The following is a 136,942-nucleotide window of genomic DNA, read 5'->3' on the forward strand; positions in this document are numbered from 1 at the left end:
CCCAGTTATGCTTTCTGACGTCGCACAGCCCTCTAAACCAATTACCTTACTCCTCTAAACAACAATGGCAGCCTTATGGATGCGGTGTTGATGCAGGTGATACACGGTGAGAAATAGACATAAAATAACCCTAATGTTAACGCATTATTGGCAGCTGCTCTAACAGCTGGTTTCCAGTGCAAGAATAAATCAATACAAAATACGTTTCCAAACACACAGATAACGTAAAATAAAAGTATAATAGCATCTGTGACCTTATGCGCTGCTCCTCCTCCTCCTCTGTTTCGCTCAAATGAGGAAGGAACCGGCACCTTTGGTGACAGAAGTGATCATAAACAAACAAACCCCGTACAGTCCGCCTTGTTGCTTTGAGAGTTTGGTGTGACTTGCCTGGAACACTATGAAGTCGTGAGTCGTGACTTAGGGGCTCAGAAACTTGCCTGGAATGCTAGCCTGGTTCCAGACCATAGACCCTGCCCACTCAACTGAGCAGGCTTGCATCTCTGGTCTGGCATACTGCGATGAATTTGCGATTTATCTCGTCCAAACGATGGACAGACCAATGAACGCCGGGGGTCTAGCGATTAGCCAATCAGCGCCACGCTGATGTAAAGCTGTACGCCGGTGGGTAACTGGTGAGGATAGCAACAGTGGCGACCGCTACAGATCCTACAGACCACATTAACGATGCTATCGAGGTATTTCGCCACTACTCGCGTTAATGGAGGACCAAATGAAGGAAGCTGCTAAACTGGATTTAACGGCGATGCAGCTGGGCGTGCACGACGACGGAGACATTTTGAACGGGCAATGCTCGCTTGTTTTCGGCACCCCCGAGGCATGGATACTAATGACATCAGATTCTGGGTGAGTTGTTGATCTCTACTGATTGGTTAGGGAAAAAGTCAAATTCCCTCCCCCTTGTAAATCGCCTTCAATGGAAGCCATGTCAGACTGAAGGTTCTGGGAGCTTCAGTCTGACACTCAGTCTACTGGAATGCCGCACAAGAGCACAGTACATCTGGTTTAAGGACATTGGGACCTAATTATTGTCTCGTTTGAGGACATTGGGAGTTAATTTTCGTATTGTTTGAGGACATTGAAACTTAAATATCGTCTCGCTTGAGACATTGGGACTTAAATATTGTCTCGCTTGAGACATTGGGACTTAATTATCATCTCGTTTGAAGGCATTGGGACTTCAATATCATCTTGTTTGAGGACACTGGGACTTTATCATTGTCTCATTTGAGGACCTTGGGACTTAATTATTGTCTCGTTTAAGGACATTGGGACTTAATAATCGTATTGTTTGAGGACATTGGGACCTAATTATTGTCTCATTTGAGGACATTGGGACTTAATTATTATCTTGTTTTAGGACATTGGGACTTAATTATTATCTCGTTTTAGGACATTGGAACTTAATAATCATCAGGTTTGAGGACATTGGGACCTAATTATCGTCTCGTTTGAGGACATTGGGACTTATCTCGTTTGAGGACATTTGGACTCAATTATCGTCTCGTTTGAAGACATTTGGACTTAATTATTATCTCGTTTTAGGACATTGGAACTTAATAATCATCAGGTTTGAGGACATTGGGACCTAATTATCATCGCGTTTGAGGACATTGGGACTTATCTCGTTTGAGGACATTTGGACTCAATTATCGTCTTGTTTGAGGACATTGGGACTTAATTATTATCTCGTTTTAGGACACTGGGACTTAATAATCATCAGGTTTGAGGACATTGGGACCTAATTATCGTCGCGTTTGAGGACATTGGGACTTACCTCATTTGAGGACATTGGAACCTAATTATCGTCTCGTTTGAGGACATTGGGACTTATCTCATTTGAGGACATTGGGACCTAATTGTCGTCTCGTCTGAGGACATTGGGACTTAATTATTTTTGACAATGTTTAGTTTTTTTGTTCTTATCAGGTTCTACTGATCCCAAATAGCTAGGAGAAATTAAATATGCATACCAACAAAAGTTCAGGTCTCAGGAGGATAAAGGCTAATTCTTGCCTTGAGACTAATTTGGAGCACTGTTGGAAACTGGGTCAGGAGGACAAAGACATTTCATGTCAGGACATTCATTTTGAAAGAAAGGTCTAATTTTATTCAGTGAAGCAACATGAGACCACCAAAGTTCAAATTTCTCACTTTTTTCATATGCAGTGTTCAGACACCACTGAGCTCACTGCTGAGCAGTGTGTTATACCTGGCCACATGCTCAACACTAATGGGGGGCAGCATTTTGCCTCCAAGCCAACTACTGAATAACAGCAGGGCAAGAGCACACGAAATTCATCCAAACTGCTGAAACTCTTGACAGCCAGTCAAAATACCACTGCTGTTTTATGATCTTCATGTGTGGCAGTTTTACCAAGACCATAAACCACATGAAATCTATATATCAACCCCATTTGGAAATGTTTTCTGTACAGTTTGTTCTGTTGGTAGTTGCACTGTCTGTGTTTCATGTGTCTCTCGGCTTTTTGACAGTCTTGGGATTTGGGGTTTTGGACCTTGGAGTTTCTGGCTTTGGAGACATTTTATCTTGGACTGAGACAATGATTTAAGATCATGGACTTGAACATTAATGAAGAGTAAATCTGTAAGATAGCATAGCCTATCTTAGCTTTGACTGGTGCTGCTTCTGCACTGTGAGGCCCATAGAGCAAGTGCACCAGAGACCAAGATGGCTACTTCAGGTTCAGCGCTCAATAATATAATAACTTCAGTGGGGATAAAATGATTGAATTTGCAGCTCTTCTAGACTTTCTAAATGTTATCGGACTGAATAGATCTAATCCTGATGGTGAAATGAGTCACTTCGTTGAGGTTGTGATGCTCAAAAAAATGTATTCACTGATTTACAACCATCTCTTTCACCATGTAAGCAGTGACGGACTGGGACCAAAAAGAGGCCCTGGTATTTTTGACACACAGGCCCCACGGCGGCGCATCGGCCAGCCAGGGGTGAAAAAATTCCATATTATTTTACAAAAAAAAAAAATGCATTTTTACGTCATTTTAGATCATCAGTTCCTTATTTGTGAAAGAACAGGCGAGCTGTCTCATATCCCCCCTCCCACATATTACTAGGTACTATGATGGATGATTTTACACACACTAACATAAAAAACACTACCATTGGCGGAACGTTTCAGAGCGCCATAGAGACACAGACTGTTCCACAACTACCATAGAAACTCACACACTCACTCACTGCCTTGATGCACAAAAGAAGAGGAGATATACAGACACAGTCATTACAAATGATAAAATTGATTTGTGGCTTGCATGGGAGCATGTGGAAAGCTAACCATATGATAAGAATGCAGAATTTCAGAACACACACCACGTAATCAACTCATTACAATCGCACTGGTACAGTAGATAACAATGCACAGCACACAAGATAATAAGGCAGCAGCAGAACCCCCATAAATTCAGGCACGTTCAAAGGCCAGACTAATAACCTCAGTTAATAATACTAGCTCTATGTCTACCAAAACACGAAAATCTGAAATCAAACTCCACACAACTTCATCCTAAAGATTTAGCCTACTTCCACCATTAACCATAGGCGCCCCCTCTTGGACAGAAGACAGCACAACCAAATTATAACAACAGAAACATAAATCTTACACCAACCACAATGCATATTACAATAGCTTCACCAAAACATGAAAAGAGCACAGCCACAGTGCACATTTCAATAGCTCTATCAAAAGCACTAGTCACAACAGAAACAAGAAGGACCCTGTGTGTTACAAGCCATAATAAATGTTACAGCAGCCACAATGCATATTATGATAGCTTCGCCAAAACATGACAAGAGCACTGCACAGCTAGAGTATAAAAATAAATATGTGTCTCTCAGTGTCTTCTTTTAAATCTCTTCTTAAGACTTACATTTATCGTATGGTCTTTTCTTAATTGATGGTAATTAATTATTGTAACTGTTTTTAAATTATTTGATGTTTTATCATTTTATGTACTAATTGTTTTTATTGTTAAGCACCTTGTAACTCCGTTTTGAAAGGTGCTATACAAATTAAGTTATTATTATTATGTCTTACCTTTAAGTAGTTAGCAGGCTGCAAAGGAGTTTGCTCTTCTCTGAGGCAGAGACCGTAGGCCTACTGCTAGCTGCACTTGCTGCAGAGGTGCTCGGTCTGTCGCCACCGGGTAAACATTTTTTTGTAAATAAATCTGATATTTTAGCATACTTTTCACTCTCCGCGAGCATAGCTTTCCTTTTTTTCCTCTCTTTTTCTCTGCTCCACCCTTCTCCACCCGTCTTTTCGTGCCTCGATCCATTTCCTTTTCTTGTTGTGATGTTGTCGTTGACGTTGAGTGCATTACCCATCATTCGTCACTTGTCAGATGTCAAATGTCATCACTCAATGATCACGAGAAAATGCTTGATGACCAAAAACAGTTTATATTACCACTTCACTCATATTTATTTAAAATGATATTTAGGCTACTACTTATATGTATATTGTGGCCGATAAAAATGTTTTGGGCCGCCAAGAGAAGATTTATTTATTTATTTCTTTTATTTATTTATTTATTTATTTTTTGCCTGGCGGTGTTCTGGCATTTGTTTTTTTGGGCCCAGTGATATCACGTGACAGATGTAATTCCACTGTTTGGCCACTACAAAAATTGGCTTCAAAGCCGGGCACACTTCTGCAGGGGACCTGCAGGTATCTTAAAAAGACAAAAACTAATTTTGGACTTGACTTTGTCTTCTCATGCTGGACTGAGGGCAAACTGGACGGTACAGTGACTCACTATTGCCTCTCGAGGTATAAGTGATGTTACAAGACAGGAAGGGCTGGGGCTAGCTGGTTAGCGTGCTCATTTCAATACATATCTACAACCAATACATAGACATCTTTGATATGACATCAGAACTGTTACCTTTGCCCATTCTGTTGATAATGTTAGCTAAATTTTTTCAATGTGTCCTCATCCCAAATCCTCGCTGCCCAACACTGGGACATCAACAAAAGCACATGGTTAGGTTTAGGCAATAAAACATGCAGTTAGGTTTAGAAAAAAAAAAAACATGGTTTGGCCCTCATATGGGAAGTGATCACCGGCCTCCTGGGTGAAAGTACAGGGTTTGTTGGACCCATCTACCACCCTCCCACCTGCCCTATAGGGACTGTCTTGAGCCTTATATTACATAGTTACCAGCAGTGTTTCAACCTGATGCCGTCCAGCTGTGTATCCCCACTTTAGCCCCACTGCCCTCATGGGGGAAGGCACAGGACTCCGAGGTGCAGGAGGGCCCGCTTGGGAAGAAGCCTGATCCCCTCAGTTATCACGGCTCTTAACAGCAGACCCTGTTGAGTGTAACAACTGTTTGTGTGTCGTAGTGTTGCTCTTGCTGAGTCTGTCTATTGTTGAGTTTTATTGTTGGGCTGTCGGGATGTCGTACTTGTCACTGTTGTTATGGTTGTTGTTATGTCAAACAAGTACACTGCTGTGAGAAAGAATTTCCCTTTGGGGACAATAAAAGTCAAATTTATTCAAATTCATTCAATTCATCATATCACTGCGCAGGTGCCATCCGGCCAACAGGTGGCGTATAACACAGCAAAAGGTTCTGTCCAGCCGTATTACCAACTGATGCTGCTCAGCGGCGTGTCATACCACTGCGAAAGGTGGCTTTAGGCATGAGGTGTCTGACGTCATCTCTTTTTGATGACTTTAGAATGAGAACAGGCTGAAATTATTGCCATATTTTACACATTGCACCTTTAAATAATGATTAGAGGGCACCTTTGCACAAGACTCACCATTTTTAATACAAACACATAGATACAGAGTTTGAGGATGTCATATGTATCAGATCTCCCTCCTGTACATATGAGATTATGGTAATCTTATTAACATAACTGGATAGCAATCAATCCATAGCTCACGTAGTATATTGAGATGCATGTACAAATACTCAAAGTGCGGACATACAAATGTTAATAATCTAAATTACATGACATGTCTTGCAAAAACTTGACAGAAACATCAATTCCCCATTTTTCTCTGTTTGGTGTATGTCTTTAAATATGTAGGGTTTAATTACGTATCTCCTTCTAGAATATTAGTCATAATCCATGCACAATAACATGATTATATCATCTTTAAGTGTCCCTGCTCCTCCTGTCACAGCTCTTCAGTGTCTCTCCTGCTGGCTCAGTAGTAATGTAATGGCATTAGGACAATCCTCTGAGCTGCACGGGTTATTTTGGGACTGTACAGTGCAGACAATCTAATGAGAGTGGCAAGAGAGTAAACAGTGATACAGAGTGGGATGGTTGCTGCTGAGACGAGAATTCTGTATAGTTAATGTTCTGCATCTGGGGCCAGTGGGGTCGGAGCTGCAGTCTCACCAGCATGTGTTGTGTTTGTGCAAGACAAAGAGACAATCAGACGTGGGATAAAGGCATGGGAGGCACTGAGCCAGGGTGCCGCATGAGGAAACAGTATCATCTTGGCTCGGGCTTGTTTGCTTCCCCCTCTACAAACCCTGGTTAGAGGGCAGGAGAGGCAAGAGAGCTAGAGTTTCATGCACGGCTCTGTTCCCAGCTCGTTGCCCTCACTGCTGCTGCACCACTGTGCCAGAAATGTCAGGTGCCTCCTCACCTGTCACCTCCACATGACACCACTCACACGTTTACAACCAAGTTTGTAGCTTATTGTCAGATATAATTAAAGGAGCAATAAAACGGAGCAGTAGTGCCACTACTACCCAGTTTTTTCTCCTCTCAGCAGTGTGTGCTGTGTGATGATGTCAATGCCAGTGTCGTCATATTTCCACTGGGCACTGTCTGAGCAGGCTGCTTTGTGTAAAGGTAGGCTGGATGAAGGCTGCTCAGTCTGAATCTGCGTGCCGGGGACTGCTGTTGCGTAACAGACGTGCCAGGCTGTAGGTTGGTAGGTAGGCAATCGTGTTTATCCGCTTGTGAGGAGGAGAAAAAAAAGCAGAGAGGGAGGGAGCGATGTGGAGAGAGATGGAGCGGTCGGAGGGGGCGTTCATCTGCTCACTAGCTCATGGCTAGAGAGCTGGCAGTGGTACAAGGCTGCTGAACCTCTCTGCATGTTGGTAGAGGACCGTTTTTCAGCTGAACCCAGCGGCTAGTAACCTGGACTAACGCTGCGCGTTTCCTCTGGCTCACTCAGTATGTCCCAGTCTTCATATTGTGCCGCAGAGGACGCCATCGGAGAGGAGAGACCTGCAGGTATGTTTCTCAGTAACGGATGGACTTGTGTTAACAGTTGTGGAGTGGCTGCTATGCGGCGATACTTTGCGCAGTGATCCGCGTGTGACGTTGCCTCTACCTGTGCCGCGGTACCGGCCGTTGGCTCAGGTTTACGGGCTATTCACGGTAATTAAACAATAATTAAACCTTCACATGTCACCTGCACGGTGGTTTCTACTTTGTATAGGTTGCTATCTGGAATAAGAAGTTATATCCCCATTGGACAAAGCGACAGTTTGGGCGAATTTTGTTAGTGGAAGCCAACACAACGGCTTCCTGCCCTCAGGACGTTAACGTGCGCAGTAACGCCGTTACTGCTCTTCGTGACCAACTGTGAATAGCATAAATAACGTCAGCTTATGATTATTATACGCAAAAAAATGCGTCAAACTGCCCCTTTATCAAATTAAAGATCAAACCCCAAAAATCTGACCATAGACCTTTACGATAGGAAGTTTACACGGACACGTTGTAGCTAACGTTTGTAAACGTTACTAACTAACTTGCTAACTTAGCTTAATTAAGATAGCATTAAACTACAGCTGACTGCTTTTTGATAGCATACTTATTAGCCACATATATCTTGTAGATAGTATAGTTGCTTATAAAGGCAAATATGCTCTTTTAATGATTTATTTAATTGCATTTTACACAAAAAGTAGACCCTATTTTGTGTAACGACCCTATCACAAGATGATGCGTTTGTGTGACACGGAAAGCCCACATTCAACCAGCCAGCTTCTCGTGTCTCATTCATTTACATGGCAAAACTATCCAGGAAATTGCAAGGGCTTGGCTTTCCAGAAAGAGGAAATAACTTTGGGGGGAAAGCAGCAACAAGTGGGGTACTATTCCTCCATTTGGCCAGTGCTGGCAGGTGCGCAGCGTGTTGTGTCTGTGCGTGAGTGTTTATAGTGTTTTTACGAGGTGCTGTCCAACCCAAACACATAGGCAGTGCTGTGGCAGTTAGACGGGTCTGGATTCACCTGTTCCTCATCAGGGTTTGAACGCATCCAGCGGAGGGAGGGGAAGGCAATGCGCTTCTCATGGAGAGAGCGCACCAAGTGCTAGTGGATGTAACGCAGAGCCCTGCCAGACAACTCCAATTCAAAAGAAAATCAGCACACCCTGATCCCCTGACAAGAGAAAAAAAGGACGCTGACCAATTGTAAAGCAGCTCAAGGAAGATTTACAGGCTGCTTTGATAGTGTGCTCACAGAGACGAGGGGGTTTGAAGGAGTAAAAGGGTGCAGCAGGACAGAGGATGATCCATGACTGCATGCCTCAGTATTGAGTAGCCTATACATGGCTTATTGTTGGTGTATCGTGTAAAGAAATGATATTACTCACTTGTGTTTGGGGCCAGATGCTTTTAAACTGGCAGCATAGTGAAATATCTTCCAGTTAGCAGCAGACATAACACACTTCTTTGAGCAGACGGTCCTGAACTCCCACAGTAGTGGAAAATAAAGCATAAATCAAACCAAACGTATATCACTGAAGCATAAACCCACCAGACATGATCGGCTCCAGAGCTCTTTCATGGTGCTGCATGTTTTTGGCTGCAGGTACTCTGGAAAAGTAAAGTGAAGAATGCATTATTACATTTTTCTAAAGTTATAGGACATCTGTGCACAAGATAGTGCTCTAATTTGTGTACACATACAGTCTGTAAATTCAGTGATTGCCACACAACACACCACTTAACACAGCAGTGGTTTTATTGCAACCAGCTGTAACAAAGTGAGAGTTTGGGGTTGAAGCGGGGCTGTGGTTGACTCCCCGTAACAGGCAAACTGTTTACGCCTGTAATCTATTTTCCTGAAAGTGTTTTGTGGCTCGACGTGGTTAAGCAGCTGTTTCAATCAGTCACCAGACTGGCCGTATCTTAGGGTGTGTCTGTGGGAGTGTGTGGTGCTAATTTGAAGTTCTAAATACACTCAGTTCACGGGTATTTTACTAAATCTGTGTGGACAATGTAAGTTTGAGAAGGTAAACTTTCTTTCCGTGGTCGCCTATCATATGTCAATATTTGTAGCCTGTGTTTTACCCCCATTGAGTGCAGAGGGCTGTGTCTGTCAAGATGTGTGTGTGTGAGTGTGTGTGGTGGAGTCACAGTGCAGTTAAAGTGCCTCACCCTTTCAGGCTGACCTTCAGCCTTTGATCTGTGGCTCGCATGAAGGCGGAACATCAGTCAAAGATGTTGTGGGGCTCAGCACTTTTAAGCTGGACATCCACATCGACTGGGGATCAAAAGCATCCTCAATTGGTTCTGGAGCCTCCTCTCTTCCTATAGCATGACCCCGCTGTGTGGTCGGTTGCTCCAGAGGAGTCTCGACACCCCCCGAGGCAGTGGAGCGCCACGAGAGAGGCATCTTTAACAGGCATTGGTTTGTGTTAAGAGCTAAATGGACAGCTTTAGTCTGAGGCAGAGGTCTGGAAGTTGGGTGACCGCCTGGAAAACTTCCTGGAGTGTCTATAATGCATGTGGAGAGCTCGTATATCTCCTCATATATAAATCAATGGCATTTAAACTAAAGAGCGTTCAATTATTTCATTATTTATTTAGCTATAATTGAAATAAGCAGGAGAATGTTATGGGAGCTGTTTGCAATCCATATGTTATTTCAAGGTGTGGAATTTTTAACGGTCAGACCAGTGACCTCCCCCACTACCCGCATACCAACATAACCACACATACTCCCTCTCCCGTTTCCCCCTCCTCACTATTTTGCTCTCTCTTTCTCACGTACACACAAATTCACATACATACACTGCCTCACAGTCTCACCTCTCTCCCTCGACATACCGCAGTACAAACAAGTTACACATCTGTAAGGCGAGTAATACCTAACTGCTCTGCTGGGCTGAGGAGCCGTTGCAGTGCAGAGGTCCACAGTGACACACAGCTCTCTGCTGGTTTACTCCAGTCACATTTTCCTTGTGTCCATCCTCACCATTCCTTTGTTTTTGTTTCATGATTTGTAACTTTTCTTATTGTCTGGCCAACATTATTGACTTTGAGTGTGAAATCATGCTCCTGAGAGTCACATTGATATTGGATACTATGAGTCAACTCAGGTTTTGGAGACTTAGTAAAGACATGGCCTTGTGATCTCATGTCATGGCCTGACACACTGCGCAAGCATGTGTGCACATTTTCACACGTATATTGATGGAGACGATGGTGGCAGTGTCGGTCAGTCGGTCCAACACTTTGGTCCAGACTGAAATATCTCAACAAGAATTGGATGGATTGGCATTAAATGTTGGACAGACATTCAGAGTCCCTAGAAGATGAATCCTACTGACTTTGCTGTCTTGGAATACTTTGTGTTTTTGACCTGCAAAGCTAATGACATTTCTATCGGCCTCAGCTGTAGGCTACTTTGTGTGCAGTGTTAATTCACGAATGTTAGCATGCTGACACTCAGACTAATGTGGTGAACATGGTAAACATGACCTGCTAAACATCAGCATGTTAGCACTGTCATAGTGGGCGTGTTAGCAAGCCAATGTTAGCATTTAGCTCAACACACAGCCTTACAGAGATGGAGGCATGGGTGTAGACTTCTTTGGAAAAACCTTACAGAGAGCTTCTGCAGACTTGCAGAAAGTGTTTTAAGGGCTGGCAGAGAGCCGCAGAGACGCGCCATGCACCTCCTGAAGAAAATTCAGGTCCCAGCATGCATGGGGTACCTTACATGCTATGTTCAATCTGCTGCAGTACTGTATATGTCTGACAAGCGAGAGGTGCTCCCACCAGCCGCAGAAGAATGAATTAAGCATTAGCTTTGTTACAATACGTGTGCTGATGCAATACCTGAGTCTCAGTAGCGAAAACAAAACAGTATGTACCTTCCTTTGAGGAATATGAACCTGTTTTTCTCCAAAACCCTTGATTTCATTCGTTAAAAGAAGCCACAGTTCTCAAATGTTACTGTCTAAACACTAACAGCTGTAAAAGATCTTTGACAAAATAAATTACAGTCCAATATTAGCAAAACTGTGATTTCAGTAAGGAACTATTTGATGAAATAATAAGCAAATAAGATTACACATATGAGCACACATTCAACGGTATCTTTCTTTAATCAAATACCTCAACATCAGTATTGCAGCAATTTTGTCAGAGTGACTATTGGGGCCTTAATAAAATATTTGCACAATGGGATTTTTGATAGATAATCATCAGCAATGTGGATATAATGTCTAATAATGGCTACAACAGCTAGAACAGTCTTGTAAGTTCAAAAACGGACATCACTTTACTGTAACGCAGCCTTTAAATTACGAAATTACGATATCCAAAATTTAAGGTAATATCTAGTCTCATATTGTTATATCAAAATAATATTGATATACTGCCCAGCCCTACTTGACAGTTTTCCATACCCTGTGCTAAGGGCACATTTTGGTCATTCCCAAAAAAGTACTGAGGTTTGGTACCCAGCCCTGATGGAGACAAGTGCACACTAGACCAGAATTTGTTGAGAAGACACAGATCCCTCTGTCCACAAACAGACTTAAGTTTTCCCTTGGAAATATTCCCTCAAATTAATGGAAATGTTGCACTGCCAGGCTGGAATCTGGCAGAGACGAGAGAAGAAAGCAGGAGATTCTCCAAATCGTCACTCCCTCTGCCTTATTCCTTATGTAAAGTATGGACATTAGCTGATCATATTAATACATCAGTGTAGACATGACATCAGTGCTACAATGATTAACTGATTAGTAGCAGCTGCTGTTGTACTACTGACTCATGTGATTGTATAACCAGCAGGTCTATACTGTGGGCAAGGAGTTTATAGTAATCTTCAGATTGCTGCTTGCTGCTGTACTGTTGGATATTATGTGTGGGCATTTCCTGCTCTGGATAAGGAACGTATTGTGCGAGACAGAGTGACGACATCTACACAATATGCACAACCCAGTGCAAATGAAATACAGAGTGATGTGTCCCTCGGCCCTGAGGGGCTGAAAAGTGATAAAAATACTCTGACTGTGCACCAATCTGCCCCCCCTCGGACAGTCACAGAGAGACGTGCTTGTCTTGTTTGAGCTGTATTTTGCTCACTGTTGAAGAGGATGTGCCATGGTGGGCTGAGAGCGTGCAGGTTTGTATTCAAGCCAAACACCAAACCAGCTGATTACACTGATCTGGTCTTTGTAGTGTTACTTTAGAAATTAAATCCAACAACACACATGGTTGGCTGTATCTGGCCTGTAATTCTGCCTGCTTAGAGGAGCTGCCAATCAGCCTAAATTTACTCCATTTGTATTACTTCAGTGGTAACTTGTAGTCAAATTGTCTAAATCCAGTCAAGAAAAACATGCAAGGGAACTACTGCTGTGTGTGTGGGCTTGTAGTCCATGTGTGTAGATGAGATTAATGCTGACAGTGTTTCAAATACAGCAACATGATGTGCCTCTTCTCGCTGAAGCTTATTTGGCCACATGTTTCTTGAGTCTCATTAATCACTGCTACCTTCCTACATACACATAGGATGACGCATGCTGTATTAGGTTGGATCAAGATAGCTGTATGTTTACTAAAAGCATTTCTCAATCGTCAGGTTGTTTATCTCCGGCTGCCAGAGACTGCGCACCTGCCAGTTAACCTCGGAGGAAAGGTGAAACAGGCTCGGTTTCTCCGCATGCCTTCCTGGACGGGCTGCCATATCTGCGCTCGGACCATAACAAACCTGTTAGTCCCGAAACATAGTTTCCTCGTGACTCTTCCTCCCCTCCCCTGCTTATTAGTTTCTGTCAGTTTTAATCAGCTGGTTATCTCTAAATTTACCGCCCTCACCGCGTTCTCTCAGTCTTAATTTTGTCACAGATCTCCTCAAATCTCGCCCCCTCCCTTCGCCGTACCCTTCGCTGTCAGCTTCATTACCATCAGCATGCCTCCTCCATCTTCTCCGGCCCTTCTATCCTTGTCTTTCCCCTCCTGCCTATCTGTTCTGGGAGCATTTTTCTTATCTCCGCATTCTTACATCCACCTTATCATCTGATCATCAGAGCCCTCACCTAGAAGCATGCTGGAGGACTGTGTTGAAACAACTCCAGTTAGATGCGGGACAAAGGGAAACGAAAGAAAAGGGGAAAAACAGGGATTAATCAGAGGTGGGATTGGCCAACAGCCCACTAGACTGAGAGCAGAGGAGATTGAGACAGGAAGGAAAATAAACATTGAGGCTACTGTGAGTGGGTGGAGATTGAGATATACTACCACACTTACATTACTGTACTCATGGCCAGGTTTTCTCTACCAGATGCTCCTGTGTAACACTAGCAACACTTAGTAAGCAGGGACACAAAACACTAATTAATACAAGACAAGCCGAGATGTATTGCACCTCAGTTTTCTCATGTACCTGCAATATGCTCTGTGAGCTCCTGCTTGGTGCACGCACCTACTTAAACACTGCTTTTTCCATACTCTCACACATATTACTCACGTTACACGAGCACGTAATGCACATGCCCACTGTGGTGTGCAGCTGCAGTCATTTCTCAGAGATGTTGCAGCTGTGAATGGACCCTAGGTGAGTCATACAGCAGCAGAATGGATTACCCCATAGGCACCGATTTCTATTTTCTGTACTTTTCCTCCTAATGTTTCAACAGAAGTTTCAGTATGATCCTCACTGCTCTCCAAGGTTATCCCCCGCTGTGAGTCATCGGCAGAGACTGGTGTGAACAAACAAGGTTTATGTAAGTCAGAGGCTTAGATAGTAAAAGAAAAAGGGGTGTTTTTTGATAAGAAGTGCATGTCGAGGCGATGCGACCGGCAGCTGTTTAGCTAGATGAGTCGTAGGATTGTGTAATCCTCGAGGGCCCCGGGGTCTCTCCGTGTCACTGGGCTCTCTGAGCTTCACCACACTCGGTGCTACAGCTGTCAGCTCCTGGCATCTATGACTCAAACAGAACTAGCAGAAAAGAGGAGTAGAGTCCTGCTGCTTGGAATAAAAAACACTGAAGACTTTGGAGGAGGAAGAAACTGATATTCATCCAAAGAACATTATATGGCAGAGATAGGGAGGAAAAGTAGTTAATGTGTCCATCTGCCACTGAATGAAACCATCTGTGACTCTTTTTTTTTTTTTTTTTGGCTTGATCATTTTGGTAGTGCAACTTATTGCACGTTATATAACTTAGACGCTGAACTCTTGGCTTTGTTTGTGTCTGTGTGCATCGGCATATGTGCCCCATGTATTCTGAAACCATACACCTCACCACGCCCTGTGTGTCTGCCGGTGTCATGCTGCTAGACCTTCAGGGAGTTTCACTGACCTGCCCTCTGAATCAGCAGAGCAAAGCCACAACATGCACTCCTCAAATAAGACCTATTTTTACTGATTTACACAATTTCATGAGTCAAATTAGATTTGGATCACCACTATAATACAAGAAATCTGAAAAAGCGGACATAGGTTTTTAACCATTGTGTTATTATCGGCTGTGTTCTTTATATATCAAAAACATGAAGTGTCCCATTTAGCCATGAGCGCCTTTAAAAAAGTGGGTTTAAGACATACCGTGTTCGAGATGGAGTCATCCATTTTATGGTTGATCATTTTTTATTTATGCATCTGTATGTTGTAGTAAAGGGATTCCTGTTTATAGAATTACCAAGTTGGGAGCTAAACATTTGGATGATTCAGTCGATTGTTCCAGAATGCACATGGTAATAAGACTCATCCTAATTGTTACAAACCCAAAGTGCTTTTTGTGTTTGCGTAGTGTGTTTTATTTCATGAAATGGACTAGCCTGGACGATACGGAGAAAATCAAATATCGCAATATTTTTGATTGCATACCTTGATATCAATATTGCGATGATATTGTAGGGTTGATTTTTGGTTGCTTGCTTGATATTGAGACAGAATTGGTAATTCACTTGAACAGATTTCATCGAGGAGGCCACTAAACCACTAAAGACCATTCTCGGAAACCATCGGCTGTATTTGGCATCAGACTTCCGGCAGACGGCAATACAGCCTCTGGGGGCAGACCCCCGATTTTTTTGGCATTCCGGTTTGAGGAGGAAAATTTCCGTTTCCGACTTCCGTTTATATATAAGTGAATATGCTGAACCATTGCAATGGATTCAGAGTTTGCAGTGACACCAATTATGTGCCTCGTTAGTTCACCGTACGGAGCGTTTAACCTGGCAACAACTGCAGCCGGCTCAAACGTGATTGATCAATATCACGCGAACTACAAACAACCTAGCACCGGAAACCAGGGCTCTTCCGCTCTTCTTCTGGAGCCAAGATCTCCGGGGTTTGCCTACAGACTCTACATTCACTGAATGTAGAGTCTGTATATAGAGACTAAGTAAAGACTAACATATCTGCATGAATCTAACATCGTTTTAAATCCACACTGATGCATAGCCATGCCAACATACTACTTTTATTGGGGCTTCTGAAGTGGAGCAGAGGGAAGTAAAAACAATCCCTGATGGTGGGCGATATTGAGAAGACATGACGATTTAGAGCAGCCTATATAGCAGTGTCTATCTTGTCTATAGCCGTCGCCAATGTTGTCAATAACCCTGAGTGGTTCTGGTACACCCCTTGACAACACTTGACAGTGACGCTGGTTGGCTAACCGTTAGTCCCCTTGTGGTGCTTACTGGTTGTTTTTTATTTTAACTGCAAAGCTATTATTTCAGACTTGTTAGTGTGGGTGGATTCAAATGTCTGATCAATGATCATCAGTAGGGGTGACCTTTAGCTCACCTGGTCAAGCATACACCCCATGTAGGCTGAGTCCTTGGCAGCAGTCTGGGTTTAAATCTGACTTACAGCCTTAAAAAAAGACTAAGTGGGTAAAGGTAAATAATAGAACATCTAGAACAGTCACTTTAGTGTAATGCAGCTTTTAAACCCAAGAAAAGACGTCACATATGACATAAGAGTATCCAAAATATAAGAGGATATCTATGCTCATCTCACAATATCAATATCATATCAATATATTGCTCAGTCCTAATAATGATCTGTTTTTTTTCTGTTGACAGCAGCACAGTGAAAGGATGGTGTGACACAAAGACAGACAGACAGAGGGACCAGTCACCGCTCACCACTCAGAGGCAGACCATGGCTCCGGAGTCTGTCCTTCTCCTGGGCTTCCTCCTCTCCTTCCACCTTCCTTCAGATGCCCAGACCATCATTGGCTCCTCCTCCTCCTTCTCTCCTCTGGACCTGCCTATTAATTCTTCACCTCAGCCAACCAAGCAGACTGCTAGATTCTGGCCTTCTTTGCCTCCCAGAGGGCGCAGCGATGTGCCTATCAGAGCCACAGTCCGGGATAGACTGACAACTACGAATGCGATGCAACAGGGACAAAGAGTGCCCCGTCCTACTGCACAGTCCACTCCTAGTTTTATATCTGCCCTTTCCACGCATAACCTCAGCAGTGGGCCAATTTTAACCCAACCAACTGCCTCCAGGCCCAGGACTGATATGGCTAGTTTAGCATTCAGCAGGGCTTTTACAAAAGGAGATGCGACTACAAAAGGTTCCACTCCACCTCTGCCCACTTTACCCTCTGTTGCTGTCGCTGAGTCTGCGGGTGATAAGCCAGTGACAGCAGGAAATCCAGAGGAGGGATCAGTCAAAGAAGCAGAGGATGATGATTTGCAGGGATCAGGTAGTAGTCCGACAGTGATGCCTGTGGAGGAGGAATCTCTTGTTCCTCAGGCAACACTTGGTGATGAAATGGCACAGTATCAGCCACAGGCACAGACGGCGATATCTAAAGTTTCTGGTGTAAGTACACCGCCGCCGGACAGTAAGACTGTGAAACCTCAGCTGTTTCTGCTTACAACGGCCGGTAAAGTCACTACGACACCACAGACTGAGACAAGGGCCACGCCGTCCCCTGAAGTAACACAGGCGACACCTCGAACTGTAGTATTAACAGGTGAGAAATCAAATATATTAGACGAATTTTTCACGACAGTACGCTGTTGTTGAGGTCAAAATCTTTACACCATGTCACAAATCTCTTAATTGATTAGTTGTATGGTCTATAAAATGTCAGAAAATGGTAAAAAATGTTTCCCAAAGCCCAAGATGACATCCTCAAATGTCGTGTTTTGTCCACAACCCAAAGATATTCAGTTTACTGTCAGAGAGGGTTAAAGAAACCAGAAGATATTCACATTTAAGAAGCTGTAATCAGAGAATTTTCTCTTGTTTTTCTGAAAAAGTTACCCAAACCGATAAATCGATTATCACATTAGTTGACTATTAATTTAATGTTTGCAACTACAGTCACAACTGTGTCTTTTCCAACATTTGTTAGGGAACCTCACAGAGAACACTCCTTCCACTGTCAGAGATACTCCAAAGCAGGACTCTGTGACATTACCCCCACCCACGACGACCACCACCGGCTCTGTCGATAAACAGCCACAGACTGCAGGACAACCAGCAAACGCCACGACACAGCAAGTAACAACCACATCTACAACTACACGTTCTGCTACAAAGGAGGCCGTGAGAATATCCTCCAGACCAACAAATGAACCCAACAGAACAGCACAACTGGGAAGAAAAACAGCCAGCACAACTGTTCAGTCATCAAGGACTGGTAAGAAATAAGGGTCTTGTGCTCTGTAGTTTAAAATGTCCTTTAGTCTTTGATAATTTTAAATGGAATTATTTGTGCAGCTGGAACTTTTTTTACTGGAAGAATCTGGAAAAGACTTCAAAGGAGGGGAAAAAGCAGAGACACTTTTCCATGGAAAGTGGGGTGGTAGTTGTGTGGGGTAGATGGGGCGAGGGGAGAAAGTATGAGCAGGAGGTGAGAGGGAGGGTTGAAGAGGGGGCGGGAGGAATCGCAGCCATGCAGAGACATAGACAAGAGGAAAGTAGGGTCTGAGAGAGGCAGAAGGGAATACAGATGAGAGAGGAGATGGGGTGGGTGAGAGTGTGATGGAGGAAAGGTACAGGCGTAGAAGTGCAGGGAGTGGGGTTGGTAATGAAAACCAGATGCACAGAGAAAGGGATGAAGGGAGGGGAGCTGAGAAAAACGTAGATGGAAAAGGAAAAAGCATGACACATGGAGCGTGTGAGCCAGTCTCTTAGATACCATCAGAACAACGTATTAATGACTTGTAAACACACAGGCTCCAATGAGCAAATTTAAAGTCTACAAGAAGGTTCCTTGGCTGGTCATTGAAAGTATCAGCATGTACTATGTGTGTATATCTGTCCACATTTGTGTCTGGGTCATAAACATATGATTTTGTTTCCTACGAGATGGAACAGGATATTTATTTTTTAGCTCATTGCAACCTGTGGACATATAAAGCAGTGTAAGCAGTGTGTGTTCAAGAGAAAACTCAAGGGTAGGGGTAAGTGTATCCAGCTGTGAAATGTGATCGGCACATCTGGAATGTGTCTGGATCTTGCTCCTGTAAGAAGAAAAAAACAGAGGGTTTGAGGGAAGGAAGTAAAACATACCTTTATATAAATAAAGAAGTGTGTCTGTGATCTGTACGCTGTGCTTACCTATGTGGGCCTGAGAATGTGTGTGTGATAGGAGGGGACGGAGCGAGGGAGGGAGCCAGGAAGTGGAACACATGTTGGAGTGAGTCATTAGTCAGTGTGTCAGCTTTATGGGTGTCTTCTACACGGTGAGGACGGGCTTAACGTCCTCCAAGTGGCTGATGATTTGAGTGCTTTACCACTGATCAGGCTGTTCCACCATCCATCAAGTTTAAATGCTAAATTAGAAATGATTCTAGAAACATGACCGTTAGCTACAGCTGTGTCTTAGTTCCTAATCAGTCACACTACTATGTGTTTGCTTCCTATCACATTTTTATATGGGCGGCACGGTGGTGCAGTGGTCAGCATTGTCGCCTCACAGCAAGAGGGTTTCTGGTTTGAACCCAGGGTGGGGGAGCCTCTCTGTGCGGATCTTGCATGCTCTTCTCGTGTCACTGTGGGTTTTCTCCGGGTGCTCCAGCTTCCTCCTACAGTCCAAAGACATGCAGGTTAATTGGTGACTCTAAATTGTCCGTAGGTGTGAATGTGAGTGTGAATGGTTGTCTGTCTCTATGTGTCAGCCCTGTGATAGTCTGGTGACCTGTCCAGGGTGTACCCCACCTCTCGCCCAGTGTCAGCTGGGATAGGCTCCAGCCCCCCAGCGACCCCTAACAGGATTAGAATTCGGTGGTCAAAGGCCACAGGTCAAGGTTACTGTGATCTCGCATCCATCTCATTCTTGAGAACACAATGGGTGTTTCTCAAAGTCAGGGATCCTTCCTTGGTAGGACTCATCCTTCCAAGGAAGGATCCTCCAGAGGCAAGGCAAGAGACCTTCCTAGCATTCAGTGAACACACATTGGAACAGGCTAACAAGTGGTGTATGTCATTAGCAGTATTTTCAAAGTCACATGATTTTATACCCACTGAGGATATAGACATGCATCCTTGGAATTTCTCTGAAAGAAGGACCCAGTCCTTGGTGAAATTCGGAAGGATCCTTGACTTTGGAACAATCCTTTGGCAGGGTTTGATGACTTCCTTCCATCCTTGCAACTTGACCATTTGAGGATCCTTCCTTGACTTTGAGGAACACCCAATATCTCAAGAAAGCAATGATGGACTCGGCAAATTTGACACGTGTACAAAATTCTGAGAAATGTGAATAGTCTCACAGCAATTTGACCCCAGCGTGGTGATAATAATAGTAACAGTAATAATACATTTTATTTATAGAGCACTTTTCATGGTACACTTTACAATATTTAAAAACGATCATTAAAAAGACTACAGTAAAATACACACGACATCATTCACACATTAGAAGCTGTTTTGAAAAGATGTGTTTTGAGTAGTGATTTGAACTGGGAGAGGTTGATGCAGTCTCGAATGTGTTCGGGTAAAGAGTTCCAGAGGGAGGGGGCGGCTATGGAGAAGGCTTGTGGCCCCAGGTCTGGTGCTTGGTCCTCAGTGGTGGAGTCAGGAGGTTGGCATCAGAGGAGTGGAGGCTGTGGGAAGGAGTGTGAAGTAGGGCCTGGTTATGGAGGCCTTTGTAAGTCGGGAGAAGGACTTTGAATTGTATGCGTTGTGGAACAGGGAGCCAGTGGAGGTACTGAGTGACAGGGGTGATGTGATCGCAGGAGCGGGAATGGGTGAGCAGACAGGCAGCAGAGTTCTGGATGTACTGGAGTTTATTTAGGACTTTGGATGGTGTACTGTAAAGACTGCTATTACAGTAGTCAATTCTGGATGTGATATATTAAAGGAGGGTAGGATAGGGAACCCTCTGTGGAGTCTGTACCCTGGTGGTGTTGAGATGAAGAAGCTGCTGAGGATCCGGATGTGAAGAGCAGAGGGCTTTTGATGAGCTCCTCCTGGGCTTTGGATACAATGATCTGAGGTGAATGGGGTGGAGGTGGGTGTGACAATTCCGCTTAAAGACAGCTGACAGCAGCAAAGAGAACAGTTTTAAAGTTTGACAGCAGCAACGTGATTGGCTGATAGAGGTCACAGCAAAATTTGATCAGTCAACTGGAAGAGCAAACACCCATAATCAGCTGGTTAGAGGAAGCAGGGTGTGAGACAGAGATAGAGTTGTGAATGAATGAAGCATGACAAAAGTCTTCCTGATTGAACTTACGCTGAGCTTTATTAGATTTTGGTGGTCAAAAGTCACAATGACCTCACATCCGTCTTCTTCTCAGGAATGCTTTGAGGGAATTACTTCAAATATGGCACAAATGCCCGCTTGGACTAAACGACAAACTGATTAGATTATGGTGCAGGTTCTTGGCCCTAACTCATAGAAGAACTCATGTGCTAATTATGGTAACATTTCTCACAAATGTCTAATAGGATAAAATGCTGAACATGTAATCTCAAAGGTCACCTTCACTGTGACATCATAATGCTCGGCAAGAACACTTTTCTGACCATTACTCAGTGCCATTTAATCAGGAACAGAGGGGGAGACATTTGGTCAGATACTGAATTGATGACACTAATCTTGTATACATCTTCTATGCTGCCGGAAGCATCAACATTTTAGAATTTGTAGCTTCATTGCAGCAACATCCACATTTGAAGCATTGTCTGCTGTCATGGCTACATATGAGTCTGGACACATAAACTGTAACTGCAACTTGACTGTTTGGTGGAGGCGGTAATTCCAGTTTTGTTTTTTTTTGTTTTTTAATGCTGCGTGTTATCTTTACATCTGAGTAGTTCACAAAGCGCTCAGTGACGAATGGCTCAATGATTATAATGCTGTTGGGTGTTTCCAGGGTTTCGCAGGAGGATAAGGTGGAGTATCTTGAACAAACAGAAGTATGTGTGCGCATGAGAAAATGAGAGAGAGACACAGGGAGATAATGAAATGCCACATTGTCAAGGTGTTGTCTTGTTCCACGAGGTAGTTATGCTTTGTACAACACTGCAAATTAAACAGAGTTTTTGTGGCTGCTTTGTGACACTGTTTGGTGTTACATAATAAAGATGTTCTTGTTAATTACATAATCTAATCTAATTATGTCACACAATTACTATTCAGTTATCCCGAGGAGTTTTACTCAGCATAATGTCTTATGAATTTATGAATATATAATGTGGGTGACATGGTGGCATAGTGTTCAACTCACATGGAGATTTGTAGTATAGCTATTACATGACCTTCCCTACATTTTTTATTTTTAATGATGAGACTTTTGCTTTGTCACACCGAAATCTGTGACCCAGTACCAGACTGGCTTGCTAACTGGTAAGGGTTAGGGTTAGGGTTTAGGGGTTCGGTCACGGATTCTGACAGGTCACAGAAATCGGTGTACACACACATACAGATTCTCGTCACTCTGCATGCTGGTATTAGCTGATGTATCGTTCCTTGTTTTTGGATTACATCTGCAGTTGTGTGTGCCTTATTGAGTACATAGTGTGTAATGTGTACGTTTCTGTTCACGCACAGGGGCACTGTCTGTGGTTTAGGCCTGTTATTTCCATACTTAACCATGTTTTGGGATCCAGTGTTACAGCTGATGGGTAGCAGCACACTAACCTGATACTTGCAGAGAGGAGAGAGAAAGGGAAGTGATGCAAATTTAATAAGATTTCAAAAATAGACGTCAATGAGACTGTGCAAGTTGGCTAATTTTATTAGACCTTGTCTTTATGTTTGTATTATAGACAGACCTGGGACAATGTGTCCATGCAGAAAAGATTAAGTTACAATGACGAGCTGAGATAGTCCTAGCTCTTGACTTTGATGGTGAGCTACACCCCTCTAGTGGCTCTGAAGAGTATTTCATGTGTTTTATACTAATGCTCTGCTTTTCAGATAAATGGCATTTAGAAAATATTTTTGCTTTTAAAATTTGTTTCTCATATATTAAAATAACTAAAACCCCAAACTCTGTTTCTCTTTTGTAGGGACTTCTTCCTTTCTTGCCACTGGTGTCGTACCTGTTACCCGAGCAAGGCTAAGCCCCACTTATCAGGCTGGTATTGGTCAGAGGAACCGCTCCATTCTCCTAGGACACCCTCACCAAGCTCCCCACTCTACTTCAAATCCAGCCCCCACTCCCAGCGACAGCTCCACCCCCAATGGCACACTTCTTTACTGGGGAGACCTGAGCCGGACTTTGGCTTTTGCCTGGGAGCTGCATGTCTATGGGTCAGCGAGCCTCTTCCTCCTCCTGTTTGCTGGAGCTGCTCTCGGCCTCACCCTGTCCCCTGGAGCAAACTGTCCTCATCGGGGGGCTCTCGCACTCGCCAACGCTCTGTTGTTTCTGGCTGGAGGCCTTAGGGCGTCTCTATTTTTAATAGACCCCTATGGTACAAGGAAGTTCCTCCCTCGCTCTGCAGTTACGGCCCTCTACAACTTGCCTCTACACCTGCTGGTGTGGACACAGGCTGCCCTGGCACTGCTAGCATTGCGGGTGGCAGGAGTCAGTGTGTTACCTCCCACTTTGGAGCGTCCTCCTCTGGTGGCTGTCCTGGCTGTGTTGCAGTGTACCCTGCTGCTGGCGGCGGATTTGCTCTCCCCAGCCCTGTCCCCTGTGGTGCCCGTCACCCTGCAGGTCCTGTCCCTGTGCTGGGGCCTGGCTCTCTGTCTGGGCTTCCTCTGCTATGTGTTTCCACGTATACGCTGCCCCTCCATTCCCCACCCTGGAGTCCCTGAAGAGGCCAGGAGGAAGGCTTGGACAGGCAGCAGGAGGATGGGGGTGATTCTGGGGAGAGTGCTGGCCGTGTGTGCAGTTCTGGGGGCACTTTGCTGTGGGCTGCATGTTCATGCTACCTTATGGCTCTATGGACTGCTGGGGAACTGGACACGCTTCAACTGGGGATGGTGGCTTGTGCATTTCTGGGCCCGGCTGCTGGAGCTGGCCTGGGGGTTCTCCCTCCTACTCCTGGGCTCCTGGGTGTTCTGGAGGCCTCAAGGTTGCCGTGGACGGGAAGAGGGTGGACCAGATGGCAGAGCAGCGGGAGACCTGCCGTCCCCTGGCCAATCTACAGGCTCCCCTCAAAGACATACCTGCTGGTCCAAGATAGTCCAAAGCCTGAGGGGGAAGCCCTGTAGAAAGTCTGACAGTAATGGGGTGGGAGGAGGAGGAGGAGGAGGAGGAGGACCAGGGGAGGTGCCTAACAATTGGGCTGGCCAGGAGCGTCCTGGAGCTGACATCAGCAAGAGTCTGATCAGGAACCAGAACCACGAGCAGGCCAATGCCCAGCCACGTTGCGTCAAAGACAGCAACAGGGGACGCAACCATAGGGGGCACTCTGCAGAGCGAGGCATATCTGACAGCTCCACAGGCTCCCTGCTGAGACTGCAGGCACTGGGCCGGCCTCCGCAGCGCTCAGTGAGTGGCAGTCTGGATCAGGAAAGGGACACTTCCCTGTCTCTTTATGAGTTCGATCTGCGGCCCCCATCTCCCATCGACCTGACCCGCAGCATAGATGAGGCTTTGCACAGGGAACACCTACTCGTAGGAGGGAGCTTGTTTCATCCTTTGAACCCACCCTCACAGTCCCCCTCACCGGGATCAGGGGTCAGCCAGGGGCCCTGGCTCCGCAGGAACAGTGACCCTCAGCTGATTTCTGAGAGCAGCGATGCCCCGACAGAATCTTCCATGCCACTGGGGGGCAGCGTTCTCAGCAGCGTGCCCAGCAGGCAGGTGACTGCTCCGCCCACACCCTCCCACCAGGGTCACAGGTGGGCTGGAAACACAGTAGGAAGCGTCCCCTCATCAGTGTCCTGCCCTGTGTCACTTCGTCCCTCCAGAACGTCAACGGGGCATCTGGGGGATGATGGAGTGGACGACACGCGGCCGTTCATCACACCGGACTCAGAGCAGGTGCGGGGGAGGGCTGGGAGGCCAGTGGGGTCACGGAGTTACCTGGAGGTCAGCCGACATGACGACTCTGCCAGCGTCAGCAGTGAAATTATTGATCTATGAACCAAACCTTGGACACGAGGACCAATTACAGCGCATCAAACACACCCATTTAACAAATACTGTTCCTGACCAAGACTCGAGCAAAATTTGGGACAATTCGGTCACTGAACTGCCAAAAAATGATTTATTTTTAGAAGATGGAAACTATTTAAAAGCGTCTCTTGGTGATGACCTTAAAGGATATCACCTAGCTGCCTTTTATTTTGTTAAAGGGTTTAACAACTTTATTTGTGGAACAGATACGGTATACCTTTTACTCTGGGAGTAAAACTGGGAGATAAAGCACAGATAAACAACACAGCACACTCATAAGTCTTTCCATCTCGATCTCACACATTTATCTCCCTCTTTTTCTTGTCCTTTTTTTCTCTCAATCATTTACACCTGCATAACACTGGTATATATAAGTACACTGGGACCATACATAAATTTCAACATGTCCTAATAAAGGCTCTTCAGCAGGATGGTGACTTATTTGGGTGGTGACTAAACTAGCACTGCTAAGAGTTTCAGTAAGTTTAGAAAGGTAAATGTCAAACGTGACTCTGAGCATCTGTAGGTCCCCTTTTTATTGTTTCTGTGAAAAAAAATGCCTGCATATCAACAATCGTGAATTTCATTGCTTTATCTGAGTTTATTCGCTGTCTTCCATATTTCAGTTTGCTTTGTGATGTAAAGATGTGCCATACATAACCTTGGTTGGTTCCGTGCTATTTTTATGGTTCTATAAACCCATTATTTGGGTTAACTCTCTATAGCGTCTTACCAGTATCATAGTGACTCAGCTACAGATTACTACTCCTAAGCTCTTAACGTGCTGCTGCTGCTGTCGTCCAGTCTGCCTTGTATGTTAATGTGAAGCTGGTTGCATAAAGAGGCGGGCAGTAAACAACGCCCAGAGACACGCAGACGCATGCTTACATGTGAAACTATCGCTGAGGCTTTTAGCTGTAGCCAAACATCAAAATGAGATTCAAGCGTTCACCTGTGAGGATAATGCATTTCATCATGTTGTTTTGCCGTAGGACAAAGCTTTTGCGATTGATAATTATGTACGATTAAAGCCTCTGACTGCATTCTTACAGGATTTGACCAATAATATGAAGCAATCGTAGTCCTATCAGTTGCATTGAATCAAATCAGTCTGTTTGATATATTAACTAGTTAAACGCTACACAGCTTCGCAGGGCTGCACCACATGAGACTGACTTGGCATGAACATCAGATCTCTCATAATAGACCTAACTCAGTAACAGAGCACTTAAACTGTAAGCCTGAGCACTAGACTGAAGTATTTTACTACTCAAGAGGAAAATATCTTTCAAATATGTGATGTGTAAGCAACAGTGTAAATAGTTATTTTTGATGTTCATGAATAAAGGTGTATTTGAAACATAGTTGTTGTTACTGTGAAAGACAATCCAAAGTGGTACTGCTAATGTGTCTGGGCTGTGCAAAAAGTTGTGTTATATCAACATCAGTGTGGCCGGTTCAGGACATGCTGTAACAGTTAATATTTGACTGCAGAGGACTTCAGGACTTTCTGTGCTGTGCTCAGGATTACGATGATGCAGGTTTTGCAAAGTGAATAACAAATGGCAACCATCTGCAGGATTTTGAATTCTTCTTTATTTTCTGCCATTAAATGATGACTAAGATATGGTAAAAAGAAAAAAAGACAAAACACCTAATATGGAAACATTTAGTTTAATAATTAACTTGAATCTGGTGATCCTGAAAATAGCCCAGTGGTTTCCCTTCTTAGTCTTACATTTGAAAAGTTTTGTTCCATCATGAGATATTCAGTATTTCATCTTTCAAAATGATCACTGGAATCAAATCATTTTGAAATGAAACTTGCTTCATGCCTCTGTTCCTGATGAGAGTCGGTCCATGACTTGTTTTCCGGTTACCTCAGGGTGACTTGCAGTACCTCCCAGTGATGTGACATGCTTGACTTGTTTAGTATTTACAGTACAATGGCCTTGTGTTGTTGTCTACATTCCAATGAACCCCAGAGATTTCATTGTATCAGTACTCGCTGTTACCTCTTTTGCTTTATGACCAGGGTGCCACGTCCAGCACCCACAGTCTCGTCCCCTCCACAAAGCAGTACGTGCCATAGAAAATACAATGTGCCCCATTCAGTCTGTAGTCACAGTGCAAAAGTACAGTGTTAGATTCATTTGGTTATTTTGCTCATTGAACTTTGGTTCATGTATTTCTTGCTGCATTTCATGTCTGGATTCAAATAAAAATGAGAAAACATTATTTCTGTTTATTGTTTATTATATGTATGTGTTTGACATAATGGTAAAAATCAACTATAGAAGTGTGCTAAAGTGAAGATCAGTGATTTCAGTATGGTATGGGTATTGGAACCAAAAATAAATTCCCTGAAGGTGATTGTGTCATATACACACCACATTAAAGAAGGGTGCCGCAGGTGATCACACATATGGGTCATGCTGGGCTGTGCGTTATCATGTTCAATGCATTTCCAGTCATATATTTACAATGCATCCCATTCTGTTTTGCGCCCTAAGGCTGCCCGAAAGCATATGGAGCATAAGAATAAGGCGCTAGGACCCATCAGGAAGTCGAGCGAGAATGAGATTCAAAACAGAAGAAAAGGAAAAACAGAAGCAAGGAAAATGGAAAATAAAGTAAACACTAGAGTGACTATATTTAAGCAATATCACACGAAAGGGAGTGATGTTGTAGTACTGTGTATCGTCATGGCTGTGATTCAGTCATAGGCACGAGGCCGCAGGCCTAATCCTACATTTCCCACCTGGCAACGCTGCTTCGGAGGGAATCACCTTATTGTTTACAAATACTTCTGGGTAGAAAACCAGCAAACTTTAGCTACATATATATATGAATATCTCACATTTTTCACGTCACTATATCACCGTTTAGACTAATCTGGTGTTTGTAAAGTCTATAAACGCAATGACTGAACAAACATTACTATTTCTATGCGCACGTTGTAATTAATAACATGGTTATCGTAGATTAGCGGGGCTAACCGTTAGCTGTTAGCCCCGTTAGCGGTGTCTGTAATGACTCATTAACTCAATGAACGGTCCATGAAAAAAATATTTTTCCAGCGGATGTCTTAGTTACAACATGATTGAGCTAACTGGAGTAGTTTCATGTTGTATCCGACAACGGGAGGCTTTTAACAGATGACGTCCTGATGTTAGCTTTGCTGCTGCTGTTAACAGTTAGCTGTCCCTGTCAGCTGCAGCCACTGATGCTTTCTAGACATCGTGATTTCCCAAAACTGAATAAATACCACATAGCAACACAAAACTGCTTTGCTAGCTCAATCATCTTGTAACTAAGACATCCGCTGGAAAAAAATATTTTTTCGCGGACCATTTAGAGTTAATGAGTCATTACAGACACTGCTAACGGGGCTAACTCTGCTGGTTTTCTACCCGGAAGTATTTGTTAGCAACAAGGTGATTCCCTCCGAAGGGACACTAACAACTCAAAGTACACGTCAAATAAAAATTTCTCCAAACATGTTTTTTGTTATTTTAGGTCGTTATTATCACGCTAATTTATGTTTATCCCCTGATAAGTTGGTTTTAATTCGTTATTTGATTCTATAAACACAGTCTGACCATCTCGAGCTTTTATTTTGGTACTTCCGGTGATCAGCAGTGTGAATTTGCATATTAGCTAAATATTTAGTTTCACGCAGAACATTTAGATTTAACATTTAACATTTAGATTTAGATTTAGCATTTAGATTTAACATTTAGATTTAGATTTAGATGTAGCATTTAGATTTAGATTTAATATTTAGATTTAACATTTAGGCTAACATTTAGGTGCCACATTTAATATTTAGATTTAACTATTTAATATATTTTTAAGTTAAAAAATATTGCTATAAATGTGGTAAAAGGTGGCATTAAAAAATTCACAACACTTTGGTTGCAGTATTCTTTCCATCATGTTATATCCCTAAACTTTTCACAGGGTGACATGTTATAAACATTTCGCAGTGCAGGCAAACAAAATCTGTATGGATGAGGCAGAGGCAGAGTCAATCAACATGCTAAGTAAAGGACACAGGGAAACAAAAGGCTGGAACACCAGACACACAAGGAGATAAGACGAACTGCCACTGAGAGACCGTTTACACATTGCCGGCTATTTTCATAAACGGACATTTCACCGTCTCCATTTTCAAAAAGATCTTCGTTTACACTTATCCGTGTATATATACACAAGAGCATGCCAAACCTGTAGGTGGCAGTGTAACGAGAAGCTCAAGCCTTCCATGTATCCATTGTCACCATAGCAACATAGGTCACACTTTTGACACAGGCGCAAGATCCGGTGCATACTGTGACGTCGGCTGCCTATAACTCCATTTATCTCCGTTTATCTCAGTTTACATGCAAACGCGCAACCGGAGTTTTCCAACATCTCCACTCTGGCCAGAGTTTTTAGAAAGACTCTTTTTCAGAGGAGAAATCTTCGTTTGCGTGTAAACGAAGAGCACAAACGAAGGAAGATGTCTCCGTTTATCAAAATCACCGTGTACGTGTAAACGGCCTCTCAATACTCTGGTGAGGGGAAGGATAACGAGACGCAGGTGAGGCTTATCAGGGCGGGACAGACAATCAGACACAGGTGAAGTCATCAAAAGGGGAGGGAAAACACACAGGGACAGGAAGTGAAGTGATCTGAAATGAGAGGAGATGTGAGTTTCAAAGTAAAACAGGAAACAACACAAATGAATGAATGACAAAAACAAATGGGGTGACAGCATTTGATATGACCTCCTCTGCTCCCCACCACTGGGCGGAGGCCGATCATGGACGTATGGGGACCTGCTGCATAGTGTTAAGTGTTACAGGTTATGATGCACAATTCCAATTTGGAAAATCTGGTCTTCATCTGCAAAGTTTTACTGAAATTAACACCTGTCAACCAGGGAGACACAAAATGATGACAAAGAGACACAAAAAGATGTAAGGGAACTACCAGAAGAAACAAATTTACTACAACAAGGAGCGAAACAACCTCAAAGAGACACAAAATGACCTTGAAGCAACACAAAACAATCACAAGAGACCCAAAACAAAGGCAAGGAGATAGATAAATGACTACAAAGAGACACAAAATGATCACACACACAAATAGATAAATACACAGGAGAGTCCGTGGGACCTTTTGCACATCTGGGGCACATTGTCTCATAATGCGCCTATGCCTTGACATATAGACTCTAGGCTGACCAAACGTCCTCTTTTGCCAGGACATGTCCACTTTTTATGTCCCGTCCGGGGCGTCCGGGGCGTCCGGGGGGTTTTATAAACTGATGATAATGTCCGGTTTTCCGTGTGTTTGTGTGTGTGTGTTAGAGTGCGGCACGGCTGCATATTTCTGTCCGAACCCGAACCGAGCCCAACATTATTTAATGACCAAAGCACTGAGTTTGTGTCACACAGTTGTTGCAGTTACAGGCTATTTAACAGGCCGGGCGTGCGCCGTGGGTGCTCAGCTGCGGAGAGGGAGACCTCCGTGTTTGAGACGGGAGTGGGAGGCGGGAGGTCCGAGGCTTCCAGCGAGGAGAGAGGTAGAAACAAACAGCCAGTGTGTGTCTGTGTGTGTTATGTTCAGGTGTTCTGACGTAAATAACAGTGCCCAAGCAATAAACAGGACAGACAATATGATTTAATTTATTTTTACGCTACATTTTCAGTGAAAGCTGATCGAATCTGACCCGAGCCCGAATACAATTTATAACTACATTTTTGACCAAACCCAGCCTGACCCGCCGGGTACCGTCGGACTCGGATCGCCACAGTCTAGTGTGTGTATGTGTCTCCTATTGGGGCCTATCTGAATTTCTGTCTTTGAGAGATATTATTTTGTAATATAACTGAATTTTCTATCCATACATATAAATTTTAAATATATTAAAATGATAAGGCATCTTTGAGTAAACTGCGAGTATCTTTTAGGCTATGTTGTGGCCGACCGAGTGTCCTCTTTTTTGGAAATCAAAATATGGTCACCCTAATTTAAATAAGACAGTCAGGATTCAGACGATAATGCCATGATCCTACACACTCCCACACAGTAGGTGGTGGTTCACTAGTGTGACTCACCTGACCCAAACAATGGTCCAGTGAAACTCCACTAACGAAGTATTGTCTTATGAGGGTGGTGGGTGTACACCTCCACAGAGGTTAAAAACCTGAGTCTTACTCCACTGTTTGTCAGACTAGTGAGGACTAGTCAGACTGATGTGTTGAGAACTGATGAAGCCGCTTGGATAAGAGGCGAAACGTCTTCTAGACAAAATCAAATGTCCAGTTGCCTACGATTTAATTGTTGCCAAAATGGAATTGACCTGGATAAATGAGAATATCCACAGACCTAGGTGGTGGTATGCACCTTTAAAGTTTATTTGTGAAGAAAAGAAGAAGAAACTCGCCTTGGGCTATGAGCCGTTTCTCAATACTCAAGTTCAGCAGTTCGGACATGTGGACTTGGCAAGTTCGGACTTGGCAAGTCCACGCGAGAGTCCGGACTTCCCAAGAACGGGAGGACGGGAGTACAATCACTTCTGCTTTTGGAAGAGCAGCGAACTTGATGATGTCACCACCTCCGCTCATCGGTTTGTTTTCTCCCTCGGCTCTGACCGGATGTGACGTTTGTGGGCGTTCCCGTCATTGCCGACTGTATCTATAGCTACATGCATTTAGAATAAAACAATATAAACACAGCCCAGCCCTGCGTTTTTTCATAGACGTTGTAAGAAATTAATATGTATATGTTTTTAACGTTTCAACATGTAACTGACACTCAAAAACATATAAATAGCCAAAATATTTTCATAAAATGTCTTTTAAAACCTTCTCCCCGCAGCTGGCTTCTGAATGATTATAATCAAAAGTCAAGTGTTGGGGGAAAAGTTTGTGGAGAGTTGGTGGTTATTGTGATCGTGAGCATTGGCGAGATGGAAATCAAAAATCAATAATGGATCGGAGAAGGCGTCTTGGCGCAGTTATTGCAGCAGGACTGCTATGCAGGCTGAGGAGGAGGCTGCCCAGCTGAGGAGGCAGATCCCAGACAGACAGCGGAGAATGAGGATGAGGATGAGGATGAGACGTGCGATGCTTGCATGTCTGTTTGATATGTTTGTCCAGTTGTGGACAAAGTACCCAGGAATATCTCAACAAAGAACAAAAACTCAGTCACAAGTAAAAGTGCTGCATACCAAATCTGACTTGAGTAAAAGTATCTGGGTATTGTCAGCAAAATGTAGGCCTACTTAAAATTAAAAGTTCAAAGTACTCATGATGCAGAGTGACCCAATTTCAAGTGTTGTGATCATCATATACATGAATATGTATTGAGTATTAATTGATCAACGTCGGCTACATGTGAACAGCATTTAAATGTTGTCATGGTAGAATTAATTTTAACACCTTTCACTGGTGTACTAGTCTGATCTAAAACAACACACAGCAACTTGTAAATATGAAACTTACAACATATAAAACAAACTATCTGAAAAGTATCTATAGCTATCAAATAAATGTAGTTTGAGTAGAATGTACAGTATTTCTCTCTAAGTAAATGGGAAATACCCAAAGTACACCAAATGTGTACTTAAGTACAGTAGCTACTTGAGTAAATATAGCTACTTAGTTACTGTCCATCACTGCATTTGTCTCATCATTATGCTTTCTGTCTACATTTTTATGGAGACTTGACAGGTTACTTGGTACACCTAGAAAAACAACAGCAGTTTAATACTGTATTAAGTGTGACATTTTATTGAAGTGTTGAAGAGTTGTAGATTGTGGTGCTGTTGAACTGTACTGGATTATAATGACAGCAGTTTCTCATTTAGTCTGTCCTCACCAATATAAATGGGATCAAGCAGGTCAGATGTGGAGGAAAAGTTTATTCAGATACACTTCAGACATCAGGTATACAATTCATATCAGATAATCAATATTTAAAATGCTGTTGAATAAATACTACAATAAAGACAATTCATCTTTAAATGCAATAAATAAATTACAATAAATTCTTAAAATTATTACTGAATGGTAAAAACACATAGGCCTAAATAAGCAAAAGAATGCAAAGAACAATAACATGTTACAACATTTAATAATATGAGAATATATCTTATAGTGGGACTGGATATTGCCCATTAGATATTCCCCAAATGAATTACGTTTCATATTTAAGCACTGCGGAGATATCAGCCACGAATCTCTACCCGTGAGAGGCTGCTCTCTGGGGCAGCCTGAGCGCTCATACACACGTTTATTATCTATGAACACATGAGGGCTGACGCCGCTGTCATCTAGCGGACCTCAGTCACATTCAGCTGGGCTCTATATTAAAACATCGACCACGGGTCTGACGTTTAAACAACGCATGAAAACACTACGTTCTGTGACAAAACAACAGTAACATATCAGTAAGCGCCTTTCCCTCACTTTACTTGGCTGTCTGAAGTCCACACAAGTCTGCTCCGATGCATCCCCGGTGAAATGGGTGTGGCGAGAACACATCCGGGAATTTGGACTGAGCTTGGCTACTATGGCTACGGCACTAGGCTAGATGTGAACTTTGAATTGTAACAGTACTTGGGCTGTGACTGAAGACGTGTCACAAATCCTCAAGAACACAAGTCCACATAAGAACGCATATTGAGAAACGGCTTTGGTCTCGGGCTATGGTCTGGGGTTGCCTTGGGGATAAATCCGCTCCCAACTGCAATCTGGATCAGGGGAGTCTCACATGAGTCATCATTGCTGCTACGCTCCACCTCTCTTTTACAGGTTAGTAATTGGTGCATATTACCAATATCAACTTCATAAAGCATAACTTCACTTGGTGAAGTGTTATAAAGACATTCTGTGATTTTTTAAAGCATTTCTGCAAACTCAAAAACTTTAAATAGTGCCACTGTGAGGGCGGCAGGAGCTGCTGGGTGGGCGGTATGTTGTGCGGTTGCCTCACCCCAGGGTTTTTGTTTGTTTTTTTTAAACCCGTTTCTATGGAGCTACATTAGGGTCAAATGTTTTGTACTTGAAAAAATAAAACTTGAAACTGAAAATTCATGTGTTGATCTTGAATTTTGAAAAATACAACAATGTATTCAAAATAAAAATAAGTGTATGAAACGTTTTTTTCAGGTTAAATATAATTTTGATTCATTTTGCTAACTCTTTTGAATGAATAATTTATTTTCACTTTTCACTTCCATAGGCCTATGTATTTTAACATTTGAGGTCTTATTTTTTATTTTTATCTTTTCAGATTCAGATCTTATTTTTTACAGTTTCAAATCTTATTTTTTCACTTTCAAATGTTTTTTTCACTTTCAGATCTTTTTTTTTTTCACTTTCAAATCTGTTTTTTGAGTTTCAGACTATTGACCCTGATGTGGCGTGGGGGGCGTGGCATCAACTGAGAGGGGTGTGGAATCATGAGTGACAGTGCCTTCAGGGAACGTAGGAACTAAAAAAATTCTGACTCTCTGACTCACACTTATATACACCATATTCATGCGACTGGCAGTGTAAAAATTGATGCCAGTGACAAACTTCCATTTAGAAATCTGTTTTAGACAGTACTGAGCACCAGTTGTATAAGAGCGATAAATTATGCCAGATGTTGCAGATCAACAGCCATATTTTAAGTGCTGATATGTCCGATTTCCACATAGCACCGTGAACGCAGCGTAGTGTCCGCTTGCGATGATGGTGTCCAGTCGGTCGGGTCAATCTGCTGGAGCCCATACATCCAGCACACAGGTGAGAAATGTTAACTGAGCTTTGGGAAATCATAACAAGTATTAAGGGGTCGTATTTGTGACGTCATGTGATCACAGGGGTCAAAAGTGTCAGCTCTTGAAGCAACAACGCGTCATGTTACAGACATGCGACACATATATAGGCTATATAGACTGTTTCAAACTGGACAACATAAACGTTCTAAGTGGGTCTCTTTGTGTTTCCTGTTTGAATGTATGATATATATATATATATATATTACACAGCTCTATTAAATGCTGTATTCTGATTGGTCAGTCGCGGCATTCAGAGGTCTGATATTACTGTGTAATGACCGTTGCTATGTAGCCCAGCGTTGCTAGGGACGCTGCCCTGACAAGGAGATTCAGCTGTTGCTGGCAGTTGTTTTTTTTCTCTCCTCTCTCTCCATTTAATTTGTAAATCAATAAAAATCGTATAATTAATCAATATTTTGTCTCACATTATTTATTTAACTGATAATTAGCCGTGTAATAAGCGGGATAATGTATAATGAGCCAGTGAATACTGGGAAAACAACTCCCTTCAGGGGAATAGAACCCCTCCGCTGGGAGTTATTTTTCCAGTATTCACCGGTTCATTTAACATTATCCCTTACATATATACTGTACAGTAGGTGTATATATATATATATATATATATATATATATGTGTGTGTGTGTGTGTGTGTGCTATAAGTGTAGCCTATATATATTTACGCAGTTTCTATCTATCTATCTATCTATCTATCTATCTATCTATCTATCTATCTATCTATCTATTTTCTTTCCTATATATACAGTGGTGGAAAAAAGTTTTCGGACGCCCCATGCATTTGTGAAATATTGCATTAAGACATTAAGAATCACTCTTAGGTCTTCAAGTGCAATTTCTTTTAGTACAGTCACAGCCAAAATACTAAATAAATCCTAAAAAAGCCATTAAAAACTTAAATTTGATTGGTTCCATAAAAATACATAAGAAATTTTGAGTATTGGGTCATTTTGGTACCAGTGATGAAGGTCGTTCTTTTTGTTAAAAGACACAATTTTTGTTGCCAAGCTTCGTGTCTACATAAAGCCAGCACATTTGAAAGTTCTTCAGACACAAAAATGGCTAAAACAAGGAACCTAACGCAGTAAACACTCCTGAAGATAAAGATTCTCAGCCAGGAAGGTTACAGCTGCCGCCAGATAGTCAGGAAATGCAGATGCAGTCCTTCAGCAGTTGGATACACTCTGCAGAAATACAGACAAACCAACAGCTTGGAAGACAAACCAAGATCTGGGCGTCCAAGGGTTTCTTCAGCAAGAAATGACCGCATCCTGGTCCGCATGTGCAGGCAAAACCGCCGAATGACATCACAGGAGCTTCAGCAGCAGTGGTCAAACCAAACTGGTGTCCAGTGTTCCACCCGTAATGTATGTGGCCGACTTTTAGATCATGGCTTAAGGTCCTATAAGGCTATCAAGAAGTCCCTGATCAATGAGAGACAGAGGTTAGCCCGGCGTCGTTGGGCCCAGGCACACAAGAACTGGACGGCCAGGAATTGGAAGAAGATTTTGTGGTCAGATGAGTCCAGTTTCCAGCTTTATCTTCCTCCTACTAATGTGAGGGAGTGCAGAAGGCCAGGCGAAGCATTATCTCCAGCATGTACAGTACCTCCTGTCAAGCATGGTGGAGGCAGTATCATGGTTTGGGGTTGCATGAGTGCTGCTGGTGTTGGTCATCTCACTGTCTGTGATGGCACATTGAACTCTACCAAGTATTGTACCATTCTCCAAACCCACATGCTCTCTTCTGCGCGTGCACTGTTCCGTCGAGGTAAAAACTGGATGTTTCAACAAGATAATGCCCCTTGCCACACATCCCGGACATGAGCCCCATTGAAAATCTGTGGTGGATTATCAAAAGGTCTGTCTCAAAGCATAAACCAAAGAATTTAGAAGAATTAAAAGCAGTAATTCAAGAAGAATGGGACAAGATTACCCCTCAACAGTGTGAAAGGCTCGTGGGGAACATGCCAGCCAGGATTAGAGCTCTACTACGTGCCAGTGGCAGGACTACTAAATATTAATTTGATGATGTGATGGTTTATTTATTTTTTGTTCAGTTTTGAACACATTCTCTGTCATTTGTTGACTTTGATACCGACAATGTTGAGAACTGACATCCTTTCTATCATTTGTTGACTTTATCTATCTATCTATCTATCTATCTATCTATCTATCTATCTATCTATCTATCTATCTATCTATTTTCTTTCCTATATATATTTAGGCAGTTTCTATCTATCTATCTATATCTATCTATCTATCTATCTATCTATCTATCTATCTATCTATCTATCTATTTTCTTTCCTATATATATTTAGGCAGTTTCTATCTATCTATCTATATCTATCTATCTATCTATCTATCTATCTATCTATCTATCTATCTATCTATCTATCTATCTATCTATCTATCTATCTATCTATCTATCTATCTATCTATCTATCTATCTATCTATCTATCTATTTTCTTTCCTATACATATTTAGGCAGTTTCTATCTATCTATCTATCTATCTATCTATCTATCTATCTATCTATCTATCTATCTATCTATTTTTTTCCCTTGTTCAGCCACTATTTTTAACACTTCTACAACAGATCATTTGTTAGCCTATAATAATAGGATACTTGCAGCTTTGTATCAAGGGGAACAAATTGTGTCTCATGAAATTGTTATATTATTTATTATACCTACTTATTTCCACAGCAGTTGGGGTGCTGTGTGTTGTTGCCTGTTCCTGCCACAAGGTAGAGTCTGGGGTTTGTGAGTCAGTGCCATAATACCAGACTGTATAGAGATTTCATTTTTATTTTGAATAAAAATGAAATCTCACATTTCCAGAGGATGGTTTCACTTCAGATTGATAGTAGACCACCTCAGAATGTCACACACTAAATTTCATTTGATTCTGATGTAGAATAAGAAAAAAATAAGAGCCTTCTTAAAAAGTCAAATATGAGAAAACACCTCATATTTGACTTTTCTTATTTTAAAAGAGCTATTTTCTAGAAAATGCACTTACATTAATTCCACTGCCACTGTAGCTGCTCTATAATGAAGCCCGCTCTTCTGCAACTTCTCTTTCCGCTAGAGTTCCTCCAGACATTTCCCCACTGCTTTCTGTTTAACATAGCCTATCTCACCAGAAAATGCTGGCTGCTGGGATATCTTTTCATTATTGTGTAACTGTTTTTTTTCCCCTCCAATTTTATTTTAATTCAATAAAAACAAATATACAAAGTCGTGAGTACATTCAAGTTATAGAGGGGATTTTAAGGCTTCATAAACATTCAAAGTCCTGATGGTTTTCATATTGATCAGTTCATATTTTAACTGGTGTATATTGGGTTTCCTTTCAGTCCACCTGCTTTTGTGGATATGAAACTTTCCATCTAAAATACGATGGTTTAAAAATAAAAGATGTCTTCTGTCCATATTGTTTTTCTCCAAATAAAAAGTAATGTCCTTTTTTTTTTCTTTTTTCTTTTTTTTTTTTTAGCAAATTAATCTTAACCCCACAGAAAGAATCAAATTGTCAACATCAATCCAAAATAATTGAACATAAATACATTCATAAAATAAAAGAACAATAGTTTCTGTGTCAGTTTGCAGAATACACAGGATTCAGACAGAAGGTCTGTACATTTTAAGAATTTCTTTTGTTGGATAAATTAAATGTATATCTTTAAAATAAACATCACCACCTTTATTATTGACTGTATATTTTTTGTAGTAAGTCAAACCACTTTCAGTTAATGTAATGTATAATGTATAACTGAGGTTGTCTGGAATCTGTCAGTATCAATGTGCTGTTGATTAAAAGCCGAATCTCTCAAAAATACTTTGGTTGATCTGCTGTTTATTTATAATATGCAGCAAGTCACAAAGTGATATGAACTTTTTGATTTATACAACGGAGAGACAAGTCTGTGATAACAGTTAAATGGGAAATTAGTAAACCATAGGCTACTTTGCAGAATAAGTTTGATCTGTCCTCATAACGTGTGAAAATATTTGAGTAGCATCATCACAAAGCTGCTTCAGTTCTTCCTCCATTTGTTTCATATCTGTGCAAACGAGTTCATAAGTTATGTAAACCAGTAGGCTATCCTGTGTAGGCAAATGTGTGTGCAGACGATTTCCGCTACGTTAATTCAATGCTGTATTTCTCAGCACTGGGATGTCGCTCCAACAAGCAACTCACAGCTATGGAAAGTTCAACTCTTCTAGTTTCTTTCAATGTCCACCCTATCTTGCAGTGAAGGCTATTTCATGAGCAATTGCCCACATCAGCCTCATAGTGTGAACAATTTGATTTAAGATATTGAGGTAGGCCTAACTCACATTTATACATTTAATACATTAATTCACCATTAACTCATCATTAATTAATGGTCCACACCATTAGCCTAATTAATTAATGGTTAGGTCAATATGACTTAACCCACTTAATATATCTATTTAAGGGCGAGATTTAATTAATACATTAATTCATATGCGATCAAACTATGTGCCATGGATGGTGAGTTTGAGTCCTCAGACCCCCCTGGGGTCATTATTACTTACTACTTAATTAGGCTACTGTAGCTTTTTTTTGAAAAAAGAAAAAAACAAAACGTAATTACAACGTAAAACACACAGACATCTTCAATCATAAATCGATTAATCATTTAACAGTGGAATTTCAGCAGGGAGGCCAAGCGAAAGCTATGACATCACATACGCGACCTCCTCCTGTTTAGTCTTTATAATTAAAAAGTTTATATCTCAACAGTTTTACCACAAAGTATGACAACATAAAGCTGCAAGTATCCTATTATTATAGGCTAACAAATGATCTGTTGTAGAAGTGTTAAAAATAGTGCCTGAACAAGGAAAGAAAATAGATAGATAGATAGATAAAATAATAATAAATAAATATAGCCTAGGCTACACTTACTTATACCTACTATGAAATTGCTCCAATGCGTTAACCAATCTTTGTGCATAATCACACAGCTAAACCACTTGTTTCCCCTGAGCCGCCTCAAGAACTGCCTGCTCTCGCCCTGCAGCTACGCGAGTCCCTCCTGATCAAAACGCCGCTCCACCTCTGAGCGCAGCCTCTGTATGTAGTAAGGCAGGCTGCATCAAAAGCATAGATCTATGCATTAATGATATGAAACAGATAAATGTAAGTCAGACAAATTGAGTTCAAATTCAGATTCTTTTTTTTTTTTTAAGCTTTTTTAGGCTGATGATGATGTCTGAAAAGCTGTTTCCATAAACAGTCATATTCACGAAAGGGCGAAATGCGAAAAAATGTAAATGTAGTAGGTCGAAAATGCTACATGTATATTTTTTTTTATTGAAACAGACACCCCCTAATTTTTTGTTAAATATTTGAACTAATCTAACTCAAATTACACAGTTTTGACATCAGGTCAATCCTACAATATGTCAGTAGATGGCACTGTAACGCCGCTGTGGAGCCATTAGGGAGACTCGAGATATGTGCTCTGCTCATGCGCAGCTCAGTATTGAACGAGCACTGGCTGGAGCAAGATACTAACTTTTGGTCCTCTCTCTTAGTAATCCACAGGTATGTTCAGACTTGCTTTTCTATGATCAGCTTTGCTTAATATTTAATGGTAGTGCATTACAACATGTTCGGTAGAGTTTTGATATGGTTTTGAGATGTATTTTGAGCACAGAGAGGTTATTTTTGTCAGTTTGTGTCCCGGTGTGACGGATTAACTGGTGTTGAATCAACTGGTGAGAGAGACAGATGTGGTGTGGGCGTGGCCTGTGTGGACCCGTTGCGTATGTCCTGTGTAAACAACCAGGAAATACATGTCATGATCACTTTGCCTTCCTAACGCACACGTTTGCCGGTTCCGTCTGAATCATGACGATGGGAACTGTTCGCTGGACATCAGTCATGTTCCCGACAAAACCATGTGGAAACAAACCATCGCCATTACATTACTAAATGAAACTAATGGCCGAGTGGAACTGCTTAAAGTCATGTCCCTGCCGTCCTTTCCACTGATGCCATCTACAGTCACATTGAGAGCACGGTCACCAGCCAGTATATATAGGCCACATAGATATAGAAAGATAGATACATACAGGTAAAGATACAGGTAAAGATAGAGATAGATAGAGTTTTTGATTGCAACCATGACCAAATTAAAGCATACTGTAGCCAAAATGCTTTACAACATAAGTGTCAACAACCCATTCAGATCACAACGTGGCCAAATTACATGTTACCAACACAGTGGCCAAAAGTGAAGTCCAAATATGAAATGCAAGCAGTGTCACACAGCCAAACTCACCCATCACCATAAAAGAAGCAAATGCAACAACAATGATCTTTAGGGTGAGTAGAATAGAAACCGCAGTGCTCTGGTGAGGGCTGTCCAACACACTGTGAATGGTACCACAGACAGCAGGTGGTGCATTCAATCTAAAAAAAAGAGAAAAGAGACCTCAGAAACCATCCAAGCAGTGTGTCAGGTAATCATTCATCCCAGGAGGTTGTACAATTTAACAGTTAATGAGAAATCATGATAATGCTCAGAATTGTATGGCAATGTCTGTCAGATACTAGATTTCAATCTTAGCTGTGGTCGTCTGTGTTCCCATGTTCCCTCAGCTGCTCCAGTGACCGCTGAAGTGCAAGACATGCAGGTTAAGTAAAGTAAACTACACATTAACAATAGCTGTGTGTGACTGAGTATTCACCCAGTGACCGTGAGGTAACCCATCCAAGGTGCATCCAAGGCGTCCAACCGACGTTGGCCGGGACAAGAATTGATCTCCTTACCCACTCGTCCATCTCAGCCCCGGAGCTTTCCTCCCCACAAGCCCGACACAGCTGGGATAGGTCATCTACAACACAGGCATACATATAGTCCAGTTGCCATTACAGACACAAACAAGTAAACCTGGAAGAGTCCTTTGTACCTGTATTTGCCAGCAGAGCTTTAGCCACGTCCATCCTTAGCATGGCCACACCCTCCTGGTCCACTGCATAGTCAATCTGCTGGGCCAGCAAAATCTGCTCTGCAAGCTAAAAGTCTCATGAGTACAATTTGAATGACAGTTTAATGACAGGTACAGAGATCACTGAGTCATTACCTTGCACACAAACACCCCACATGATGTTGTGTCCTGCTGTCTAGGATGGGCCAATGTAGCACATGTCCACCTCCCGATAGCAGGACACTTCTGGCAACCAGTGCCCTACACAGAACACAGATTGACCACAGTCAGGAAAGTGTAACATAAGCCCAGGTAAGAGGATTCTAAATTTAAGACCACTTGAATTGTGTCAAGGGCCCTCAAAAGGACAAGCTTATGCCAGTCTAGTGAAACAGTACAGTCATAAGGGAAATGTAATTCGCCTGTTGCTCCCAAGGTTATCCAAAATGCATGAATACATACATGTCTAATGCACAAATTACAGCTGATTCACCTTGTTACATGTTTACACTTCTCAATCTGTTGCTGAGTGGCACCGAACGGATCAAGGTATAAGGACCTCATCTCCTTCAGGTACATGATCTATGGAAATGCAAAACAAATATTAGCAACCCCTCAAACATAAGTGTCATTGTGTCCACATCTGTTAACATTTAGGAATACTCACAATGAGTGTCCAGTGTCCTTCATGACAGACTGCTCCTGCAGCCACATCACGATCAAGGGCCAGCTACAACAGAAATCAAATATACCATACATATCCAACTGAGAAAAACTCACTGGATTGCAAAGGCATAAGAAATTAATCCTACTCACCCATTTCAAGCCTCTCTGTTTGCCCTGCCACACTGCGGTCATTGCATAGCTGTCTATAATGACCGCACCACTCTTCCTCCCAACCATTGTGAGATATGCATTAATGATCTATGAAAACAATTATGTGATCAATCTGCAAAGGCGCACATCAGTCAAAAAATTGTTCTTTGAGGTAGGCTACCTGACTCTCCAATTCCTTTCCTGGGGCCAGGTACAGGAGGTCTTCCATATATAATTTATATGGCCCCAGTCTTGACCAGAGTGTCGTTCGGCGCCTTCCTGCCCATACGTCTCTGATTACTGTAACACAAAAGAATAAAACATTGTTATGGCAGTTATTCATGACTTGCATAATTTGGGGTGTACTCTATCAGTGTACTTACAAATATCTGCACTGAGTGGAGGTCCTTGGGCTTCACAGCTTGTGGGTTGCCTTGCTGGGGGTGTGACTGATGTGTGACTTGACTCATTACTTCCAGCCAGAGGAGTAGGATCAATCAATTTCCTGATTTTGGCAGGGATCCTCTCCTCTGGCTGGAAGAAATGAGTCAAGTGGTCAATGTTGACTTTTGACTGTGTCCCCCTCTCTGACACCAGGTGAGCGGTCTTCTCCTCCAGCTTTAATATTTTGTAAGGTCCCACCAGGCTGGCCTCCAGTTTGTCCCCTTTCCTCATGGCCTGCCGTGCATTTTTCTTTAGAACAAGGTCCCCCACTTTAAAATGGTCTGCCTGACCTCTGTCCTCCTTCCTCTTGCGGACCTTTTGCTGTTTGGCCTCGATATTGGCCTTTACCTCATTGTAGACTGGGACTTGATCTCTGAGTCCCTGGCAGATCTCCTCTGTCTTAATGAGACTGCAGACCTTCTCTTCAGTCACCTGCGAGGAAGAAATCAGTGACATTGTAGGGGACACAGATGACCCAACTTCAAACTCCAAATAGAGTAGAACAATAGCAGTTTTACGTCATACTCATCTGGGACCTCTGAGGGATACCTGGCCTCCCTCCCAAACATCAGGTAGTACGGGCTGTATTGAGTGGTCAGCTGCTTTTTGGTCCTCAGGGCAAACATTGTTGGCTGGAGATACTGGTCCCAACGGTTGGGGTGCTCAGCCACCAGTTTGTTCAGGGACCTTAAAATGCAGAATTCAGGTACATGCATGAGGAGGCAGAAGATACTTTGGGTTGTCGTGTATGATACAGCAACCCATTGATGATTACCTGTTCAGACTGGAACAGGATATAAGTGCTAGGCTATTAAGGGCTCAAGTTCAAGTTCTGACAACAAAACTATACCTCTGTATTGTGCCATTCAGCCTTTCCACAAGGCCATTGGTCTGTGGATGATAAGGGGAGCACAGGCTCCTCTTGATGCCCAGTCTCTCACACAGACCATAGTTGACCTTGAAATGACATTCAAATGAACATGAGCTGAGCCAGCACAGCAAAAGTTACATGTTGGTGATCCATATTGCATAATCACTATACCTTGTTGCGAAATTCTGAGCCTTGGTCTGTTAGCAGCCTTTTGGGTGCACCAAATTTGTAAAGGAAATCAAGAATGCAATTTGTCACCTCATCTGCTGTTTTGCTTTTTAGTGGGTATGCCTCTGCCCATTTGGTGAAATAATCAACCATGACACATATGTACTGGTTGCCACCATCTGTTACATTGAGCTTACCCAGCAAGTCCATTCCAACCAGCTCGAGAGGCTCGGTTACCTGGGGAGGAAGAAACAATCATGAGTATTGCAGTATCACTACTGATATGATTGACAGATGTGACTGCATGTCATATGTAATTTACCTCTATTGGATTGTACTCCCGCTTTTCCTTGACGGTAGCCCTCCTGGCCTGGCACTGGGGACACTGAGCAATCTAAACAGACAAGGATTGTAACATTGGGACAAATATTTGTTTAAACGACTGTTAATGATTTAGACTGACATGGTTGGCCTTTGCACATACACATACAGTATCACAATATAAGGCGTACACATGACTACCTTACACTCCTCTGTTCTACCTTTGAACCTGAACGTGTATTCCACCTCGATTTTATGACAATACCAACTCACCCACTTGCGAATGTCATCCTCCATGCCAGGCCAATAATAGCGGGCAATGATGGCACTGTGGGTTTTTTCCACCCCACAGTGCCCACCCAAGTCGCTGGCGTGAAACTCCACGAAGAGGTTGCTTGCTTCCTCAGCAGTGGAGACCACTTTGGCGAGGTGTTCGGCCTTGTTCTGCTTTCGCCGACAGATGTAGTAGAGGTCTCCATCTGGTGTTTAAATGTCATCATATTAGATTACTTGGAGTTTCGTCATAGCAGATAATTATTGTGTTCTTAAGTCCATGCATCCTTACCCTTTATCCTGAAGGTGTCAGCTCTCCTCCTGATGACAAATCTGTCTCGGCTGGTTGACCCCTCAGGATACCGATTATGGAGTTTCAACTCCAGCACCTCTTTCATTATTTTTGGGTCCATGTTTCTGTCCCTACCTTTCCTACTCCTCCCTACCTACTCCTACCCTCGCTACTCCTACCTTGGCTACACCTACCCTCACTACTCCTACCCTCACTGACACAACACACTAGCACACAACACACACAAACCTACAATCCCACTCTCTTTACAACACAAAGCACACTTCACTGTCACACTCACCACTCACAATCACCACTTACAATCACCACTTACTCTTTCTTGCACACAGTCTTTTTCTCTCTTTCTGCTCACTGTTCAAACTCCTCACGAACAAACCCACAAAGTTGTGAGCTGTTGACCATCCTTATAAAGACTACCCCCTGATGATTGGAGTTATCTACACCTGAGTATAATCACCTACACCTGTGTGATTATCCCATTGACTTTTGTCATTTATTTATTTATTTATTTATTTCATTCTTGTTGCATATTGAGTTATCATGTCTGCACTGAATGGTGTAGACTATAGTTGTGATGACTGAGTGAATTGTCAGCGGCCGTCATTATGCAGCATGATTGTTGGAATGTAGCCTATACATGTTGTATCACCAGTTAATCTGAGTAGATCACAATTTGCCACAGCTCATGGCAATTGCCGCGCTGCGCTCGAGTTGGATGTGAATATCTCAGACTTTCATTTCCAGACTGCACATCGACTTGACATCAGATGATACAAACTACAGGACTGACAACTGAGCATTTTCTACAGGATTCATTGACATTTGCAGTGATCTGTATCTTAGTATTGCGGTGTTCATGAATTGGGACTGACAACGTCAGTGACTGTGTTAATGCCTGCTGTTCACAATACCAACAGCATTTGCAGAGTTTTCCTGTTGATGGAACTACGTGTGCGCCATATCATTATTTATCTGATGTCAAGTGTTTCTGAGGACTGATGATGCTTTTATACAGCCTGTGAGTGATACACACACAGAGTCTGGGGTGTTAAATGCCATACTGGAGTGTTCGCACGAACAGAGTGGTAATGTGGCGCTCAGATTAACTTGTGATACGCACGTGTAGATGGACAGACATGATTAGGGACATGACATAACGTTGGTATTGCTGGCAGTATATCATGTAGCTACCATGTGTGATGCCCCACTTTGCTGGTATTTTGGATGCATTTAGATTTTCTTATTTTGAAGCGTTCATAGACGTGTGTGCCACAGGACAACTGCGGATCGTGCTCGCTTGGTTTCGAATTCTCTGTGGATGTCCAGCAAACCATTCCTACCGTGGTGTTTGAAAAGGCACTGTCACATAGCAGAATGAGTAACAGGATGACTGGCTGTAAACATGAATGAATGCGATCGACAGGTTAGGAGTTCAATGTTTATTTCCTCGTTTTTCCACTGTCGGTTTCTCAAAGGCCACGCCCACAACACATCTGTCTCACCAGTTGATTCAACACCAGTTAATCCGTCACACCGGCCGCCATTTTGTCTAATTACCTCCGTGAGTTTCTGTTTCCCCCAGTATTTTTGTAAGTGTAAGTTACAGACATTAGCTCAAGGTAACGTAAGAAAACGTGTTGCAAACACTTTATGAGTTAAAACCTTTATGACTTTTATAACTTTATGAGTTATTTTATACAGTCTATGGTTAAAACCAGTTAGCCGCGAGTAAATTTGAGAGTCGCCATATGCAAATTAGTTTCACTTCCGGTCGCTCGTTAACAGGTTGTCGCGCCATATTGTCAGACAATTAAGTGCAAGGCTAAGACAGTGTTATGTAAATGTTGCACAGAGGTTTTGTAACCAGTATATCAGTATAGTATGAGTGTTATTGTATTGTATGTGTTAACAGTAGAAGTGAGTGTAAGTATTTGAGTTAAGTAAATGTGTGTTTTGGGTAATATTATTTTTGTACAGTTTCATATTTGAGTTGAGCCAATTCTTATTTCTATGGAATATAATTTAAATTATTTTGAGTTCATGTGCACTTAATTTACTTGAGACATTATTTTTTATATGGTTTATTGTCAATTAGATTTTTACATTGATTTTCTTTGTGTTACATATTTTAGTGTGAATGTGGAAAATGAACTTTAAAGCAACAACTTTAAGATAGCTGACATGACTGAGATGTAACTGAGTTTTATGCAGCAGTATGCAGTTTTATCAGTATTGGAACGAGCACTGGCTGGAGCAAGACACTAACTTTTGGTCCTCTCTCTTATTAATCCACAGTCCACAGACTCTTATTTTATTGGCTACACAGCGTACCCTTGCCTATGTAACCTTTGCTGCCAGTCCAGATTTCCCCTAGGTCTGGCGCCGGCAACATAAACATACAGATGGAGGTTTGCAGCATTTAGGATCCAATTCAATTATAGGCTATATATTCACAATTAGGCTGTTGTAGCCTATATATTATCTTAGTTAAATATTTTTAAACCACAGCCAGACATCGAGGGTGGTCAGTAGCTCTGATTTGTGAGGATAAATAAAGATTAAAAAAATCATGCGTGTGTATATGCACGCGTATGTCTGCAGAGACTTGATTCATTTATTCATTCCACTTCTTGCGAAGCACACACACACATGCCTGCCTGCACATGTAAACTTTGGAGACAGTTTGCCAAAATAGGCTAATTTGACGCGTTCAGGTGTTAATGATGTGTACATGCACTATGTGTGTGCGAGATTCACACGCACACACAAGTGTAGTGTACGTGTGGCGTTTGTAACGCGTTGTGCACGCGTACTGATAAGACGTGTGAGCGCGTCATGTGAGTGGAGCACACAATGCCTGCGCGTCATGTAGCGGGTGTGTGTGTAACACTCGTGTCTCCATAGTAACCCTATGTAAAATGTAGGCGTGCTCTCACGCGGTTTGATTAGATCTGTCCTTAGTAGGCGCAAGTGTAGTGTAGTGTGGTTGGGTGAAACGTTTGACCCCTCATAGATTCAAGGGTGTGATCAGTGTCAGATGTACAGGTACAGGTACTGTAGCTACTTGAACCAGTGATGAGTAATTTAACCTACACATAATTTTATTTGCTACCTTGTTTTGTCTTGATTTTTCCCTCTCTCCTCCTCTATTTCTTCTTTACTTACCTGTTTTTTTTCTTCTCTATTATGTGATTTCATTGATGTTTTGACAGGGGAATTTCTTTGATAAGCTTTTAGTGGCTTTTAACCTCTCCGGCACTTTTCTTTTTTTAATCTTGTAAATTTTATGCTGTCTGTTTTTAACATTATGTGCAAATAAAGTAATCTAAACTAAAACTAAACATTATTCATCCCGTTATGCGTTGCCACGCATGTTTCCTCCTCCTGCAGCTGCCATGGTGTTGGCCTTTTCTGTAATGTTGCTTTTCTCCTCCTCATATTTTAGTAGAATTTATCTCTGATCCTCACGAGAAATACTTTTTTTTCCCTCACATACGGCACTCTGTGAGGACGCTCAGTGACGCTGCGCTTCTCTCATGATTGCGATTGGTCCACTGCGTGCGCGTTCACAGCTCTTGATAAAGCAGCCCTGGGTTGAGTTACTTAGTTGATATCTGGCGTCATGATACCGATTATCCTGATTGCCATTGTTAGGGTTAGTCAACCCAGGATAGGTCTGGGTAACCCAGGAAAGGTTGATCTCGCTTCGTGATACAGGCCCCTGTTTATTGTCTTGCAGGCAGGGCTATGGAAGGTGGTATTGGACTTTATTATTTAAAACCCAAACAAGATAATCTACACATGTGAACCATGATCCACAAAAATGTCACTATCCACAAACTTGTTTTTTTACATTTATGCTGGTTAAATTCATATCCACAAAAAAAATACAGCGGGATTTGCAAATGAATATAACTTACTCTGTAAACACAAACTGTAATTTCACATGAAAATATCACAGGTTTTACAAATGTAAAGAGTTTAGCTTCAGAAAATTCACGAGAAGTCATATTTATACATTTGTGGATATAGAGTGGGCCAAAAATATATCACTTTCTGTTGTTTTTATAACAGAATATACATAAGCGACTTTCCCCGTTCACCTTGGTCCCTCGTTCCTTGTCACAAGATTTCAAAATGAGACTTTTCCTTGAGTGAGACTTGACACAATAACTAACAGAATGGAACAAGCAAAAGGTAGAGAAGCACTTTAGACACTTACTATAATAATATGAGCCTTTATGAGGCAAAAATAACCACTGGATGTACAGTGACAGTGCACAACTGCTATCCTCATTTTTGTAGCAGAACTATTTGCAAATGTGTGTGGAGAGTTGTGGAACAGTATGTTAAAACCCGTGTGTGAGTAATCAGTCAATGTTAATGTGTAAGACTTTAAATGGATGAACTACAGTGAAAACAAATGCCTTTGACCTCTGCAAAAGCAGGTTGAACAAGTTGGGACAATCACTTCTTACAGGTGTGCCTTTGGTGGCCAAGTAACACCCACAGTTCAGGGATTTATTAAGACTGTCCTCTACTTTGTTGTATGATTTAGAACAAGAACAGGTGGAGAAATGGGTGTTTTGGGGAATTTGCTCCTAGCAGATGCAGACCCAATCAACAGGCTAAATCCAAAAAAAAAAAAACAGAAAAGGACACAGGGAAACAAAAGGCTGGAACACCAGACACACAAGGAGCTAAGATGAACTGGCAGTCAGTACGTTTACATGGACAGTTTAATTCCACTTTTAATCGGAATGAACGGCCATTCCGATTAAAAGTGGTCATGTAAACGGTCATTCCGATTGAAAAATGGTCATTCCGATTGAAAATTAAATCCGATTAAAGGGGGTGGTTTATTCCGTTTGTCATTCCGAATGAAAGAATTTTGTGTGCATGTATACACTCATTCCTCTTTAAGTTCATTCCGGTCTTTCTGTGCATGCTCGTTTCCTTGCTCTTCTGGCGCGATGACGTATATAGCGCGTGTAGCAATGGGCTGCATAGCAACGGGCTGAGATAGAGCAGTCGGACTTGTTGCACTCACCGGTTTCCATTCGCCACAGCACGGTCTTCTATCTCCCTTCTCCTCCTTTGGTTGTTGTCATACTACTGCTTCAAGAATATAAGCAAAATACGCCCGAAAAAGGCGCTAAGAACAGTGTCATCAAGCATCTTGTTATCCGGAGTGAAGACTACAGTGTTTTCTTCCAGTAAACGTAAACACGTAACATCCGCCCCGCCCCCTTTCCAATCAGAAACCTTCCCTGCCCCAAACCTTGTGCAGACCTCAATAAAGGCGATTAAACTGATCTCCCATGTAAATCCTCATTTGGATTGAATATTTCCCATGTAAACTACCTGGAAAAACTTAAATTCCGAATGATTTCATTCAGATTTATTTCATTCCGAATGAGAAGCCATCATGTAACTGTAGCCACTGATAGAAAACAAGACGCACACTCAGTACTCTGGTGAGGGGAAGGATAACGAGATACAGGTGAGGCTTATCAGGGCGGAACAGACAATCAGACACAGGTGAAGTCATCAAAAGGGAGGGAAAACACACAGAAGCAGGAAGTGAAGTGATCTGAAATGAGAGGAGATGTGAGTTTCAAAGTAAATCAGGAAACAACATGAATAAATGAAGTCAAAAACATAAGTTAAGAAACCTGAGCTGTGACAGCACTTGATAGGACTTTCTCTGCTCCCCATGCAAAAGTGCAGGGGCTTGTTGGTCACTGTTTGCAGAATTGTGTCTTATAATCTTGTCTTTAATTGTCATTGTATAGTTTCAGTTTTCACTTCTATTTTAGTTTAATATACCTCTTAATGTTTTTACTTCTCTCTTTATCTGTATTTATTTCTGTCCTTGTTCTCACGGCACACTCCATAATTTTAACAACCACTTTTGTGTTTAATTTATTTCCCTTGATTCCAGGGCCTAATATTATCAGTAATAATGTACATGACAATTATTTCATTTTTTTAGATGCATTGTGGAGGAACAGTGATAAATGTGAGCAGCACCCAGGTGGTACTGTAGGTACAGGAGGAGCATGCAATAAATAGTAAGGAGTAGTAATCTTGAGTTGTAGTTTTTGTGTGATCATGGACACACCTCCAACTGTATTTAACACTGTGTCTGTTTGTGATGTTTGATTATGTCTTGAGAAAAGTCAGTGTGGCCAAAACATCCACATATTATAAATTACAGCAGGGGTGATAAGTTTTTTTTTTGGATTTTGCTGTTTTGGAATTTGATTCCATGTACCTCAAAGGAGACAAATCAGGTGGTGTATGTGCTGCCTTTGACTCATCTTCATCCAGCACTGTACCTAATAGGTATCCAGCACTAAAAAAAACACTTCACAGTAAGCATTTCTTCCTTCTTCTAAAATTCCAAATTCTAACTCCCATGTTCTGCTGTAGCTACATTTAAGTACCAGTTGGAACCGGTAAGAATTTCATACAGACTGATTCATAAGACAAAATCACACCATGAGGAGGTATATGGTAAATATCATAAAATTACACTGTGTGGGCCAGTCCCAATACCCCCCACCCCCAGCCCTACTCCTTGGCCCTACCCCTACATTTGCGTGTTCCCACAAGGGGTAGGGGTGTCCCAGTTCCTTTTTGCATGTAGGGGTAGGGGGCATAACGAGGGGTAGTGGGTATGAAACTAGCCCTTCGGAGCGAGGGATTTCAGATGCTGACTTGCCAGCAAGGGGTAGACATTGTCATGGCTACCACTGAGCAAGAGACAGGGAAAAAAGTTCATACATAGCTAATGTTACCGTCGTCAGGTTGCTTGTTAGCTAGCTTGCACTATCTGTCATTTGTCATCTGTCCTGTTCTGCAAAATTGTTGGATTTTTCACATTACGATAACACGCCAGCTAGTATAACTATGCTGCCTCGTAATGTTAGCTGGTTAGCTAGCTATCTAGCTAGCAGAAGTCCCCTGTCGTCTGTCGTTCATCAAACTAAATATGATGAATACAGCAAACGCGATCGATAGGATGAACTCAACTGGAGACTCCATTGTAGATGCCGGTTGGAAATGTAGATGGCTTGCAGCTTCCTGTTTAAAATAGTTACGTATGCGTCAACAGATATTATAGACCAATATCTAATCTTCCCTTTATGTCAAAGATCCTTGAGAAAGTAGTCGCAGACCAGCTGTGTGATTTTCTCCATGATAATAATTTATTTGAGGAATTTCAGTCAGGATTTAGAGTGCATCATAGCACTGAGACAGCGCTAGTTAAAATTACGAATGACCTTCTGATTGCTTCAGACAAAGGACTTGTCTCTGTACTTGTTTTATTAGATCTTAGTGCGAGACTGGATCACTTAATTGGCCTAAAAGGTTCTGCACTGAGCTGGTTTAAATCTTATTTATCTGATCATTTTCAGTTTGTTGACGTTCATAATGAATCATCCTTATGTACCAAAGTTTGTTTTGGAGTTCCGCAAGGTTCTGTGCTCGGACCAATCCTATTTACTCTATATATGCTTCCTTTAGGTAACATCATTAGAAATCACTCTATAAATTTCCATTGTTATGCGGATGATACTCAGTTGTATTTATCGATGAAGCCAGAAGAAAGTAATCAATTAACTAAACTCCACAACTGCCTTAAAGACATAAAAACTTGGATGAGCACCAATTTCCTGATGTTAAATTCAGACAAAATTGAAGTTATTGTTCTTGGCCCCAAACAACTCAGAGACTCTTTATCTGATGACATAGTTTCTCTAGATGGCATTTCTCTGGCCTCTAGCACTACTGTAAGAAACCTCGGAGTAATATTTGATCAAGACTTGTCTTTTAATTCTCATTTAATAAAACAAACCGGACTGCATTTTTTCATCTGCATAATATTGCGAAAATTAGGCCTATCCTGACCCGAAAAGATGCAGAAAAATTGGTCCACGCTTTTGTTACCTCTAGGCTGGATTACTGTAACTCTGTATTATCAGGTAGCTCTAGTAAATCCTTAAAAACTCTCCAGCTAATTCAGAATGCAGCAGCACGTGTACTAACAGGAACTAAGAAACGAGATCATATTTCTCCTGTTTTAGCTTCTCTGCACTGGCTTCCTGTAAAATCCAGAGTTGAATTTAAAATCCTACTGTTAACTTATAACGCTCTAAATGGTCAAGCTCCGTCATATCTTAGAGAGCTCATAGTGCCATATTATCCCACCAGAACACTGCGCTCTGAGAACGCAGGGTTACTCGTGGTCCCTAAAGTCTCCAAAAGTAGATCAGGAGCCAGAGCCTTTAGCTATCAGGCTCCTCTCCTGTGGAATCATCTTCCTGTTACGGTCCAGGAGGCAGACACCGTCTCCACATTTAAGACTAGACTTAAGACTTTCCTCTTTGATAAAGCTTATAGTTAGGGCTGGCTCAGGCTTGCCCTGTACCAGCCCCTAGTTAGGCTGACATAGGCCTAGTCTGCCAGAGGACCCCCCTATAATACACCAGGCACCTTCTCTCCTTCTCTATTCTGGGTGTCACTAACTCGGCTTCTTCTCCAGAGCCTTTGTGCTCCACTGTCTCTCAGATTAACTCATATCGCACGACGTGTGTGGTTGTGCTGCTGCCGTGGTCCCGCCAGATGCCTCCTGCTGCTGCTGCCATCATTAGTCATTAGTCATACTTCTACTGTTATTATACACATGACTATTGTCACACATGTATACTGCCAGATATTAATACATACTTTCAACATATTGTATCACAACTATAATATATAACTAAAATATTATTACTATAATATTATTACTTTCAATAATGTTGTTGTAAGCTACTGTCATTACCTGCATCTCTCTCTCTCTCTCTCTCTCTCTCTCATTGTGTCATGCGGATTACTGTTAATTTATTATGCTGATCTGTTCTGTACAACATCTATTGCACGTCTGTCCATCCTGGAAGAGGGATCCCTCCTCAGTTGCTCTTCCTGAGGTTTCTACCGTTTCTTTTTTCCCCCGTTAAAGGTTTTTTTGGGGAGGGGTGGGGGGGGGTGGGGGTGGGGGGGGGGGGGTTTTCCTTATCCGCTGCGAGGGTCATAAGGACAGAGGGATGTCGTATGCTGTAAAGCCCTGTGAGGCAAATTGTGATTTCTGATATTGGGCTTTATAAATAAAATTGATTGATTGATTGAAATTGAACATAACCGACGCGGTGACGTAGTGAGTGGTGTCCCAATTCCTAGGGAAAGATTTCAACCCCTACCCCTCGTTGCTTCATTTTGAGGGCCAAGGGGCAGTGGGCAAGGGGCGGTATTGGGATTGGGCCTAAGTCACTAGCTGTATATATTTTAAAGTATAAACACATGACAATGTTACTTAAATGTTCTCATTCAAAATCACTAAATTGTTGCATGTGGTTTTCACTGGACATGAAGAGTATGATCAATTTTAATCTGAAAAGTAACTAGTTACTAAAGCTTCTTTCTTGATTGTCAATACATTTTTAAAAAATGTTTCAGTTTCCAAAACTCAAAATACAAACTGCACACTTTTTTTTTCACAAGCATCAAACTTTAATGCCAAAACACTCTCATGTTAAATGTTAAAATGTTATTTTACATCTAAGTCAAACTTTGCCCTCAGACAACACACAGACACTCTCAGAAACAAACACTACATGACAGTTTGTTCAACAATGGAGGGATCAGTCAAAGCACTGCTGCCAAAATGTTTAGAACAGGTTTTCAAAGAAATAATATGGAATTTTGTAAGTTCACAGCACTGACTATCTAGATTACCCTTTTGGGAAGAAGAGGGAAGACATTCAAAACTGTACTGTAATATGTAATATACTGTGAGCCGCTTACAGTGGATAAGAGAATACTAATGTATGCTGCTGACCATTGCAATGTCACTCACTAAACACGTAAGAGAGACCATGCAAAGTAACATACTTAATTTCAAGAAGGGTTAATTCCAAATGCAGCAAATATTCAGATTACTCAATATCACGTTCTCATCAATTTATCTCGGGTCTGACAGGTCATAATGTCTCATCAACACTGTACATTTTTGCTCTCGCCAGTGTGTAAAAATACCTTTGTGTGCCTTATCCAACCCTGGATAGACTCCACAGACACATCACAGGGGTCCACCACTAGTCAAAATGCTGGTGCTTCATTGGAAGACTACCAGGGGCCTCATTTATAAAAGAGTGCTTAGGATTCATACTAAAAGTTGATGTGCGTCCAAAAGCTGAAAATGATGTGCGCCAAAAAATGATCTGATTTATAAAACCGTGCGCATGCACACTTGCATGCAATGTTCTCTTTATACATCACAGAACTCCTGGAGTTGTGTGCACCCAGATCCGCCTCATATTCTGCCCTCTACACACCCTAGTTCAGCCATAAATTGTCATGCAAATCACCTCATGAATGCGATCTGCATATAAATAAGCCGGCATGCGAGTGTTCCCTCGTTGTGAGTCACGGCGACAGGTGTGAGAAACGGGGTCCATGTCATTGGTTCGACATCCCATTAGTCCGACTGTCCGCGGTGCTGAACGGCTCGCAGCAGGTGTATGGTGTGCCGTGACCGGCTTGAGGCGGAGCAGGCTCACGGCTTATGTGTTTGTCCATGATCTTTTCTTGACCCTAACCAAGTGGTTTTTGTGCCTACACCTAACCAGACCTTAACCACAGGGCATCATGATGATTTTGGAACGGACTTCGGAACAATGAGTTTAATATGGTCGGAACAATGGGATGTTGAACCAATGGGCAGTTCCCTGAGAAACGAACCAAAAAACAGAATTTCTCCGAGACTGAGCTAGAGACCCTTTAACGGGAGGTGGAGGACTGAAGAAAGATTTTATTTGGTGGCCATAGCAGCGGGATCACTAATAAAAGAAAGCAAAAAAAAAGTGGCAACACATCAACGCTGCTGATGCTGTCAGCTGTGTCTGTGGGACTGCACGGACAGTGACAGAGAAAAAAACGTGGACTGATCTAAAGGTAGACCAAATATTTCTACTCCTTTACCAACATGTAGTTAATGTGTTGCTTTTAAATTTGAGGATGTGTAATTTGAAATACAATTCAAAGATGAAAGTGTAATAGGCGAACATGTTTCTTCATGCCGGTTTTGTCATGAACAGCACATGTCTAAGTAGGGCTGATGAAATGAGTGTAACGGTTGTACTTAATGGCTGTATTTCGAGACATGATAAATGCACTGGAAATATTTAGCTAAATAAATAAATATATTCCTAGTCCTCTCCCCCTCCTGCGCTCACAGAGTGGGCGATGAGAGACAGTGCGAATTAAATACGTATTTAGAAAGAATTTCAGTTCAGGATTTGAGTTGGATTTTACAGCGTTTTTATGAAACAATTATCACTCACTCCAAGTGCAAAATAAGGCTGCTGGATTTAATTTCAATGATAACGTGGATCTAAGGTGGATATAGCGTGACATTAAATTTGTGTGAGACATCAATAAAAATCTGACTCCACTTCTCCACCTCGCCGTCTGCGTCGCCACTTCCCAGTGTCTCCAAAATGTGCCCACGCATGACTCAGAGTTTGCTTACAGGTGCGCACATTCTCCCACCAAGTTTATTTTTATAAATCACAACCTTTGCGTGGGAAGTGGCGTACGCCTCTTTCAAGCCCCGTTTTGTGCATAAGCAAGCTTTATTAAACATTTTAAACATTTGTGTTTAAATTCTCTGCCTACCTCCAATAGATGGATCCTCTCAGATGACCTTTTTTTTTATCTTTGGTCATCCATCACTGTGGTAAAAAGTACACTGGTACCCTTTTAACACCAACATGGAACTGGATCTATTCTGGTTCCTGCACCTAAACTTGAACTGTTCAGAGCATTTAGACCAAAACTAAATTGGTTCAGAACCCGAAAAGTTGCCGCTGGAGCCAAAACATAGCAGGTTTTCCTTGACCCTAATGTGCGAACAGTGATGACATCAGTGGGTGTGTCATATGCTACAGAAAGAGAGGATGGGGAAGTGAAGTGAGAAATTGTCAGATGAAAAAAGTGTGTGCAGTGGTCTTACTAATAGTTGGTTCATTTTTGTTTTGGGGGCAAAAACAAATATCTGTAACAGAGGCAAAAGTTCGCTGGTAATCAATGTAATCCGTGATTTTGCCATTACTGTTAACTTCTGTTGTGCATTGTGCAACTCCCCCCGTTAATAACACATCCTTAATTACAAGGGTTCTGCGCAAAACTGGTGGAAACACAAGCTGGTTTGCTAGATAGCGCCAAGACTCCAACAATCCTCAACTGAACCAGTTTAAGTTGTTGGAAAAGGGTATGTGAATGGAGATTCAGTCTATATGCACTACAACATTACATGTATCAAGCAACAACAAGGCAAATGACCAATTTACCTTCTGAAAGTACGAACATTGGATGCAACCATGCTGCGCTGGCTGTCCAGCTTCTCTCGTAGTCTTCCCATATATGAGCACATGATTGACTAGGTTGGTATGCAGTCAGAGTAGTCTGAGGAAACTTGTCTCTGATGTTATAGTCTTTCTCTTCCTAATATGTATGAAAACAAAAAATAAAAGAAATTACAGTTACGATCAACAACATTACCAATTACACCTTGAACAGGGCATGTAAAAGGAGGATTTTTGGATTGATTTTGTTTGAAGTGGACACAGAGCAACAAAGGATCAAAGAGAGGATAGCTGGACCAGGACTGTCTGAAACTGTAACTTCTAGTGTTTCTTCCTCTTCATATTTGACACTCAACTAAAACATGTACAGTGGTTTACAGTAAAAGAAAACAGAAACGGAAAAAGCAACAGATTTCATATTGTCTATTGTATGCAGGTGGAAATGAAACAAAGTAATGCAGTTTTTGTTTTACTCCTTTTATAAGATGACTTGTAAAAGTCATTTTTGAGACGATTTGACTTCAGTTTAATTACTCAGTGATTTGCATGATTTCCTTTTTTGTTTTCAGTCTTTTAAAGATGGATTTAATATCTCGACCAGAACTGTTCAATTTCCATGGAGTCTGGATGACGCACCTTGTGACAGATAACTGGGAGAACATTCAAAACTTTCAGGCCAGGCCAGATGATATACTCATTGCTTCATACCCCAAAGCAGGTCAGTCCACAAACATTAGCAGGATGCGCTCCTGTAGCTCTGGAACAAATGTGTGTATAGAGGTAAGAGGTTTGGATTATCTCAATCTTTTTTGATTTCCTCTGTCTTTCTTTTAGGAAACACGTGGGTCTCCTACATCCTTGACCTGCTGTATTTTGGTCAGACATCTCCAGGGCGTCAGACGTCTGTCCCTCTGTATGCAAGGGTGCCTTTCTTGGAGGTCCACATACCTTCTCTGCAGCCAGGTTTAATTAACAATCAGTACTCACCATATTTCACATAATTTCTCACAAACATACAGACACTTGGTGATGGTAATTCTCGGCCTATTGCAGCAGTAAACTAAATGTTCACGTTGCACTATGTGTCATTGTGATTCTAAAGGTAGTATGTGAGGTTGTGTACAATATAATAATGACAATTGTTGCATTTGTTTTCATCATGGTGTCTCAGCGTTTGATTTGTAGTTATGTTGTGTTGTATTTACCACACTGAAGGTTCACTGACATGAAAACTGTTATGATTACAGGATCATGGCCCCCACCTATAGTCAAAGGAACAGAGCTGGTAGACAAGCTCCCCACCTCTCCTCGCATCATCAAGACTCATCTGCCAGTCCAGTTTGTGCCAAAGTCCTTTTGGGAGCAAAACTGCAAGGTCATAGATGCCTTTAAAGTACAGTGTGAATTGGTGACAATTGTACTCGCCAAATCCCTTTTTATACAAAGTTAAGAAAAAAAACAGGTGGACATATTCCACAGAATTTAAAGCCAGGGAGAGAACTTAAACTGCCTGCAGGATGTGTTTTATACATTATGCATTTCATACTGATTAACAAGTTTGATTAAACCAAACTGCGCTTATGATCAGGACTTAAATACAGGAATTATCAAAGGACTGACTACAGATCTTTACCAGGTGTATGTACCTCTAACTCATACGTTCTTGTCATTATGTTATTTAAAAAAAAAAAACATTTAACTGAAGCAAAGCAGCTTCAGTAGCCTATCCACCTTATTTCTAGCCCCCATGATCCCTAGCACGAATTATGTGCGCGACTTCTGGCATTGAACCGAGACCGGCAATTTCCAATGGTAACAGTTTTACAGTACTCTGTTCTTCTTTCCAAGAGCAATTGGCAAATAAAACATGGAACACACCACCTGTTATAGCTCAAACGGGATTATGTGATCATACCTCTGCCATCTCTGACAGCCATCCCAAAGCATTGTGTTTTTTTTCCTTTTCAACCGAGCACGCTAGCAACTAGCTTGCCTTGCTCTGTTAAAATATGTTAACTTTAACATGGCCCGAGCTAGCTCAAGGTCTGCTCCTTCTAAAGGTGATTTCTGATGACTTATTAAGAGAAACTAACACATTCAGCAAACATTTAACATAATTCAGTATTAAATGTAGCTCCATGTAAAGTGAGTAAATAAAGCTAATTCTCCACTCGTCTGCATTAGTGACGCAGTTTACACGTTTTTCTAACTTCTGATTTATTAAAAACTGTTCTGAGAGAAACATGATGCTGAATTTAGCGGCAGACTTCAGTAATAGTAATATAAAGTATTAGTAAAAGAAATAACTTTTGGCATTCATTTTTTTTTCTATGATATAAAGGAAGTACAGTAAATTAGTAACACTTTCTCAGCCCTAATGACTAAATACATATTTCAAGGTATGTTGCTGAGTTTATTTTATAACGAGCAATTTTCTAATGTAGGTTAAGACAGGGATATCATGTACTGATGTTGAGTGACAGACCTGTCAGTCTAGGTGCAAATTCTGATTGTACTACTACTATGATGTACTTGATTTACTTACTATGATTTCGTGTGCAGTACTATTATACTACTATACTTTTTTGCTATGTCTCGTGAAACTCTTGTGGTTTTATTTCTTATATCAATGGTACCTTTGGCAACAGGAACAATCCCCTTTTGTTCTGGTTACATGTTCAACACACAGTTGCTGAAGACAAAAATTTAGCTTAGACTGGTTGTTAGTCGTTACAGACATGGACAGTGCAACAGGTACCAGAGCTCTGCAAAGTTAACATTAATTAAATATTTGTTAAAAAATGAATTAGCATTTGCTAAACTAAAGGCAAATTACTTTAAAAGAACCAGAGTTAACGTTTAGCCACCAGGGACTAACCACAGACAGTCTATGGGACTCACTAGCTTACTGCTACTTCCGCTATGCTCAGGAATAAGGTGGATATGATTCTTATTTCCAATCCTGTCTCCGAGAAATTACGTTAGTATATTGCTAAACAGCTCTCATAATGTACAGTGGTGGAAAAAAGTTTTCGGACACCCTTAAAATTTTACAGAATCTCAGATATTATCATGAAATATTTGTGGAAAAATCTTTTTTGTGTTTCAAAAGGTGTGGCTGCATTAGACAGATACAAACAAATACAAATTATATTGTTTTGTTTATTGTTTACAAGAAAAACTAACAAAACTAAATTCTTGACAGTTTCAATATGTCAGTTCTCAACATTGTCGGTATCAGAGTCAACAAATAACAGAGAATGTGTTCAAAACTGAACAAAAAATAAATAAACCATCACATCATCAAATTAATATTTAGTAGTCCTGCCACTGGCACGTAGTAGAGCTCTAATCCTGGCTGGCATGTTCCCCACGAGCCTTTCACACTGTTGAGGGGTAATCTTGTCCCATTCTTCTTGAATTACTGCTTTTAATTCTTCTAAATTCTTTGGTTTATGCTTTGAAACAGACCTTTTGATAATCCACCACAGATTTTCAACGGGGCTCATGTCCGGGATGTGTGGCAAGGGGCATTATCTTGTTGAAACATCCAGTTTTTACCTCGACGGAACAGTGCACGCGCAGAAGGGAGCATGTGGGTTTGGAGAATGGTACAATACTTGGTAGAGTTCAATGTGCCATCACAGACAGTGAGATGACCAACACCAGCAGCACTCATGCATCCCCAAACCATGATACTGCCTCCACCATGCTTGACAGTAGGTACTGTACATGCTGGAGATAATGCTTCGCCTGGCCTTCTGCGTACCCTCACATTAGTAGGAGGAAGATAAAGCTGGAAACTGGACTCATCTGCCCACAAAATCTTCTTCCAATTCCTGGCTGTCCAGTTCTTGTGTGCCTGGGCCCAACGACGCCGGGCTAACCTCTGTCTCTCATTGATCAGGGACTTCTTGATAGCCTTGTAGGACCTTAAGCCATGATCTAAAAGTCGGCCACGTACAGTGCGGGTGGAACACTGGACACCAGTTTGGTTTGACCACTGCTGCTGAAGCTCCTGTGATGTCATTCGGCGGTTTTGCCTGCACATGCGGACCAGGATGCGGTCATTTCTTGCTGAAGAAACCCTTGGACGCCCAGATCGTGGTTTGTCTTCCAAGCTGTTGGTTCGTCTGTATTTCTGCAGAGTGTATCCAACTGCTGAAGGACTGCATCTGCACTTCCTGGCTATCTGGCGGCAGCTGTACCCTTCCTGGCTGAGAATCTTTATCTTCAGGTGTGTTTCCTGCATTAGGTTCCTTGTTTTAGCCATTTTTGTGTCTGAAGAACTTTCAAATGTGCTGGCTTTATGTAGACACAAAGCTTGGCAACAAAAATTGTGTGTTTTAACAAAAAGAACGACCTTCATCACTGGTACCAAAATGACCCAATACTCAAAATTTGTTATGTATTTTTATGGAACCAACCAATCAATTTTAAGTTTTTAATGGCTTTTTTAGGATTTATTTAGTGTTTTGGCTGTGACTGTACTAAAAGAAATTGCACTTGAGGACCTAAGAGTGATTCTTAATGCAATATTTCACAAATGCATGGGGCGTCCGAAAACTTTTTTCCACCACTGTATTTGCTGCCTGGATCATGTCCAGAGACATACAGGTAACAAAACACTACATTCATATGCCACATAGGTTTTGGAACAAGGTGCCTGTGGAGAGTGGTGAGCATATGAAGTGCAGGACCTTGACATCAGAGCCTTAGGTTTGTGTCCTGTCTAAGGTTTAGGCAACAAGAGCACTTTTGTTATGGTTAGGGAAAGACTGTGATGTTAATAAAGAAGGTAATTAAAAAATAATGCTGTAGTCACTATGAGTGGATACTGTATTACTAGAGTGCCTATTTTGGTGAAAAAACAACTGAAATACATTGTCAGTGTACATTTTGTTGACACATCAAGTATCAGCATTTTTGCAACTTAATTAACATTTCCTCACTTTGTTGATAGAAAACGTAACTTGCTCAGTATAAAGTGCTGCAGGTATGATGCTTATTTGTAGGCTAACAAAAGTTACTGTCACCCTGGTTCCTTTGACAGAAAGCAAATGGGATTTTTTCCAGTGGATCTTGGATTATTGCAGAAAATAAGCTCTGTGGCATTTTGTTCAAGAAGATTATCTTCACAAATTTACACCACTTTTATGATTTTGTAAGTTCAATCAACAGAAGTAAAAAAAAAAAAAAGCTCATTTTAGCTAATAAATGATCTACACTAATGTCGAATTACTTAAAAAGACTCTATAACCATGTTCAGCAGAGTTGGGTAGAGTGGTTAGAGTACTTTGATTACTTTTTACAGTAACGAGTAACCTAACGCGTTAGCTTGCTGTTTGAGTAATCAAATACTTAAGTACATTTTCAAACAAGACATCAGTTACTTCCGTTACGCTGGTCCTTCAGCTCCGAAACAGCAACGGCTGTCGTTTGGTTCTAATAACGGAGATAACGTTAAACCTATCAGTCTGAAAGAAGTCACGGAGCTTGGGGCTCGCTACGTGGTCGGAGAAATGCTGCCGTTGTCTACGGTGGAGTCTAAACAGGTGGAGTAAGACTCGCTGACAGACATATTTCAGACTCAGGACTTGCATTATGCCTGGTACACGCTACACACTGGTACTCACCAATTATCCCCGGTCGTCTTTCACGGCGTGTGTGATGTCATCGGGTTATTGTCCTGTTTTTATAACTTTCACTATTATTTGAGTCACTGTGTGTCTGTTCATGTGCCAGCCGACATGTTGTAGTCACCTAAAAGCGTCAGCAGATGGCAGGAGCTCCATTTGAAGCGCCATAAGTAAACTGTCAAGCCAGAGCCCTTGAATAGAGAGTCGCGTCATCTCCATTCACTCTAATGGGCCATTTTTTTCACAGCAATGGCGGTTCGTGGAGCCTCTCAATAGTTCCCGGAAGTAAGCGGCACATGCTAGCAGCGCAATGAAGTTACAGCAGAAAAGACCTGCTGTGTTGTACTTTTAACAGGTAAGATGTCCAAAGACTCAAATTTTACATTATCAGCACAACTTATGTAAATTAACATGTGCATTAAAGCTTGTTAGTGGATTATCTCCCATTAAATTAGTAGATTTATGTAATGTTAAAAGATAACAGATTAGGCTAGGACACTGTACATACTGTACACACCATACAGGTAATGCTAACCATGAACAGCCTGTTAGTTTTAAATTGTCTTCTCCTAAACAGTTTGATCTAACATTGGCAAGTTAGAGTGCTTCCAGTCCTGATTTTTTGCGATTATTGAATATTAGCTCAGTTAAATGTGACATTGCTGCGTGATTGAGTGGAGGAGGTGAAATTAAACAAAACGTAACTTATGATCTGTTTTTAGGCTTTGTGATTCTGTTAAGTATACTTGTCTATAATATGTTACAGCTCTGCTGATATTACATTGATAGCAATGTGAGAGGGAAGTTTTGAGTACCTGAATGAGATTTAAAACACAAGATTAAGTAATTTTGATAAATGAAACATACCAAGCTAAATGGGGATATATTATTCTAAATACCAAATGTATGTATATATTACTGTGTTATACATATGATCATGCTAAACATATATTCTATCACAGTATTAGATATGTCATCTTGTATATGTGTAACCTTCTGTAGGAGCACTGGGTGGTGGCAGAGCAGTGATGCTGCAGGACCACTGTATGAGAGAGGACGCTGCAGGTAAGTGCTGAGTCGATCTTGGTGAGACTTAAAACTTAACAAGGTGTGTTTCAAGTAGTTCCAGAGATAAGGAATCATACTTAATATGTATTATACTGCATTTTATATTAATTATATAAGTAATTATATTGAATATAATATATGATATACAGTGTTGGGCAAGTTACTTTGAAAATGTAATACATTGCATATTCCCAGTTACCGTCATTATAATATTATAATATTAGTAGGCATTATAAAATAGAAGAGGGTCATGTTGTTTCATAGCGGCTAATTAAAGCACAGAGTTTTAATTACAGTTCATTAACTTACAAATCCAGCAGTGGGTGATATTGTATAGTCTGATGAAGGCTCTCCTCTGGAGTGCAGATCTGACCGATTCAGGCATTCACGTGCAGTGGTTACAACTTTGTATTAAAATCCCCTGCTTATATAAATAACAGTGTGATGATATTAAAGAATTAAATAGCCTAGACCTTTTCAAATAAAGAGATAACTGTGGACACAGGGACGACCAGACACAGGATCAATGTCTGATAACTTATGAGATAGGGATGAATATTTGAGAGCCAGTCATATGAAACACATTAGGCAAATGCTGAGGTTAGCACAACAAAAGCAAATTGGCTTGCTAGTCAGTCACTATGACAAGTGCAAATTAATACACCAGAGCTGGTAGACCCACCTGCTGGTTTCCAGTGTGCTGATCAGTTACAACAGCACCCAACACTGAAATATAAGTAAACATTTTGAGGAATTATACTGTGGTGATGCTGCGTGCTTCATGTCAGGAGTGCTGCAGGATGAGGACCATTCATGTTACAGTTCAGGAGTGGCAATAACAATGATGTTACAGGTCCAGGGGTGCATTGTGGTGCAGGGGTGCTCACAGCATGATGCGCAAAGATGGTGGGAATTAAATCTGCTCTAAGCCTTGTCTTGCCCTTTTTGGTCTTGGCAAACTGCTCTGCACCAAAATGTGCCTGCAGTGACTTCCCACACACAACTCACTTTTGTCTACCCACAGACGTATCCCATAGTGGTTGAAAGCATACAGTATTCGGGATCACTTTATACATGAGACAACTTCAAACAAATGCAATTGAAACTGATGCCACTTGTCATACTTGTGCCTTATCTCACAAGGCAATGTCAGACCCAGGCATATATACGTGTGCCTAACCATTTCTCCTCTTTCTTTTTTTTCTCTTTCAGCACAAGAACAACAGGGGGATGCAATGGAGCCTGAACTCACCCCGCAATGAAACAACCCCCTTATCCTGAGTCTCAGCTCCCTGGGTTTTGCAAGCCTTTCTCTGTTCCTTATTTTTAATAAACCAAACACTGAGCTTCCCAATAGTGTGGTATTTGTTTGTGGAAATGTGCTAATCCAGTATTTGAGAATGATAACCTTACATATTTTTGTTGTTGTAGTCTGTAGTAAGTCTCAGGTTACTCCTGCTGACTTAGGCCAAAAAAAAAAATTTCTCATCTGTGTGTCAATGAAGAAATTGTGCATGTGTACCTCTCTCTAAACGATTGGAACATCCCCACACAGCACCATGGTGGAGACTGTGCAAGAGGACAACACAGAAGGAAGGGCACAGACAAACTGCTTGACATCAAAGTCATGTTTCTGAGTTTATTAAAAATTAATTTGTTATGGTAAATAAGTACATAGTAAAAAGACAAAGATACATAAAATATATGTCTATAAACTGCTGCTGCTGCTGCTGCTGCTGCTAGCCCAGTGAACCATTGTGCTGTCACTTGACAGTCATTGGTAGTCACCCGTCGGTCTCCTTCTGTCCCACTGAAAGTAATTAAGATAACATTAGTTATAAATCATTAGAATCATTACATTATCACTAAATGTTAGGATGTGATTACTCCTGACAACCATACAAGACTAAGGACAGAATTGAAAACATCATTTAAATCAATAAAAGCAACATGCTGTTTCACCTAGGTAAGGAAAGACTAACATATTTAAACAAGGCAGACAGTTATATGTTATATACACATTACACATAGTTATACTGTGTAATAATACATTTCTATCATATAATTATGCCATGTCATTAATATACTTATACTGGCCTGTATACATGTATAAATACATATCCTTATCCACATCCCTTATATTTAAACTGTGCACTGTGTACACACTGTGTAATATTCCTGTGTGCAATATTTTGCCACTTCCTGTGGGATATCTATACATTCCTATATTTTTACAGTAAGAATACTACACATCATGTGTATTACACTCATCCTGTGCAGCTATTAATCATGAGCATACAGTATCTGTTTCAGTGAAGGGTGTATATGGATTTTCTATTATTTTCATTATGTCTAATTTGTATTTAAAAAATATTTTATCCTTTTTCTATTGCCTCTGCTCTGAGCTGCTGTAACGTGAATTTCCAAGGTTGGGATTAATAGAGTCTTACCTAACTGTAGTAAACTAACACTAATCCTCAAATATTAGCACATTTTACTTTAAAAAACAACATAAAGATGTAACTGTTCATGGCGTGCTACACGTATATTATAAATAAATGTAGTTATTGACAGCTATTATATTCTGTTAGCTGTTATATTCTACGGCACTGTGTCAAGCTACTGTATCTTCCACAGGAAGTTCTGACAAATGTTTCAGAATAAAAGCCTATTTAGAAAATGAAGGGATTCTCTCAGCTGAGGTTATAAGGGACTTTTAATTTGAAACAAGTGTTGAGTTTGAAATGATGGTGCGATATGTTAACTTTACAAAGACAATGGAGCGGATAAAGAGTAAATATATAAACACACAGAGGGATTAATAAATAACGGACCATCTATAATGTAGGTTGTTTGAAATGAAGCTGGGAGCCTCTGCAGTTGTGCTGAGTAAAAGCCCCGCTGCTATTTCTTAACGTTATTACTTTATGTCCCACTGTGAGGATGTACCATTGTTTGCTAGCTTGATGCTAATGACAGTAACGTTAACTCAGCGGGTCGACAAAGTGCCTCTGCTGTTTCACACCATCATTTCCCCCTTTTACTCTGTGTGGTAACATCTCTAGAGGAAATATTAAAAACGCTGAGGTGTTGTTGTCATACAGTTGTCTACAGCAGCAGATCGTTGTGTGTTTCTACTGGTCAAAGTGACGGCTGTGATGGGAGAATTGGATCTCAGTGAAGGGCAAGTGGTCCATAACTTTAATTTTGGAGACAAAAAAAATGTAGGCTTAGCGCCCTGTGGTCCATTGCCCAATAGGAAATGTAGAATACTCAAAAGTACTTTAAGTAGTTACTTTACTCAGGGAGTAATGTAGTAAAGTAACTGGTTACTTTTTTTTTTAAAAAAGTAACACAGTAACGTATTTGATTACTTTTAAAGTAACCCTTACCCAACACTGATGTTCAGTGTGATGATATTCTGTGGACTCATTTAGCCACTTCTTTCCAACCCTCGTTTATAAGATACATAAAAGCCTTAAAATTAAGGAGTGGTGTATTTACTTATGTTTTTCATGTCCCACAGCAAAACATGAAAATCTGTTAGCTTGTGTCGACCACAGACTTTATTTCAGGTAGCTAACCAAAAACCCATTCAAAATATCCATTGACTCCAAGACTAACTCACTGCTAACTCATGTCTGCGTTTCAGGACTCATTCCTGCACCACTTTATCATGTTCACTTGAAAACGTATTTGCTGTTTCAAGTTTTTACATGAATGGATTTCTCTGGAGTTAGGGCTGCTTATTTCATATGAAGGCTGAAAGGTGGCCAAAAAAAAAAGAACCCCACATGAGATGGATGGGTGTTATCTAAAAGTACAACTGATTTATAATCAGTTGCTCATAAACAAGTTCAGTATTTCATGTTTCATGCAGTACTGCTCCTAAGATAAAGTGTTTTCTGGTTGTGCAGATAGTCTACGTGGCCCGCAATGCAAAGGACAGTGTGGTGTCTTATTTCCATTTTGAACGCATGACTGTGATCAACCCAGAGCCTGGAGACTGGAGCAGCTACCTCCAAAGATTTTTAGAGGGAAAGGGTGTGTATCAAATACTGTAAAAGATTGTTGTATTAGAGATGCACAGATTTCCTCCACAATCCTAAAGTGCTTTCATTAATTGTTCTGTGGCTTCAGTGGTGTTTGGATCCTGGTACGACCATGTGAACGATTGGTGGGAGAAGAAACACAGTTATCCAAATCTCCATTACATGTTCTACGAAGAAATGATCGAGGTAATTTACTTGTTTTTGTAGGTTGTCTGTGCATATGCTTGTATGATTTACAATCTCCCTGTTTAGATTACTTATACAACTCTCTGTGCTGGTGATAGTTTGATTAATATTTGATCACTGTGCTTCCAGGATACTGGACGAGACCTAGACAAACTCTCCTGCTTTCTTGGTCTGTCTCTTTCAGCTGAGGAGAAGGAAGAGATTCTAAGAAAAGTGCAGTTTGATGAAATGAAAAAGAACAACATGGTTAACTTTTCTACGTTCCGGGCGATGGATTTCAAAATGTCTACCTTTATGAGGAATGGTAAAATGAATAGTATGGGTGTGAATCTTTTGGTATCTCACAATGTGATTTGATTTCAATCCTCGGGGCCATGATTGGATTCAGAATCAATTCTCAATTCATTTCATAATGACGCTAATTTTTAGCATCTACTCCAGTCCGCTGTGGGCTAAGAATAGTAGCGTGGCAAATTATGGCATGTAAGCAGAGTAAAGTGGGCAACATTATATAGTTTTTATACCATTCACTTGAATACTTTTCAGATATAAGTGGATTTAAACAGGCTTTGAATGCCAGGGTTGCCAGAACACTCTGAGAAACTCTACTTTACCCCATCCCTCTCCTTAGAGTCAGGGTGCTGGGTTTCAATGCCCCCTCCTTTATGTATCTATGTGTCTTGTTTACATGTGTATGTCTCCAATGTGTTTATCTGTTTTTACGGTCTCTGCATGGCTGAATTTAAGTTGCTATAGCCATTAAAAGAAAACTTGCTGATTTTCTACCAGTTTGCCATCTCAGTGTGTGCAGATGAAGGATGTTTGGCTTCCCCCTGTGCCATGAGCACCTGGAGCTCCCCCTTTATTTGCCTGCACACACTGCCCACACTGCGATGACACAGAGCTGGTTGAAAATCGGCACAGTCTCTTTAATGGCTTAAATCGCTATTTTCCAAGCTACTGTATTGTCATATTTCTTGGAGATGAACATTCAGTTGCTGAACTGCCCTCCAAATCCCCGCTGGATCAGCAAACTTTCTGGCTTTGTAGTCTCATGAGTGAGGTAGAGAGACTGGGTGTGCTAGCGAGCAAGCAGCAGTCTTTTTAAATGGTACTGGTTGGCAGTGAGCTGGCAGCAAATCATCAGGCCATGAAGTCCACTTTTGTAATGCAGAAGTGGGCATGGTTCCATCTAAAGTGGGTTGGGAAAAAAATCAATGAGACTGGGTGAGTAGGATGAGGAGGTTGGCATCCGTGCTGGCAAATGTGATTTTTTTAGTGTGAGTATGTGAGGAGAGAGTTGATAAGGAAACTGACACGATAAACTCAGGGTTTACCGCTAATGTATTAAATTTAATTAACTTGCACCACTACAGTTTCATGTTCCCAATCCTTCCACAAATAACCAACACTTGCAGCACCAACACAAACTCCAGCATATAACCCACACATGTGACACATACACACGAATAGGCTGCTGACCCCAATAGCTAAATGTTAAAAGTGAGTGACTGACTAGTAACCATACCATATAAAAATGATTTTTGGAAGTTGTGAATTGATTCATAATTGTAGAAGAAAAGAATAGTGCAAGAATAGTACAATACAATGCAATACCTGTGACATGACAGAATCAGATCTCTACTTTTAGCAAAAATACCTGTCTGATTTTCTGTGGTTCTACAGGGAAGGTTGGTGACTGGAAGAACCATTTCACTGTGGCCCAGAGTGAACAGTTTGATGAAGACTACAAGAACAAGATGAAGAATTCTACACTGCAATTTCGCACTGAAGTTGAGAGCAAGCGGCAGCCTACAGGGCTGAACAATGAAGCCAACACCGAAGTGCCAGAAACTGCAGTTCTTTGAGTGACCACTTGAGGCCGGCTTCAGAAACGACTCAACCCACATCGACCTCCATGCGAAAATGCCCAACTTTACAGCAGAAATAAACATGTTCTTCATAGCTTCATGACAACTGTACCCAAATATGGTCACTTCTTGCTCCAAAATAACAAGATAGCAACAGCCAGAAAAGCCAAACTCAAGGCTTCAAAATTGGAGTCCACAAACCATAGGCTGACATCATGGAAGCTACGTCCATTACTTTTACAGTCATTTTTTTTAGAGGCTGTGCATAATAAAAAATCCTGAACTGATATGTGATTAAATAGATAATAATGCTGATATTACTGAGTCTGGTATTAAATTTCATTGACAGAGACCATTGTCTAACCTGTGTGACACATTTGTTCTTTAGATGACTGATGTTATGATATCATTAAAAAATAGGGGAAAAGATCTGCAAAAATTAAAACTTTTTGAGTGTGAAACATGTTAAATGTTGGAAATCTGCATTGTATCTCTAGTTTTTGGTTTTTCTGTTGTTTTTCCTTGTTTAATGATTTTCATTTAACTTTACTCTGTTTCCTGTTTTATTTTGTAGGGTCACTCCTCATGTGTCATGTCGGGTTTTACTTCCTGCCTTTGTGTGTTTTCCCGCCATGGTGATTGCCTGCCCTAATTTGTCTCACCTGTTCCTCATCTATCCTGCAGTCACCAGTCCCTCATTATCATCATACTTTCCTTGTGTATTTGCTGCACTCCCTTTGTCCTTTGTCAGTTTGTCTGTGTTGGTCTTTTGTGCTTTTTGCTGGATTCCCTCCCTGTGTTCCTCGATTATTGTAATACTGGTTTGGTTTTTGTGGGGCTTTTTAATCTGTTTTTCAACATTTACGCTGAGCGGATCATGCATCTGTGTGTGTGTGTTAATCTCACATACTATCGGACCAATCAGCCTAATACTTTGTGCAGACAACTATGACTGTATGCTCAAGGACCTCTCGTGGTTGTGGTAGTACATAATATTTAAAATAAAACTTGTTTAATGAACTGTTTTAAGCTATCATTGACTGCTCACTCATCACTCCTGTCAGTGGTATAATGGAGGGTATCCAGACTATACCCACCTTTTTCTCTGGCCTTTTACATTATGCACACACCTATCAGCGAAAAAATTGGAATATATACGGCAGTATATCCACTTCCTCTTCCAGGAACACACCTATGTGGAAGCATAAATCAAATGGTCGGGAGCTGGGCCAGAAAGCTTGCGACCTCGTTCCCATCTTCTCGAACGGGCTTTCTTTGTTTTCCATTAGATATCAAAAACTCAAATACTCAGAGGTAAAAAAAAAAATCACTGGAGACACATAGAATCAGATGCAACTGAGTTTAATGTACTCGCAGGCAACAAACACATCACAACTCAATGAGTCAAGCTCCGGAGCAAGACTGGAATTTCTTTGTTTGCGCACTTCGCTTTTATTGTGAAGATTTCTGCTGGGTCGTCTTTTTCTTAATCCTTCCCCCTTGGAGCTAAAACATAACAGTGTCACATTTCTCTTGTCTCCCCCTGATGGCTGCTTTAATCCTTGCATTCATTCATAATAGTATTCCCCACTCTCCTTTTCTCCCTTGGAGCCAATTCCACCGTATAATGTTTTTCTGGGCAGTCTAAGACCCGCTTCCTCTAGGGTCATATCAGGACAAGCTGTAATTTCCCTAACTTTCCACCAGTGGTTTCTGAGCCCATCCTCCATGCTATTTTTAATCCCAGGTACTTCTCCACCACAATGCTTAAGTGCTGAGTGAGTGTATGTGTGTCATAACAATACATGAAATAATAACCCAGTGTGTGATTTGTCAGTTAAACAGAGTACATTGCTTCGACACGTATCTTTTTAAAAGTCAACTTAAAGATACAGTATATGTCTTCAATAAATCAGTACATTACACTACACCTACCTCATCAACTACCACTACACCACAGACTCCTCTTAACCAACTAGTAGGAAAACACAGCCTCCTCTGTGCAGCACGCCGTGGCTTTGCCAAAAAAAGGTGTGTATTTTTATTAGCTTCTTAAACATGCTGCCATGCATCTGCTGAAATTACAAGAATTGTCTAGAGTGGCAGCTCGGGTGATCACATCGGTGGCGGAGATCTGCACCCTAGTGAGTGTAGTTTATACTTTGTTTGACTGCAGTTTGCCCAAGAACCATAGAAATCCAATGACAGTAGAACAGATATTCCCAATCAAATTAACACAGCAGGATGATCAGAACAGCGGCCATTTTTGTGTGTACCTTTGCCATTGCAACCGACATAGCCGACATAGCGGACTTCCATGTAAACAAACCAACTTGCAGCAAGTTGCAAACTCACTGAGATGAGGTGTTGCAGTAACAATCAAACAAGCAGTGTAGTAGTAGTATAAGGCATGGAGAGGTGTCTTTTGTGCACTGTCTCCGTTGCCTTGCTGCCACAGAGGAAGTGAGTATTGCTGGATTTAGCATTACCTACTGAAAAAAGCAATTTCTTAAGCTCCATTTCCACCGAGCAGTACTGTACAATACAGTTTAGTTTGGTACGCTTTTTCTTTCTGTTTCCACTGTGAGAAGTTGTGGATAGTACCAATGGAACTGTTCTGTATCATCCCCATTTTTGGTCCCCCCCTCTGTTGGGGTACCTAGCACACAAATCTGGTACTAAAAGGTGGAGTTGTGAATACTGCAGTCCGTTGATTGGTCGATAGTGGACGGTCAATCTTGGACAGTCACTCAGCTCAGGGCTCAGTTGTGGTTGTTTTGAAGCTCATGTAACCACTGTTCATACCGTGGAGAATAACTATAACTATAAAATGAAATAATGTTTTGCTGCCTCCCCAGCAGCTGTAATCTGAGACAAAAATTACTCAATTCACTGAGCAGACTTCTGGCGACTTTTAAGGTACATATTACTCAATGCATTAGTTGACGACGTGAATCCACCAACACACCTTAAATTTCACTGTGACAACTTTGACCTTTTCATCATTTTTTATCTATGACATACACTTTAAGTAACGAGTGGATCTTCAAGCATTTATATTAACTTCAACAGCATTATTTTGTTCTCAAGATGTCGGCGTGCAACCCCGTTCTGTGGACGATAAACGGAGACTTCCATCTCTGCCACTAGTAATGAGGAAATACAGTGAGTGCTGGACAGAGCAGTGAGTGACCACAACCCTGCCCACATTTAAGTGTACTGCTTGTGGTGGAAACGCTAGTGTCTAGGTACCATGTCTGAAGGGTTACTTTGGTTCCAAAGGAACCATACCCAAAGTGTTTGGTGGAAACGGGGCCTCAGTGTACAATTGCGCCCCTACACTGCATAGTTTCAGCTGAGAGATGTGTTCAAGCAGAGACTGCAATAATTAAAATTAAAAATAAACTCATATATGGTATATTATTACACCTATTTTTCTTATTAAAAAAGCACAAACAAAAAATAACTTCTGTACAGCAACCAAAGTTTCTCTTTCACTGAACTAAGGCTAATGTAGTTTGTCGGTGAAGATTCTCAGTCATCCAGGTCATGGTCGTCGTAAGTGCTAATATCGTAGGCAACTGGACTTGCTTGCGTTTCTTGAATATGTTTTGCCTCTCATCCAAGAAGCTTCTTCAGTTCTAAATAGGCTATGGCTAATGTACCTTAGCTGCTTTGCTAACTCAAAACACACTTTGTTTTAACTGGACAGAAACAATGTAACACTCACCAAAACTGGCTTCGTTTGTCTACGACAGCCCATTGGTCCGACATCCCATTGTTCCGAAGTCCGTTCCGAAATCATCATGATGCCCTGTGGTTAAGGTCTGGTTAGGTTTAGGCACAAAAACCACTTGGTTAGGGTCAGGAAAAGATCATGGTGTGGGTTAAAATGAAAAAGAAAGTGACAAACAAATAAGCTGTGAGCCTGCTTCACCTCAAGCCTTTCCCAGCTGACCCAGAGCTGGTCGCGGCGCACAGTCAAGGTAGAAATACGCCCGCCGGGAGCCGTTCAGCACAGCGGACTGTCGGACCAATGGGCTGTCGGACCAATGACATGGACCCCAAATGACCGTGGCGAAGAGTTCATTGTCCTCCCTACTGATTCTGGTTGTATACTCTGACCTGAACTCCGCTTCTTGTCAGTTTGTCTGAGCTGGTCTGCTACCAACCAACACTATTAAAGGTCCAGCCACTAGAAAACTCACTATAGGATATAACCCACAGGACAGTGATGATCTGATTGTTTTCACAACAGCTACAAGTGTACAGATTCCTGTAGACATTCACAAATCTCATGTTGTACATGCAAATTGAGGAACTCTTACATAACTCTTTGCTCACATTTGCAAATAGCTCCACTACAATAATGGCCTCATAAATTACAGTATAATGTATTTCACAGCTGTGATGTGCTTCCAAAACATAATGGATGAAGTACAATAAAAACAAATGCTTCTGCCCTTTGCTCAAGGCAGTTCAGACAATAATTTCTTACAGCTGTGCTTTTGGCAGGCAACCTCCACTGACACTCCAGATTTTTTTTTTTTTTTAAAGATATTTTTCTGGGCATTTTAGCCTTTAATTGACAGGACAGGTGAGTGTGAAGGGGGGAGAGAGAGGGAGTGACATGCAGCAAAGTGCCACGGGCTGGACTCGAACCCGGGCCGCTGCGGCAACAGCCTTGTACATGGGGCGCCTGCTCTACCACTAAGCCACCAACACCCCACACTCCAGACATTTATTATGCCTACAGTATGTCCTCTAATTTGTATGATTTGGAAGAAGAACAATTGGAGAAATCTGTCTTTAGCTTTGGAAATCAGCTCTAGCACTGTACACCATAGGTACCCAGTACTTACAAAAACATTTTTGTTATAAATCATTTCTCCTTTCCTCTAAAATACCCAGGAGGTATGAAGTGTCAAAGAATCGGGTGCCTGGAAGTGGGCCTGTAGGCTCCCGACCTTGAACTTCTTGTCTCTTGTTAGTTGTCTTCAAATGTCGATTTGATATCTTAGGCTCTGCTCGCAAATACTTAAAGAAGCACTGGAAACCGGCAAGGTCCGATGCAATCAAGTTTAATGTGTCGACAGGCTTTAACACATACAACTTAGTGAGCCAGACTCCGGAGTGTGGCTAACGAACTGCGTTCAGAACCCTAGCTTATATGCTGGTGGAGATCCAGACAAGTCTCCACCTTTTTTGCTAATCCTTCCTACTCGAACCCAATTCTATTGGTGGAGAACTTCTTTGTGTCCAATTCTGATTGGGCCCGTTTTTAATGGTGTGATGTAGCCTGGAATTTCCCAAAATTCCTTCCCTTAGGTTCTTTTCCATTCTCGCTCTATTTTTTAAAAATATGTGCATTCTGGGGACTCTCTATACAGTCCACAATGCGTCTAGTTTCATGCAAGATGTGAATTCCAGGGACTTCTACACGGCCCACAGTGTTTCTAGTTTCATGCAAATAAAACCTTGGAGTACAATATGTCAGCAAGTGTGTGCTAGTTACAGCACCTGATTATGTGTTTCATCATAAAACAGGACATGGTGTGTTCTTTCAGTAAATGACCTTGACAACAGATTCAAAGGAGTGAATGATCAAAGGAGTAAATGACCTCGACAGTATCTAATACAGATTCAAAGCTTTTATAATGCCTTGTACATGATTATATGGCTCTTTTTTGTTTCCCAATCACTTAGATATCTTAACTTTATTACTTGATTTACTAAGCACAAACTTTTACACTACATTCCCCCCTTTGGGGCTACATAGTCCCATAACTATTGATTAAGATTAACTATTACCACACATGAATCATTTTCCAGTGATTATCAACAGCTCTAACTCATAGATCATATTTCATCAATCATCATTTTGTCACACATCTCTTCATTAATGAATAACATACGACATGTGTCTTCTTATTAAGGAGTAGGCATAAATCACAGCTTATTGATTTGCACACAAATCGCGTGTCAATGAGTATTATGACATCATCATACATGATTGTTACTTTGTCATGTCCATATCAGTCCTGGTGACTTAGGAGTTGCTGGGTCGCCATATTTCCTCTCAGCACAGAGAGCTCCTCCAGGAGGGTGTCTCTGAACTGGGTCATTTCCTTGAGCTGGGTGCGCAACCGCAACAGCTCGTTGTTGGCGTGCAGGTGATATTGCCAGATTAGGGTATGATTCTCACCCTTCCTGATTGCATAGGTCTCACGGCGAAGTCTGCGCAGTTTCATATGCAGTGGGAGGGGAAGACTGCGCACCAACATACGGTAAGGCCCTTGGGGAACAGAGTGAAGCTGGGAACGCAGTATATTTTCCATTTCACGATCTCGCTTGGTTTTGGCCCTTCCCTCAGGCAACAGCCTTAGGTGGGCTTCAATGAATTCTGGGACCACTCCATACTCATCCTTCAGCCTTTGACGTGTGTAGGACTGCAAGGGTTGTATTGGTGTGGGGCCTATTGGTCTGCCCCTTTCATTCTTTTGCCATTTGGCTGGTTCTGGGGTGGGTTCAGGAGTAGTAGGTGAGTAACTCAGTGACTCAGCATCATCGTCCGTTGTTGATGAGGGGTCATCACACACACGGTTCTGGCAAGAAAGATATCCACTCTGTCCTGGCACTTGTGGGGAGGTGGGTGTCTGAACCTCTTCAGTGCCCGCTCGTGAGGTGGTAGGCCCTTGATCTTCCATGGCTCTCTGCATATACTGTGACGGGGGATATTGTGGATAAGGGTTTTATGGAATGGGGTCAACTGGGGCCTGGCCTCCCCTGATGGAGGCGTCTATTGCTGGATGGGAAATTTCTTGGGAACTATCAGCGTGGCTGGGGGCTATTGGTGATGACAGCAGTTGATGAAGTGTGTATGCTGGTGGTGGATCGCCCAAGACTGCGGTGTAGACCTGTGCCGACGTCATCGTGTAGGGGTTGGAGCTGCGTCGTCCGCCCGTCTGGACACCTTCATTGGGGTTGCAAAGGGACACCTGGCGACTGCCCACGGGGTAGGGTGGTGGAGGTGGACGAGGAGGTCCCATCACGCTTGGCACCTGCTGCTGATATTGGAACACTGGCTGGTCCTCTGGGTTCTGTTGGTACGGGTGCGGGGTTCTCCAAGGCTCAGCCATGGTTTATATCTATCTTAAAATTTGTAAAGGACATCTTTAGTGTGCTTTCCTTTTCCTGTTAGTACTGTGTCTGTCCCTTCAACATGTGATTGTGTACACAAGCCATGCAAGCAAATTTACTACATTTAGTGATTAAGTGTTAGTAGGGTTGGTGACAGCAAGACCTCTGTGTTCTACATTATTTCCTCATATTCTTCCTCTGTCCCTGTACATTGTTTGACATCATTATTGCATACTGATTTCCCTCATTCAGCTCTGTGCTTTGGTTGAAATTCTTAAAGTCTTTCCCTTCAGAGCCACTCATGTCTTCATACAAATCTGTGATTGTCTTGGGACGAGAACCATGATCTATTATAATAAATTGTCCTGCGACGCTTGTCATCGCTCTTTTGATGAGGAATTGCACTAGGGGAAGAATGCAACAGGCTATTACAAGAAGAGCCAAAACAACAAATCCCAACAACATTCCCACCGTGTATAAAATCTTTCCTGGGGATAAAGTTGATAGCCAGCTCCAAATTGAGGAGATCTTAGTGTTCCAATTAGAATTCTGCACATGTTGGTCTTGCAAGTAAGGCGTATGTTTTGTAGGGCTCGGGTTAAATTGCCATCTTCTCCTGTGTGCATAGGGATGACGGTACAACAATGTTCTCCTATCACATCACAGACCCCTTGATCTTCAGCGAGCATAGTCTCGATAACGAGCCTGTTCTGCACCGTCATTAAGGATGTGGTATGTAACTGTTCGCTTACACCTTGTAAGGCTTCTATAGTCCAATTCACAAATCTTTGCTGGTTATACCATAAATAATTTACCCAGCGGCTGTTACGAGCCGTATACTGGGCATTGGCCGCGGCTCCCCATAGTGGCCAGGAGCCCAATGCTCTACCTGACACTGTCCATGCTTCTGATATAGCCTGTTGATCTGTGGGAATCCCTTGTGGCACCGGATCCCATGTAATGTACACACTAGCATCCTCCTGCCAAGAGTGCGTTTGAGTGCTGGTTGATCTACGAGACCGAGTGTTAGTACTGTTGCTTAAGCTATTATTTACGGTCATCATTGCAAGTTGGCCTGTTAACATTAGTGGGGTACAGATTCCTGTCTAATTTGCTGGCAGCACAACTTTTACCTGTAGATCTTTTTCACACATCCAAAATATGTCTGCCAGTGGTGTTGTACCATTAGTTAAATTGAATGTTAAAATCCAAGTGGTATCATTATAATGACATCCCATCACATACGAATCATTTCCACCATTCACCACCTGATGACACTGAATTTTAGCTTCTTGGGTCGTGTTACACACCTTCTGTACCCCTGTAAGCTGCGTTGTACCCGCTGTCGAGGATACATTCCCTACAATCTCCTCATATCTACACTGGATCAACCTCTCTGCTTCTTGGGAGGAGTTAGCAAAAGTAGCATTAGTTAGCCAATGTTCTATATTATTTCCCCGTGCCACACAAAATGGAAATACAAGATCTGGTGCCAAATGTACTACTGGGGGCATGTGAAACTCCTGCTGGAACTGGTCAGAAGCATTGTTAAAGGTTCCAGGACAAATTGCAGTCGTGTTGGACCACCTTTCTCGTCCCGCTGCCATCCACATAACACAGGCAGTAAAACACGTCTTATGTTCCCAGCATTTATCTATGTTTGGGAGTGGTCTGACCCCTGGTAGGCCTTTCCTTCTATGGCATGCTATACACGTGATGTTAGTTACCTGTTTGGCAGAGTATTCTAGCCATTGATAAAAGAGGTTGTACTTCCAAGTGGTGGTTCTAATTAGTTCTACCCTCTGCATCACCACGTCTCTTGGCTTTCTCTGGGACGGTGGTTTCAATTGGAGCCACTGGCGAGCTACTTTTGTAGATACACTATGCCCTGTGTCTATATCAGTGCAGCCTCTCATGTCACACATAACTCTTGCTGTCACCTTTCCCTCCGCAGTACAGTGTGAACTTATAGATTGACCATGCAACCTGATATTTCCTGGACCCTCCACCAAGATGTCGTCATAAGCATGTGATTTGTAGTAGGTTAGTTGTATCATCTCCCTATGTGGTATCTGTCCTTGTTTTGCAGCCATGGTTCCTACTGCCATTAGGCATTTGCTTATCTGTATCTGATGCTGATTGTTCAGTTCTGTTCCTGCACTCTGCCTCACTTTTAGGATGAGTAATAGGGTTAGTAGTATTGCACCTATCACTCCCACATTAGCTCCTCCTCTCCTGCTATTCAAACCTTCCTGTTTGCTGGGAGGATGTTCCTTCTCCTGGTTCTGATCCCCTTGTGTCTGTGTCTCCTGAGTTTGAGTCTGAATCTGAGTCTGAACCTGTTTCTGTGGCTCTGCTCTCGCCTGGTTCTGAGCTAAGGCTTTCTTCTCCTTCTTCTCCCTCTGCCTCTGTTCCCTCTCTCTCCTGTCCTTCTGCCTCTGCAGCCACCTCTCTCTCTGTACTTGTCCTCTCATGATCTTCCCTATCTCTAGCAGATGGTGACTCATGAGGTTGAGATTGGCTGTCAGTCCTGGCGGTTGAGGAGCTCCTTTCTGATGAGCTCCCTGCCACTGTTGATACCCTCTCCTGTAGTGACCCGCTGCTCTCACTCTGGGCTGGACTGCTGCCATCTCCCTGGGCTGCCTCTGCCCTGCGTCTTCATGCAACGCGTGCTGACCTCCTTGTCCCCTGTTCCTGTGGGGAGGCGTCGCCATCCCCTTCTGGTTGATCACTTTCTGGGGAAGCTGCTCTCTGCCTGGTTCTAGGCCGGGGTATGGGTGGTCTCTCTGGGACTTGTGGGTTAGCTCTGCAGCAGTGGTTAAGGTGGAACCAAACGTCCTTACCTTCAACTTTCAAGGCAGTTGGTGTGGCAAGTATCACCTTGTATGGACCTTCCCTTCGTGGCTGGTCCCACTTCCTTTTGAACACCTTGACGTATACCAGCTCTCCCGGGCGTATTCTTTGGAGTTCTCTGGGGATGTCGACCCCTCTGTTCTCAGTGGCACCCTTCACCTGCTGGAACACAGCCCTGTGGATACGTGTTAGACTTTGTAAGTATTCAAACATTTCACCTTGTAATTGTTCTAGGAACGGTCCCTCATGGGGACCTCTTAAGTAAGGTAGCGGCATGGGCCGGCCCGTAAGCATTTCATGCGGTGTTAGATGCGTGACTCTGCTAGCTTGTGAACGCATAGACATTAGTGCAAGCGGTAAAGCATCCACCCAGTTAAGTTTATTTCCACTATCTGCTACTATTTTAGCTATTTTGGTTTTCAGAATACCATTTGCCCTTTCTACAGCTCCCTGTGATTGGGGATGGTACACGCAGCCAAATTTTTGTTTGATCCTAGTTGTTTCAATGTCTCTTGCATGACGTTAGACACAAAATGGCTACCGTTATCTGATGATATGGTATCAGGCATCCCAAATCTTGGGAATACCTCTTGGCACAAGAATTTTACAACTGTTCTGTGGTCTGATCTTGCTGTAGCTTTTGCTTCCACCCATCTACTGAATCTACATATGACCACCAAAACGTATCTCATTCCCTAGCTCTTGACTGTGGTCCCATGTCTATATAGTCTAACATGATGTGTCTAAAGGGACCGTCTGGGAGTGGTATGTGTGCCAATGGAGCTGAAAAAACTTTCCTGATGTTGTGTTGTGCACAGATATCACATTCATTTAATACCCTATCCACTGTAGCTGCCATAAATGGTGACCACCATACTGCTTGTAGTTTCTGACTATCTCCCCCTTGCGCAATGGTCGCTACCATGCGCCCCAATTATGGCGTGTCTCAATAATAAGGTGGGTAGTACAAAGCGCCATGGGCATCTAGCCAAACTTCATGCAGCGGCCCTGGTCGCGTGTTCTTTATAGCTCCCCTTTTTATCCACAAATGTTTTCCAGCTTCGTCTACTCTATCCTGGGCAACTTTAAGCGAGGGCAAGGAAGTGAGTGACTCGCAGTCTTGTATGGTAAGTATAGGTGCCATTACCGTGCCTATTGCCACTCGTTTGGCTGCTTCATCTGCAAGGTTATTACCTTTTGCTATCAATGTGTCAGTTTTTTGGTGGGCTGGACATTTAATTACAGCTAGAGCTTTGGGAAGCGACATGGCTTCTAAAAGGTCAAGTATGGCAGCTCCATGGGTTACTGGAGTGCCGTCTGCTCTGCGAAATCCTCTTTGTTTCCAGATGTTGGCATGAACATGGCATACACCATAGGCATATGCTGAGTCTGTGTAAACATTTAGTGATTTTCCCTTTGCCAATTGACACGCTGCTGTCAAGGCTTTTATCTCTGCGAGTTGAGCTGAGCAAGGCTGAGCGAGGCTACAAGATTGCAGTGTTACAAAGCTTTGGTCAGTGTTATTGAGTTGAACAATACCATATCCTGCATGACTTCCGGTGCCATCGCGAAAACAAGAGCCGTCAACAAACAGTGTGAGATCTGCAGGAATTGGTTGGTTATGTAAGTCTTCCCTAGCACGCATAAAGTTCTCTGTTTCATGAATGCAATTGTGTGGTGCACCTTCTATGGGCAACATCAGTTTTGTGGCGGGATTAACGATGGTGCAACGCTGTATGTTAAGTTCAGGGGCTGACAAAACAACTTCATAGCCCGTGCGTCTGGCTTGCGTTAAAACAAAACGTGGACTTGTCAATAACGCATGAATTTGGTGAGAAGTGTATAGCATCACAGGATGTCCCATGGTCAGCGATGATGCTTTCTGAAAGGCAAAAGCAGCTGCTGCCAGTCCCTGGTAGCAGGGTGGCAAACCAGCTTCTATGTTGTCAAGTTTGGTGCTGTAATAGGCTAGTGGTTGTTTACCTGTGGGTGTGTCTTGCATCAGGACAGCACACGCAAATCCAGACTTCTCTGGAACATAGAGGTGAAAAGGTTTAGCATAATTAGGCGTTCCCAACGCGGGGGCGGATTGCATGTCACTCTTTAATATTTGGAACGCTTCCTTCGCCTCCTCTGTCCACTGCAACTGTGCTGCATTATTTGTTTGTCCTGCTGCCCTAATCAGAGCCCTGAGGGGAGCAGTTTTTATAGCATAGTCACAAATCCAAGGTCTGCTGTAACCTGTCATACCCAGAAAAGACAACATTTGGCCAACCGTCTGCGGTTGAGGGGCCTGGATTACTGCTTCCAGTTGTGAGGGTGCAATAAGCCGTTTGTCCCCAGATAATTTTCTCCCCAAATACTCTACTGACTGTTGGCAGAATTGCAGTTTGTTTTTGCTAACCTTATGTCTGCCCTCTGCCAAGGCTGTGAGTACAGCAATGGAGTCTTTTTCACATTGCTCTTTGGTTGTACTACAGATAAGCAAATCATCAACATACTGTAACACAGTGCTGGATACATTCAGACTAGCCAGATCCTGCGTCAAAGCGCGGTTAAATAGTGACGGCGACTCCGATAGACCCTGTGGCAAGCGCTTGTAAGTAAATTGTCGGCCTTCATATGTGAAGGCAAAAAGATATTGAGAATCTGGATGTAGTGGTACACTGAAAAAGGCTGAGCACAAATCAATGACTGTGTACCACTGGGTGTTTGGTGGGATATTTGATAGCAACGTATGTGGGTCTGGAACATGTGGTACTTCCTGTCTATTACCGCGTTTACAGCTCGTAAATCGTGGACCAAACGGTAGTCTGTGGAATTTGGTTTTCTTATGGGGAAGATAGGCGTGTTACAAGGACTTCTAGTCTCAACCAATACCCCTGCTTCTACCAACCGCTTAATTGTTGTTCTGATGCCATCAATGGCATGCTGCTTGAGAGGATACTGTTTTTGATATTGTAAGTTAACATGTGGTTTTAACTTAATGTGGACTGGTTGAGCTGATTTTATTAAACCTACATCTGTTTTGTGGGCTGTCCACAACTGTGGTGGAACTTGGTTTAGCATTTCTTCATGTTCTGTAGTGATTGCCATTTGTGTGGGCGTGGTTACCTCTACCGCTACCTTGTGTGCTACTGCCTCATCACCTACTTTGAGTGAGATCCTGATGAACTGTTTATCTTTGGAAACGTAAATGTATTTGTTTTGTGTAGGCGTCCACTCTTGCACCTGCAGAGCACGTTTAACCATAGGACCAAGATGATGAGACTCACAATTTCCTGCCACCAACAATGTAACATGTGGTGTGGAGTTTGGTATCTGAAACCACCCTGATAATTCTTCCGGAAGGTGAACAGCCGCTACACCCTCCGGCCCCAAAAATATGTCCTCACTTGTGATCAGACATGGTTTTTTGTTAATTGCAGCATCCCAGCACTCTTGGTAATCTACGTGAGTCTGATCTTTGTCATACATGAGCGTGCAGTGCAGTGGCAGAGTGGGGGTGTGTGCTGTGTCATAGTGCATGCGAATCCATGTCTCCCATTCAGCCCATTTCTGTTTGAGATGTGACTCTGTAGGTGACAACTGGAGCCAATAAACTAGGGCCTGTTGTTTTTCTGGTGCAGTCTGGGGAAGCTGGGACATCATGCCTTGTGGGGGATCATCAGGGAAGTCCAAATACAGCCCATCTTGGGTGCACATGATCTTAGCCTTCAAGGGACACAAAATGTCTCTCCCCAATAAATTTACTGGGGTGGAGGCTGAATACAGCAAAGGAGCGCAGATGACCTTGCCTGCAATGAGCATTGGAACAGGCTCTGTTAATGGTATGATTTGTGATTTCCCAGAGAAGCCTATTGTTTTTATCGATGATGTGGAGAGGGGGATCCTTGAGCCTTCTTTTCCAATGCATGAATATGTAGCACCAGTGTCTACCATGAAAGCATACTCACGGTCCTGGATGACAACAGGTATGATTGGTTCATCATGTGATTGCAATGATATAGCTGGTAACATCAGTTCCCCCTCAGGCTCCTCTGGGCATCCCTACCAAGGGCGTGGCTGTTCCATGTTGGGCCAGTTTTGTGCTGGACCTTCCCATGGATTGCTGGGGCATTGAGCTCGTATGTGGCCTGACTGTCCACACCCCCAACAGAGACCATCAGGTGGAGCCTGATTGGATAGTTTGCACCCATGTGAGGTGGTCCTGGTTGCTGATTGAATTGTTCCTGATATCCCTGCTGGTTGCCTGGTGTGTAGTTTCTGCCCCCTCTCCATCCACGGTTTCCTCCTCGGCCCCGCCCTCTGGGGGGTCGTTGACCGCCACCACCTCTTGGCATCTGTGTTGATAGTAATGATGGTGGTGTGTGGCATTAACAGCAGTGTCATTACCTGTTGTGTTGGAGTCAGCCAGGGTTGGCTGTGGAGGAGCTTGAGACTGGCCATTCTGTGGGGTTGCTTGGGTTGCCATTACCATGGGGGCTTGAACCTTGGCTTTCTCTTTCTCTTTTTTCACCAGTTTGCTTAACTCTCCCAGTTGTAACTGAGTTAGTTTGTTAGCCAATTGTTTATCATCTTCCTCTTTTTTCTTTTTGTCTTTCTTGTAGAGCTCTACATGATGAACGATGTGCTCTGTAAACAGTGGCCATTCCATCTTCATCAATCCTACCACTCCCTCTAGGCGTCGCTGTACCTCTTCAGGCATGGCCTTTTTCACCATCATTTTAAAGAGGCTCTGAGTGGTCTTGTTGGCATTCCATGCCTCTCCCGTCTCTTCCTTCCATCTTTTTTGGAAATTGTGTAAGAATTTTGAAGGACATTCATCCTCCCCCAGGGTTTCTCCTTCCAGCTTGGATGGATCTCTTTTTGCTGGGTAATGTTTTCTCAGCTGTTCCCACACGCGAGGTCAATAGCCTCCAAATTCCACTCCATCATTGATGTTGGTTCCATAGGCAGCACTCAGCCCAGCGTCTGTAAATATCTCCTTGGTGTTTTGTTTTCCTGCCACGTACATGAGGATGGCTTTGATGTCCCCCACCGCCAACCGTATGCCGGCTGTGGTTTCTTCTAGGGCCAATATCCATTTATCAGCACCATCTGTGAGTATTGGTAGGCGCTCTGCCAGACCTATCATGTCCATGAATGGCCACGGTTCGTATTGTTTTCTGCCACTGGTCTTTGTTATTATAGGGTACATGCTGGACCCCTCACTGTCTTCATTCTCTTTGAGTACCTTTATGACTCTCCCATTTCTTAGTGTCATACCTTCTGGACTCAGACTGCCGCTGTGCACTGTGGTATTATGTGGCGCCAGGTCAGTGTCTATATCTGGTATTTCTTCTGTTCGCCCCTTGTCTGTCTCCATTGTGCCTTGGAGTCGTATAGTGATGTGTTCTTTTGTGGGTTTGGCATTAGGTCTTTGTTGTTCTTGTGTCGGGCCTTGAGGTTGCTTAATTTCCTCCTCCAAGGTCTCTATTTCCTGGGACATTTGGTCCAATTTTTCGTTAGTTCTATTAATCATTTCCTGCATTTGTCGCACCATGTCCTCATGACCACTCTCAACCTTGGGACTCTGGCTACTTCTGTCGACCTGCATGGCACTCACCTCGTTGAGTGAGCCAGGTGGTGGGCTGGGGGTAGCTCTTTGCCTAAGCCATTCCTCTCTGAGGCGCTGCAGCTCTTTTTCTATTATTATGTTCATGCCTGGGGTGCTCTGGCATCTCAGCAGCCGCTCCTGTTTCGTCTTTTGTGGGTGCCTGATCTCCTCAACAGGGAGGTCGTGACAGCTTGAGTAGTGGGGCTTAGTATTCTTTACCTTTAATTGTTTGTGCCTCTGATCTTTACGTCGTTTCGTGGGTGGGACCTCTTCTTCAATGGGAGGAGCTTCCTCTTGGCTGATAAGTCCTGTTAGTTCCATATCTGCGGTCCAGGCACCACCACTAACTCTCCTGTTGCGAGGTGTTCGATATCTGTCTATCTCTGGGGCCTCAGCTTCTTCATCTTCTTCATCAGCTATCAAACCATCAGTACTTTCTGTGTCTGAGAGGAGAGGTTTCTCCATCGGCAGCTGGGCTCGGGGTTGATGACTTTCTCCGTTTGGGCTCCTTTTTAATGTGTTTGTTCAGGGTTACTGTGAACGTCCCTCCCACTTGGTCCCCTAGTTCTATGTCTTCCAACAACGGATATTGTCCCATTATTGGTTGTGTAGGCTCTTGTGGGTATGGGGGCGGTGGTGGTGTGGGCAGGGGCGGTGCTGTGGGCTCTGTAGGGGTTGTGGGCGTCACCTGCTCTGTTGTCTGTTCTTTTCCTTTTTCCTCCAATTGCACCATCATTTTTGTCCCTGTTTGTTTGAACCATCCCAATACCTCTCTTTCTTTTGCTCGCTTGTTCTTTAACGCGTAACTGGCCTTAGTATCGCGAGCCTCAATGTGTCTTAGTTCTGATTCTACCTCATCACAGCATGCCAGATTGAAGGTACCATCCAGAGGCCAACGATGTCTTCCTGATGTTCTCTTGTTTTGATTCTTTTAGCTCGAGTTGGATGTTGTCTTATCACTACCTCTATGGGGGTCAAAACCCCTTTTTCCATTTTACCCTGTTCGGCTCCCATGAAGCCTTGCTTTGCCTCACTATTTCTAGAGATTTCTGGCTGTCTATCTGTTTCTGTAGTACGTATCAGCACCACTATTTTCCCTACAGTTATGGCAGTTTTGTATCGTGTTCCTCTAATTGGGTTATACTCTAATTTATGTGACCCGTCCTCCTGTGGAACTTGAACTATGCACCCAAATTTTCCTGTCTCCCACTTAATTTTTCCGGGCACTACAGTGATCTGCAGCCGGATGATAAATCTCTCCTGTTGTACTTTGTATTCTTATCTGTTGCAGAGGCAGTGAGGCTACTGGCGCCTTCATAGTTTTCACACAAGTATTGCAATAGTAATGAGGAAGGATTCCACAATCTGCGCAAAAGCGCTTCCCATGGGGCACCTGGAAACAGTTCTTTTACTTTTTTCAAATTTACAAATTTGGTGATTTGCCAGAGCTTTTGTTTGATTTTTTTGCTCGCTTTGCTCGTGCTCAACCCCCTTGCTATTGTAATAAGTCCTTTCTATCCAGAAATGTGTTCTTATTCCCCCGTATTCTATCGGGCCCTCAGTTAAACAGTGTTCTTCTCCCCAGATCTCATCTTCAATGATTTCTCCCTCATTCATCTATTTTTAGATCCTCACTGTTTCTCCCTCTCAGTGCTCACCTCCCTACTGCAACAGATTGATTTATTAATTTAATTTCTTTTCTGCTGGCTCTATTCCACCCAGCTCTGAACAGTTTGATCTCAACCTGTCTTTATTCACTTATTTTATTTATTATAAACCTATTCATATAAGCTATAATTACTTATTTTAAGCTGTACTTATCGCTTATTTTATTTATCTTCAAAATTAAATTAAAATAACAGATATGTCGTTTTTATTCTCCCCTTAACAGCCAACCAGTTTGTATGGAGTTCACCCGAGCAACTGGTTCAATCAGTGAAACATGTGGACTTTTCGTTGGTACCGTTAGCTTTCCAGTCCCCAGACAATTTGTTGACGCCAGGTTGCCATTGTCTGGTTTTGTTTCACTGAGACACTGTTAATAACTACCTCATATAACAACTTTAAAACAGATTTCACAAAACAAACACAGATACCAGATTATGACAAAACATACAAACCCTAGATTGTCTGTTTTCTTGTAATGACCTTTAACCCACTAAAGATCAGAACCAAAATGTCAAATTATAACAAAGCTCTGTTTTTGTGTGAGCTCACAACTGTTGGCTGCATTCCCCACTCTGTGTTGGCTGCAGTCCTCACCTCCTCCCTTCGTACTCTCTGTCAAGTCAGTCTCCCAATGATTTGTCAGTCTTTTTACAGCTATATTTTTAACACTTTACTGTATTTACAACACTATACTGTTTTTACACACCTAACTTCTAGATATACTATAATGTATGTACAACAAGCTTACAGCTTACAGTCAGATTTTTACACTTTTTGATCGATCTGTTAACTTTTTTGACTTATTTTTTGTCTTTTTCTCTTTTTCTCTTTGGTTGCAACGTCTTAAGCTCTGTCCGTTCAGTCCCGTTTTGTCTACGGTGACTCCCCCTCCTTCTTGGCTGGGAGGTCACTTTCCTCAAAACAGCGGTATCCACAGAAGCTTTTTTAAGGCCTTTTATCTCTTAAGATTAAACCGCCTATTGCAGTCCTGGTGTCTCCCCTAGACACACCCACTCAGGGTGTGCTAGGCAAGCCAACAGCGGTATCCGCGGATTTACTTCCAGCATTCCGTCCGCGCAAACCTGCCGGCTGGCATCAACACCCCCGCCCCTACAGGCTAAAGGGAGCGTTGGCAAGTTTCGGCAGTGGTAACCACGTATATGCTTTTGAGTACCTCTGACTCTTTTTTATCTCTGCATACCGCCCGAGCAGCCTATTGGTTGATTTAACGACCCTGCCTTCACAGATTTAAAGGGTCCGTTGGTCAAGTCAATAGCGGTAACCACGGCTATGCTTTTATCTCTTACTCTTTTACCGGTTTTACTTCTTTATTTTCTCTGTTTTCTCAGTACTTTAAATACTTTAACTATCTTATCTACTTTTGTTGCTTATTTTCCTTTCATTCACACACACATTCACTCTTCCGCGCCAAGATCTCATGCGCTACACCAGACCTAGCCGTTTCCCAGTGATGTTAGTTGTGACTCAATAATGCTCCTGATAATTCAGCCAATTTAGATCTCTTTTAGCAATTCAACTGATTAATTCATCATAACTAGGTTCTTTAGAGGAGGAACAATGTCAAATACCTTCGACCCGGGCGGCTCCAGCACTGCACCCCAGACACACCCGGTTTAGGCAGAAAAAAGGCTCTGCTTACCTTAGTTTGGTGGCCACCTGTGTGTCCGGCGTACAGCCCAGTGCCCCCGGTCTCCGGCTCCAACACGCCCTTCTCTCCTGGCTGGCTCCTCACCACTTGAAGTGTCAAAGAATCGGGTGCCTGGAAGTGGGCCTGTAGGCTCCCGACCTTGAACTTCTTGTCTCTTGTTAGTTGTCTTCAAATGTCGATTTGATATCTTAGGCTCTGCTCGCAAATACTTAAAGAAGCACTGGAAACAGGCAAGGTCCGATGCAATCAAGTTTAATGTGTCGACAGGCTTTAACACATACAACTTAGTGAGCCAGACTCCGGAGTGTGGCTAAAGAACTGCGTTCAGCCTAGCTTATATGCTGGTGGAGATCCAGACGAGTCTCCACCCTTTTTTGCTAATCCTTCCTACTCGAACCCAATTTTATTGGTGGAGAACTTCTATGTGTCCAATTCTGATTGGGCCCGTTTTTAATGGTGTGATGTAGCCTGGAATTTCCCAAAATTCCTTCCCTTAGGTTCGGTTCCATTCTCGCTCTATTTTTTAAAAATATGTGCATTCTGGGGACTCTCTATACAGTCCACAATGCGTCTAGTTTCATGCAAGATGTGAATTCCAGGGACTTCTACACGGCCCACAGTGTTTCTAGTTTCATGCAAATAAAACCTTGGAGTACAATATGTGAGCAAGTGTGTGCTAGTTACAGCACCTGATTATGTGTTTCATCATTAAACAGGACATGGTGTGTTCTTTCAGTAAATGACCTTGACAACAGATTCAAAGGAGTGAATGATCAAAGGAATAATTGACCTCGACAGTATCTAATACAGATTCAAAGCTTTTATAATGCCTTGTACATGATTATATGGCTCTTTTTTGTTTCCCAATCACTTAGATATCTTAACTTTATTACTTGATTTACTAAGCACAAACTTTTACACTACAGGTACTTGCCACTAGGCACCTACAAAAATTCTTACATTAAGAATTCACCTATCCATAGATACTAGAGCTCCATCTACAGATTTCTGTTAAAAGTGACATATTCTGTCATAGTCTGTGTATTTTTACCCTGAACGCAAAAATTCTTCTTTCTTCAAAATTTGCTTAAGTTTGTGCACATTCAGAGTGGTGCAGTGTGTATGTCTGGCGCTTTTATTGTGAATAGTTCATCTTGTTTCCCTATACCTACATTTAAAAGTATACTGTGCAAGATGTTCCTAAAAAACAAAGTATAGACACATACAGAAGTAATCCCTTTAAGACACCTTGACACCTCAAGCTCTTTGTCATTTTCCTCAGGCCATTCCTAAACCGTTTTTCTTTTCTTTTTTTTTTTTTTTTTTTTGCAGTGTCACATGGTGGATTGTCCTGGTGGTGGTGGTGGTAGTGGTGGGGGCACTGCAGTTGTGGAGGGGGAGTACTTGGTCTGAAATGGTGTTTGGGTGGGTGGAGCAGGTGAATTCAGATGAATGCCAGGACCCAAGGTTTCCAAGCAGAACACTACATTGTAACAAGATGATCAACTGAATGTTATTCATTTCAGCTGTCGGTGGTTTTAATGTTTTGGCCAATTTTCAGATCAGACTTTCCAGTCTGTCCTGGTCACTCGACATCCTCCTTCACCAGTACCTTCATCCCAAGTCTAGCACCCTGAGACTGTACAATAAGTGAAACAAGGAGGGCAGAGGACTGGTGTGATTCAAAGCCACTTCTTCAATCTGTCGGTGGTACACACCGTGCATGGACTTGTTGCTGCTTGAGGTATTCACTCGGGGCCATCTTCCTGATGCATTCCTGGATCTTGGTTGTTTCGTCCCAGACAGTGGCTCTGATGCTCACCAGTCCTTAATGTACAGTCTCAGGGTTCTGGACTGAAACAGTGGCCTCTATATCCTCTTTTGGCCAGCTTATTATATCAAACTCAGAGTCTTCACTAAATGGCCCTATTGACTACACAGGGATCAAATGACCAGGACAGACAGGAAGTCTCAACTAGTGGGTGGTTCAAAGATACAGGTCTGGGAGACTATGGACCCATAAAAGCCAAAAGTGAGTGAGTGCCACTCAAATCACATCTAGAACTCAGCTTGTGTTCATGTGCTGAACAGATTAATTTGTCATCAGATGGGAGGACTGTTAAAGATTTACCATTGACACAAATAAGCTCGGATAAAAGGAAAAAAACAACCAGGAAAGAGCAACAAGGTATGTCTCCAGATAATTTTATCATCATAGTGTGCTGTTTAACAAAATGCTCACTTTCCAGTGAGGTTTAATAATTTCTTAACTTGTAACATGTAGCTAACGTGTAAAAAGACTTTTTGTCTGTAGTGGAAGAAGTATTAAGATCCTTTGCTTAAGTATAAGTAGCAATACCACACAGTGAAAATATTCCACTACAAGCACAACAGTACAACAGTACTTAAGTAAAAGTATGTATTAGCAAAATTAACCTAATTTTTTGCAATTTAGCAAATGTGTGTGGAGACTTTTGAAACTGTTTTTTATCTGTGTGTGTGCATAATCAGATGTGTAAATGTGTAAAAAAAAAACAAATCTCTAAATGTGTACTGAGATTTGTGAATTTTCTCTCTTTTTTAAAGATGGATGCGATTTCTCGACCAGAACTGTTTGACTTTCAAGGAATCTGGTTGACGCACTATTATACAGACAACTGGGAGAACTTTGAAAACTTTCAGGCCAGGCCAGATGATATACTTATTACATCATACCCCAAAGCAGGTCAGTCTGTTAACATTAACAAGATGTGCTTTGCTTTATACTGTATGGGGTGCCGTTTGTAAAGTGTCTCACGCTGAAAATAACATCAACATTTTGCCACATTTAGCTTCAAACAATGTTTTAAAAAGTATTGTGATTTTTTTAATGTCACCTTTTACCACATTTACAGCAATATTTGTTAACTTAGAAATATATTAAATAGTTAAATCTAAATATTAAATCTAAATCTAAATGCTAAATCTAAATCTAAATCTAAATGTTAACTCTAAATCTAAATCTAAATGTTAACTCTAAATATTAAATCTAAATCTAAATGCTAAATCTAAATCTAAATCTAAATGTTAACTCTAAATATTAAATCTAAATCTAAATCTAAATGTTAACTCTAAATATTAAATCTAAATCTAAATCTAAATGTTAAATCTAAATGCTAATAAATCTAAATGTAAAATCTAAATGTTTTGGGTGAAACTAAATATTTAGCTAATATGCAAATTCACACTGCCGGTCACCGGAAGTACCAAAATAAAAGCTCGAGATGGAACATACATTAGCGTGATAATAACTACCTAAAATAACAAGAAACGTGTTTGGAGAAATTGTATTTGACGTGTACTTTGAGTTGTTAGTGTCCCTTCGTCGGTATTAACAACCTAAACTAAGCTAACAACCGTCAGTTCTTAGCCCCGTTAGCAGTGTCTGTAATGACTCATTAACTCTTAAACGGTCCGTGAAAAAAATATCTTTTTCCAGCGGATGTCTTAGTTACAACATGATTGAGCTAGCAAAGCAGTTTTGGGTTGCGATGGGGTATTTATTCAGTTTTGGGAAATCACGATGTCTAGACAGCACCAGTGGCGCAGCAGCAGCTATCAGGGCGTCATCTGTTAAATGTCTCCCGTTGTCGGATACGATATGAAACTACTCCAGTTAGCTCAATCATGTTGTAACTAAGACATCCGCTGGAAAAAATATTTTCTTCACGGACCGTTTAGAGTTAGTGAGTCATTACAGACACCGCTAACGGGGCTAACAGCTAACAGTTAGCCTCGCTAATCTACGATAACCATGTTATTAATTTCAGACCGTGATAGTAATGTTTGTTCAGTCATAGTGTTTATAGGCTTTACAAACACCAGATTAGTCTAAACGGTGATACAGTGACGTGAAAAACGTGAGATGTGCATATATATATGTTGCTAAACTCCGCTGGTTTTCTACCTGGAAGTATTTGTAAACAACAAGGTGATTCCCTCAGAAGGGACACTAACAGCTCAAAGTACACATCAAATAAAATTTCTCCAAACACGTTTCTTGTTATTTTAGGTAGTTATTATCACGCTAATGTATGTTCAAGTGTCCATTTCCCCCGATAAGTTGGTTTTAATTCGTTATTTGATTCTATAAACAGTCTGACCATCTCGAGCTTTTATTTTGGTACTTCCGGTGACCGGCAGTGTGAATTTGCATATTAGCTAAATATTTAGTTTCACCCAAAACATTTAGATTTAACATTTAGATTTAGATTTAGATTTAACATTTATATTTATATTTAGCATTTAGATTTAACATTTAGATTTAGATTTAGATTTAATATTTAGATTTAGATTTAGCATTTAGATTTAGATTTAATATTTAGATTTAACATTTAGATTTAGATTTAGATTTAATATTTAGATTAAGATTTAGCATTTAGATTTAGATTTAATATTTAGATTTAACATGTAACATTTAGGTGCCACATTTAATATTTAGATTTAACTATTTAATATATTTCTAAGTTAACAAATATTGCTGTAAATGTGGTAAAAGGTGACGCTAAAAAAATCACAATACTTTTTTAAACATTGTTTGAAGCTAAATGTGGCAAAATGTTGATGTTATTTTCAGCGTGAGACACTTTACAAACGGCACCCCATAATACTGTAGCTCTGGAATAGATGTGTGTATGGACTTTTGTACTCCTGCAACACATATAGCTATAGATTTATTAAGAAATGTATTCAGTCCTCAACACAGTCACGTAGCAAAACCATACAACAAAAGGCAATACCGGAAATTGTCTCTGCTAAAAACAAGATGGCTTTCCTAGTCTCTTGTAGACTGCAGTTTGGCCTTTGTTGTGGATCAAAACCTAACATCCATAGATAAGATCAGTTTCATTTTTGAACTGGAGCATCTGCAGGTTAATTCCATACCTTACTGTGTTACATCCGATAAAATTAGGGTGCCTCACTCAATACATTATTGTATTTAAGTTTTGGCAGAGGAGTAAACATGAAGTTCTACTGGATGACAGGAAATGTGTCGATTGGATAGTTTTGGTGTTAAAAAAAGAAGGAGAAAAGAAGAAGTCTTGTGCAGTAATGATTCGGAGTTTGATACTGTGGGATCACTGTCACACACTTTTTAATGGACTTCATGAACAGACAAAGTACACGGAGTTGGATAGAATCAAGACAGTTTGACCAGCTTTTTAATCAGGGAAAGTACCCTCACTGATGTGTATATGTGTTACTGTGGTTACATGTATAAATTAGCATAAATAGGTTCTGGGATACACATGGCCTTTATCAGGATAAATTATGAGATCGCAAACAGATTTCACGATCAGCAGATGAATTTATTATTGGTCTAGCTGTTGAAATCATGTTGACATCACATATCTGCTATCATAAAATCCTGTGGTTGGTTTGTTTTCGTTCACACCACAAACAAATAGCATCAGAGTTCATTTGGAAGCGGACTAAGACCCGCCTTTTCAAGCTGTCTCGGTTCGGTTTTTTGGTCTGTACCTGGATACTATTGACCGCATTCACACCAGCCCAAACGAACCATACTTATGCATACAGACCCGAATTTGTTTTAACCTAACCAAACAAGTTAGGTGTGAAAGCACTCTTAGGAATGATAGGAGATGAAAAAACCCACCAGTTTTTGTTATCTTTGCCACCATTTTGACTACAATGAGCCAGGAGGGACAGTTACATTAGGTGCAGAATGGCCACAATCAGTTCCTGCGGCAGCATAGCAGCCAGAACAAAGCCCTCTTGCAGACATCTACATTCTACTGAGTGCACTTTTCTAGTTATTTGTAGAATTAATTGTAAATAATTTATAATATCTTTTTTTCTGCCATCTCCCTTTTAGGAAACACCTGGGTCGCCTACATCCTTGACCTGCTGCATGCTGGCCCAACATCTATTCGTCTCTTTGCAAAAGTGATTCCCTTGGAGATCTGCATGCCACGTGTGCCAGGTTGAATCATATTTAAGAATATGTGAACATTTTTATGCCATTGTTCTCAGCCTTCAGCTTAAATCAGTCAACTAAGATGTTTGCATAAATACCATGTCACTGACTACGTTTACATGAACATGAATAAGCCATTTATGAGGCTTTTCCCAGTTCTGATCATATTCAGGAAATAGTGTTTACATGAGCACAGAGAAATCGGGTTATTCATATTTCCAATTACATATAAATTATGAGTAAGCCTGTTACCGATTACTGCAGTCTATTTGCACAGACTGGGACTGGGAATAACTGGGATAAGTTGTACACATGCAACAGTATTTTCTTTTGGAGAACTCTAGCGAGCATATCCAGGAAAATCACACAGGCCAGGAAATATTGCGCAAAATAACCCCAGTCAGGCCACTTTTTTGTAGTAGGGGGGTCTGAGGGTCCCCACCAGGAGAATTTACTTCAAAGACTTATTTTTCTGCATTTTTGTGATTCTTAGTGCAAGTGAATCATAAAAACTAATGAGCCAACAACTGCTTGGTACAATGTACTGTTATGAACCTCATAAAACAAAAAGGTACTTATCATCAAGGAAGGAGGGAGACGACATAATGACTAACCTTTAACCAGTACTGATTAAGTAATAGTTTATTATTTAATAATAATTTATGAAATATTTAAAGAAATATCTTACCTGCAAGTTGCTTACTGGAGTTTCTCTTGCGTTACTACTCTCCCCACCTTCAAAAAGAAAAAAGCAAGAGCACAACATATTTTTCAGTGTATGTATTATAATACAGATTTGTGCATCAGAACTCAGTTTCTTCTACCATTTGGAGGGTCCCAACCGCTATGTAAAGAACCACTTGACTAAACTAGCTGACTCTTATGATGCTATGATGCATGCGTGTGATTTGCGACCAAATCACAGCCATGCTGATAGACAATAAAACAGCACTCCCTCTTATGTAATATTGCCTTATTAACATAGTTCTACAAGCACAATTTATCAACAGTAAAATGCAGAAACAGGTTATGATTCGTTTGTTTATTTAATAATTCATTTGGCTCCGCCAGCACAAATAGTTCAGCAGCTGGACTGGGACAGTACTGTTGCCAAGCAACACAAACATTCCTGCACACTAGCTTGCTACCTTGTGCTAGGTCTACTTTTTACCACAGATCAACTTCTATGCATCATATAAGCTACATCTTTATGATTCCATTTTTTTTGCGACCAGTGAAATAAGTCTGTTGACAGTCGCTTTGGTGGAATACAGGTGATACTAATGAGTTAAGAGCAGGGACATAGTGGGACACAAATTCAGCCCGGCGCACTGGACCACACACCGGCCCATGCACCTGCCCACACATTTCTACCTATAATCCTCTATATGCTTGTACACACTACACAAACGCTGTCCTCAGAATTTTTTAATTTTATTTTTTATATACTTTATTAATCCCCAAGGGGAAATTCAATTTTGCACTCTGTTTGTCAATTACACACAGGTCCAAACACACCACACTGGACCTATACATGCACTAAGTGGAGAGATGTCAGAGTGGGCCCAGCGGTTGGGGGGTTCGGTGCCTTGCTCAGGGGCACCTCGGCAGTGCCCAGGAGGTGAGCTGGCATCTCTCCAGCTACCAGTCCACGCTCCATATTTTGGTCCGGACGGGGACTTGAACAGGCGACCCTCCGGTTCCCAACCCAAGTCCCTATGGATTGAGCTACTGCCGCCCCAAAAAGAATCAACTGCATAAGAAAATCAACAGTTATCGTTTAATTCCAGACTATAAAATAAATGCAATAATGAATTGGCCACAAATGGCTTATTATTTAACTTAAAATAAGCGCATATGACTCTATCCTAATGCATCTAATTTTATGCACAGTATAATTGTCTGCCTTGCCCTGCCCAGCCTACAATGTATGTTCAAAAATGAATAACAGTTGAAAGTATTTGAAATGTCCATCCCCGTCTAGCTATGATGCTAGTTAGCCAACTTTGGCTAAAGCTTACCTGTCGAGGAGAAGAGTAGCCACTTCGACATACGATTTCAAATTCTTCTCCGCTTTCAACTGTCTCCACCGTTCAAAAGCATGTCCTATATAGACCCTTGCTTTGCCTCGAGTTTTGTCTTGGCGTTTTTGGGAATCATAACAAGGTTGTTTGGGTTTAGTCGCACCGTCATCCATTGTAGCTCAGTCGTAACTAACTGATGTTGAGACTCTACTGACTGCATGACTGGTAGACGGCAGTGGGTGGCGCAACAGGCCAAAACACAAATTCAAAACATAAACATGATTTGCAGACCATAATTTTTTTTTAAATGCAAATTTCCTGGCTGTACTATTGTTGTCGGTGAGATCAGTATGTTATATTAACATTATTCCTTAGTCTCTGTGACATATTAGGAGGATTTTATGACTGCTTTAGATTTCTTACATATAGCTCCTTTAAGTTTTTTTATTTTTGTGTTTATGCGCCACCCTTTCTTTTTTTTTACCGGCTTTATTCATGTTTCCTGTCTTTCTCCTTTCTTAGTAGCTAGCACTAACGGTCAAACTAGCCTAGTCTGCCATAAGTAATGACTGATTTCAAGAAAACAAGAGCCTCTCTTGTATTGGAGGAGGCTGCTCTTATCCCCTCCTTCAAGTATCAAAACATAAAATTGACACCTACGTTCCCTCCGAACATCTCACAGCAAACAAACAACATGGGCAGGACGCCCATTGCAGCACTGACAGCTAGCAACTAGCTTGACATTCACCAGTCTTTTTTCTTTCTTTCTTTGACCACCGGGGCGTCCACACCGGCCCACTTGGTGACCAGCCCACCTCAATTCGTACCGAATGTCCCTTTGGCCAATCTGCCATTGGTTAAGAGCTTGGTCAGCACTTTGCATCGTCTTCTGATGTCATATGAGCATACCTGGAGATTTGCAGCGAAGTATTCTTTCTGTCCTTTCGTCCTTTTCTGAGCATCCATTATTCTATTCAAATGTTATTTGTGGTAATATGTTTCATTTTGCGGTGCATTAACATAATTAAGATGCCCCCAGCCTTTCCTCACTTGGTTGGCTGCTTTGGGTGCATTTGACACAGTGCAAAGTGTTCACAGCACTCCCAAACAAAATTTTCTTTAATCTGCAAAACTCCAAAAACCTGATCATGGATGGGTTATTCATGTTCATGTAAACACACTAATCCTATTGTGTTTGAAAGGTTGTGTGCCAGGGAGAGTCCCTCACATTTACCACACTGTAGGATTCACTGACATGTTAACTGTTTTACTAATGTACAGGAATAGGGTCTGCTCCACCAGTGCTAAAAGGAACAGAACTAGTGGACAGGCTCACCCACTCTCCTCGAATCATCAAGACTCATCTTCCAGTCCAGTTTGTGCCAAAGTCCTTTTGGGAGCAAAACTGCAAGGTCACAGATGCCTTTTAAGTACAATATTAATAGCTGAAAATTGTTCTGAATCAAATACCTGTGTTATACAAAGTTAGGAAAGACTGAATGAGGACAAGAGGAAACGCATCTGATGCATGGGTACCTCCAGCTACAAGTACAGGTTTTTACATTTTTTTTTTCATTTATTCATTTTTTGTGTGTGTAGATCGTCTACGTGGCCCGCAATGCAAAGGACAGTGTGGTGTCTTACTTCCATTTTGAACGCATGACTATGGTTCACCCAGAGCCTGAAGACTGGAGCAGCTACCTCCAGAGATTCATGGAGGGAAAGAGTATGTATGAAATACTGTAAAAGATTGTTGTTTGTATCAGAGATGCACAGATTTACTCCACACTCCTCAAGTGCTTTCATTTACTGTTCTGTGGCTTCAGTGGTCTTTGGATCCTGGTACGACCATGTGAGCGGCTTTTGGGAGAAGAAACAGCATTATCCAAATCTCCACTACATGTTCTACGAAGATCTGATCAAGGTAATATTCTTCTTTTTTTCTTCTTCTTCTTTTTTTTAATTGATTTATTTGTGCAGGGATAATACACCTTAATCAACAACAACATTTACACTTTGCTGTAAATGCATCAGCATTAGCTAGAGCTAATTTTCAGCTGCTGTCCCTGGGCCTGATGTTGAATTGCCATTGTGGGTTGTCTGTGCATGTGCTTGTATGATTCACCATATCCCTGTTCAGATTACTTTTCCAAAGTTCATTGCTGGTGATAATGTGATGAAAATATTTGATCATTGTGCTTCCAGGATACTGGACAAGAACTAAACAGACTCTGCTGCTTTCTTGGTTTGTCTCCTTCAACTGAGGAGAAGGAAGCGCTTCTCAGAAGAGTGCAGTTTGATGAAATGAAAGAGTATGACAAGGTTAACCAATCAACGGTCGGAGTGATGGATTTCAAAAAATCTTCCTTCATGAGGAAAGGTACACTGGATAATGAAATGCATGTGACATGACAAAAAATCAGATCTCCACCTTCAGCTAAAATACCTGTCTGATTTTCTGTGGTTCTGCAGGAAGAGTTGGTGACTGGAAGAACCATTTCACTGTGGCCCAGAGTGAAGAGTTTGATGAAGACTACAAGAAAAAGATGAAGAATCCTACCCTGCAGTTTCATACTGAAGTGTAGAGGTTGTGAAGAGTCCTGAACTGAGATGTGATCAAACAGATAATCACGCTGATGTTACTGAGTCTGATGTTTAGTTTTATTGACAAGAATATTGTCTGTTCTGTGGAGGACATTTGTTCTTATAATGATAACAACAGATGTTATAAAATTGTCAAAGAATTTGCAAAAAGCAAATCAAATCTTTATGAATGTCAGACTTTGGCATTTATGCATTTGACCCATGTTGACTGTTGAAGTGATGATTGCATTTGTATTTACCTAAATTAACTGAATTCAATTTCAAAGATTTCCTGGAAATTACAGATGACTGCAGTGGCACTTCAAATATTTTGTACAATGCATCAAGACTCATCTTCGCTGTTTTTGCCAGGGTCCTCAGTGGGCTGTATGTTACTGTTATTACTAGGTCTGAAGATCAGAAACTGAGTAAGGGGACTGATGACAGTTTAAATAATGAAACCACTGATGTTTGACCATCACTGTGCAGAACATTTTATGTGCAGAGTTTGTTTTCATCAAGCATCAACCTTTGGGGCTGAAAAAACAAAGCCGGCAGGAAGTACCATAAACTGAGGTTCTTTGATGGCCACTTGAGGCTGGCTCCAGGCACCAGTCAATCCCTATAGACCCCCATGTTAAAATGCCCAACTTAACAGCAGAAATAAACATGTTTACAGCCTGGTACAAAAACTGTTTTGGTCTCTGTAACTAATTTAGCCCTTCATGGCAACTGTACAGGGATTGAATTTTAATATTATGCACCGGTTTACAATTTATGAAGGCTTACTCATATTTAGCGGCAGGCTGTTTTGAGAGACAGGCTGTCTGCTGGAAAAACCTTTTCCCTTTCCTCTCTTCTGAGGTTTAGGCTTGCACAAATCACAGTACAAATTTGCTGACAGTGGCTCCCTATGTTGTCCAACACACTCCCAGTGGTACCACTGATGAGGGCAGTATAGGGGCCTTTCCCAACCCAATATAAAAATGTAATATTGTCATACAGACATTAACAACTTAAAGCTTACATGGATCAAATACCCTTCCCTAGTCTCTAGAAAACAGTCATGTTCAGTTGATTGTAAAGTGTTGTATATTGTATAGATTATTGGGAAATGTAGAAAGAAAAAAAAGCATCTTAAAAGCATCAAAGTGAAAAACACGAAGATGTTTACATAAATGTAAATATATTAATTGATTTATCAAGTTATTTATTTCTTGTAATGAAAAAGGGATAGCATATGAAGCTCAGCGTAAGTTCAACCAGGAAGACCTTTCTCGTGCTCACCCTTTCACATTTTTTTCCATCCCACTCTCCACTACTCCCTCTAATCAGCTGACTATAGGAGTAACTCCTCTAGTTATCCAATCACACTTTGCCAGGATCTCTCAGCCAATCAGGATGCCACTGCAAAATTTTAAATCTGCTCTCTCTTCTGCTGCTGTCAGCCATCATTTTAGGCAGAATCTTCACACCCTCCTCCAACCCGGTCACCTCCAGCCATCGTATCCAGAGTCCAGGACGAGCTCAACAAAGGCTCATTCCTCTACTCATCCAGATCATTGGCACTTCTCCATCTTCCTCTCATCTCATCTTCACCACCTCTACCACCACCAGCGTCTAGACCCCGGGGGGGTTCTCTATTCGACTATGGATTCATCACTCTCCTTAAATCAAACCATCTCTACGGGGTCTAATCGCCGAAGACTTTCCACATTCTTATTCATTCGTTCACATGTTAATAAATATTCTTTTACCATAAAAACATGTCTCTCCTAATTGAAATAAACTTCCAGGTAAACATTATCAGCACGTACAGATCAAAGGTATGTGCTACAAATACATCTGTAGAACATAAAATGGGATTAAGGTTTATTTTCTCCATGGGTACAAAACATTATGACAGTTCCTTTTTACGCTGCAGAGAGGGAAGTTTGTCCCAAAGCATGTCACTGTTATACCCCACACCTGAATGAATGGTGAGTCATTCAGCTGTGAAAGTGACTACAGGACAGAGCAGGAGTGGGTAGGGTCAGGCCCACTACTGTCACAACTAAACATTGAAACTTTGTCAACATTCCCACAACAACAGTGGTGCGTGTTATCATCACCATCAACACCTTTCTTTGAGCAAAGTTCTTCGTTTCTCAGGACCTGCAAAATGTGATCAAACCGGAAGTCTTTTAAGGTGCTGACACACCAAACTGACATCAAAGAGCTAGCGGCGACGAAAGCAAACTGTTGGGTCGTCTACATCGCCTCACATCGCCCTGTGTCAGTTACATTTGAATTGGCATAAAAGCATTCAAATGTTTATGACATATGATTCAACCTGGTATATGAGGCATGCAGATCTCCAAGTGAATCACTTTTGCAAAGATAGGAAGAGATGTTGCCAGATGGGACCAGCATGTAGCAGGTCAAGGATGAAGGAGACCCAGGTGTTTCCTAAAAGGAAGATGACAGAAATTTAAAATAAGATATCATAAAATATTTATAACTAATTTGACAAATAATTAGAAAAGTGCACTCAGTAGAGAGTAGCTGTGTGCAGGTGGGCCCCACTCTGGCTGCGACTGTGGCCATTATAGACAATGCATGCTGCACCCAATGTAACTGGCTCACTTGCATTTAGAATGGTGGCAAAGAATGAAAACTGGTGTGTTGGGTTTTTTTATTTGTTTTTCTATTTTCATCTCGTATCATGCCTGATTTTAGTGAGTGATATGGAATTCACCAGATATGGAATTAATCTGCAGATGCTCCAGTTCAAAATGAGACTGTACTTTTCTATTAATGTCAGTTTTTGAGTCACAACAAAGGCCAAACTGCAGCCTCTGCCAGACAAGGAAAGGGATCTTGTTTTTAGCTGAGACAATTTCAGGAATTGCTTTTTGTTGTATGGTTTTGCTACGTGACTGTGTTGAGAACTTGCAGCCCTTAGTGGCCAGTTAAGAGGAGTGAGGAGTCAGCAGTCAGTGACAGTATAAAACAGTCAGGAAACAGGTTTTTCAACGTGACTGCAAAGTTTAGCTGAGGACAGACAGATACACTCAGTCATACATGTCCAATAATGATAACCTTTGGGTAGACAAACAAACAGGGTTCTGTAACTCAGACAAAACTGGGCTTTCACCCAGGAGAAGTGCAGTTTGTGTCTCAAGTGAAACCAAAGTTCATAGTAGTTTTTACATAATGATACCTATCTACATCTTGTGTAAAAACAAGAGTCACCATTTCAAAATACAGTTACAAAACTTATTCATGGTTGTCGCAATAAATTACACAAAAAATGTACTTATATTAACCCAAAATGTGATCTTTTTTCTAACCCTAAATAAGTAGTTTTGTTGCCTAAACCTAACAGCGACCATTTCACCACATTAACCATATGTTCCAAGGTGTTTCAGCTGTGCGTCACATAGATACACTAAAGGGTGCTCTGTGCTTATCAGACCCTGTACCTCTGTTAATTAAATCCATTTTCCTCTTTATAAGTGTGGTGGTTATGTCAAGGCAAGCTACTAATACACATATTTAAAACTTATTTCTTCACTAGGGGTATCTCACCCTTGTTTTTGAATGCGAATAGCTGTGATTTGAGTGTGTTTTCCAGGGGCGGAGTTAGTCATTTGGACGCTGAGGCAAATGCTGTCTTGCTTTACTTTTAACCTTTTCTCTCTCTGGGAATGTTGGTTTTGACAGTGGTAGAAGAAGTAGGCCTGTACCACACAGTAAAAGTCCTGCATTCAAATTTTTGCTTAAATTTACTTAACGTCTGTTGAAGGTGGAGCTTTAAATTCTCATACAGCCCAATTTTGTATAGTTTAATGAAAATGTATGCATCATAGTTTAATTGTTATATTTTGTGAGTAAAATCTGAATCTGCAACATTACGAGTGACGTCTCCGTCAGGTAAATGTAGCAGTAGCACAAGTGTGAAGTTGTCTGTATGAGTATTTCTCGAGAAAGCTGCCACACCTTACCTGCTTTGGGGTATGATATCAAAAGTATGTCATCTGGCCTGGCCTGTAAGTTTTGAGTATTCTCCCAGTTGTCTGTGTAAAAGTGTGTCATCCAGAGTCCATTAAAATTAAACAATTCTGGTTGAGAAATTACATCCATCTTAAAAGGGAGAGAAAATACTCAGAATATACAAATGATCAGACTGAAGCCAGATAGTTTCACATTACTTCTACCAATCAATTTTAAAAGAAAAAGGAGAGACGCAGCAAATAGCTAAGTTAAGTCCAAAAGGAATTGAGAGAGAAAACAGCTAAGAAACTGAAAAGAAACAAGATTAATCACAAGTCGTTGCGATTTTGTGCAACGGTTTGAAATATAAAAGCATACTATTCATATTTTAAACATACTCAGAGTCAAATATTATATTGATCAAATTATTACGAACCAACCATTGCTCTATTTATTAAGTCACATGCATCTGTGACATTGCAGTTTTACTCCCAAAAGTACTTTGGCACAAACTGGACTGCAAGATGAGTCTTGATGATTAGAGGAGAGGTTGGATGCTTGTCCATAAGCTCTGTTACTTTGACAATGGGAGGAGAAGGCCCTGACCCTTTACATAATTACAACAGCTTATATGTCAGTGAATCATACAATGTGGTAAATACAACACAGCATAACTATACATCAAACACTGAGATACCATAATGAAGATAAATGTTTTGTATTACGCACTCTCTGGCATACAACATTTAGAATTCAACACAATGACATGTAATGCAATGTGAACACTTAAGTGTACCGCCGCAAAAAGGTGGTGGTTGTTCCAGCTTGATGTTCAAGCTGGAAGTACGAAGTAAGGCAGAAGCAAAAGGAATCATCAAAAGAAACACCGCTAAAGAGTGGCAGCACCTTAATGCTGGTTGCAACCCGCCATAAAACCTATAAAAGACATTGCCAGATTGTTCTTTGCCATTCCTATGCAAGACTGTCCAGCGTGTGTTCCCAGACTGCTCTCTCATTGTTGACCTCGTCTGCCTCTGACTCTCCTGCTTCACCTAAAAAACCACTCAACCTTTTGTACTTGAAGAGCTCTGCTTCCATGTTACGGATTTTCTGTTCACCTGCTCCATGTGGCCGTGTGGAAAGACTGCCAGTCAGCTCTCCATTGTGAGTTTACCTGCTCTGCTGCCTGTGATTTCCTGTGCTGTACCTCACAGCATGGCTGCATACTCTGCCTTTGTGTGTGCACCACAGAATCCACTCATCACCACTGGTTCCTCGACTCCTTGCTAGCTCCAACCTACCTACAGATGGCTCCTCACAAGTGTGTTGACTTCCCTTGTGTGTTCACCTGGTATTGGATCCTCTTTTCATCTGATGTTGCCTCCTGTCTGCTACCTCACAGTACCGCTGCACACTTTTGAACTGTTTGCTGTTTGTGTGAATTCAGCGGACGCCAGTGCCAGTGCTACGCCAAATGTATTGGAATGAATCTGTGTCTCGGAAGGCCTCGAACCAAGAAACTGACTCTTACTGTTGTTTACCTGCCTGACCATTCTGTGATTGACAAGCAGTATATTAAAGTTCATTATAAATGTGCTGCTATTGGGTTCAAACCACGCCTGTTACACTGGGAGCTAATTTCCAAAAACATAGACTCATCTCTCCACTTGTTTTTCTTCTAAATCATATAACAAAGTAGAAGACAGTCATAATAAATCCCTGGACTGTGGGTGTTAATTGTCCCCACTGCACTGAGCAAAGGGCAAAAGCATTTGTTTTAACTGTAGTTCATTCATTAACATAATGTTAATGGTAACATATTACAATTGTGAAATACAATCATGTATATATTCACAAATCCCAGTATGCGTTTACAAATTCTTTTCTATTCACACACACACAGATTACAGTGACACAACTCTCCACACACATTTGCAAATAGTTCTGCTACAAAAATGGCTTTATAGTAAATACTTAAGAGGACATATAACATATTTCAAATATTGCTGAAAATGTGGTAAAAAGTGACTGATTAAATTCACCCCACTTTTTTAAACATTGTTTGAAGCTAAATGTGGCAAAATGTTGCCGATAATTTCAGTGTGAACTACTTTACAAACGGCACCCCATACATATGACATCAGCCGATGTCACAACAGTAGCCTACTGCGTGATCAAGCTGTAAAATCATCTGAATTCTGTTACGATCCCATGAATCAGCTCGTGCCAGTGGGATCGAACATAATCACAGGAGCCAGGAGTTGCGATTGAAAAGCATGTTTTTTTTTATTAATCAACAAAATGTGACCAACTCAAAAGACCAAGTCATACAAGAAAAAAAAACCTGACTAAATAAATTTTACTGCAGAATGAGTACTTGGCCTTCTGATAGATTCAGTTAATTTTGCTGACAATACGTACATACTTTTACCTAACAGTTTGAATGCAGGGCTTTAACTGGAGTAGTTTAATGGAGTATTTTGTGGCATTGCTGCTTTTACTTAAGTATCTGAATACTTCTTCCATCACAGACTGTGAACTCCACTGGAAAGTGAGCATATTTTGTAAAATAGTACACTATAGAAATGAAATGATCCGGAGGCGTCGTTGTTCTTGGTACTGATGATGTTCTTTGACTGCTGTTTCCTGGTTTTAGTATTATTTTATCCCAGTGTCTATACTTTGCATGAACACAGGCTCAGTTTCAGATTTGATTTGGCAGCACCTAACCACCCTTTTAATTTTTCACTGGTCAGTAGCCTCAGACCTTCACTCCTGGTACTGTCCACTCAATGCCTTCAGACTGTCTTGCCCATCCTGGTCACCTGACATCTGCTGCCACCTACATACCTATTCCCACTTTCCTCATCATCAGTCTTTATTTAACATTGAAAGGATTCCTCCAGTCAACATCTTTTGCAGTAGAAATGAATAGCTGGCTTTTTCTTTCTCCATTCTCACTGTATGTGCACTGGAGGAATCACATTTCCACATCACGTGTAAGTTACGAACTGGACCAGGATTTGCTAGACTAGTTGTGATGTTACAAAGTCATGCTTGTATGCTCAAGTCATACACTCAGATCTCAGGTGAGCACAAAGAAGCTTTCCCCCTTTAGCAGATGGATGTAAAAAAAAAACAAAACCAAAAAAAACCCCAAACTGCATATCTCCATAGTGAAGGTTAAACATTGATAGTATCATTATTTAAAGTGTAATTCAATAACAGGCATGTTGAGGTAGGAAATTCCTACAGACTGCACCATATTTGTATAATCTCAACTGACCTTCAGACCATGGGTATAACAATGACACAGACAACTGACGACACATTGTCTCTGAATACCAATTGGTCTAGAAGAAAAAAATAGATTAAAATAAATAAATAAATAAAAGCATTATATTACACTTACCTTCTGATTTCCCTGAAGTCCTGTCATGTGCATAGTAGCATTTTTCCACCCAGGTGCTGCTCACATTCATCATTGTTTCTTCACAATATATAAAAGAAATAAAATAACGTGATTGTCATGTGCATTATTATTGATAATATTAGGCCCTGGAATCAAGGGCAATAAATTATTTACAAAAGCGGTTGCACAAGTGTACCACTAGCACAAGGACAAAAATAAATACACAAAGAGAGAAGAAAAAACAGTTAGAGGTATATTAAACTAAAATAGAAGTGAAAATTGAAACTATATAAGAGCAAGAAAAGACAAAATTATAGGACACAATTAAAGCTCCAAACAGTGACCAACAAACCCTCGCACTTTTGGCGAGATGTTGGTAGATGCAACTGTTCTTTCAGTACACGGCCTCCGATGCCTGAAGAAACTCGGCATGAGGCCCCAGATCATCAGGGACTTCTACAGAGGCACAAGTGAGAGCCTCCTGATGAGCAGCTTCACCTCCTGGTATGGCAACTGTACGTCAATAATTGGTCAGCGCTGAGGAGGATGGTTAGCACGGTCAAAAAGATCACCGGATGTGAGCTGCCCAGTCTGGAGGACCTGTACACCCAGCGCTGCCTCAGCAAAGCCCTGAGAATCATCAAGGACCCCACCCACCCCCACAACAGTCACCTCACCCCCCTGCAGTCCCAACCGGTGAAAGGATACAAAATCCTCAAAACATGAACAAGCAGACTGAGAAACAGTTTTATCCCCCAGACCATCAGACTTTTAAGTGACAGGAAAGAGTAGCTGTGCAATAACATGACGCTATGCACTTTATTACAGTGCAATAACACATCATTATGCACCTTACTACAGTGATAGTCCTGTTTTTATAGGTGATATTATTTATAGATGGTTTTAGGTAGTACTGGTTGCTTTTAGACTTGGTTTTAAGGTGCTGTCGTTGTTTTGTTTTTTTATTGGTGGAGCTTCCCAGACTAAAAATTTCACATGTATGTACCCAGTGCTACTAAGTGACTAATAAAGCTGAACTGAGCTGAACAAGAGTAAGAAGGTGGTAAAAATGATGATCCTGACAATTAAAATAGAGTCTTTGGGCCGTTATTAGAAAGCAGAAGTGACTATGGTGTGATACGATTAATAGTAGTGGAGTCAGCCAGTGGATATGCCAACGCATGGGTGGATTATGAGACAATGGGCATAGATATGCACAAGGTCTCATGGACTCTCCTGAACAGGGAGAAGACACACAAACTTTGTCATGGACTTTTCTTTTTCTTTCCTCTTATTTTACATCTATTTATTTGTGATGATTGTATGTCTGTTTGTCGTCATTTTTCTATCTCACACATTGTATGTTAATCTCACATAGGTTTCCACAGTTTCTGAGTCAACCACAGGTCAGTGTCCAAGTTTCCATTCATCAATTTTGGTTTCCACGCTACAAACTCTTCATGCTGTCACACTTAACATGGTCAAAAAACTGTTTGCTCACCCTGTCACAAACCTGCTGCTCATCACCCGCACCTTACCAATATTACCTGTGTTACATGATCTAATGTGCCACCCTGTGTACAAACAACTAAACTGCATTCATTTACATGAAGTCGCCATTATCTAATCATGAATCAAAACAAATACAAAGAATGTTATTGTGGCTCCAACACGTATCAAGTGCAATTCTATACCCTTTTTTTAAATATATATCTATTTTCTGATCATTAATGTCTCACACACAATATAAAACAACATGAATGAGCTCTTGTTTTATTGCAAATATAGAAATTTGGATACGAGTAAAAACCTTTGGATTTACATCACTGATCACACTAATCTATTGGTCTCATTTGAGTGTGTCAGTGTAAATGGTGTTGTCATACAGCTGCTCTTTAATTACACATTAACTTTGCACTCTTACATATACATGTACACATTTCACATATATTTGTGTTTTGGAAGTACAGGCCTCAGGTGTAGCTCATTCATGCCCCTCTCTTTCTCTCTGTCTCTCTCTGTCTATATATATATATTTCAATCAGGAGAGACTTGTTTTTTTTTATAATGAAAAGAATATTAATTAACATGTGCAATAAAGAATGAAAAAATGTGTCTTTGGCAATTAGTCCCTGCTGAGATGGTATGATTTTAAGGAGGGTAGACGCTGGTGGTGGTAGAGGTAGTGAAGATGAGATGAGAATGAGAATGATGATCTGGATGAGTAGAGGAATGAGCCTTTGTTGAGCTTGTCCTGGACTCTGGATACGATGGGTGGAGGTGAGCGGGGTGGAGGAGGGTGTGATGGTTCTGCCTAAAATGGAAGCTGACAGTGGCAGTGGAGAGAGCAGATATAAAATTTTGCAGTAGCATCCTAAATGGCTGATGGAGATAATGGCGAAGTTTGATTGGATAACTAGTAGAGTGAACACCCATAGTCAGCTGATGGTGGGAGTGGGATGGAGAGAATTGTGAATGGATGAGCACAAGGCAGTCTTCCTGATTGAATTTACGCTGAGCTCCATATGTTGAAAATCCTCAGGCTGCAAAGACTGGGTACACAAACAAGTTAAACATGTTCATTGCCATTCTCTCTCTCTCTGTCTACTAGATGCCCTCAGACTTTTCCACCTGCTCCAGTCACCTGACTCCCTCATCCACATGCTCTACTGTTCAGACTTTCCCTTATCTTCACTGTCAAATATTTGGACTGCTATCTGGTCAGAGGGGTTACCTATGTCCTAAAAAAGTCAGGTTAAATCAGGCCATACATCACCATGATTCAGATGTTTTGAGTTCTTCATCATTTTGTTGCACTTCAAGTACAACAAGATACTTTTTGTCTTTGGTTACACAAATAGTGCTAGTTCCAAGCTCTTAAAGGGTTACTTTGGGATTTTCCATGCCGCACCCTATTTTCCCATGTTTCTTTGTTTTTCTGTCAACAACAATTTTTGAAACTGGTCCAGTATTGAGAGAGGGAGAGAGGGGGCTTCAGCCGGCAGCTGTGCAACGCTCCATGGGGCAACTCTGCACAGTCACTTTGCGTTCATTAAAAGTAATTATTTTTGCCACAGAAAGACTCAGAATATTATTACAAGAGTCTGATGTTTCTGTCTTAAGTTTCTCTTTACCCTTCACTTGATCCGTTTCTGTTATTGTGTCCATGTCTCACTTAAGGGGAAGTCTCGGTCTGAAATCTCACATAGCTAAAAAGACAGCTAAAAAGTGTGTGACCTTTCTCGCCTTACCTGTTGCTTATCTCGTCTGTTATGGTTTTTGCAAAACACTTAGGGGTGTTTATTTAGAGTGAGAGTGTGTATTTGTGAGTGAAATATGTGCTGAAGTAGATTTTTTTTTCATCTTTTATTCAATCATCATAATTTTTCTTATTTCAGTGGCCCAGAACCAACATGACATCCTTGGATTGTAATATTGCTGTTTTAAACCTGAGTGTCTGGTTTTGCATTTTATTCAAATTTCACTTAAAGACACGTCTCTGTTTAACTTACTTATGATAATAAGTCTTGGATGACTTGGGTTATGGGTAGTTTAACATTGTCTTGTCCTCCATTTGGGGGGTCATGCAAGAAATATTAGTCTTAAGACATGACCAGTCATTTGATTTCCACCATATTCCATAATATAATGTATAGTTCACATCCTTAATTCAGATAATTCCTAAGAAACGCTCCACATCTTTATTTATTTTATTTCACTAAAATTCAACATGCATCCTTTTTTTTATCAATTGCTTCCCATATTATTGTTAACAAGTGATTAAAAATTGCGGGTCGGAGGGTCATGAACTGGGGCATGACAGAAAAATACGGAGAACCACTGCATTAGAGGTAACTGTAATCTCATTTTCTCAAAGAAATGCCACATGTCCTGTCACTCATGGACAAATCTCCACATACACACAGCCTGTCTAGTTGTGTTCAAATTTCAGTGTGGAACTGAAGTGTGGGGTCCGTCATCTTTTTCTTGTAGTCTTCATCAAACTCTTCATTCTGGGAAACAGTGAAGTGGTTCTTCCAGTCACCAACTTTACCTGCAGAACCACAGAGAGAGTCAGACAGGTGCATTAGCTGAAGTTGGAGATCTGATTCTTTTGTTCTTGTCATGCACATTTATCTATTTATTCATCAGGTTACCTTTTCTCATGAAGGGAGAGATTTTGAAATCCATAACTGCAATTGTAGAATAGTTGGCCATGTCGTCCTTTTTCATATTATCAAAGTGTGATCCACCTGTGACTCTTTTCTTCTCCTCGTCTGAACGAGACAAACCAAGAAAGCTGCACAGTTTGTCTACTTCCCGTCCAGTGTCCTGGAGACACAGTGGTTTAGATATTATCATTGCATTGTTACTAGCTAGAGGGGAAAAGTAGCTTGAGTCAAAAGAGACCCAAATAAAACCAACTTGATCACCTCAATCAGATCTTCGTAGAACATGAAATGCATTTTTGGATAACTCTGTTTTTTCTTCCACCAGTTGTTAACATGGTCGTACCAGGATCCCCATACAACTGAAGCCACAGGACAACAGCACGTCAGTAGCGTTCAGTATTAATCTGTTCAACTCTGTCAAACATGTACGTATTCATTAAAAAATAGCATCATTCTGGTTCTCTTGCCAAAAAGCCTCTGGGATTTTTCAATTGGATTTTGGGTTATTGCAGAATGTAAGCTTTGTGGCAAACAAACATTTACGTCAGTAGCGTTCAGTATTAATCTGTTCAACTCTGTCAAACATGTACGTATTCATTAATTCACTTTCCGTCACCATTAATCGTGTTCAGGGTCAGGTGGCTGGAGTGTATAGAGTGCCCCAGGGATGACATTTTTCTATAGGCCAATGTGGAAAATGGCATCATGTAAAGCTGTTCTCTTGCCAAAAGCCTCAAAGTTCATGGGAGGTATTTTCAATTATTTTTTATGTTGTGGCAAACAAACATTTATGACACTTACACATTTTGTTCAGCAAGATAATCTACACAAATGAAAACCATTTTCATGATTATCAATGCCTAAACGCAATCATTTCCAGATTTTAGGACTAATGGTAGGTTATTGATCCAGCTGACACTGGGCACATGACACAACATCGGTATTGAACAAACAAATATAAAGACTCTGTCTCTGTGCACCTCTAAAACACACACACACACACACACACACACACACACACACACACACACACACACTGTATTATTCACACATACGCTTTCCCTCCATGAATCTGTGGATGTAGTTGTTCCAGTCTCCAGGCTCTGGTTGACCGTTGTTCATGCGATCAAAGTGAAAATAAGACACCATGTTGTCTTTGGCATTGCGGGCCACATAAACAATCTACAGAAGAAGGAAGCTTTACATTAGACATACTATACTTGACACTTTTCCATTAAATTCTACCTCACATTTGAGTCTTTAATATTACTTTGTCCTCAATATCAGACTCTTGTGATTACACATTGATATAATTCAAATAACACACAAACTACTGACCCTGCAGTTTTGCTGCCAAAAGGACCTTGGCACAAACTGGACTGGCAAGTGAGTTTTAATGAGTCGAGGAGAGGTGGGGAGGTTGTCTGCCAGATCTGTTCCTGTATGGGGAGATGAAGATGGAGTAAGAACATCCTCTGATGCAGTAAAGTGCTGAAATAGTTTCTTGACTGTTACAGTGAGGTAAGCATGATGTGTTGTGATACCAATAAAATACATTAAAAACCTTTCAGATGCAATGATGATTGTTTAAATTGCTGTCTGTTGCTTTAAGAATGTGGGGACTGAGTAGCTAATCAGTGGCCAGCAGAGGGTGCTCCTGCTGAATTCTGCCTTTCAACACAAAGGAAGACCAGTTTGCCAGCATGAAGAACTCTTGACAGATTAATACCAGTTTTGTTTTTTTTTTTACCAGTTTGTAATCTGTGCATCCATGAAATCTGTGTGTAGTCTTCTAGTTTGTTGTCACATTTACCAAGAAGTATTGAAAGATTTTAAAGTCTGTAGCAGCTGTTCAGAGTGAGAAGCCTTATTTGACATAGAAATAATAATTAAACATAATATGGTTGCACAGTTCACAGGTTTCCTTTTCTGTTCAATATTAAAGTTAAATGTATAACAGATAACAGACAGATAATAGAAATAAGAGTAGTTAAAGTACATGCAGTATTATTAGTTTTATATGCTGTTGATGGTTTTTCAAAAAAACCAGTTGTCTCAAGTAGCGAAGCATCAGCGACTGAATCAGTTTGATTGCCTTGTTTTCTATTGGACTGTCCTACCTGCACGCAAGCGGTGCATCGTGATGTGGTGCGTCGTTTTGAGTGAAACTTTTGATAGAAGCTTGCGTTGAAAGTGCCGCAATGGACGCAGAATGGCTGATTCACAAGGTTGAAATGAGTAGTTATGTATATGATACCTCCTCAGTTCACCACAAAATCCTGGGTAAGTTGGCATCTGGCTGGAGGGAGATCACCAGGAAGCTGAACATTTCCAGTAAGTATTGTGTGGGATGCTCAATAGATTGCTCGCAAGCTAGCTTGTTTTACAAAGTGACAATGTTGGCATGATATAGTATGGTAGCTACAACAATGATATCTAGAAGTTACCTGTGATAGCATTGTTGTGAATGTGAATAATAAGGAAGTATGTACTTGCCCATCTTTTCAGTGGTTAATCTGAGACCACAGCTGCTAGGTAAGGTGTTTGTTTGTTTGAGAGTCCCATATTTAAGGGATTCAGTGTGGACAGAAAGCGTCTGATGTAATGTAAAGTGGCGCAGTAGTCAGGCACTCGCTTGCTATTAGGACACAATTTAAAGGCAAACCTTGAATTCTGACTGCACTCTTCACAACAAATTGACCCACTGAACCACCATCCAACACATCCACTTCTTTTTACTGGTCCTTGAAGGTGAATAGACAAATTACTGTGAAAAGATGCAATACCTTGAACCAAATAAGATGGTCCCCTGACCCTGATGACATAAAACAGTTCCCTTGCACATTTTGGACTAATACCTAACCGGGCCAGGTTCCTAGACGCAGTTCCATACACAAGATCCCCAGAACACACAAGAAGTTTAGGCCTACAACACCTATCAGCCAAGGCAGTGCACCAAACAACAACATGCAGAAAGAAAAATGGACACAGATGCTGGGAAAAATACAAGAGGATCGGCACCACCGTATGAGTCAGGATGCAGATCTGTTCACCAGATGGCAGCAGATACAACAAAAGAATGCAGCTCTGATGCCACAGGCAAGGCTAAAAGAAATATAGGAAGCCAAAGCTGAGCTCCACCAACAGTTCGAGGCTCTGGTTAGACAGATAATTAGACAGAAATGAGAGTTGTTGAAGTACATGCTAGGTCTATTATAGGGATATTGCAGATATTGTAAGTAAAATGTACATTGTATATTTTATCTGTAAACATATGTTTTGTATTCTGTTTATGGTTTTTCAGAAACCGCAAGTCCCATCATATCAGGTGGAGGGAGCTCTTCACTGCAGTATAAGGCCTTATTATTGGAACAGCTCTCTGTAAAGGCAAATCCAGGGTTCTGACCACACTCGCCACTACAATTTGACCTATCCAACCACCACCCAACACACTCACTCCTTGTCAATAACGTTTAGTTTGAGCAAGCAGTAGAAAATCACCACATAGTGTACTGAAGGTTAAATACGTCTTTGCATGTTTATGATGCATGTAGGTCTATGAAATACTGTTAGTATATTTGACTGTCTTTTCAACCTGCACCCAAAGGTGGAAAAATAACTTCCAGGAAAGGCACTCTCTCAAAGATTGGAACGGTTCTTTGACGCTCTGTCTGACCAAAATACAGCAGGTCGAGGATGTAGGAGACCCATGTGGTTCCTGAAAGACACAGAGACAGAGAAAGAGAGAGGAAATAAAATTATCTCAATCCCTCACCTCTATGCACACATCTTTTATAAGCTATAAAGCGTTTACACTGCAGTTCATGTTTATAGACTGACCTGCTTTGGGGTATGTCGCAATAAGTATATCATCTGGCCTGGCCTGGAAGTTTTGAACGTTCTCCCAGTTGTCTGTGAAATAGTGGGTCATTGGTACCCCATGGAAGTCAAACAGTTCTGGTCGAGGGGGTAACTCCAAGAAAAGACACATACAAAGCATATGATCATTGTGTGAGAGCAATCAAACTGCAGCAATTTGATTATGTGAAAACTTATTCAAACACTGTTCACTGTCAGTTGCAGACATTGAAGTCAGATTGTGTTTAAAAAGCAACTTATACAAGTCGTCTTCAAAAAAGGAGAGAGACAGCACGCAGTTAACAAACCTTAAGGACAATAGTGTCATCGAAGGTTTCGTAAAAGGTTGTACTCAAGAAAAAACACACAGGTGTTATTGAAGAAAAAAGTGTAATACTCAAATGTGTTAAAAAGCAACTGAAAATACACAGCTTCTACAAGCATTTTAGATGACTTCAGTCTACAAGTCCATTCTCATTTGCTCAGCATTACATGTTTCACAAGACATGAACTCCACTTGAGAGTAAAGCCCAGTGTAGCACTTGGAAAATAGACATATAGACTTAAGATGAATTTAAAGACATACCGTGTCAGATGGATCAGATGACATGTTGAATGCTGCTGGTTTCTCTGCTGTATTTCTGACACGCTTCTCCTGCTGTAGTTTTTCACAGGCAAGTGAACTGTTACTCCAGCCCCTCCCCTTTACAGATTTCCTGGGCGTTTACGCTTTATTCCCCTGTCCTCTCAAAGACATACAGAGCTGGATCAACTTTTTTTGATTCAGTGTGTAGAAGTCTTACACCTGAGTTGCTACAAAACCTTCATTTGTATCATGAATTTGAATAGTACAATGTCAGCCTCAGTGTAAATGATCCTTTTAAACAGGTTTTATGTCCACACACACTCATTGGTTAATTTCTGTAAATGCAGTCTCTTGTAATGAAAGAAATACTCTCCTTAAGACATGACCAGTCATTTGATCAACATTGTGCTTCATACTGTAAAACAGGCTCTAGTTGACAAGCTTAATTCAGATAATTAACAAGAGGATACACATCTCTGCTATCACAAGAGCAGTGGTTCTCAAGCTGTGGGGCAGGCCCCCCTGGGGGGAGCATAGAGCCACTGCAGGTGGGGTGTGGATGACAGGGAGTCCCTGAAGACACTGGGTTTCACTCAGATGGGTGTGGTTTTGGAAGACTTATCAGGAAACATTTTGGCAACCTCTACCATCATCTTCATTTTCTCAGCCCATGCTGTGAGTGTACGTTCACATTTTATATGACAGCCTGTGTGCAAGAGCGCAGAACAAAAGTCCTGAATTGTTACAGTTTAATGCAAATAATAAGTTGGACAAAATGACAAAGTATGGGCAAACTACACTGAATAATGCATGCAATAGGTATGAAGGCATACAGAATATAGGCCTACTGTTCATGTTTTCCTATATTTGGCCTCACACCTGTACACATGGAAACTGGTAGTCTCACTTAAGCCTGAGCATTAAGTTATTGATGGTAGATGTTGAGATCAGAATACGAGTAGATTTTTGTTGTTGGACAAGATGTAGTCCATCTTAATGTCAGTGTATTTAAGCACTATTTAGTTGTATATATTTTCCATTATAACATTATGATGGTCCGTCTGAGAATTTATCAGCAGTCTGGTTAAAATGAAATGAAAATCTGCAGAGAAGTCTCTTTGTGGTTGCATCCATGCAGGAGTACAAGAAGCAAAAATGTAGAAGTGAATCACTTCGTTCTCGACGTTTGGTCATGGACTTTCCACGTCCACATACGACATGCAAGGTACCCTGGGTGCGTTGGTCGTTGACGTTCTGGGACGTCGTGTCAAGTTCTGCCTGTTACATGCATTGTCTTCTTTCAAAATACACTTCTGTTTTCATAGGAAATTTACCGTTTACATACAGTTTCTTTCAAAATAAATGCACTACATCAGTACAACACAAGGAATTGATGTTTTTTTTCTCCAAAACCCACGTACATGGTTGGGTTTAGGCAACAAAAACATGTGGTTAGGTTTAGGAACAAAGAACAGGGTTTGACTTTGGAATTTTATGGGACACAAACACCGTTCTCTCGGGTGAAAGTCAGTGTTTGTTGGACCCATCAACCACCCCTCCCACCTACCCTACTCGGATTTTTGCCACCTTAACTATTGTTCTTCTACCGCACATCATGCCGACGTTAAAAGACGGTTTTCTTTCATAAGTGTCTGACGTTGCAAGTCACTGACCAAGTGTCAGATTCCAACGACTTCAGAGTGAGACCGGGTTGGTTTTGTTACCTTACTTTGGAAAAACACTTTTTTCTTCCTTTGTGGATAATTTGGTGAAAACATCCTGAAAAAAGTACACTGGGGGAATTTTAACTGGGAGAAGTTAAAGCTGGTTGCAATCTGCAGTCGTCACCACTATATGTCTCTAAATTCCCTGAAACCTTTCACACTGAACTTTAATCTGGGGGTTAAGGTAAAGATTAGGTCAATAAACAACTTGATGGTTACAGTTTTGCTAGCTTATCCAACAAGTGACGAGATGCTCCAGTGTGAGCAGACCACAAAGGGCATCAGGCACACTACACTCTGTGTGACACAGGACGTAAGGCACCACCCCCGGGTGAAACCCACATGTTTTGAAGTAGTCTCGTGGATGATTAGGGGACAAAAATGATTAAATGAATATGATTTATGTAGGGAAAATAAACAAACACGAATTTCCAGACGCTATCATGCTGAACTTTATCTAACTGAAATTCAACATGAATCCCATTTTAATAGTTGCTTCCCAAATTATTGTTAATAATTGATAAAAAAAAATTGTGGGTTGGGAGGTCATGAACTTTTTCGGCTTGGCATGGCATAAAAATATTGAGAACCACTGCATTACAGGTAACAGGAACCTGATTTTCTCAAAGTAATGCCACATGTCCGGTCAGTCATGGACCCGTCTCTGCATACACACAGCCTGTCCAGTCTTGTTCAAATTTCAGTGCGGAACTGAAGTGTGGGGTCCATCATCTTTTTCTTGTAGTCCACTGATCATTAATGTCTCACGCACAATATAAAACAATATGAACAACATGAATGAGTTCTTGCTGTTTTATTGCAAATATAGAAATTTGAATATGAATAAACACCTTTTTATTTACATCACTGATCATACAGATCTCTTGGTCTCATTTGAAAGTGTCAGTGTAAATGGTGTTGTCATACAGCTGCCCTTTAATGACACATTAGCTTTGCAATCTTCTGAAGAGTCAGACTAACATAATATGTTAGTCTGACTCTCTCTTGTTCAAATTTCAGTGCGGAACTGAAGTGTGGGGTCCGTCATCTTTTTCTTGTAGTCTTCATCAAACTCTTCATTCTGGGAAACAGTGAAATGGTTCTTCCAGTCACCAACTTTACCTGCAGAACCACAGAGAGAGTCAGACAGGTGCATTAGCTGAAGGTGGAGATCTGATTCTTTTGTTCTTGTCACACACATTTATCAATTTATTCATCAGGTTACCTTTTCTCATGAAGGGAGAGATTTTGAAATCCATAACTGGGTTTGAAGAATAGTTGGCCATGTCGTCCTTTTTCATATTATCAAACTGTGATCCACCTGCGACTCTTTTCTTCTCCTCGTCTGAACGAGACAAACCAAGAAAGCTGCACAGTTTGTCTACTTCCCGTCCAGTGTCCTGGAAACACAGTGGTTTAGATATTATCATTACACCGTTAGCAAAGTAGCCTAAGCAGGATTAGACGCCAAAAAAACAACTACATCACCTCGACCATATCTTCGTAGAACATGTAATGGAGTTTTGGATAACTCTGCTTCTTCTTCCACCAGCCGCTCACATGGTCGTACCAGGATCCAAACACCACTGAGGCCACAGAACAATAAATGAAAGCACTTCAGTCGTGTTCGGTAGAAATCGATGCATCTCTGTACCAATAAAAAAAACTCCATTATTGCAGTATTTTCTACATACTCTTTCCCTCCATGAATCTGCGGATGTAGTTGCTCCAGTCTCCAGGCTCTGGCTCAACCATGTTCATGGAATCAAAGTGAAAAAAAGACACCATGTTGTCTTTGGCATTGCGGGCCACGTAGACCATCTACAGAAGAAGAAAAAAACAAGTGTAACAGCAAGTGTTTGTTGTAAGTTGACATGCCTCTACTGCTTCTCTTTGTTATCAGCCTTTAAATGAAAGGTCCTTATCTTGATGTTACTTTGGCTGCTATTGCAGCATCTTGTGATAATGCATTGAAATAATACAAATAAGACACAAACTACTGACCCTGCAGTTTTGTTCCCAAAAGGACTTTGGCACAAACTGGACTGGAAAATGAGTCTTAATGAGTCGAGGAGAGGTGGGGAGGTTGTCTACCAGGTCTTTTCCTAAACAAAGAAACACAAATAGAGTAAGAAGTGATGCATTTGACATGACTGACCACTAAATATTACTAGCGTTACTGGAAAACTAGGTGGGGCTTATGTACAGTATATGGACTACTTTACATCTGAGTGTCCAAAATTACATGCAGAGTCTCCAGGGCTCTATTCTGGGGCCTCTTCTGTTTTACATCTACATGCTTCCACTGGCTCAGATTAAGGGGAACTATAAAATATGTTACGATATGCAGATGACACACACATTTGTAAAACCATATCAGCAGCAGATAGTGGTCCCAACAAGTCCCCCCAACAAGTCAGTGATTAGATGTGCCACTATTCTCTTCAATTAACAAAGACAAAACTGAGGTAGTTTTTTTGGAGTCAAGGAAGAACAATTACAAGTCAATGCTCAGCTTCAGTTGGCAATACTGAAAACTACAGACAATTACAAAGTCAGTCTACTATCACCTTAAGAACATACAATGGATGAAAAACTCATCCATGCATTTTTTTTAAGACTTCCCCCTAATTGTGTCTTTCTGGTCTCCCTTTAAAATGTTAATCAGATAGCTGCAGCTGATTTAGAGCACTGCTGCTTGAGTCCTCAGTAAGACCAAGACAGAGGATGACATGCATGTCAGGCTAATGGGTGACTCTAAATTGGCTGTAGGTTTGACTGTCAACGTGAATGGTTGTCTAACTCTATAGCCCCTTTTACACTGCCAAATTTTCTATGAATGTTGGGCCGATTTTCCGGCCAGCTGCGAGCGTTTATACACACAGAGGCGGAAAGGCGAGTTGATCCGAGGCGCCCAATTTTCCGCCTCGAAGGGTAGTTATATTGGCTGAACCATTTTAGTTTAAACAGACCGAGGCGGCCTTCCGCGATGGGAGGGGCTGTTGAAGACTTGTGGGAGGAGCTGTTGATGACGCCGCACGTGCGACCCACTGGCGGTGGATAAACAGGAAACAGCTGATAGCAGGAATTGGCGAGCAGCTGGTAGCAAGAGGGAAATGCAAACCTGACAGGCACTGTAAAGATGAGCAACTGGAGAGACAAGGAATAGCGCAGCCTCCTTGCACTTGCAAACGAAGAGGCCATTAACAGTCAGATGACGGGGACGGTTAAGAACAGGCCGATTTACGAGAGAATCGCTGCCTGACCAGCTGTGGCTTCCCTCCAATGTCACTGTTTACGTCACACGCTGAGCTACATGTTTTGTTACTTGCTCATGCCCCCATTGCCCTGAAAAAGGCGCATTCTGTATAAACAGAAGTAGGAAGGCGGCAATTTTCCACCCTCCCTGATTGTGTTTTTATATTGCCAATGCTGAAAAAAGTCTGATAGGGCTTTCCTACAAATTTGCACAATTCCTATCTAAAAAGGGCTTAAGTGGCAGCCCTGCAGTAGTCTGGTGGCCTGTCCAGGATGTACCCCGCCCCGTGTCAGCTGGGATAGCTTTTGTTTGCCTCTGCCTTTTATTAAATCAAATATTAAATTATTTCTCACACTGTGGCGCAAATTTCATTCGTGTTTTTATACGTGTCTTTGTATATTTTAGCTTATCTTCTGTTGTCTAGCTCTTTCATGGCATTTTTAATTGTATTCAGATTTCCTTTTTCTTTTTAATTTTTTATTGATGCTTTTGATGTTTTCTGAATATCTTTGTGCTACATAAATAAACTTGCCTTTCTTAAGAAAATCTGATGCTGTAAAGTGCTGAATTGTTTTTTGACTGTGGTAAATAAAGTGTTCTGTGACACAAACCTTTCATATACAGTGAAAACATTTACTGAAGTTTACACAAATGGTAGAAAATGAGGTTTACTGAGGGTTTATTAATCATTTGTATGTTTGTGATGTGTGTGTAAAATATAGAGAGTTTATTTGATCATCTTGACCTGATCCCAATGATGGGATGAAAATCTCCAAGAAAGGCACTCTCTCAAAGATTGGAACGGTTCTCTGACGCTCTGTCTGACCAAAATACAGCAGGTCGAGGATGTAGGAGACCCATGTGGTTCCTGAAAGACACAGAGACAGAGAGAGAGGAAATAAAATAATCTCAACCCGTCACCTCTATGCACACATCTTTTACGACCTGTAAAGCGTTCATACTGCAGTTTCCAGTTTACAGACTGACCTGCCTTGGGGTATGTTGCAATAAGTATATCATCTGGCCTGGCCTGGAAGTTTTGAACATTCTCCCAGTTGTCTGTGAAATAGTGGGTCATTGAGACTCCATGGAAGTCAAACAGTTCTGGTCGAGGGGGTAACTCCATGTTTAAAAGAAAGAAAGAAAGAAGGAAAGAAAGAAAGAAAAAAATGAACCAAAACATACAAACTATATGTTCATTGTGTGAGAGCAATTAAGCTGCAGCAATTTGACTTTGAGGAAAAGAATGCAAACAATGTTTAGGGTCAGACAGTGAAGTCAGATTGTGTTTAAAAAGCAGCTTCTACAAGTCATCCTTAAAGAACAAGAGACAACAAATATTTAACAGTCCAAATAATGCAATGGTGTGCTCAAAGATTAAGTAATAGGTTGTAGTCAAGAAAAAAAAACACAGGTGCTGCTGAAGATTAAAAAAAAGTTTAATATACAAATGTGTTAAAAAGCAATTATAAATATATACAGCTTTAACATGCACTTTAAATTACTTAGTCTACAAGCCAATACTTATTTGCACTGCTTTACATGCTTAGCAAGAAATGAACTCCACTTGTAAGAAAAGCCCAAAGTAGCTCTTTGAAAAAGACTTTAATTTAGAGACATACCGAGCCGAGCTCAAATGACATGTTGAACGCTGCTGGTTTCTCTGCTGTATTTCTCACCCCTTTCTCTTCTCTTGCTGTAGTTTTTGTCAGACTAGCAAGCGATCCTGTCCTTCCTCTCACTTCTCATTGCATAACACTCTCTATTGTAACTGGAGCTCAGATTTGATTCTTTACTCTAGCCCCTCCCCTTTACAGACTTCCTGGGCATTTACCCTTTATTCCCCAGCTCTCAGAAACATACAGAGCATGTATGATATATGTTACAATATACCTAATTTGTCAAGAATCAACTTTTGTTTTTGATTCAGTGTGTTAAAGTTTAACACACAAGTGGGTACAAAACAAACAGGGGCATGTTTGGAACATGAATTTGCGTTGGAAAGATATTTAGATAACAGTCAGCCTCAGCAACAGTAATCCTTAAAAACAGGTTTTACTGTCATACCCCGATCACACTCAAAAGAAATTAATGTGAACAATCTAAATTAGCTCTTGTTGTTTTAGAGAATGGCAGAAAGGAAACATAGCGTGGTGTGGTGCTACTTTTCACCTGTAGTTTTGGTTAGTGCCCTGCACGGGTCTATTATCTGGGCCCGGGCCCGAGGGGGTGGAGCCCCAGCCCGGCCCAGCCGACAGGTTTTCAGAATTCTCATGCCCGAACCCGGAAAAAAGCCTGACTTTTTTTTTTGTTTTTAAACCTCCCATAACAACATGTAGGCTTTAATGTTGCAGACATTAAAATAGTTTAATTGGGGTTTCTAGCATGGTATTAAGCTATATTCATTATATTTTGATTGAAAGGATAAAGTTAAATATGAATTTATTTAACTTAATGACTGTATTCTCCTATTTAGTGAGAATTGTCAACAGTTGCTGCGCACTGTTGCAGTTGCATCCCGCACAGTCACTTCAAAAAACAAAATAATCAATTAAACAACCCCCAAAATGCTTCAAACACTTTTCTAAATAATCTTAATATTGAAAGGAAACGAAATATACCCAGACAAGGTCGGAGGTCTATATGTGCAGTTATAGACCTCTGACCTTATCTAAGCACTTTTAATGGCATAAGTGGGTGTATTTAATTTCCTTTCAATATTCAGATTATTTAGAAAAGCGTTTGAAGCATTTTCAGGGCTGTTTAATTTATTATTTCGTTTTTTTGAAGTGACTGTGCGCAATGCAACTGCAGCGCCTGATATTGCAAATTGTAGGTGGCAGGTCTATGAACAAATACACACGTCTATCCAAGCCTAAGCTACAAACACAAACAAAACAAACCTTATCACAGTGTTTATGAATGGGATCAGTAAAATATTGTAGCAACCCTACATTTAACTATTTGTGGTTAAATATAACATTGGTTAATTTTTCTCTTTTCTGTAAAAGCAGTCACTTGTGATGAAAGAAATATTCACCTTAAGACATGACCAGTCATTTGATCAACATTGTGCTTCATACTGTAAAACAGGCTCTAGTTGACAAGCTTAATTCAGATAATTAACAAGAGGATACACATCTCTGCTATCACAAGAGCAGTGGTTCTCAAGCTGTGGGGCAGGCACCCCTGGGGGGAGCATAGAGCCACTGCAGGTGGGGTGTGGATGACAGGGAGTCCCTGAAGACACTGGGTTTCACTTGGATGGGTGTGGTTCTGCAAGACTTATCAGAAAACGCTTTGGCAACCTCTGCGATCATCGCAACCTATATTAGGATCAGAATATATGTGAGTAGGTCTTTGTTGTTGGACATGATTTAGTCTATCTTAATGTCAGTGTATTTAAGCACTGTTTAGTTGTATATATTTTCCATCAAACATTATTATGGTCACTCTGAGAATGCATCAGCAGTCATGTAAAAATTAAACAAAAATATGCAGAGAAGTTTTGTTGTGGTTGCATCCATGCAGCAGTACAAGGAGCAAAAATGGAGACATGAATCTTCATAATTTGATGATCACATGAAAATTCATTTCTCATAGTTACATCGACAGAAAATCATAAGGAAGGTCTCCTGTGGTTTAAAGTTTCAGTGTGTAGGTTTCAGGGGGATATACTGACAAAGATAGAAAATAAATTTAGCATAAAAGTAGAGCCGCTGCTTCCTCGCCTTAAAGGGGTCAGTTGAGGTGATTCGGGCTTCTCATCAGGATGCCTCCTGGGTGCCTCCTGTTAGAGGTGTTCCCGGGCCTGTCCCACAGGTAGGAGGCCCCGGGGTAGACCCTGGACACGCTGGTGGGATTACATATCTCATCTGGCCTGGAAATGCCTTGGGATCCCCCAGGAAGAGCTTGAAAGTGCTGCTGGGGAGAGGGACATCTGGGGTGCTTTGCTTGGCCTGCTGCCCCCACAACCCGGCCCCGGATGGTTACAATTTTGTTAGCTTATCCAACAACTGACGAGATGACCCAGTGTGAGCTGACAAGAATGCACATCAGGCACACTACACTCTGTGTTATACAGGATGTAAGACACCACCCCTGGGTGAAACCCCATGTGTTTAGGTAGTCCCGTGGACGATTAGGGGAAAAAAGGAGCCAAACAAATTTGAATGAATATGTAGAGAAAATAAACAAACAAGAGTTTGCAGGTGCTGTCATGCTGAACTCTATCTCACTAAAATTCAACACTAATCCTGTTTTAGTGGTTGCTTCCCAAATTACTGTTAATTATTGATCTAAAAGTGTTGGTTGGGAGGTCATGAACTATTTCTACTTCTGAAGGAGGGCATGACAGAAACATATTGAGAACAACTTCATTAAAGGCAACAGTAACATGATTTTCTCAAAGTAATGTCACATGTCCAGTCAGTCATGGACCCATCTCCGCATACACACAGCCTGTCCAGTCTTGTTCAAATTTCAGTGCGGAACTGAAGTGTGGGGTCCGTCATCTTTTTCTTGTAGTCTTCATCAAACTCTTCATTCTGGGAAACAGTGAAATGGTTCTTCCAGTCACCAACTTTACCTGCAGAACCACACAGAGAATCAGACAGGTGCATTAGCTGAAGGTGGAGATCTGATTCTTTTGTTCTTGTCACACACATTTATCAATTTATTCATTGGTTTACCTTTCCTCATGAAGTGAGAGATTTTGAAATCCATAACTGGGTTTGAAGAATAGTTGGCCATGTCGTCCTTTTTCATATTATCAAACTGTGATCCACCTGTGACTCTTTTCTTCTCCTCGTCTGAACGAGACAAACCAAGAAAGCTGCACAGTTTGTCTACTTCCCGTCCAGTGTCCTGGAAACACAGTGGTTTAGATATTATCATTACACCGTTAGCAAAGTAGCCTAAACAGGATTAGACGCCAAAAACAACTATATCACCTCGACCATATCTTCGTAGAACACGTAATGGAGTTTTGGATAACTCTGCTTCTTCTTCCACCAGCCGCTCACATGGTCGTACCAGGATCCAAACACCACTGAGGCCACAGAACAATTAATGAAAGCACTTCAGTCGTGTTCAGTAGAAATTGATGCATCTCTGTACCAATAAAAAACTCCATTATTGCAGTATTTTCTACATACTCTTTCCCTCCATGAATCTGTGGATGTAGTTGCTCCAGTCTCCAGGCTCTGGCTCAACCATGTTCATGGAATCGAAGTGAAAATAAGACACCACATTGTCTTTGGCATTGCGGGCCACGTAGACCATCTACAGAAGAAGAAAAAACAGTGTTTGTTGTAGGTCGACATTCCTCTACTGCTTCTCTTTGTAATCATTCAGCTTCTAAATGAAAGATGTGTCATTATCTTGTGATAATGCACTGAAATAATACAAATAAGACACAAACTACTGACCCTGCAGTTTTGCTCCCAAAATGACTTTGGCACAAACTGGACTGGAAAATGAGTCTTAATGAGTCGAGGAGAAGTGGGGAGGTTGTCTACCAGGTCTTTTCCTATACAAAGAAATAAAAAATAGAGTAAGAAGTGAAGAAGTGCTGCATTTGACACGACTGACCACTAAATATTATTAGTGTGACTGGAAAACTAAGTGGGACACTCTGGCACAGTACTAAACTGGTGTAATTCCTACTTAAAAGATATAGACTACTCTGTGTCTACAGGTAATTGTACATCTGAGTGTACAAAATTACATGCAGAGTCTCCAGGGTTCTATTCTGGGGCCTCTTCTGTTTTACATCTACATGCTTCCACTGGCTCAGATTAAGGGGAACTACAAAATATGTTACGATATGCAGATGACTCACAAATTTACATAACCATATCACCAGCAGAAAATGGTCCGGTACAAGCTCTGACCAAGTGTACTGCACAAATGAGCAATTGGATGTGCCATAATTCTTTTCAAGTAAACAAAGACAAAACTAAGGTAATTGTTTTTGGAGTCAAGGAAGAACAATTACAAGTCAATGCTCGGCTTCAGTTGGCAATATTAACTACAGATGATTACAAAGTCAGTCTACTATAACCTACTATAAGTTTTTCCCTGCCATTTACAAGACTTTCCACCATTTATGACCCAGCCCTTCCCCACCATTGACGAGATACTCCGTCAATCCATGTTTTCACTGTTACAAGATAGGGGGTGCTGGTACACATCTTTTGAAATAGAATAGCACTGCCACGTCCAAAAACAAATGAAGAAGAAGATATGCTGGAAAGTGCAAGAGGATGTTGTAACTTGTAAACTACACAAAAATGCCAGCGCAGACTGTAATAGTCTGGCGGCTTGTCCAGGATGGACCCAGCCTTTGACCCAATGTCAGCTGGTATATGCTCCAGCCCCCGTATGACCCCAAACAGGATAAGCGATTAGGTAAAATGAATGAATGAATGAATATTCTGGGTATGTATGAGTATGAACTGGATTCGTAGTACAGGCCTCCGACTTCTCAGATCTCAGTCTGCTGCAACTCTCCTTTCTTTTAGATTAATGAAGACTTTTTTGTTTGCCTCTGCCTTTTATTAAATCAAATATTTGATTATTATAACCGTTTTATTATTATTATTATTATTATTATTATTATTATTATTATTATAACACTGCACCGTAACTTTTATTTTATTGCTTTTGATGTTTTCTGAATTGCTTTATGCTACATAAATAAACTTGCTCAAGAAAATCTGATGCTGTAAAGTGCTGAAATAGTTTTTTGACTGTGGTAAATAAAGTGTTCTGCGACACAAACCTTTCATATACAGTGAAAACATTTACTGAAGTTTACACAAATGGTAGAAAATGAAGTTTACTGTGGGTTTAATAATCATTTGTATGCTTGTGATGCATGTGTGTGAAATATGGAGAGTTTATTTGATCATCTTTTTGACCTGAGCCTAATGATGGGAAGATGAGCTCCAGGAAAGGCACTCTGTCAAAGATTGGAACGGTTCTCTGACGCTCTGTCTGACCAAAATACAGCAGGTCAAGGATGTAGGAGACCCATGTGGTTCCTGAAAGAAGACAGACAGAGACACAGAGAGGAAATAAAATTATTTCAACCCCTCACCTCTATGTTCACATCTTTTATAAGCTATAAAACATTTACACTGTTGTTCATGTTTATAGACTGACCTGCTTTAGGGTATGTTGCAATAAGTATATCATCTGGCCTGGCCTGGAAGTTTTGAACATTCTCCCAGTTGTCTGTGAAATAGTGGGTCATTGAGACTCCATGGAAGTCAAACAGTTCTGGTCGAGGGGGTAACTCCATGTTTAAAAGAAAGAAAGAAAGAAAGAAAGAAAGAAAGAAAGAAAGAAAGAAAGAAAGAAATGAACCAAAACATACAAACTATACGTTCAATGTGTGTGTACTTAGTCTACAAGCCAATATTTATTTGCACTGCTTTACATGCTTAGCAAGAAATGAACTCCACTTGAAAGAAAAGCCCAACGTAGCTCTTTGAAAAAGACTTTAATTTAGAGACATACCGAGCCGGGCTCAAATGACATGTTGAACGCTGCTGGTTTCTCTGCTGTATTTCTCACCCCTTTCTCTTCTCTTGCTGTAGTTTTTGTCAGACTAGCAAGCAATCCTGTCCTTCCTCTCACTTCTCATTGCATAACACTCTCTATTGTAACTGGAGCTCAGATTTGGTTCTTTACTCTAGCCCCTCCCCTTTACAGACTTCCTGGGCATTTACCCTTTATTCCCCAGCTCTCAGAAACATACAGAGCATGCATGGTGTATGTTACCATGTACATAATTTGTCAAGAATCAACTTTTGTTTTTGATTCAGTGTGTTAAAGTTTAACACATGAGTGGGTACAAAACAAACAGGGGCATGTTTGGATCACGAATTTGAGCAGGAAAGATATAACAGTCAGCCTCAGCAACAGTAATCCTTAAAAACAGGTTTTACTGTCATACTCTGATCACACTCAGAAGAAATGATGTTCTATTGCAAATACCAAAATATGGATCGGAATGAAAATCTTTGGATCTACATCAACGATCACACTAATCTCTTGATCTCATTGGAGAATGTCAGTGTAAATGGTGTCGTCACACAGCTGTTCTTTAATTACACACTGAGGAATGAAATTCCATATTCATTAACTCCCCTGTCTGTTAAACCATGTGAGCATGTTGAAAACATGGATGTGATTTTAGACACTTATCTTTACTACCAGAAGCACATCGCTAATATTTCTAAGAACGCCTTTTTAGACCTCAAAAATATATCAAAATTTAGATGCTTCATGCTTCAGTGAGACTCTAAAAGGCTGGTTTATGCTTTTTTTCCCAGCAGGCTGGATTACTGTGATGCATTTTTGCTGGACTGACAATGCAGACATTAGATAAACTTCAGCTTAATCAGAATGCAGCAGCCAGAGTTTTAACAAAAACTCAAAGGTCTGACCACATAACTATATTATATTCTCTTCTGGCTCCCAATAAAACAAAGAATTCATTTTAAAATACTTCCTATTGTTTATAAATGTTTTAATGGTTTAGCTCCTTCCTATGTTGCTGACATGCTCACAGAGATCACACCAGAGAGATCCCTTAGATCATCAAATACAGGTCCACTCATTGTACCTAAAATCAACTCTCAATCAGCTCATGGTGCTTTTAGTCATTATGGTCCTACTTTCTGGAATTCTCTTCGACATGAACTATGGTTTGCTATAACACTGTTCTCTTTTAAAAGCAAACTAAAAACATCTTTTTTTGCAACCTTTTAGTTAGGTTTTTAAGTGTATTTTTACTTGGTATAGGAATTATTAATATTATAATTATCTCGTCTTTTTTAAGAATAATGATAATAATACCTTCTTATTTTGTTTGTTTTTATCATGTCCTGCTTGTTCTAAAAAGTCCCATACCCACTTTAAGGTCCACTGTGTGGAATTTGGGGCATCCACTGGCAGACTTGGTACATTATTAGTCCGGGCAGCTAAGCTGCCAGGACACTATTGGAATCCTAGGTATTCTTCTTCTTTCTTCTTTCTTCTGCCAGGGAAATCATACTTCCCATGGGTGAAAACTCACCAAACTTTGCACAAAGGTCCAGTCTCATGCCAGATATCCTCAGCTGTAAACTCAAACCAATAGTCCTGTAACTGTAAACGGTACAATAAACATACACACACAAATTCTTGCTAAATAAATCTTCAGTGTTCATGTAAAAAAATGACAAAATTCTAGAGGTAGATGATGTGTGGCAAATTTCAGAATTTTATCTCAAAAACTGAATTTGTGACAGCATTTTGAATTTTGCTCTAATGTGAACAATTGTCAGTGTACAAATGGCAATTGTAAACATCAGTTTTTCACTTATGGAGCAAATCAGTCATTGTTACAAACAAATTACCAACATCTCCATGCTGTCTAGATGCAATATGTGTATTTTCAGATTTTTGTTTCGATAACTGAATTTTTTACAGTGGTTTCAAATCTGCTTTTCCATGCATGGACGGCTGCTAAACCTGCACGTCTGGCTTAGTCAGTTTGTGAAGCTACACATGAATTGTCACCGACTGATTAGCTCAGTGAGACAGAAATTGACTCTTAGTCTCAGAGGTTGTGAGTTCAAGCCTCAGCTGATGCAAAAGGCAGATTGTGTTGCTAAATTCCTAAATGTCTTCCAATTCTTCGGCTTGTGGCTCAGAATTGCCTAAAAATGCCCGGACCCAACCCATCGCTGCGCAACAGCTATAATATTGAAAAGTATGTTTTCATGATACGACCTGAAAATAAGAATTGTTTTCTTTGTGTTACCTCAGAATGAGTCATTTAGATCTACACACAGAGCTGGTCCCCCTACAGTAGCCCAGAACAGACGCTGGCTGTCAAAAACTGTCTCTATAGGGCCATTAGTATTTCCGTCAGTCACTGTGGTTCGCCGACATGCTTTACTCACAAGTTTCACTTCTACAACCTCTCTGCTCAGTGCTGCTAAATCCTACACACTGGACCCTTAAGAAATGATCAGTATCAGTATTGGTATCATTAAAACTATAGCAAAAAGTAACAGTATCATATTGAAATAAAAATGGATTGGTATTGCCCCTGCCTAGTGGACATGATACTATACATTCTTTTAATTAAACTAAGTTAGTTTAAATACATCATTGATTATTTTTTGTTTTCTGTACGTACAGTTAGGGTTGGGGGATATGGATGAAATCAAATATATTTTTAAACAAATACCTCAGTCATGATGCAACGATGTTGTGGGGTTGATTATCAATGCTTTTAAAAAATATTTACAAAATGGGATTTTTGTTAAATAATCATCAGTAATGTGGAGATAATGACTAAATGGGTAAAGGCAAATAAGCAAGACCAGTCTGGTAAGTTCAGAAAATTACATCACTTTACTGTAAAGCAGCATTTAAAAGCAGGTTAAAATCAGCACTTACAATATTATGATATCCAAAATCTCAATATGTAGTCGCATATCACAAAATTAATATATTATCAATATTTAGCTCGGCCAAACATACAATCTCTTGTTATGAAAGAAATATTCACCCTCAGACATGATCCGTCATTTAATTTTTACCATGCTTCATAGAATATCATTCACAGCCTTAATTCATATAATCAATAAGAAGATATACGCCACACATCTGCTATCACATTAGAGGCAACAGTAACTTGATTTTCTCAAAGTAATGCCACATGTCCAGTCAGTCATGGATCCATCTCCGCATACACACAGCCTGTCCAGTCTTGTTCAAATTTCAGTGCGGAACTGAAGTGTGGGGTCCGTCATTTTTTTCTTGTAGTCTTCATCAAACTCTTCATTCTGGGAAACAGTGAAATGGTTCTTCCAGTCACCAACTTTCCCTGCAGAACCACAGAAAGAGTCAGACAAGTGTGTTAATCTGATTCTTTTGTTCTTGTCATTGTATCAATTTATTCATCAGGTTACCTTTTCTCATGAAGTGAGAGATTTTGAAATCCATTATTGGGTGCAGTGAATAGTTGGCCATGTCGTCCTTTTTCATATTATCAAACTGTGATCCACCTGCGACTCTTTTCTTCTCCTCGTCTGAACGAGACAAACCAAGAAAGCTGCACAATTTGTCTACTTCCCGTCCAGTGTCCTGGAAACACAGTGGTTTAGATATTATCATTGCATTGTTAGCAGAGTAGCCTAAACAGGATTAGACCCCCAAAGAATACTACATCACCTCGACCATATCTTCATAGAACATGTAATGGAGTTTTGGATAACTCTGCTTCTTCTTCCACCAGCCATTCACATGGTCGTACCAGGATCCCCATACAACTGACGCCACAGAACAATTAATGAAAGCACTTCAGTAGTGTTCAATAGAAATCTTTGCATCTCTGTACCAATAAAAAACTCTATCATTATTGTATTTCATTCATACTCTTTCCCTCCATGAATCTCTGGACATAGTTGCTCCAGTCTCCAGGCTCAGGGTGAGCCATGTTCATGCGATCAAAGTGAAAATAAGACACCACATTGTCTTTGGCATTGCGGGCCACGTAGACCATCTACAGAAGAAGAAAACACTTAAACAATCTAAAGAACTTTATATGAGACATAATATACTTTTATACACTTAGACATGCCTTAAATTCTACAGCCTATAAATTAGATATGAGTCCTGTCAGCATCTTATGATCATGCAGTAAAATAGAAACTACTGACCCTGCAGTTTTGCTCCCAAAAGGACTTTGGCACAAACTGGACTGGAAAATGAGTCTTAATGAGTCGAGGAGAGGTGGGGAGGTTGTCCACCATGTCTTTTCCTAAAAGAAGATGCAGTAAGGAAATCTCTGATGCTGTAAAGTGCTGAAATAGTTTCTTGACTGCTACAGTCAGGTAGGTAGTGTCTTTTGACACAAACCTTTAGATACAATGATAATGTTTGCTGAAGTTTATGCAAAAGGTCGAAGATAAGATTTTCTGAAGGTCAAATAAGTGTTTGTATGTTTATAATGAATGTTCATAAGTGTTTTCGATTGTCTGTTTGACCTGAAATCAAAGACGGGATGAAAATCTCCAAGAAAGGCACTCTGTCAAAGATTGGAACGGTTCTCTGACGCTCTGTCTGACCAAAATACAGCAAGTCGAGGATGTAGGAGACCCATGTGGTTCCTGAAAGACAGACAGAGACACAGAGAGAGAAGGTGGGGGGGAATAAAATAATCGCAACCCTTCACCTCTTTGCACACACATTTTATAAGCTATAAAGCATTTACACTGGAGTTCATGTTTAAAGACTGACCTGCTTTGGGGTATGTTGCAATGAGTATATCATCTGGCCTGGCCTGGAAGTTTTGGATGTTCTCCCAGTTGTCTGTGAAATAGTGAATCATTGACACTCCATGGAAGTCAAACAGCTCTGGTCGAGGGGGTAACTCCATGTTTTAAAGAAAGAAAAGAACCAAAACATACAAATATCAATGTCTACAAGTCATCTTAAAAGAAGGGGAGACACAACAAATAGTTAACGGTCCGTAAGGACAACACTGGTGCTGCTGAAGAAAAAAAAGTTGAATATTCAAATGCATGAAAAAGCAATTACGAAAATACAGCTTTTGCATGTGTTTTAAACGATTTCATGATGAGTCAGTTCTCATTTGCTCCACTTTACAAGCTTTAAAAGAAATGAACTCCACTTGAGAGAAAACACCCAATTTAGCTCTTTAAAAAAAGCCTTTTAGACTTAAACTTAACTTTGAGACATACCAAGTCCGGCTGAAACGACATGCTGAACGCTGTTGGTTTGTCTGCTTTAGGTCTGATTCTTTTGTCTCCTCCTGCTGTAGTTTCTTTGTTTTGTTTTGTTTTTCAGATAAGCAAACTGCCCATCCTCTCTACTGTCGTTGCATAACACTTTCTCTGTTGTCCTGCTCCTCCCCCTTTCCAGATTTCCTGGACATTTACCCTTTATTCTCCTGTCCTCTCTGAAAGTACAGAGCATGCAAGGTATACGTAACCCTATACCTAATTCGCCAAGAGTGAACTCTTTGAGACAGTATGAAGCATGCAGGGACATGTTTGCAGCATGGTATTATGACATGAACTCTCAATTCTGTTGTGCAGTAACAACTGCTGTTGTTGTATAACATTTTTCTCTCTTGATGAATAACCCATCAACTGGTACAAAACTCAACTCTCCCAGTCAGGACATTGAGCCCCACTGTGCATTCCAATACCCACACTACCATACTATATAGTATGCCAGAAAAAGATTTAGCATGTCCCAATACATAATATGTCAAGTGCAGTATGCCAAAAATACCACGATGTTCTACTACATGCAGACTGATTGTGCAGTATGTAAGCCAGCATGCTTTTCTGGCTATTCTGACCCACAGTTCTCTGCACAGCGGACGATAAGTCACAATGACGGATGACAGCGCATTCAAGTAACTGATGACCAGTTGAACAGTGATAATAGGAATAGGCATATATATTACAAACAATAGGACATAACTATAAAACAACATAGACAGAGAACTGCAGCTGTGATTTCACTGTGGCAAACGTTAGAATCTAAAATCTGTGCAGTCATAACTTTGAAGTTAAACTACATACATTGCAAAGTAACAACAGCAGAGCTCTCCGGGTTCGACTCCGTCTCTGTGAACATTGGCATTGTTTTATCTCCTATGTAACGCATATCAAAGCCAGAGGGTGAAAGTCCAGGGCGTAATGTTGTGACAAGGTAGTGTGGCCCGATTGTGTACACACTGCATGCAACAGTGCCTGCTGTTTAAGGGCAGCTGCTACTAAAAGTAAAAAGAAAAAGTATGCGAATCGGCCCCCACCCCCAGTCTCCCATGAGACAGGGGTAGATTCTGTCCACTTCTTCGCTGTGCATCCTGGCAGGGTTGGGATCCACTGCACCATTGAAACAGACAGATGTCATTCGGAGGCCTCTGCTGTTGTTATTTTGCAAGTAATAACTGTACATTGTAGATTCTAACCATTCATTGCTCTGTCAGTGTTAATTAATACATATGCCCTTTTATTGTTGGTTACATTTATGATTATTTTATTCAATTAAACAACTAATATTCCTATTATTACGAATCAGCTGGTCAGTAGTCACCCGAGTAGGCTGTCATCCATCATTGTGACTTTTGAAGTCGACCTTTTCTGCAGAGGATTGTGGGTCAGAATGGCTGAAAAGCATGCTGGCTTACATACTGCAACATGTGACCGGATGTAGTGGAACATCCTTGTATTTTGGCATACTGAATTTGACATACTATGTATTGGGACATACTATATCTTTTTCATACTATATAGTATGGTAGTATGGGTACTGGAATGCAGAGATAATGTTTCTCATTGTTGACCATGCAGTTCCCAGAATACACACTGATTTATGCTGAGCGCTGAGCTACCAAGATCCTGGTTTATACAGGGGAAAAGATTAACTATTAAAAACATCATGTAACGACACTGCTGCAGGTGATATCAAATCAACCAGGTGAAGTTTAAGACAAGGATCATTTCTGGACAGACCAGAATTTGAACGTGGTGGACGATTGGCTCGCGCTGTATTCACTGCACTACAGAGCAGTCCAATTATTTGAAACAAGACAGAGGTCCACAAATAATCAGAAACAGATGCAGATGAAGTATTACTTTGAGGCAGTAATAATTCAGTCTTGAATGTGTTCAGGGAGAGAGTTCCAGGGGGAGGGTGTGGCTATGGAGAAGGTTCTGTTGCCCCAGGTCTAGTGCTTGGTCCTGACTGGTGGAGTCAGGAGATTGGCATCAGAGGAGCAGAGACTGCGGGAAGGAGTGTGAGGTAGGGCCTGGTTATGGAGGCCTTTGTGAGTAAGGAGAAGGACTTTGAATTGGATGTGTTGTGGGACAGGGAGCCAGTGGAGGTTCTGAAGAATGTGAATGCAGGAGTGGGAATTGGTGAGCAGATGGGCAGCAGAGTTCTGGATGTACTGGAGTTAAAAAAAAAAAAAAAAGCTTAACACTTTAAAAAGTATAAATGCTGGTCAAAAAACTAAAAACAAGCACATATGTCCTTGATAAACATTTAGACATTTGAATGCAAAATGCATGTGGAAGAAAAGTAATAAAGCTCTGCATAACAATAGTGTGAAGCTGTGACAGCATTCAGACTAAATGGTCTTCAATTGTTTTTCAAAAAGCTTTGAGCCTCAACATGCTGCATGGACGTCAAAAACAATGTCAGCCACTTGAGAATTGCTTGCACAGCGTGCAGGCTTTCAACTCGAAACATATGGCATTCTTTCCCCTTTAAAGTGGCTTTGAGGTCGCACTAAATGAGACAAAACACAACAAAGCTTCTTTTCTTTTTTTTGCAGTGTTCTTCTTACATCTGCAGCTCTGCTCTGACAAACTGAACGCCACAGTTCATTTTGTGCTAGAGAACCACCCTTTCCCCAGATATGTGTAGATAAAGAGTCTTGGCCTGTTTTCAAAAATACTCCCAGCAGCCTGGAGAGGAAGTAGAAAAAAAACTGAAAAATCCTTGCATAAGCACTTACCAAACAGTTATGTATATATGTGAAAATGTCGCAACCATTTGATGAAACTTCCACAATATTTTGAGAAAGAGATTCACCATGTGACACGCCACACACCAAGTAGAATTAGAGCTCTGGCAAACAGAGTGAAGAAACAAGAAGTTGAGGCAGTGAATTGAGGGAAAGAACAGTCTTTCAAACCCTGGGCTTTTTTAAGGTTGCACAAAAGTAGAGTATCTTTACTGAAAGGCATAATCAGACAGAATGGGCCACGCAGCTGAAAAAACACTGACTTATCTATGTACTTTATATTTAAGTTTATTTCATTTCACAGTCTTCATTTGACTGCAGTCTCCACCCTCTCATGCGTGAACAGTTAGCAGTAGGAATAGTGAAGTGAAATGTGCCAGATGTAGGGTGAGCATTCCTCAGGAAGCCCAGTGGTCGTTGTTTGCTTATATTTGTCTGATGTTTCGACCTATAAATAGACCCCTGCAGTGGCTATCAGGCTGTGCCATCATAAACCAGATTTAACTTGCCTTTAAGCTGCCTTCAAATCCTTACAAAGAGCAGATATGCAGTGAGACCAAACATCACAATCTAGATCGACAAGCTTTACGAACAGTGGTGGAAAGTAACAAAGAGCATCTACTCAAGTAATAAACCACAATTTTTAAGGTGTTTTCCATGAGTATTTTCATTTTGTTATTTCAGACTTCTACTTTATTATATTTCAGAGGGAATTTGGGAAGTATTGTACTTTTTACTCCACTACATTTATCTGTCAGCTTTAGTCACGAATTACTTCACAGATCTTACTATATCATGATAAAAACTCTGTCTGTCTGTCTGTCTGTCTGTTCCACGT

At 41.2% G+C, this 136,942-nt stretch overlaps 7 protein-coding genes across 16 annotated transcripts; 3 read left to right on the forward strand and 4 right to left on the reverse strand.

The window, feature by feature from the left end:
* Positions 1-6,830: 6,830 nt before the first annotated feature.
* On the forward strand, positions 6,831-27,027 carry LOC125891714 (proline-rich transmembrane protein 3). 2 transcript variants are annotated; one of them, XM_049581170.1, is made up of 4 exons: positions 6,831-7,274; positions 16,333-17,234; positions 17,619-17,906; positions 22,730-27,027. In XM_049581170.1, the coding sequence occupies exons 2-4, from the start codon at positions 16,409-16,411 to the stop codon at positions 24,754-24,756; spliced, it is 3,141 nt and encodes a 1,046-aa protein (XP_049437127.1). In that variant the 5' UTR covers positions 6,831-7,274; positions 16,333-16,408; the 3' UTR covers positions 24,757-27,027. The 2 variants fall into 2 exon arrangements, with proteins under 2 accessions (XP_049437127.1, XP_049437126.1); XM_049581169.1 differs by having other exon boundaries at positions 6,833-7,274; positions 16,330-17,234.
* A 6,297-nt stretch (positions 27,028-33,324) lies between these two features.
* LOC125891081 (cytosolic sulfotransferase 3-like) lies at positions 33,325-71,051 on the forward strand. Of its 3 annotated transcripts, none has more exons than XM_049580034.1 (8): positions 33,325-33,596; positions 57,785-57,933; positions 58,050-58,178; positions 58,463-58,590; positions 67,840-67,966; positions 68,063-68,160; positions 68,290-68,464; positions 69,847-71,051. In XM_049580034.1, exons 1-8 carry the CDS (start codon positions 33,556-33,558, stop codon positions 70,026-70,028), a joined length of 1,029 nt encoding a protein of 342 aa, XP_049435991.1. In that variant the 5' UTR covers positions 33,325-33,555; the 3' UTR covers positions 70,029-71,051. The 3 variants fall into 3 exon arrangements, with proteins under 3 accessions (XP_049435991.1, XP_049435992.1, XP_049435993.1); XM_049580035.1 differs by lacking the exon at positions 33,325-33,596 and adding an exon at positions 40,158-40,208; XM_049580036.1 differs by lacking the exon at positions 33,325-33,596 and adding an exon at positions 41,797-41,908.
* Positions 71,052-75,523: 4,472 nt separating this feature from the next.
* LOC125891082 (cytosolic sulfotransferase 3-like) lies at positions 75,524-101,321 on the forward strand. 2 transcript variants are annotated; one of them, XM_049580037.1, is made up of 9 exons: positions 75,524-76,318; positions 91,547-91,685; positions 94,836-94,943; positions 98,243-98,373; positions 98,561-98,687; positions 98,788-98,885; positions 99,167-99,341; positions 99,434-99,548; positions 100,993-101,321. In XM_049580037.1, exons 1-8 carry the CDS (start codon positions 76,226-76,228, stop codon positions 99,544-99,546), a joined length of 984 nt encoding a protein of 327 aa, XP_049435994.1. In that variant the 5' UTR covers positions 75,524-76,225; the 3' UTR covers positions 99,547-99,548; positions 100,993-101,321. The 2 variants fall into 2 exon arrangements, with proteins under 2 accessions (XP_049435994.1, XP_049435995.1); XM_049580038.1 differs by lacking the exons at positions 75,524-76,318; positions 100,993-101,321 and adding an exon at positions 90,404-91,148 and having other exon boundaries at positions 99,434-100,975.
* An 8,976-nt stretch (positions 101,322-110,297) lies between these two features.
* On the reverse strand, positions 110,298-115,648 carry LOC125891086 (cytosolic sulfotransferase 3-like). Of its 2 annotated transcripts, XM_049580047.1 has the most exons (8): positions 115,548-115,648; positions 114,944-115,076; positions 114,699-114,821; positions 112,442-112,542; positions 112,159-112,285; positions 111,365-111,462; positions 111,089-111,263; positions 110,298-110,985 (listed from the first exon to the last, which is right to left on the reverse strand). In XM_049580047.1, exons 1-8 carry the CDS (start codon positions 115,569-115,571, stop codon positions 110,873-110,875), a joined length of 894 nt encoding a protein of 297 aa, XP_049436004.1. In that variant the 5' UTR covers positions 115,572-115,648; the 3' UTR covers positions 110,298-110,872. The 2 variants fall into 2 exon arrangements, with proteins under 2 accessions (XP_049436004.1, XP_049436003.1); XM_049580046.1 differs by lacking the exon at positions 115,548-115,648 and having other exon boundaries at positions 114,944-115,529.
* A 2,421-nt stretch (positions 115,649-118,069) lies between these two features.
* Positions 118,070-128,175, reverse strand: LOC125891088 (cytosolic sulfotransferase 3-like). 3 transcript variants are annotated; one of them, XM_049580050.1, is made up of 9 exons: positions 122,153-123,104; positions 121,518-121,650; positions 121,276-121,398; positions 119,276-119,376; positions 118,966-119,092; positions 118,760-118,857; positions 118,497-118,671; positions 118,285-118,393; positions 118,070-118,246 (listed from the first exon to the last, which is right to left on the reverse strand). In XM_049580050.1, the coding sequence occupies exons 1-9, from the start codon at positions 122,171-122,173 to the stop codon at positions 118,243-118,245; spliced, it is 891 nt and encodes a 296-aa protein (XP_049436007.1). In that variant the 5' UTR covers positions 122,174-123,104; the 3' UTR covers positions 118,070-118,242. The 3 variants fall into 3 exon arrangements, with proteins under 3 accessions (XP_049436007.1, XP_049436008.1, XP_049436006.1); XM_049580051.1 differs by lacking the exon at positions 122,153-123,104 and adding an exon at positions 128,055-128,175 and having other exon boundaries at positions 118,070-118,393; XM_049580049.1 differs by having other exon boundaries at positions 118,070-118,393; positions 122,153-123,103.
* Positions 123,260-128,184, reverse strand: LOC125891089 (cytosolic sulfotransferase 3-like). Of its 3 annotated transcripts, none has more exons than XM_049580054.1 (8): positions 128,112-128,184; positions 127,698-127,830; positions 127,454-127,576; positions 125,960-126,060; positions 125,687-125,813; positions 125,483-125,580; positions 125,222-125,396; positions 123,260-125,118 (listed from the first exon to the last, which is right to left on the reverse strand). In XM_049580054.1, the coding sequence occupies exons 2-8, from the start codon at positions 127,786-127,788 to the stop codon at positions 125,006-125,008; spliced, it is 828 nt and encodes a 275-aa protein (XP_049436011.1). In that variant the 5' UTR covers positions 127,789-127,830; positions 128,112-128,184; the 3' UTR covers positions 123,260-125,005. The 3 variants fall into 3 exon arrangements, with proteins under 3 accessions (XP_049436011.1, XP_049436010.1, XP_049436009.1); XM_049580053.1 differs by having other exon boundaries at positions 127,698-127,814; positions 128,055-128,178; XM_049580052.1 differs by having other exon boundaries at positions 123,261-125,118; positions 128,055-128,184.
* Positions 128,185-130,923: 2,739 nt separating this feature from the next.
* Positions 130,924-133,460, reverse strand: LOC125891087 (cytosolic sulfotransferase 3-like). The gene is made up of 8 exons (XM_049580048.1): positions 133,301-133,460; positions 132,837-132,969; positions 132,584-132,706; positions 132,257-132,357; positions 131,973-132,099; positions 131,769-131,866; positions 131,507-131,681; positions 130,924-131,421 (listed from the first exon to the last, which is right to left on the reverse strand). The coding sequence occupies exons 1-8, from the start codon at positions 133,319-133,321 to the stop codon at positions 131,309-131,311; spliced, it is 891 nt and encodes a 296-aa protein (XP_049436005.1). The 5' UTR covers positions 133,322-133,460; the 3' UTR covers positions 130,924-131,308.
* Positions 133,461-136,942: the final 3,482 nt, after the last annotated feature.

Source organism: Epinephelus fuscoguttatus, linkage group LG7 (assembly GCF_011397635.1).
Source record: "Epinephelus fuscoguttatus linkage group LG7, E.fuscoguttatus.final_Chr_v1".
Taxonomy (NCBI): Eukaryota; Metazoa; Chordata; class Actinopteri; order Perciformes; family Serranidae; genus Epinephelus; species Epinephelus fuscoguttatus.

What these genes read in the sequence shown, in the direction of transcription:
- LOC125891714 (XM_049581170.1), top strand. Translation starts at nt 16,409, where the DNA reads ATGGCTCCGGAGTCTGTCCTTCTCCTGGGCTTCCTCCTCTCCTTCCAC. An exon ending in TCGAACTGTAGTATTAACAG is followed by an intron (nt 17,235 to 17,618) that starts GTGAGAAATCAA and finishes AACATTTGTTAG; the next exon opens with GGAACCTCACAGAGAACACT. An exon ending in TGTTCAGTCATCAAGGACTG is followed by an intron (nt 17,907 to 22,729) that starts GTAAGAAATAAG and finishes TCTCTTTTGTAG; the next exon opens with GGACTTCTTCCTTTCTTGCC.
- LOC125891081 (XM_049580034.1), top strand. Translation starts at nt 33,556, where the DNA reads ATGAGTCATCATTGCTGCTACGCTCCACCTCTCTTTTACAG. An exon ending in CATACCTTCTCTGCAGCCAG is followed by an intron (nt 58,179 to 58,462) that starts GTTTAATTAACA and finishes TTATGATTACAG; the next exon opens with GATCATGGCCCCCACCTATA. An exon ending in TTTGGGAGCAAAACTGCAAG is followed by an intron (nt 58,591 to 67,839) that starts GTCATAGATGCC and finishes CTGGTTGTGCAG; the next exon opens with ATAGTCTACGTGGCCCGCAA.
- LOC125891082 (XM_049580037.1), top strand. Translation starts at nt 76,226, where the DNA reads ATGATTCTCACCCTTCCTGATTGCATAGGTCTCACGGCGAAGTCTGCG. An exon ending in TTTGGGAGCAAAACTGCAAG is followed by an intron (nt 98,374 to 98,560) that starts GTCACAGATGCC and finishes TTGTGTGTGTAG; the next exon opens with ATCGTCTACGTGGCCCGCAA. An exon ending in ATCTTCCTTCATGAGGAAAG is followed by an intron (nt 99,342 to 99,433) that starts GTACACTGGATA and finishes GTGGTTCTGCAG; the next exon opens with GAAGAGTTGGTGACTGGAAG.
- LOC125891086 (XM_049580046.1), bottom strand. Translation starts at nt 115,103, where the DNA reads ATGCTTTGTATGTGTCTTTTCTTGGAGTTACCCCCTCGACCAGAACTG. An exon ending in TCTACGAAGATCTGATTGAG is followed by an intron (nt 111,264 to 111,364) that starts GTGATCAAGTTG and finishes CTGTGTCTCCAG; the next exon opens with GACACTGGACGGGAAGTAGA. An exon ending in CTCTCCCTTCATGAGAAAAG is followed by an intron (nt 110,986 to 111,088) that starts GTAACCTGATGA and finishes GTGGTTCTGCAG; the next exon opens with GTAAAGTTGGTGACTGGAAG.
- LOC125891088 (XM_049580051.1), bottom strand. Translation starts at nt 128,075, where the DNA reads ATGTCATTTGAGCCCGGCTCG. An exon ending in TCTACGAAGATATGGTCGAG is followed by an intron (nt 118,672 to 118,759) that starts GTGATGTAGTTG and finishes CTGTGTTTCCAG; the next exon opens with GACACTGGACGGGAAGTAGA. An exon ending in CTCTCCCTTCATGAGAAAAG is followed by an intron (nt 118,394 to 118,496) that starts GTAACCTGATGA and finishes GTGGTTCTGCAG; the next exon opens with GTAAAGTTGGTGACTGGAAG.
- LOC125891089 (XM_049580052.1), bottom strand. Translation starts at nt 128,075, where the DNA reads ATGTCATTTGAGCCCGGCTCG. An exon ending in TGCAACATACCCTAAAGCAG is followed by an intron (nt 127,577 to 127,697) that starts GTCAGTCTATAA and finishes GTCTTCTTTCAG; the next exon opens with GAACCACATGGGTCTCCTAC. An exon ending in TCTACGAAGATATGGTCGAG is followed by an intron (nt 125,397 to 125,482) that starts GTGATATAGTTG and finishes CTGTGTTTCCAG; the next exon opens with GACACTGGACGGGAAGTAGA.
- LOC125891087 (XM_049580048.1), bottom strand. Translation starts at nt 133,321, where the DNA reads ATGTCGTTTCAGCCGGACTTG. An exon ending in TGCAACATACCCCAAAGCAG is followed by an intron (nt 132,707 to 132,836) that starts GTCAGTCTTTAA and finishes TCTGTCTTTCAG; the next exon opens with GAACCACATGGGTCTCCTAC. An exon ending in GAGATTCATGGAGGGAAAGA is followed by an intron (nt 131,867 to 131,972) that starts GTATGAATGAAA and finishes CTGTGGCGTCAG; the next exon opens with TTGTATGGGGATCCTGGTAC.